The 127740-nt window shown below is 37.5% G+C and overlaps 9 protein-coding genes across 11 annotated transcripts; 5 read left to right on the top strand and 4 right to left on the bottom strand.

Annotated features, from left to right (window-relative positions):
- Positions 1–2683: 2683 nt before the first annotated feature.
- polr3d (polymerase (RNA) III (DNA directed) polypeptide D) lies at positions 2684–7398 on the top strand. The gene is made up of 9 exons (XM_057356860.1): positions 2684–2834; positions 3372–3538; positions 3651–3694; positions 3813–3967; positions 4091–4212; positions 4353–4512; positions 4683–4933; positions 6299–6451; positions 7013–7398. The coding sequence occupies exons 2-9, from the start codon at positions 3377–3379 to the stop codon at positions 7127–7129; spliced, it is 1164 nt and encodes a 387-aa protein (XP_057212843.1). The 5' UTR covers positions 2684–2834; positions 3372–3376; the 3' UTR covers positions 7130–7398.
- Positions 7399–11502: 4104 nt separating this feature from the next.
- LOC130568280 (gamma-glutamyl hydrolase) lies at positions 11503–15276 on the top strand. The gene is made up of 9 exons (XM_057357031.1): positions 11503–11713; positions 11829–11943; positions 12040–12090; positions 12750–12834; positions 13014–13152; positions 13593–13699; positions 13788–13881; positions 13961–14098; positions 14187–15276. Exons 1-9 carry the CDS (start codon positions 11611–11613, stop codon positions 14303–14305), a joined length of 951 nt encoding a protein of 316 aa, XP_057213014.1. The 5' UTR covers positions 11503–11610; the 3' UTR covers positions 14306–15276.
- Positions 15277–15896: 620 nt separating this feature from the next.
- On the top strand, positions 15897–27055 carry rnf122 (ring finger protein 122). 2 transcript variants are annotated; one of them, XM_057355772.1, is made up of 6 exons: positions 15897–16242; positions 20795–20951; positions 23221–23266; positions 24057–24098; positions 24616–24695; positions 25405–27055. In XM_057355772.1, the coding sequence occupies exons 1-6, from the start codon at positions 16218–16220 to the stop codon at positions 25517–25519; spliced, it is 465 nt and encodes a 154-aa protein (XP_057211755.1). In that variant the 5' UTR covers positions 15897–16217; the 3' UTR covers positions 25520–27055. The 2 variants fall into 2 exon arrangements, with proteins under 2 accessions (XP_057211755.1, XP_057211754.1); XM_057355771.1 differs by having other exon boundaries at positions 24613–24695.
- A 20903-nt stretch (positions 27056–47958) lies between these two features.
- Positions 47959–57807, top strand: LOC130568427 (phytanoyl-CoA hydroxylase-interacting protein). 2 transcript variants are annotated; one of them, XM_057357276.1, is made up of 5 exons: positions 47959–48132; positions 51115–51291; positions 53457–53631; positions 55165–55282; positions 56718–57795. In XM_057357276.1, exons 2-5 carry the CDS (start codon positions 51118–51120, stop codon positions 57250–57252), a joined length of 1002 nt encoding a protein of 333 aa, XP_057213259.1. In that variant the 5' UTR covers positions 47959–48132; positions 51115–51117; the 3' UTR covers positions 57253–57795. The 2 variants fall into 2 exon arrangements, with proteins under 2 accessions (XP_057213259.1, XP_057213260.1); XM_057357277.1 differs by lacking the exon at positions 47959–48132 and adding an exon at positions 48520–48670 and having other exon boundaries at positions 56718–57807.
- A 268-nt stretch (positions 57808–58075) lies between these two features.
- On the bottom strand, positions 58076–60107 carry ppp1r3c2b (protein phosphatase 1 regulatory subunit 3C2, duplicate b). Its single transcript, XM_057357278.1, has 3 exons — positions 59979–60107; positions 59762–59830; positions 58076–59664 (listed from the first exon to the last, which is right to left on the bottom strand). The coding sequence occupies exons 2-3, from the start codon at positions 59773–59775 to the stop codon at positions 58923–58925; spliced, it is 756 nt and encodes a 251-aa protein (XP_057213261.1). The 5' UTR covers positions 59776–59830; positions 59979–60107; the 3' UTR covers positions 58076–58922.
- A 3379-nt stretch (positions 60108–63486) lies between these two features.
- On the bottom strand, positions 63487–66336 carry gins4 (GINS complex subunit 4 (Sld5 homolog)). The gene is made up of 7 exons (XM_057356770.1): positions 65757–66336; positions 65446–65532; positions 65229–65342; positions 64928–65025; positions 64714–64802; positions 64389–64479; positions 63487–64287 (listed from the first exon to the last, which is right to left on the bottom strand). Exons 1-7 carry the CDS (start codon positions 65853–65855, stop codon positions 64191–64193), a joined length of 675 nt encoding a protein of 224 aa, XP_057212753.1. The 5' UTR covers positions 65856–66336; the 3' UTR covers positions 63487–64190.
- A 109-nt stretch (positions 66337–66445) lies between these two features.
- On the top strand, positions 66446–68780 carry LOC130568105 (cytochrome c oxidase subunit 5B, mitochondrial). Its single transcript, XM_057356771.1, has 4 exons — positions 66446–66633; positions 67307–67377; positions 67464–67563; positions 68127–68780. Exons 1-4 carry the CDS (start codon positions 66537–66539, stop codon positions 68237–68239), a joined length of 381 nt encoding a protein of 126 aa, XP_057212754.1. The 5' UTR covers positions 66446–66536; the 3' UTR covers positions 68240–68780.
- Positions 68781–68854: 74 nt separating this feature from the next.
- Positions 68855–83007, bottom strand: arid5a (AT rich interactive domain 5A (MRF1-like)). The gene is made up of 7 exons (XM_057356896.1): positions 82939–83007; positions 80538–80626; positions 75666–75831; positions 74814–74866; positions 72179–72276; positions 71578–71731; positions 68855–70940 (listed from the first exon to the last, which is right to left on the bottom strand). The coding sequence occupies exons 1-7, from the start codon at positions 82940–82942 to the stop codon at positions 69702–69704; spliced, it is 1803 nt and encodes a 600-aa protein (XP_057212879.1). The 5' UTR covers positions 82943–83007; the 3' UTR covers positions 68855–69701.
- Positions 83008–92301: 9294 nt separating this feature from the next.
- dbnlb (drebrin-like b) lies at positions 92302–119531 on the bottom strand. Its single transcript, XM_057356863.1, has 14 exons — positions 119338–119531; positions 115727–115782; positions 114792–114904; positions 113816–113890; positions 112781–112927; positions 110573–110650; positions 110305–110456; positions 109008–109058; positions 99591–99595; positions 98115–98225; positions 95968–96051; positions 95364–95464; positions 94946–95021; positions 92302–93592 (listed from the first exon to the last, which is right to left on the bottom strand). The coding sequence occupies exons 1-14, from the start codon at positions 119418–119420 to the stop codon at positions 93456–93458; spliced, it is 1269 nt and encodes a 422-aa protein (XP_057212846.1). The 5' UTR covers positions 119421–119531; the 3' UTR covers positions 92302–93455.
- Positions 119532–127740: the final 8209 nt, after the last annotated feature.

Here is a 127740-nt window from a genome sequence, read left to right as displayed (position 1 = left end):
ATGCATTTACTCATGTTAACTAATAGCACCTTATTGTAAAGTGTTACCTATGTTTTTTGTCACAGTCTGTGTAGTCTTGTTTGTTCCTTGAGGAGCATCAGGATGCTGCTCCTTAAGGAGGGGCTTCTGTCATGGTTCTGCCCCACCTTGTCTTGCTTTTCTTGACCTAGTGGCAGAACCATGATAGAACCTCTTGTTTTATGTGGAGAGAGTCAGTTTTGGCATTCCATATACTCCCTCTCTCCGGTGTGGCGTCTCTGTTCCCGCCCTTTCGTCTCGTTATTGCTTGTTAATTAGTTCATGTCCCGCACCTGTCCCCTTCTTGATTTAGTCCCCTTTATATAGTCCTCTTGTTTCATTGTCCTGTGCTGAATCATTGTACTGTTATGTTGCACTGTGTCGTGTGGGTGAGTTCTTGTCTTGTTATGTTAGTTAGTTAGTTAGTTAGTTAGTCAGTCAGTCAGTCAGTCAGTCAGTCTAGTTTGTAGTGTTCCTATTCGTTGTGTTATTAGTTTAGTCTTGTCAGTTTAGTTAATCTTGTTCTTGTTTCTCTATTTTGTTATGTTTACCCCCACGTGGGTCTTTGTTTTGAGTTTTGTTAATCATTTATTAAAAGTCTTGTTAACCCCTTACGTCCCTGTCTGCACTTGGGTCCTTTGTCTCTCACCTCACCCGAGCTCATGACAACGTGATTCTTGGAGCCTTTAGGCAGTTCCGGAATGTTATGTTTTCTCTTTAAATGCTGTATTTCCTTCATTTTTTATTCATTAAATGACTTGCGTCTTTAAATGGGTTAAAAGTTTACCTCAGTTGGGCTGTTTAGCCCAGGGCCAGCGCTATCTATAGGCAGAGCAGGCAGTTGCCTAGGGCCTCGGGCTTGGAGGTGGCCAAACTGTTTTTGTCCGCAAAAAAAAAAGGAGGACACTCAATGTCCAATGGCAGTTTTGTCCTGTTCCAGATGCTCATCCTACGTGCAACACCAGCTCATCCAGCCATGTGCCTATACTCTGGTGCTGCTCGGACGACCCGGACAGGGGTTTATTACACATGGGGCAAACGCAGCGAACCTCCAGCCAGTTAACCACACACCTGCAAACACAGTTTGTTTATGTCAGTCCAAATATCAACATCTGTTTTACGGAAAAATGAAATTTGCTACCTTGCTCAAAGGGATGATGTGGTGTCAAATGTAAAGCATCAAATGCCACTTTCATGGATTCTTTTGTCATTAAGGCAGTGTGTCCACCAAAGCGTTTAAAGCTTTCTTAATCTTTTTAGCACTCTATGATCGTGATAAATGTATACTCTGAGGCAGAAATGTGCCGACTGGTTGATGGGGTACCAGCCAATCACGGTTCGTGATTCGGACTGTGACTGTACAAGACGGTTCGGACTGCTGAGAAGATCATTGGTGCTCCCCTGCCCACCCTCCAAGAACTGTGTACATCCAGAGGAAAAGGGCTCAGAAAATCACCCTGGACCTCTCACATCCAAGCCATCATCTCTTCACAATGCTGCCGTCTGGTCGGCGCTACAGAGCACTGAGCACCAAAACAACCAGACACAAAAACAGCTTCTTCCCTCGGGCCATCTACCTCTTGAACAGTTAAATGTTTTTTACCCACCGTGCAATTAATAACTCCAGATAATATCTATTTTATACAACTTTTTCTGTAAATTATATTTAATTCTGCTGTATATATACATACCTTGTACATACAATAGTCTATTCTTATTGTTTACTCGTACATATTTAGCCAGCTATTCAACAATAAAAACTTTTAATGCAGTACATTTTCTTAAGGTAATAAGCCATATTTTGTTGTAGATTTATATATAGTCGTCTCTACGCTCTGTAAAGCTGAACAACACAGCTTCTGTATTACAGAGATATATTAAATAACAACATACAGTATATGCACATTAAGAACACATTATGCACATTAAGTATCGTGTATACAAATAAATAAATGCACATAAGTAGTTGCATTTACGTCATGCCAAACGAATGCATTACAAACATAACTTTCTATTGCATAATGCTCGGGTGGCATATCAACATATGAAATACAGAACTATAAAAACAGGCAGCTCCTGTCCCAATTCTCCCAAATAACAACAATGGGATAAGTGTGGTCGACTTCACGCGGCGCTGCGAGACTGATCAGCGAATCGAGAGTGATTAGAAAGCACCGCCTGCAAAATTGTTTATGTTGATTGAAGAACTTGATCTTTTAGAAGACCCTGATGTTTAGCATGTTAATTGTTATATTTATTTATTTATTTCTATTGTATATGTACTTCATTCTGTTATGTTGTTTGGCTTGTTATAGTTTTGTGTATGTGCTCTGGTTTTCCTTATTTAAGTTTGAAATGCCTTATTGTAATTGTTTTCAAAAGCATAAAAAAAAGAAAGCACCGCTTGCTCTTTCTGGCGTGATGACCTCAAGTCTGACCCAAAATGCACTCCCACGTACCCTTGTGGACTCGTGCCTAGTGCCATATAGGTCTGCACTTCCTGACGTCACCAAGTGTGGACTCGGAGGACATCCACAAGACCGGAGTGCGGCATTTGGACCAGGGCCATTGAGAAGCACACAGGGAAGGGGACTGCAGAGTTGGAATATGCGCAAATGTGGTGCACAGTTGACGTTCAGAAATCACATCATCGGGTGCGTCACTAGGGTCAAAGTATCATCACACGTGAAACTCCGCCTTACAGAAACTTGCACTTCATATCGCCATCGTCAGTAAAATAAAACATTGGACTATAATTCAGCTTTAATTTGGTAAAACGACATCTAGATAGTGTCTGCATCAGCGGAGACGTGTTGGTAAGTGTGTTGAGTCTGTTTCACTCACGTGTCACTCACGTGTTGCCATGTGTTTGGAAAGCGGAAAATAAATGTTTACCCGTTGTCATATGTAACGTTACCAATATTGAATGACATTGTATTTGTTACTAATCCTAGAACGGGGTTTATGTAGATTTTAATATAAAATCAAAAACACAGTTCACAATTAAAATATTATGATCAGAACGCGCAGTGCAAAAGAATATCAGCCAATATTTCAAATGATCATTTCTAGGCCTGCAAAAGTCATGAACATTTCTGTAGTACATATAATTGTTGTTCTTGTGCTAAGATACTCATTCGTTTTTTATTCCGAGTTAAATCTATAAAATGTTTTTATAATAGAGAACTCTTATTTTGTAATCACGGAGAACACATGTTCATTAGTCAAAATCCTTTATGATTTCCATACAAAAGTATTTATTTCATACAAAATACAAGTGTTAAATGTATCTATGCTGTCATGTTGACATTTGCAAAGTGAAGTAGGAAGAATTAAAATTTGTTGTGAATTAGAGGGAATGGACACGCCAGGCTCCGGTGACCCCAGTGGGACTTCACGGGCATCTAATGTAGGGGGTGGCAGAGGGCTGGTGATGGGTCGAAGGCTGCCTGCTTCCATCTCTCCAGGACGCCTCCCTGCAATGCGCTCCAGAGATCTCACTTTAGGTGGTGTCAAAAAGGTAACCGTATATATAAAAACAACTGAATACATGTAGTCCAGTTTAATGACCACCAAGAAGTCTAACTGCATTACATATTAATTAAAATTTCTTTCCTCCTTGGTTTCCACAGAAAACCTTTACCCCAAATATTATTGGGCGAAAGTCTAAAGAAGAGTAAGTGAATGATCACATCACACCCATATGCATCAGTGTTACTTAGAAACCTATTTCATTGCTAAAATTTGGTATTTTAACTTATGTGCTTGCTTATGCTTATATTTTTCTGTCACAGGTTAAGAGTAGATGAGGGAAAAAAGCGAGAAAGGGGGGCTGTAGATCGAGGCAGACAGCGGGATGGCAGAGGGAGAGGCCGTGGACGTCCTGAGGTCATCCAATCACACTCCATCTTTGAGCAGGGTCCTGCAGAGATGATGGCCAAAAAAAGAGGTAACGTAGATTTCTAGGGTACGACATTTGAGTATTCATTATGCCAAGTACTTCAAATGGGCCAGGTTACGTAATTAATGACGCTTACATAGCTTTATGTTATTATTATTTTTATTTGTGTAGGTATATATGATGATGTCAGAGAAACAGCAAACAGTGGCCCGTCTCCCATTATCAACATCAAAAAGGAGAGAGAGACTGAAGAGGAGACTAAAGAGATTCTGCGCAAACTTGAGAAGGACAATGTAGGTTTAAGAAAAAGGAAGTGCCTGTTTTTGGCAAGTAAACTGTGTAAAGGGGTTAAATTCACAAAATGTGTTAAAAAATGGATCAGACATATTGTAAACCTCTGGTACCCACAAGGCTTTGTTTCTGTGTGTCATAGCTTCTGGATGATCATCATCTGAGAGGTGAAAGAGGAAGCTGTCCGGTTCAGCTGCCTCTGGCCGTGTCTGGATGGGTCTTCAAAGAGGAGTTTGGTGAGGAGACCGAGAACACCGAAACTGAACCAATGATCACAGACAGCACTGGAGCTGAAGTGAAGGGTAGGTTAACAAGTGTCATGTGATGCATGTATGATATTGTAAGGGTTGACAAGAATCTTTGTTCAGAAATGGGTCCCCAAACATGGCAAATTTCTCTTTATTTAAAGAAATCGATTGATTTTGATTCCTCGCTCATTCTAGTCTATTCACTCAAACTCGTCTCTCTTCAGTCAAGCAGGAGCCTTTGGAAGGATCGCAAACGAAAAAGGCAGAGACTATGTTCAGACCACCCCCCCTGCCCGAGCCTGATTTGCTACCTGATTTACTCGAGGTGTGGAATCACTGCAAAGAGGAGGAGCTTCTCTTCATGCAGCTTCCTGATTCGCTACCAGGGCAACCACCCACCAGTGATGTCAGGCCTTCAAAAACCGAGGTGCAGTCGAGTGATGGACAGACTATGCTGCAGACGACTGAGAACCAGGTTGGTTTCTTTTTTATATTAGGTCATTTGATTAAAAGTTTACTGCTTTTTTCCGTTTACTTACATGTTTCTGTGTTTGACTTCTGACTTCTATCTCTTTTCTACTCTTTCAAAAAAAACCTTAGCTCTGTATACTGTGGTAGGCTATATGATAGGGATGGGCGATATTATATCGTTTGCGATATACCGGTAGAAATTCACCACACGATAGGAATTAGTCTTCCCGCGATATAAACGATAAATTCTAGTTCATGACGTATTTCTTTGTGAGACCCATTCACAGCTCATATGTGAAGCGAAAACGGGTATAGCGGAGGGCGGACGTGAAGCTGAGAAAGAGTTTGCACTAAAAGACGAGCTCTAAATCTCGTTTAGGTTGGCACTGTAGATGCATCCGAATTAATGTTTAATTTCACTTTCGTTTTATTTAATTCGTTTAAGTATTCGTTGATAGTCATAATACGTTACACCACAACATTTAGTTTGGCTAAAAGTATTTATTTAAACATTCGTTAGATGTTATGTGCGCGTGCGCAAATAGTTTAGTATGATTTCTTGCCTGTTATATACAGGATGAACGGAGCGTCTCGTACGCAGCTCGCGCCCACATGTGCTTTCATAGCGACACGGCGCGCACAGCACTGCTGCCTGTTCACATACAGTACAAATGCGAGTTTGTATTACGTTATTTTAAATACGTTTATGAGCGTATAAAAGCATGGATTATTTAATTAGATTTCTTTTATCCGCAATTTTTCTGTTCTCTTTCTGTAGCGCGAGTCATAGACAGATTCAGTGTATGTTGCTGTGAGAAGAGAAGGTTCACACAGTTCAAGAGAGTGATTGACAGCGTGATGCGATCGATCGTTTCCACCCAACAATAGAATATATACAGTTTTATATGACATTATGTGTTTATTGAGCTTTAGTTCATTTAACTTTTCTTTACTACAACCTTTTGAAGTCGAATCTCACTATTACATTTTATATTTACAAAAATACTGTAGGTATATTTTGGGAGCTGTTTGATTTGGGGTAAGTTTTACTTTTTGATAATATTTGTTTTTCTGAGGGTCTAGACTACATGCAGCTACTATCACTTGACACAAAAAAACAGCGGTGGATGGCGTTATGAATATATCGTCATTTTTATCGTTATCGCAAGAAATACCAAGAATTATCGTGATAGAGTTTTAGGGCCATATCGCCCTCCCTACTATATGAGACCAGTTTGTTTTAATTGCATGTATGCTTTTTGTTGTCCTTATGTTGTTCCAATTGCTTCCATTGTTTCCCTCATCTGTAAGTCGCTTGGATAAAAGCGTCTGCTAAATAACTAATTGTAAAAGTAAATGTTTGTCTTAGGAGAACTCTCAAGACGAGAACAGTTGTTATCTTAAGGATCTGCAAGAGGGTTTGGTGGGGAAGATGCTCGTAAGAAAGTCGGGCAAAGTACAGCTTATCCTTGGTAACGTAACCCTGGACGTGGCGCTGGGAACTCCATGTGCCTTCCTGCAGGTAGGTTACACTCACAATCAATATTTCGGTGAAGGTTTTGCTACATGAATATCATCTGAAAGAGTTCATCCAGAATACAGGATTACAAAGATGCTACATGTAAAGTACTAAAAGGTCCAGTGTGTCATTTTTTGGAGGATCTATTGACAGAAAGAATATAATATAATTATGTGTTCAGAGGTGTATAAAGACCCTACATGATGAAGCGTTATGTTTTTATTACCTTAGAATGAGCTATTTCTATCTACATACACCGCAGGTCCCCTTACATGGAATCCATCATGTTGTTTCTACAGTAGCCCTAAACGGACAGACTGCTTTACAGAGCGTGTTTCGTAAATACGTTATCTCCTTCGGTAAAGAAGCGAAAACGTGACGACATCTTAGTTCTGTGTCAGCCACCGTAGTGCTTCGAAAGAGAGGGGGGAGTGAGCCGTTGGTTGCAGTTGGCTGCAGTTGGCAACCTCACCACTAGATGCCGCTAAATTTCATACACTGGACCTTTGTAGCTTACACTTTTAAATGACGTTTCAACATGTTTTTGCTTGTCTGTTTTTGTAGGAATTAGTATCAGTCAATACAGAAGGCAGAAGAGGAGATATGTCTATCCTGGGTCACATTAAACACAAGCTGGTTTGTTCACCCGATTTCCAGGCTCTTCTAGAAAACAGAGCTTGAGAATCTGCTGCTGAAACTGCCAATGTTTGTCTTCATAAAAGAAACAGCTGCATACTCCGAACAGTTTGAGAAAATGTTCCCGTACCAAGTCACAGACTGGGAAACTGAAAATTATTTATGCTCTTATTTATATAAGAGTTTACAGGTTATGTCGTATCCAACAGGGCTTTATGTGAGACACTATCATTTATGTAAATATTGAAAGTTAGAATAAATACGTTTGTAAAAACCTGGGTTTGAAGTGTAAAATATTATGTTAATAAAAATTACCATCAATTGATTTTTTTCTTTGGTTTTGTCTGTAATTAATGCCTTTATTGGCAGATGTTGCCAAGCGCTAATAGTTTTTCCAGTCACTTTCCTCCATTCTGAAATACCTGAAAATCATTCCCTTTGCTGTAGTTATAGTTGTCTGACAGTTTGCACCTCATAAGCAGCTCAAAGAATTTTTGAGATTAAATATTTTAAACATTAAGCTCAGCAGCACCATCATTTAAATCTCCAGTAGTAAGTGACAGCTCACCCAAAAATTACAATTCTGTCAACATTTACTCACCATCTTGTCATTGAATTTCAATTTTATCTGCAGAACACAAAAGAAGATATTTTGAAGAATGTTGTTAACGGCACACATTCATTTGCATTGGTGTAGTGTATACAATAGGAGTGAATGGGCGCAAGCGCTGTTCTCTTACCAACTTTCTTCAAGGTATCTTCTTTTGGAAGATAAAGCCATACAGGTTTGAAATGACAAGAGGGCGAGTAAATGATGACAGAATTTTCATTTTGCGGTGAACTATCCCTTTAAATAAGAAGAAATTCTATAGCTTCCACGTAAGATGCAGGTAATAAATGGGAAATTCAAACTAAAACACAAAATTAATTGATTCGTCTACTCATTATTTAAAAATGATTAAACATAACAGGATAATATCATTATTGTCAGTTCTTTTGGCCACAAAAACGTCATGAACGTTTCTCAATGAATTACGGTTAAATGCAGCAACATCCGAAAGCCAGATGGCGCTCTTGCGCAGAAACTCCGAATATGGGAAACAGAAGAAGAACGATTAGTTTCAGGAAACGCCAATGGTGATATTCTATCGCTTTTCTTCAAACGTTTTCAGGTATTTTCATGATAATAAAGTATATTTATAGTGACGATGTTTGCTTCTTCAAATGCACGTTATAAATGACTCAATCTCGTAGGGATTTTAAATCGAGCAGTACCCACTGCTCTGGGTGTACGTGTGTTCACGACTTGCTGTGCGTGTTCACTACTCTCTGGATGGGTTAAATGCAGAGGTCACATTTCGCAGGGTTCGTACGGGTGCTTTAAATCCTGTAAAATGATTGAATTTGAATATAGTCATTTTAAGGTTAGAAAAGTGATTGGATTTGGGATCAAGTGCTTAAAACTGCCTAAAACTTTTACGGAGAATTTTTCTTTTGAAATAAAATATACATTTTGCACATAACGAAAATACGAAAAAATCGGCGCGTGGCTATAATGTTATCTGCCAGTCTTTTGGATGTGCGCCCTCTGGTGGATCAGAGTAGGAGATGAAAATATGCCGGGCGTTTGCCGTTTCAATGCTTGTTGGCTGGAGGACGAAAATGACAAATTATGGCTAAAACGTGGACCAAATCCTCGAGTGGCCACCTGCAAAGTATGCAAAAAGGACGTGCAGCTCTTCACCATGGGGCCAGCTGCGCTTTCCAGTAGGGCTGTCACGATAAACCGACGATAAATGTCACGTGATTTATGCACAGCTTTTGAGTGACGTACGGGAAAATGCTGCTGCATCCGAAAGCCAGAGGGCGCTCTCGTGCGGAAACTCCAAATACGCACTGCATAAGAAGACCATGACACCTTCTAGAATCTATGCCTATGGACATCTTTTTATCACTGTTATTCAAGCCTCATCAGGTATTTTTATGATAATAAAGTATATAATGATCATGTTTGACGGGTGTTGCTTTTTCAAATGCACATTATAAGCGACTCAAACTCGCACTGCTTTTAGATCGAGCAGCATTTCCTACTGATCCCAGAGCCGTGCTTCACGGACAAGCTACGCATTAAAAAAATATTGACACATTGCATATCGCAGCCAGTTCGTTTGCAATAGGATTTAGTGGTACCCCAATAAAATATCGTGCAGCCGTACTTTCAAGCCACATGAAAGGTAAGTTTTTCGATTATTTCGAAATTTTCGATTAGGCCAATTAAGTTTAAGGTAGATGGAAAATTCTAATTAATTTTCGGGAGGGATGTAAAGTGTAATTGTAGGTCTTTTTTGCAAGATATGGTCGGAAATGAACAGGGACTCGGGCAGAAATTGGCCTATCTTACTTAAAAACTACGTCAAGTTGTGTGTGTGTGGCTGTGTGCTCACCGACTGAATTCTACAGTGTCGCGAATTCTTTCTTTCATCAAACAACAAAGTGCTAATACGATGTTAACGATATCAGGGATTAGATTTTTTTCGTATAAATAAAGATTTTTTATTTTTTTAGCTCGCTGGGATCACCCGCGAAAAGTGCAAAATGTTTTTGTGACGGGGTAGGGGCTTGGGTGCTGTGTGGTATAAATGGCGTAGATGCGCCATCTAGTGGCTGTGTATTGAAACAGAGAAATACATTCCTGTTTTAGTTTTTTAACACTACACAAAAGTTTGAACAAAATACAATCAAGGGAACTTTTATAACGTAATGTTAAACAAATATCTTTAAGATTGAAATACATATGATAGATATGATGACCAGTTCATGTTTTTTCTTCTGAACTGTCACAAATTTACAGGTGGGGCATTTTCCATACTGTTAAAACAGTACCTTAGTCTTATCCTAAAGTAATATTGACAAACTAAATATATCATTTGAAAGCTTACAACCTACTGTTCCCACATTTGGTGACTAATTTTCAAAACAAATTACATAGGAACAGTATTATATTAATTGCATTTTAATGAGCAAAAATTGTTTTAAATTTAAAGAAAAACTTGATCGATATTAAGTGATGCGGCGGCAACCTATAATTCGCACCCATGTCCTTTCCGTGTTTCTTTTGTGTTATTTTATGTGGTCAAATCATATCAATTACAAATAAGTGCCCACAGTACTGTATAGGATGTCTGCTTTGTGAGTTAAATGACAATTTGCTCAAGTCTTTTATGGAATAAATTGAGTATAGTTAGTATATAGTATAATTACATATAATTGGCATACAGTATAACTATGGATTATCTTACAAAGGAACATACAGTATATGTATGTCAGCATGTAATTAACGCAGTTGTAAGTGACTGGAAAAGTATAAAAACACACATTAAAAGTGCTTTTAAAGTGCTGGATTTTGAAGTTGGAAAAGGTGTAAGAACCCTGATTTCTGGTATGGGTCACCATATCTGACTAATAGGTCACTTTCACTTTCACTTACTTCAGTTCCTACTGATCAAAGAGCCGTAGCTCACGGAAAAGCTGTGCATAAAACTCAGAATCGATTTAGACCTGTATAATTAGCGTGAATCGCGATATATATCGCCAGCCCTAATTCAAACACATATGGCTACGAATTTATACCGAGTTAGGTTGACATACACGTCTCTTCATGTATCATGTTGACTTTTGAGCATTACTTAATGTTTTCACCTTTTGTAAGTCTCCCATTTGTGTAAAAAGATGGTTCTCAACATCATAAAGTCATTGTTGGGCAGGGGTCGGATATGCTGGAAAAGCAAAGTTTGTACAGGACCTGATTTTTGAAGACCAGTGAACAGTTTAATGGATCACAAAGAGACTCACGAACAATTCTGTTGATCGTATACGGGTAACAACACACAAAGATAAACCTTTAAACTGGGATGCTTTTTACATTCTTTATTAATATGTCATGTTTACTGTGTGTGAACTTATTTTATACCTTTGTTTTAATTAGGCCTATTAAAATTGTGACCCCAAATGTATTCACTTCTATTTTATTTCTATTTTTTCAAATTGAAAATCTTTTTTTGTCATGTTTAGCACCATGCTGAGAAACCATAACTCATCAAAGCTGTCATTGAAAAAGGTGGTGGGACAATGCCCTGGGTGCGTATGAAATTTTATAGTTCAACATTTTGAAGACCGAAAAAACAACTGTGTAGTTTTCGTCAGCGTATTCAGCCACAAGGTTCAGCCTGCAAACTTACATGAAGCCTGCTGATGTCACTGAAAATCACGATTAAAACGTTTTGTTAAAACTTTTAGGAACTCGTGGTGAGATGTGGTGATTGTGAATGATGTACAATGTAAATGCGTGTTTCCCAAACAAACTGTGGTGTTCACTGAAAACGTTTAATGTCCTTCCTCCAAAAAGTACAAACCCCGCCCATCCCATGACTTGACTAACTTTCAGTTCGCACGCTATACATTAGTAAACATATAATGCAGCAGTCGACCTTATACAGTCTAGTCTCAGTTTATCAGCAGTAGGAATAATGTTCGCCTTTAACGCGCTCGTGTGCGCGAGTGCTGCGCTGTACAGCGCCGGTGCGTTTGTGTTGCAGAACAGACACGAGGTCAACAACAGACCGATCATCGGTACATATTCTCTTCATATGACAGGCAGCAGGAAGAAATACGTTGTTTCATTTCTGTAGTTTTTTTCTTTAGCTGCGCACGTACATTTTGTCTTACATTGGACTTTATCTTTTAGGTATTTTGACTCAAGAGGTTACTGATGACAATCTGAAAAAGTTTGGAAACACATACATCCCTACATCTTATGTGACATACATTGAATCCGGGGGTGCTAGAGTTGTGCCAATAAAGTAAGTTAAAGTATGTCTGTTTGTTTCATGTATGTTTTACAAAGCAGTTAAAAGCAAGCTGTACAGTATATTTAAACATAAGATTTTATGTCACAGGCTAAATCAGAGTTTTGCAGAGCATGAGAAGATCTTCAGGTCAATAAATGGGTATGTGCCTCAACTTTCTCACATTAAATGGATACTAAAAAAGATTTTTTTTTGTCATCATTTACTCACCTTCGAGTTGTTCCAAATCTTTATACATTTCTTTGTTCTGATGAACACAGAGAAAGATATTTGGAAGAACGCTTATAACCAAACAGATCTTGCCCCCCATTGACTCCCATAATATGAAAAATTACTTTATCTTTTTTTTTTGTTCTGTTGAACACAAAAGAAGACATTTCGAAGAATGTAGGACAGCAAACAGTTATGGGGCACTTTTGACTACCATTGTATTTTTTCCTACTATGGTAATCAATTGGGGGCAAAGTCTGTCTGTTTATAAGCATTCTTCCAAATATCTGTCTCTGTTCATCAGAACAAAGACATTTATACATATCTGGAACAACTCGAAGGTGAGTAAATGATGACAGAATTTTCATTTTTGGGTGAAGTATCCCTTTAATTTAAGCCTATATATTCCTCATGAATGATTTTATATGATGAGCAAAGTAGTTAATCTAAGTTTTACAGTTTACTGAGTCTCACATTAAATAAAAACACCTCCAAATGTTTAAATCACAGCTATACAAATTAAGCAAGCTGCATGATTCGCTGTTAAATAACAGTGTTTACACATATATTTCACTTTGTGTCTTGTTCAGTCTTCTTCTCATAGGGGGATCAGTGAACCTGGAGACATCTGACTTTGCTCACATTGCTGGATTTTACTTTAGACTTGCTATCAAAGTAGGTGAAAGATATTCCATCTGTTACCAAATGTTACATTGTGTATAGTCTCTATTTAGGTTGATATTTAGCATCATCCTATTGTTTAATTGCATATTGCTATTTCAGGGGAATATGTTACATTTTTTACAAAGTGTTTAAGGAAATGTTTTTTACTGGAAGTGTTTTTGCTGTCTCAGGCAAATGACAAAGGGGACTACTTTCCTATATGGGGAACATGCCTGGGGTTACAGCTGCTCACTGTGCTGGTGGCTGGAGAAAACCTTTTGAGCAGAACTGTCGCAGAGAATGTCACATATCCACTTAACTTCACTACAGGTACTAAAATAGATTTACAGTATGGATCTTAACTTAGATCTCACAGCCCTGATTTTTCATTGCACAGTGGAAATCAGAAGTGGTAACCTGTGTTTTGAAGTACTTAAATTATGTCATAAAAATGGAGTGCCGCAAGGATCAGTCTTAGGCCCCATCCTTATTTCAATAAACATGCTTTCTTAAGGAGACGTTATTAGTAAACATGAAGTTTATATGGTTATGCACATCATTCTTTTTCAGGAGAGGTGTGTTATTTGATGCCACTTAGCAACTACAGTAATATATTTAGTCAAGTACCATTAAAATTCATACAGATATAATATTGGTTACCATTAAATACATAGTCAACAAATTAGTCACTGTGGGTTAAAGTTTACTGTATTAAGAAGATATTCTTAAACATTATTTTAATCTTAATTTACATGGTGTTTTTTTACCAGAGGCTCAATCCAGTCGCATATTTAAGGACTTTCCACCTAACCTTCTTAAAGCATTATCTCAGGAGCCGCTCACTGCAAATTTCCACCATTTTGGAGTCACCAAAGAGGTATACTGTACATTTTTACAAACACATGATATTCATTTCAATTCATTAAGTAACAAACATGAAGAAACTGATTCTTCCTCTTTTACAGGCATTCATGGGTAACGAGAAATTAAATGTCTTCTTTTCCATTCTGTCCACAAACGTGGCAGAAAATGGACCCGTCTTTGTTTCTACAATAGAAGGTAACAAAAGAAGACTTTTCTCTTTTCTTCTTCTATTTGCAGGTCAAAGGTGTGCGACTCAAATCTTATTGTTTTGCAGGCAGAAAATATCCTGTTTATGGTGTACAGTGGCACCCAGAAGTAAACCGCTTCCAGTGGGATCCTCATTACAACTTCCCACATTCAAGCAATGCTGTGGGTGTGTCATCTCTACTGGCTGAGTTCTTCGTAAATGAGGGTAATAAGAGTGTTTTCTAATATATTATATTCTAAAGGTATAGATGTTTAAAAGCCTGAATTTCATGAATCTTTCTGTCTATTCTTAGGGAGAAGAAGCCTTCATCACTTCAGTGACACAGCAGAAGAGAACAGAGCCCTTATATACAACTACAACCCTGTTTATGTGGGAAATGTCTCTGCATATGAACAGTCTTATTTCTTTTGAGACCTAACACAATTCAAGATACTTAGAACGAAAAACAAATAAAAACATTTTAGATTTAAAATATTCAAACAGTTTATTTGTGTAATAATTTGAGTTACAAGAGATGGACACATTTTTTATGCTGACTTTCTATTTAGTGCAAGACTCATTGGTGTGGTTAAGATGTTTACTTTATTCTTTCAAGAGGGCAAGTGTTAGTAGATAAATATGTGCTTATTAAAGGCATAGTCCACCCAAAAATGAAAATCTGTCTTTATTTACTCACCCTCAAGTTGTTCCAAACTTGTATACATTTCTTTGTTCGGTTGAACTCAAAGTAAGATCTTTTGAAGAATGTTAGAGACTGAAATTTCTGGGGTAGTCAATAAATGGTAGTCGAAGGTGCCCCAGAACTGTTTGTTTTCCTAAATTCTTCAAAATATATTTTCTGTTTAAAGGAACAAAATAAATAAAAATTATAGCCTACTATGGTAGTCAATGATTCCCTGGAAATCGCAGTTGCTAACATTCATCCAAATATGTTTCTTTGTGTTCAACAGAACATAACACAACAAATACATTTGAGGACGAGTAATTCATGACAGAATTTTCATTTTTGGGTGGACTATCCCTTTAAAACGGACAAATTTCCACATTATGAAACATACGCGTGTACCAGAAGAGGGCAGTATTTGCCGTAACAGGGCACAAAGTAGTCAAAATGATAACATTTGATAATATATATATATACTGTATATATATATATATATTTTTTTTTTTAATGATTAATATGTTATATAATTGACATTTAGAACCTTTGTTTGCGTATTTGTAAATGTACAACCTGAAAGGTACATTTAATATAGGGTGATAAATTTCCTTTAATGAATCTGATTATAAAGCTGTAAAAAATAAAACGTTAAATTATATGGCTTTTGTTTTTGGTTGTTAGGAGATGTGAGAGTTGCCTTGGTCACACTACACAATGTATTTGCTACACGTTGTATTATTACGTTCTAACTACACACTTTTTATTACTCTTTTGTACAAATTGTATTAATATTTCTGGTGAAATAAAAGGGATGACCCACACTGACTGATTGGGGTTTTTAAAGTAAAAAGATTTTAGATTAAATATTTAAAATATATATTTAAATACATAAAATAATTTAATATTTGAACAAACATAAGTGTTGAACATATTTTTACTGTGCCTTATAATTTGGTATTATAAGTACGTGTGCTTACTTGTTTTATTTATTACAGGCCTAACCTTTTTTGCACAAATTATGTTTCACAAACTATTTTGTTTTTATAATGCTTGACAGGTATTTTTGTTATTGCCATCAACAAGTGCTCTTTACAGGTCAAGCGGGAATAAACCATTAGTGTTTCTTTACGGACTACACCCACCAAGACAATGTTATAAACCAACAGCACCTTAAAATGAACATGTTCATCTTCTAATGACACACATTTCTCGGTATCTTAAATAAACATGAAATAAACATCATATATGAAGTGTTTTGTTTCTGTCTTCACAATATATGACTCACATATAACAGCAAGGATGACGATTGGCTCAGTCGCGCGTCCATCACTCCGGCTGGGCGGGACTTGAACTCGTCGTTGTTCTCAATGGATGCGAACATCTTTGTTTGCTCGCAGACACGACACACAATCCTATCTAAAGCGTTTTCTTCTTTATTGAATGTAAACAGAAGCGCCTGGGAGACGTATGGCTCGGATGCATTAAATCTGAATGTGACCCGATGAGAGGAGGACAGCTCAGAGTCTCTTTAAATACGCGCGAGCATTGCGTTCAGATGAATCCAGATGTGCTGCTGAATGGCCCGTCAGACACACAGAGGGCATCATCTCTCTGTTTATAAACACACAGTCGTGCATATAAAGGAAGCAAACGGGCGGATTGATGCACCCATTCCAGTGGTGCAACGGTAAGATCACCTACATTAACGTTACATCCTTCCTGCGATACTGTGCGGTTTAAAGGCTGTTGTGTTAAGACACAATAAAGACTGGAAGGTTAATGCTTATAAGTCTTCACATTCAACCCATAATTATAATAATTCATATAAACGCAGTGATGCACATGATTTACATCTTGTTGTCACCGAAACACACTTTTAATGTCCAGGTTTTCTAGAGAGTCATATATTTTAATTAATTGAATGACAAACAACATATTAAAGGCAAATAGATGCAAAATATTGACACTTTTGATTATACATGAAGAGTTTGGTTCCAAAATGAGATAACTCACTTTTTTAAATTGTTCAAAAATCATGTTTTTTATTATGTTATCATGTTTTTATTGTGTTAGTTAGCTGTATTTTTAAGTTATTATGGCTTAAATTAAAACAAACCAACCGCAGTTTGATTGATATTAATTGGAATGCACAATAAAAAAACATGATTTTTGACATTTTTTTAAAACGGAGTTATCTCATTTTGGAACCAAACTCTTCACATGTAGCATGTTGGTATTGTAGGAAATTACAGCCTTTATTAACGTCATTTCAAATACAGGTGTGGTTTTACCTTTAGATCATTTGTGACCCTGGACAACAAAACCAGTCTTATGGGTCAATTGTTTTACATAATCTGAAAGCTGAATAAATAAACTTTCTATAGATATATGAGTTGTTAGAATAGGACAATATCTGGCTGAGATACAACCGTTTAAAACTCTGGAATCTGAGAGCACAAAAAATCAAAATATTGAGAAAATCGCCTTTGAAGTTGTTAATCGGGGCACTGTGGCAGACCATCCACTCACAAAAATAAAGTTTTTATATATTTAAGGTAGGAAATTTACAAAATATCTTCATGGAACATGATCTTTACTTAATATCCTAATGATTTTTGGCATAAAAGAAAAATCGATAATTTTGACCATGTATTTTTGTCTTTTACTAAAAATGTTCCCGTGCTACTTAAGACTGGTTTTGTGATCCAGGGTCACATTTGTCTTGAGGTTGACTCTACTGTCACTGAGAGAAAATGCCTCGATTAGACCCTGGTTCTTTTTAATAGGTCATTCCATATTTGTCTTGAAAAGGCTTGGCAGATGAGAGACAGCTAATGTCTTGGGCTTTTTAATTATTCACGTAAAACCGTATAAAAATGTGCTAATTTTGGAAACTTTAGAAAGACAGAAGCTGTGTCTTCTAGGTATCACTAACATTTTGAAATATCTTCATTATTTAGTGAACTCGGCAGCAAAAAGACAAAGTATCAAAAATATCAGCTAACCTTCAAATGTGCTTTACAAAATAAAATGGTTTTTAACTATGTTATTATTATAATCAGTTACATTTGTTTAAACAAACAAAATGATTATAAAGGTCAGATCAGGTAGAAATACCTCAATAAGGTAGCCACATGTTTTACTTTGCAATATTTACATTATTTGTAATAATGTGAATGTCTCCAAATTGCACTTGCATAGACAATAAGAATCCTATTTAACGTTATTTTTAAGCGCAGATATGAATTCATGAAAATATAAATATGTAATTAGGCTAAAGGGACAGTTCACCCCAAAATAAAAAATTCTGTCATCATTTACTCACCCTCAAGTTGTTCCAAATCTGTATAAATGTCTTTGTTTTGCTGAACACAAAGGAAGATATTTGGAAGAATGTCAGTAACCAAACAGATCTCATCCCCATTGACTCCCATAGTATTTATTTTCCCTACTATGGCAATAAATGGGGCATGAGTTTGGTTACTGACATTCTTCTAAATATCTTCCTTTGTGTTCAACAGAAATTCATACAGGTTTGGAACAGTTTGGGTTTTGAGTAAATGATGACAGAATTTTCATTTTTGGGTGAACTATGCCTTTAATCTATAAAAAGGTATTTATAAAGCATATATTATGTAGGGTTATACTCAGGCAGCTGTAATATACTGTTATAATGCTGTTATAATTGCTTTTTACAGTTCCGTATCAGTACTGCTTCTTTCAACACACTGCATGACATCAAGCGCAGCAGTGCGCCTTGAAATATAGGTCAGCGGGTATGCAAAGAGATTAACTGCCAAATGTGTCAGAGATAGTGTGTTTAAAAATCTGTCTCATTTATAAGCAGTCTTCAACACTTAGAAAAGCCCCTCAACCTCAGCGATCCTTGGTGGCTGGTCCTCCCTCCCAATGACTTTGTGAAGGAAATGTGTCTTTATTTGGTCCAACATGCCATTGTGTACTCGTCCTCATGTTATACCAAACCTTATTCTGTTATTCTGTCTCATGAAGAACACACGGGGAGATGATTTAATGGAAACCCGGTTGAGTAGCTTAGATTCAATAGCAGAACTCAAGAATGGAAAAGAGAGATTTTTCACATCCTCAGATAATCTTTGGTGTCATGCTGTCTTTTACAATTTTATAATGAAACTGTTTATTATTGTTTCTCATTAAACACAGCTGTATTTATGTATGTGCCACAGCTATCAGTGTGAATGTGACTTTATTAGTTGGCTCTTCATCGGCGAATCTGAGAATGAAGCGGAGCGCGACAGAGTCTATGGCAGTGCTTTGTATTGATTTCCTCTCCAGGAAGCGTGGCTCTATTTCAAAGGAATGTGGCTCCCTCTCTGTTGAAATGATGTTAAGTGAAAATATTATTGATTTCCATTGGTACAAGTAACTTGTGAAGCTGACAGGCACTGCAGTATATAAATAAAACACTCAAAACACCCAAAACAAAATTATCATGTGCACAGCAATAATCCTAAAATTATCAGTTTATAATGCCACGATGAATGTTTAGCCGTTTTGATGTTTAGAATAAGAACTAATGAGCCATTTAGTTGTTTATAAAAGGTTAGAGGTTTTATAATTTTAGTATTATTGTGTTTTTAGAATTATATGTAGAAATAGTCTCTGTGATGTCACCAGGTTTGCTTTTTTGTTTGCTTTGGTAAACCCTGTTCAACATATTGCTGCTGTCTTTCTGAAACCTCATATCTCCATATTTCGTGATTTTTAGTTTTTGTCATAAATCATTATTATTAGTCACCCTTTATGTCTGTCACTAAGTTTCGCCATTATCTAAGAAATAAAAAGTATCAAAAAGTGCTTGTCAACTTTGACAAAACAGTATTTAATCACTTAAATAGTACAGTGATTTTCCATGTCCTGAAAAACAGGAATACTTCGAAATAATGAAGATACGTGTCAAACGTGGATATCCATGCGTATTTTGGTGAAGTTCATTTGTTGGTTGATATAAAGCTAGTCAATTTAGTAATACTTTGTGTTATAATATCAGTACATTAAATAAACACAAAGTTCGGTCAAATCATCAATTTAAGTTTAATCAACAGGAACATTGAGTTACGTGAACCAAAATATACAAGTGGGAGACACCATAACTCATTTAAATTCCATCTTAAACAAATGAGTGCTGTCAACTTATTTGGGTTTTCAATGTATGTAAGACAACCAATTGTCTTGCAATTTAATACCTGAGTTTTGCTTTTCAGGTAGGCTGTTTTGTTGCTTTCTACAGAGGTAACATTTTTCTGTTTGCATAATGAAGGTCTACAAAACAAGTCACATGCATCTATTTATTATTATTTGAAAGGTTTAGGCATTTCTGCTCTTGCACAATAGGAACACAGCAAGTGGGGAAGTTACACTGGGCACACATCCAATCACAGATGTGTTACTGAATCACACTGTGCTCTTGCACTGCACAACCAGGCCTGCGTTGTGTGGCGCTGGATTATATGGTTGCTGGAATTTCTTCTTTAGCACCATTGTTGGTGGTAGTCAATGGTGGCCAAGAACTGTTTGGTTACAAGCGTTCTTCCAAATATCTTTCTCTGTGTTCATCAGAACAAAGAAATTTGGAACTTGAGGGTGATTAAATGCTGACAGGATTTTCATTTTTGGGTGAACTGTTCCTTTAAGTGAACTGTACATACTGTATAAGGGATCAATTTATAAAACATAAGTTTGCCATCATGCACTAGCGATTTGGGGTCCAAACGCTTTGTCAGTTACCATAGGCAAACAACAAAAAATGCTTAAATATTTGATGACAGTGGTCCTGACAGAAATCTGTTTAGTGCAGAATGAGTCATTAGTGTTTAATGTCTCATTAAGGGTAGATTCACATTCCGCGTCTAAAACCGCGCGGAAAACGCGAGCCGCGCCGTTTTCTCTTGTCAACCCGTGGTGCGCGTCACTGTGTGCAAAATGTGCCCCACCGTATGCGCGTCGTGACCGCATCGCTCCCTGTTTGCGCGCACCTGCGGCGTTTACACATTAAAATAACAAAAAAGCTACATTAAAATAATGAACTTGTGCGCGCAAAAGACGCGAAATGCGAATCGCCCCTAACACTGGTAAGGTGTATCTGTTAACATTAGTTAACATGAAGAAACAATGTTTCACAAAGTTCATACAGTTGTGTTATATTCAAATATTACTGCTTTGTTGACGGGCTGGTACTGTGTGTTTTGTGTGATGTGTAGGGTGCTTCTGCGGTTTGGGATTAATCTACTCCAATAAGACCTGCGCTATGCCATCGGTAACCTTCCAGGACCTGCCTCTCAATATCTATATGGTTATCTTTGGCACAGGGATCTTTGTCTTCGTACTGAGTCTCATATTCTGCTGCTATTTCATAAGGTAAATCTGATCGCATTTAATGCACACATGTATTTTATGAGATCATAGCCGTAGGACAATAGTTTGATGAGCGGCCAGTGAATATATTGTCAGGAAGATGGTAAAAGGTAACAGGAAATTGTTGTTTTCACATCACACAAACAGACGTCACTTGTTTGAGTGCAAATCAGGTCACCGTCATATTTATGTGACATTGATATGGTGTTATTAATGAAACACTGGGATTGTCATGGCAATTCAAACCACTTTGAATGTATGTGAAAAAAACATCGGTCTGACAAGTCAACATTTCAATCCATTTCTTTTCTGTAGAATTCATTTCATTTTATTTAGTCCCATGAATTATAGTTCAATTTAGACTCGTTTTTATAGTGCTTTTCACAAGATATCATGAGAAAAAGAAGAAACTATGAAATATGTTGTGTTGTAGAATACATGCTAGTGTATTCTATATCTTGCTAGATTTTATTTCATCTCTATGTAAATATATACTTTTATCTATGTTGTTTGTGTTTGATGCAAAAAACAGTATGCACAAAACAAAGAAAAAAGTAGAATCCTTTAATTATAGTTATTTTATGGTCTCTCTCTCTCTGCAGTTATCTGTTGGACAACAGGTAAATCTTGTCAGATGCAAATTATAGCCCTTCAATAGCGGAGTGAGAATTAGCATTCCCGACAATTTCAGAGCTTTTGTTGTGAGGAAAAACCACGTCTGGTTCTGTCTTCCTGTTGCAGAGTAAATCAGTGAATCATCAGTAGAACTGAACCCAGGTGTTTTCAATCCTGGCTCAGAAACTGACTCATGCCTGCATGTATCATCATGATTCATTTCGTTGTGTCCAGGTTACAGATTCACCCATTATTTGCTGCCTAGCATTCGTTTAATTCTGAATGCCGCCCCTTCTGACAAGACCAGCATTTGTTGTCATTTGGATGCTTGTGTGCCGGCTTCTTGACTAATGACTACTGTAGCTTTATCAACTTAGATTGCTGGTTTACCAGCTTGACCAGCACCAAATAAGTACTATGAGAATAGACCATACAGGACCAGCATGAGGATTTATGCACTATTTACCCCTGTATGGTGTTCATTCATGGCTGACCCACATGGTGGACCCACAGCATTATTGGGTTTTTAAATCGAAAAAGCCATACATGTAAAATGATTTGCAGATGTTTTCTTTATCTGATTAAAGGTCCAGTGTTAAATTTTTTAGAGGATCTATTGACAAAAATGCAATATAATTAACAATATAATATAGATGTGTTCAGAGGTGTATAAAGACCTTACATAATGAAGCGTTATGTTTTTATTATCTTAGAATGAGTTATTTCTATCTACAGACACTGCGGGTCCCCTTACATGCCATTCTACAGTAGCCCTAAATGGACAAACTGCTCTACAGAGCTCGTTTCGTAAATACATTATCTCCTACGGCAAAGAAGCAAAAACGTGAAGACATTTTAGTTCTGCGTCAGCCACCTTAGTGCTTTGAAAGGGAGGGGTGGAGTGAGCCGTTGGTTGCAGTTCGCAAGATGACCGCTAGATGCCACTAAATTTCATACACTGGACCTTTAACTAAGCAAAGTAAGCAAAATAGTCTGAACACTGAAAACATACAAAAAGACCAAAGGTCTATCAAAAGTTTATCAAAAGATTTTACATGTGCTTGGTGTACAAGTGAGAAAAGTGCAAAACGTGTCTCAAAAACAAGACTCAAGAACAGATGTTTCAGCTCATGCTTTTTTCAATGATCATAGAACAAACAGCAACCTCACTTTTTTGTAGACACAGATACAAATTGGTACCTGCTGGGCTTAATCAATGAGAGGTAATTGCAAAAACAAAAATTACAGATGGAAAAAAAAATAGTACAAATTAAGAACCCTCTCAACGCTTAAAATTAGAAAGAGAATGTTTTGCAGACTCAAAATGACGAAAAACTGGAGAAGTGCTTATTTTATCCTATTAACATAGACAGCATATAGTTCATATTTGTCATTAATATTTGCCAGTAGTTTTTTTATTATAAGGAACTGTGTTTTGGGTAAAAAAAAACATGTTTATCTTGGATAAATATAAATGTCTAAGGTATTTGCACCACTTTTTTAACAAGGATCAGAGCTGAACACCTCACAAGGGTGAACTTCACATTGCGCTAATTTAATGTATAATTTAATGCTAATTTAAACTTGTATTTTATGAACAATTTGTCATCATTTTTTAATCTTTTAACTGTGTTTATCTTCCCTTTGTCCTCAACAGTAAATTAAGACACCAAGCCCAAAGTGAACGCTTTGGATACAGAGAGGTAAGAGCATGGATGCGTGTGGAAAGACTCGTTTCCTAAAATATTCAACTCTGATATGTAAATTCTACTTATAATGCCTACACTGCACTGATCATTTTCTGCCATTACGTTATACGTTAATTCTACAGACAATGCTGTGCAAAATTTAATATACACGAGAAACGGCTGTAAAAAAAATTAACACGGAAAATTATTTTATATTGATACACTGTAAAAATACTGTAAATATTTTTGACAGATTTTTCAAATAATGTCAAAAAACTTTTATGGAATTTTCCTGTTTTGTTACAGATTTTCTACGTATTTTTGAAAAAAACGTTATAAATAAAAACAGTAAAAACATGCAATTTTACAGGAAAAAACAGATATTCCACTGTATATTTCTGGCGCCCCAGCTGCTGTAAAATTCCCATTTTTTACAGTCTTCTTTTGAAATACATTCAAAAATGTCAAATTACAGAAAAAGAAGGCAAAAATCCAAGAAAAATGGAAAAAGTGTAATTTTACAGGAAAAAGCTGTTATATTTCTGGCACCCTAGCTGCCAGCAAATTTTCATTTATTACTGGATTCTTTTACATTGTGGAGTATACTGTGTCCTATTTTTACAGTGTATGTTTTGTAGTCATCATTTAGTATTTCATGACTATTTTCCACTCTCCCTCTGACACCTTTTAAGTCTTTTATATGTAAATGATCTGTTATGACTGGTTATACTCTTCACAAGTAGTTTTCATTCTTCCATTCTCTTCTTTGCAATACAAAAACTGCTCACTAATGTGTTAATTGCAGGTCATCTTAAAAGGAGACCCAAAGAAGTTGAATCTTCATGGGGTAAGAGACTGCTTTAGCCATTTACAAAATATTAATGTCATTACTTTTTAAACTATGAGTTATCAATGCTAATTTGGTATTTGAAAGTTGACATATTGATGATTTGTCCATAACTAAAACCCCATGGTAAAGAATTAACATCATAATACAATTAAACAGTGTAGATATCCTGTAACTACAGTACATAAAAGGTGTAGGGTATTAGTTATAATGCAGTAACAAATACTCGTTTGTTATGGAAGCATATTGGTAGCTAGTTTCAATTTGAAATGCAATACAAAAAAAAATGGCAATGTAGTATGTAAAATGACAATGCAAGTGTGTATTTAAATATACATTTTAAATAACATATGTGCAACATTAAGTGCAAATGACATTTTTTTTGTATTGCATTTCAAATTGAAAATAGCAACCAATATGCTTCCATATTTTGTTACCAACTCACCCATTTTCACTTTTCTTGTTTATTTGCGTCTCCACACCTCTGTGTCTGTGTGTGACGTCCCTTCCACAGCAGACATGTGCTGTATGCTTGGAGGACTTTAAGGTGAAAGATGAGCTGGGAGTGTTGCCATGCCAACATGCCTTTCACAGAAGGTGAGAAATAAGATGGGCTGTAACAGCTTGTGTTCATAAAGCATCTCGGAGCAGCAGTGTCTATTGTTAGTAGAAGTGTAGACAGAGAAAGGCTCTGATTCTGGATCAGATATATACTTTCGCTACATAGGCCTTTCTATTTAAGGCTTTTTGTACTGACGTTTACTTACAGATTAGATTATCAGTAGATTTGTTTAACTTTTGTGATATGCATTTATAACCCATATAGTAGTTGCACAATTTGATGAGGTTTATGATGTCACTAGTCATGGTTACTACAAAGCAAAAGCGACATGGTATGTATTAAGATAACAAGAACACACTGATAGTGCTATAGCGAATATTACCACAAAAAACTATGCAGAAACGATATAATGATATTTTAACGATGAATTTAATTAATTACATTTTTTTAAATTTACTCAGCCGTCCAAATACAGTGCAGGATTCGCTGGTACCCCATCAACCAATCGGCACATTTCTGCCTCAGAGTATACATTTATCACAATCATAGAGTGCTAAAAAGATTAAGAAAGCTTTAAACGCTTTGGTGGACACACTGCCTTAATGACAAAAGAATCCATGAAAGTGGCATTTGATGCTTTACATTTGACACCACATCATCCCTTTGAGCAAGGTAGCAAATTTCATTTTTCCGTAAAACAGATGTTGATATTTGGACTGACATAAACAAACTGTGTGTTTGCAGGTGTGTGGTTAAGTGGCTGGAGGTTCGCTGCGTTTGCCCTATGTGTAATAAACCCCTGTCCGGGTCATCCGAGCAGCACCAGAGTATAGGCACATGGCTGGATGAGCTGGTGTAGCACGTAGGATGAGCATCTGGAACAGGACAAAACTGCCAGACATTGAGTGTCCTCCTTTTTATTTTGCGGACAAAAACAGTTTGGCAGTGTTTACTGCTACTGTGTTAAGACTGTGACTGTCTAAATCACAGATATTAAAGGGAAAGTACATCTTAGATGACAAATGTTGTGTGAAGTAGCTCATTTGGAACACAAAAGGTGCATTTTTAAGTAAAATCTTGACCACTGTCAAGCTCAAAAAGCACCAGAAAGTATAATAAAAACCAGTGGACATAAAACATACTGTCAGATTCTCTCAGTTGATGAAACTTTATGGAAAACAAGGCCATACATTGAACACTGGTAGGAAATGCACGTCATTGGACAAGCTGGAACTGAGAAAACTACAGAGACTAAACACCACCTTTAACATTCCAACCCTGAACGCTGCAGCACGGTGCACTTGGCCCAAAGTCTTTCACAGTGATGTGTGTGTGTTTGTGTATTTTACAGTTATCATTAGTAGAATTCATTATTGAATTTATGTGCACAAATTATGGATCGTAATAAGAGATTTAAAGCAAACACTACCACTGTTCTTGGACACTGAGAAATGGACTGCCATTAAAAACATACTTTCTTTTTGTATTTCACGTTTTTGTGTTTGTTCACTTTGTAATCTTGTTGCTGTTGTTGCTGAACCTGAAGTGTTTTATTCTGTATTTTCACACAGGAAAGAATGAAAGGAAATTATACTTTTCACAGGATTTCATGTATATTTGTCTAACGTTGTGGACATTTCAGAAATCTCAGTTTAATATGTCACAGAACAGGACCTTTTTTGTTATATACTGTGTCAGTGCTGTAGAGGTTCTGGTAACAGTAATATTTCAGATTTTTATCCGATATATTACTTCACATTTTTACCATCTAATATATATCACAATGTATAATGTTAAAATGTCAAGGTTTTTTACATTACATTTTCCACTTTCTCTCTGCCCTTTTTTGAATCCGTATAGGTTTTTAACGTGAAACTATTTCAGATAAAGAAAAGTGCAGAAAAGCCATTTAAAGGGATAGTATGGCCAAAAATTAAAATTCTTTCATCATTTACTCACCCTCATGTTACTCTGAACTTGAATTACTTTCTTTCTTCTGCAGATCTCAGAAGATATTTTGAAGAGCGTTGTGAACCAAATTGCATTGGACCCCATTGACTTCCATTGTATTGGCACAAAAGACATTTCTCAAAATATCTTCTTTCATGGGTTTCACAAAGAGTCAAATGACAAAGGTGTATAAACAAAACTTGTATTGTCGGGTGAAATAACCCCTTAAGTATTAAACGTAAGAAACAATTGTTGTTGTACTGTCTATTTAAAATGACATCATTTCTCATCACCAGCAAAGTAAAGCACAATTTTATAATATGAAGAATGAAAATTGGAACACAACCATGGACTTTTTGCTGCGGTTATAAGGTTTGGATGTTATGTGGTATTGTATAGCGTGTCAATATTGTTTCTGATGATTTGATCCTATTAAACCCAGTCAGCACTACACACTCTCTGTTTATTTCTCAACTTCAAACACTACGGTGAAAAGGTGACAGCATCTCACAATACTGTATAAATAAGCCTCATGTTACATCACACAAAATGAAAGCAAAGCCTGAAGAATGAATGTCCTTTCAGTTTGGTTTAACCTACCAAAAGCATCACAAAGGCTCACAGTTAGGTTCAAGGTTGCGGTGCGTTAACAGTCGAGGCAGATTTACTGAAACAAGATGCAAACAAACAACTATTGTTGCAGTGTTTTTATTTCATTCACTGTTAAACACTATAGTGTAGTTCACCATGCCCACCAAAATATATTTACAAATAGGAAATAAATAAAATGTAATGTGGAAAACATACCTGATTTGTGAAAAATGTTAAGTACGTTACATACAGTAAACATTTAAAGGCCTATCAGGTAGTATGCATAGGCACAGAAAAGACAAGTAGGTTTCAAAACTAACTGAGCACAAGCGACATCTGCAGGACAACAACAATAATAACAACAGAATCACTGTTACTGTATATATTTCACACATGGGCAGATGAGCAGTGCGGATATTTTTTGGGGGGTTAATTTCCTAGTTAAATAGTCAAAATATCATTGAGATCTCATTTGTTATAAACAATGAATTAAAAAACAGGGGCAAAACATTTTTGAATGTCTTTCCATGAGTTTTTTTCAGGTCCCAAATCACCCTTTTCCATAATCCAACAGATTAATCTGGGCACATATCTCTTACCCACTACCCACATCATATTGCATCCACCCAGCTTTTCACGTATCTCTATTAAAACTATATCACTCACCCCAGTCTGATCCACGATAAGTCTCTTTCCTAGCCCTGAGCGCACGATCTCCATCACCTGCAAAAACAAAGGACAGTATTATCATTCAGACATTCATAGACATTCATGACTTACCTGATCATCCAAACTGTTATCTTTGCAAATAAACAAACCAGTTTTACTTAAGACCACACGCGAGCGTGAGAGAAAGAGCACGACCACGCGCGAGCATGAGAGATAGAGCACGCCCACGTGTCAACCAGCCAGCGTGAGAAAGAGCAACGACCACATGCGTGCGTGAGCACACCCACGCATCATCCAGCGGGTGAAAGAGCACGACCGCAGGCAAATAAGCACGACCACGCGTGAGCGTGAGAGAAAGAGCACGCCCACGCATCAACCAGCCAGCGGGCGAAAGAGCACAACCACACGAGAGCGTGAGCATAACCACGCATCATCCAGCGGGCGAAAGAGCACGACCAGGCGCGAGCGTGAGAGAAAGAGAACGACCGGGCGCGAGCGTGAGAGAAAGAGCACGACCGGGCGCGAGCGTGAGAGAAAGAGCACGACCGGGCGCGAGCGTGAGAGAAAGAGCACGATCACGCGCAAGCGTGAGAGAAAGAGCACGACCTCGCGTGAGCATAACCACGCATCATCCAGCGGACGAAAGAGCACGACCACGCGTGAGAGAAAGAGCACGCCCGAGCGTGACAGAAAGAGCTCGCCCACGCATCATCCAGCGGGCGAAAGAGCACGACCACACGCGAGCATGAGAGAAAGAGCACGACCACGCGCGAGCGTGAGAGAAAGAGCACGCACACGCATCATTCAGCAGGCGAAAGAGCACGACCACTCGCGAGCGTGAGCATAACCATGCATCATCCAGCGGGCGAAAGAGCACAACCACACGAGAGCGTGAGAGAAAGAGCACGCACACGCATCATTCAGCAGGCGAAAGAGCACGACCACTCGCAAGCGTGAGAGAAAGATCACGACCACGCGCGAGTGTGAGAGAAAGAGCACGTTTCTGATCTCACGATGCGATTTATTCACGATTTACTCACGATTTATTTTTAAAAAATGAGTTGAAACAAATTAGAAATGAACAACTTCCCTTGCATTATTTCTTAAATGCTTCACGTTTCTTTGCATAATAAAATAATGTTTTATTTCAAATAACAAAACTAAACTGTCACGACTGGCGTGCAAGAGAGAAGAACCCAAGCGCAGGCAGGCAGTGAAGGGGTTAACAGAAAATATTTATTACAAAAACACACAAAACAAAACCCACGAGGGGGTATAAAACAGGAACTAAACTAAGAAACAAACTTGAAATAAAAGACTTCCCACGAGGGGGGCAAAATGAAAACAAGAACACTAAACTAAACTAAAGGACACGACCAAACGTCTTAAATCAAAAACACAACAGGGTAGACCACAAGACTCACGGAACACGAACAGGGCAAGGACCAGGAACATGGGTGAGAGCACAAACATAATCCACACAGTACAATCCACGAGCACAGGACAAAGAAACATGAGGGTATATATAGGCAAGACAAACAAGGGATAACTACATGGGGCAGGTGTGGGTAATCAAACACTTAGGGAAGGATAACAAGGAAACGAGAGGAATGGGGCCAATGACAAGACACTGGAGAGAACGTATATTACTGTCAAACGGACAATAATATGTTTCTCTCCACACATAACCAAAGACTTTGTCATGGCTCTGCTACAGGACCAAGAAAAACATGACTAAGGAAGCAGAGCCATGACATAAACTGCAATTTTATAACAAATTAATAATAGAAAAAGTCTCTTTAATATAAACAAAATAATACTGTCTGTGCTTTTCTTGGATTTTTTTGCATTTAAGAAATATCAGCATCCACGTTTAGGTTTGCAGTGAAAATAGCGGCCCCTGCTGTTCAAAAAATGTATTGCAATTCAGTTCAAGCCTCAACCGAATTGAATCGTCACTCATTATAACCGATTCTCAACCGGCTCACGGTGAATCGTTACATCCCTAACGCACACGCATCATCCAGCGGGCGAAAGTGCACGACCACGCGAGAGCGTGAGAGAAAGAGCACGACCACGCATCATCCAGCGGGCGAAAAAGCACGACCACGCGCGAGAGTGAGAGAAAGAGCACGACCACGCGCGAGCATGAGAGAAAGAGCACGACCAAGCGCGAGCGTGAGAGAAAGAGCACGACCATGCGCTAGCGTGAGAGAAAGAGCACGACCACGCGCGAGCGTGAGAGAAAGAGCACGCACACGCATCATCCAGCGGGTGAAAAAGCACGACCACACGCGAGCGTGAGAGAAAGAGCATGACCACACGCGAGCGTGAGAGAAAGAGCATGACCACACGCGAGCGTGAGAGAAAGAGCACGACCACGCGCGAGCATGAGAGAAAGAGCACGACCACGCGCGAGCATGAGAGAAAGAGCACGACCACGCGCGAGCATGAGAGAAAGAGCACGACCACGCGCGAGCATGAGAGAAAGAGCACGACCACGCGCGAGCATGAGAGAAAGAGCACGACCACGCGCGAGCATGAGAGAAAGAGCACGACCACGCGCGAGCATGAGAGAAAGAGCACGACCACGCGCGAGCATGAGAGAAAGAGCACGACCACGCGCGAGCATGAGAGAAAGAGCACGACCACGCGCGAGCATGAGAGAAAGAGCACGACCACGCGCGAGCATGAGAGAAAGAGCACGACCACGCGCGAGCATGAGAGAAAGAGCACGACCACGCGCGAGCATGAGAGAAAGAGCACGACCACGCGCGAGCATGAGAGAAAGAGCACGACCACGCGCGAGCATGAGAGAAAGAGCACGACCACGCGCGAGCATGAGAGAAAGAGCACGACCACACGCGAGTGTGAGAGAAAGAACACGACCACACGCGAGCATGAGAGAAAGAGCACGACCACACGCGAGCATGAGAGAAAGAGCACGACCACTCACGAGCGTGTGAGAAAGAGCACGCACACACGCATCATCCAGCGGGTGAAAGAGCACGACCGCAGGCAAATAAGCACGACCACGCGCGAGCGTGAGAGAAAGAGCACGCCCACGCCTCAACCAGCCAGCGGGCGAAAGAGCACAACCACACGAGAGCGTGAGCATAACCACGCATCATCCAGTGGGCGAAAGAGCACGACCTAGCGCTAAAAGATGCCAGCGCTAAAAGATGCCGGACATGAACCGCACGCGGTAAGTCAAACTATGAATCAATGCAATAATGTTTGTGTGCTCATGCTGTAGTTCCGCCCCCCCTGCACGCCTCCAGGTGCTCGTCTTTTTCTGGAAATAATCATACAGCGGTATCTGTCTTTTATCAATTTGATCAAACTAAATAATCTTCGAAGATACGAAGTATGCAATACTACTGTGTAGGTACTCAAGATTAATATGAGATTGGCAGAAACTGTGTGTGTTACCTCATCTTTAAACATACACATGTACAGTATGTGTATGTGTTAATAGATACAAAATAAATATGCACAGTACAAACATAAAGACATAATATTCTGAGTGTAGAATGGTAATCTGAAACCTGTCACGGAAAGCAGGAAAGAACCCAATCGCAGGCAGCGGGGATAAAGGGGTTAACAAGACAGGGGAATATTTATTAAATAACAAACACAAAACAAAAACCCACGATGGGGTGTAAACAAGAACAGGATAATAATATAAGTAAAAGGGACGTAAACTAACTAAACACTAAACTAAACAACACTTGACAGACTAAACTAAACACTTACTATAACAGGAGAAAACAGCAACAATAGGCACAGGCAATACAGGGAACATCAGGACACTGAACACAGCACACACAATGACCGAACACAGGACAATGAAACATGAGGGCATTAAATGGGCAAGACAAACGAGGGAAAATTACACAGGGCAGGTGAGGAACATTAGACAGGAGAGGGAAACAATACAGGAAACGAGAGGGGCGGGGCCAATGACGAGACACTGGAGAGAACGCATATTGTCAAAAGGACAATAATATGATTCTCTCCACACATAACCAAAGACTTTGTCATGGCTCTGCCACATGACCAGGAAATCCAAGACTAGGTGAGGCAGAACCATGACAGAAACCAGTGTTTATTGATCACAAATTGACAGTAAATAAATGCTTTAATCTATCTCATACTCACATTAAAGGTTCAGTTTGTAACTTTTTGCAGTAAAATTTCCTAAAACCACTAGGCCAGTGTTATATATTTTGTTCGTTTGTGTATTTACAATATCTCATATGTTTCCAACTATTTGTAAATTGTGGGAAAATTGCCATTTTAGCCAGTGACACGGACCGTGTCTGGCAGTCACCTGTAAACCTTCAGCAGTTATATGATTGGCTGAGGTGCCTCACGTGATTCGTGTAAGCCGTTACGCTTTCTCCAGACCTTGCATCTCCCTAATAACACAGTCTCTGGCGTTACACTAGGTTTCCACTTTTAACTCCACTTTAACTTTTAACTTTTAAACCATGACAACACAGTCAAGTGGACAAATGTGAAAGTATTCGTTTGTAGCGTTTATCAAGCAACTATCTTGTTTTGCGCAGTCGTTATGGAGCACAATTATTCTTTACTGTTTGCAGCTGGTTCTGTCAACAAAGACATATGGGTAAACCAAATGACCCAAGAAGAGTTTGGGACAAGAAGATATAATCGAGAGAGATCAAACTAGGATAAATATCGGTGTGGCATTTCCTAAATGGAGAGAGCTGTGTGACAAATTTTAACTAGACAGAGACGCTGATCCTGCATGTGTTTTACTAGTCAAGTGAGGAACTGTTTAGATTCCTTTACTGACAGAAAAAGGTATGATATTATTTCGATCAACAAGTTTAGTCTTATTGTTTGAATGTTTTTTTCTTAATTTAGCACCAGTGTCATGTACTGTATACTGTATATTTACTGAACAAGTTATTGTTTTAAGATCATCTGACTAAATAGTAATAAATTAATTTTATGAATTATGTCTAATGCCTCTAATTCATTTTAATGCAATAAAATCATGTCACAACACGACATTTATAAAACTTTATTACTTTACATTATCTATAAATGTGATTTCTCATTCACGTCTGATTGATTATTACTGGTGGAGTTGAAGACAACAGTTCCCATTATTCCACGCTCCTTCACAGCATCATGAAGCTACGCTGTTGTTGTTGTTGTTGTTTTGAACATGTTTTTAATGTGTGCCCTCTAGCGGCGGATTTTACAAACTGTGTCACACTAAATACAGATCCGGTTTTATTTCCTTTTTTTAATCTCCTGCATTTTCTGGTTGTATTCTAATGAAGAGGCTAAGAAATAATTATATATGCACATTACACCATTGCTGAAATCTAATGGTAGCCAAAGATTTTTGTACAGCGCTGTATATATTACATACATTATAAAAATGATCTAAAAAGTATTATAGGTTTAACTATGTATTAGACTATGAACACATTTGAACTATTTATACCATCCATAGTGGATTGATTTGATCCACGATCGACCTCTAGGGCTGCTCAACAATAACGTGCATGCGATATTAGCTTAACTATTTGAGCCTCGTTCGGATTAGTAGGATTGTGCGAACTAAAGCTAACCTTTATGAAACCACATACAGTATATGTCACACATATATGTACACACAATATTATCTATAGAGTATTATGTGATACTAAAATACGAATAAGGATTAAAAGCTTTGGGGTTTGAATGCTCTGACACGTGAAGCGAAATGCACACGCGATTGAGCAGAAAGTGAAGCTTCGTTTGTCATTGGCCACGTGATTTCTACGTTAACTTCCGGGAACTATTGAGAGGCTCCATGAACCGCCATTGCTGTGAAAAAAAAACTGTTTCATTGAAGTCAACAGAATTGACGCGACTCTCTCTCTCTCTTTCAATGACACTGGGATCGAGGCTTCATCTGGCGCTCCCATTTGTTCTCGACATGAGCTCCGAAGCCTCAATTCAAATGTCACATCAGTAGTGTTTACCTGTTACCTGTGGATATACACACGTAACTCACTGAGGTGGACCAGCTGCCTGTTTTATTGAAGGACTGTTTTCATAAGTAAAGAGGATAATGCCTAAAAATACAAGAAACAGTATTTTAAATACAGTTTCTACAAAAATTTGATAACTTACAAATCGAGACAATTACTTTAACTCACTGAGGTGGAGCAGCTGCTTTTTAAGAGCGGTCCTGTTTTCTAGAGGGCCGCAAGTAAGGATGATAGCGCCTAAAAATACAAGAAACCGTATTTTACATGGAGTTTATGCTAACATTAAAGCACTTATAAGTTGAGACAATTTGTTTAACTCACTGAGGTTGATAAGCTGCCTTGACAGATGGTTCCTGATTTTTTAAGGACCGCGAGAAAGGATGATAGCGCCTAAAATACAAGAAAGTTTTTTAATTACAGTTTCTGCAAACATTCGAACACTTACAAATCAACAGAGTTTGTTTAACTCACTTAGGTGGATCAGCTGCTTTAAAAGAGGGGTCCTCTTTTTTAGAGGACTGTGAGTAAGGATGACTGCATCTAGAAATACAAGAAAAAGTATTTTAAATACAGTTTCTACTAACTTTCGAAAACTTACAAATCAAGACAATTTGTTTAACTCACTGAGGTTGACAAGCTGCCTTGACAGACCGGTCCGGTTTTCTAGAGGGCCGCAAGTAAGGATGATAGCGCCTAAAAATACAAGAAACAGTATTTCAAAAACAGTTTCTGCAAACATTTAAGCACTTTTACGTTGAGACAATCTGTTTAACTCACTGAGGTTGATAAGCTGCTTTGACAGAAGGTTCCTGATTTTTTAAAGACCGCGAGAAAGGATGATAGCGCCTAAAATACAAGAAACAGTATTTTAAATACAGCAAACATTTGAACACTTCGGAATCGAGACCATTTTTAAAACGATAAATTAAGGGTTTGTTCAACTAACCGAGGTACAGGAGCTGGTGCAGTTGTGGTGAGGGCATTTGTGGGCATTTCTTGTACACCCAATGTCTTATTTTGTGCAAACTCTGTTGAGAACAAATCAGAGCAGATAAATTACCAAACTTTTCATCCAATGATTGATATAAAAGACATAACATAGTTGGTCAGAGAGAACAAAATGTAACACAACTTACCAAAGGTAAGAGGCAATTTCAATTCAAAGTTTGACACATCTGGAGGAGGAGGGTTACACCTAAAAATACAAGAAAAAGTACTTTTAAGTGTCATTTCTGCAAACAATCAAGCACTTATAAGTTGAGACAACGTGTTTAACTCACTGAGGTGGATCAGCTGTTTTGGAAGACGGGTCCTGTTTTCTTGAGGGCTGCAAGTAAGGATGATACCGCCTAAAAATACAAGAAACAGTATTTTAAATACACTTTATGCAAACATTCACACAATGACAAATCAAGACAGTGTGTTTAACTCACTGAGCTACAGGTCTAGATGTGGCGGGGGCCTTGGTGTACACGTCCAGTCCATCCAGCACCCTGCACAACTCATCAAAACTGGTGTCAGGCTTTCGTTGCCTCTTTGCAGAACCTGTTGAGAACAAATCAGAGCAGATAAATGACACACATGTTCATCAATTGATTCACATGGAAAATTAGACCAAAACAGTTTTTACAAAATAAAAAGGCACTGAAGTTGTTGGTCAGAGAGAAAAAAATGTAACTCAACTTACCAAAGGTTGGAGGCAGTCTGACTTCAAAGTTTGACATGTCTGTGGGAGGCTTTGAGGCAGGAGGCCTAAAAATACAAGAAAGATTTCTTTAAGCGTTGTTTCTGCAACCATTCGAGCACTTATAAATCGAGAGAATTTGATCAACTTACTGAGGTGCAGGAGCAGGAGCAGTGGTGGTGGGGGAATTTGTGGGGATTTCTTGTCCACCCCGTGTCTTATTTTGAGCAAAAGCTGTTGAGAACAAATCAGAGCAAATAAATGACAAAACTCATCCAATAGTCCAATGATTGATATAAAAGACCAGAATTTAGGATCTTCAAAACAAAAAATAAAAAATTCTCATTAAGGAACACTGTTGGTCAGAGAGAACAAAATGACTACGTTTCCATGCAAAGAGGTGTTCTCATGTCATGTAAACATGTTATTGCGACTAAGTCCTTACTCTGATTATTGGAAATATTTGCATTATTGATGCGCATGTAAACGTAGTCAATGTCACACAACTTACCAAAGGTATGACGCCATTTTAATTCCAATTTTGAGACGTCTGGAGGAGGAGGATTGCACCTAGAAATACAAGAAAACGTATTTTAAGTGTCATTTCTGCAAACATTCAAGCACTTAAAAGTCAAGAAAATGTGTTTTACTCACTGCAGTAGATCAGTTGCTTTGAAAGAAGGATGCTGTTTTCTAGAAGACTGCGAGTAAGGGTAAGTGCGCCTAAAATTCAATAAACAGTATTTATAATACAGTTTCTGCAAACATCCAAACACTTACAGATCGAGACAATTTGTTTAACTCACTGAGGTGGACCGGATGCTTTGTAAGAGGGGTCCTGTTTTCTAAAGCGCCGCAAGTGATGATGATAGCGCCTAAAAATACAAGAAACAGTATTTTAAATATAGTTTCTGCAAACATTGGAACACTTACAAATCAAGACAGTGTGTTTAACTCACTGAGTTACAGGTCTAGATGTGGTGGGGTGATTGGTGTACACCTCCAGTCCATCCAGCACCCTGCACAACTCATTAAAACTGGTGTCAGGCCTAAAAATACAAAACAAAGTACTTTAAGTGTAGTTTCTGCAAACAATCAAGCACTTATAAATTGAGAGTTTGTTCAACTTACTGAGGTGCAGGAGCTGGTGCAGTTGTGTGGGGAAGATTTGTGGTCATTTCTTGTCCACCCCATGATTTATTTGGTGCAAACGCTGTAAAGAACAAATCAGAGCAGATAAATGACAAAACTGTTCATCCAATGATTGATATAAAAAAACTAAATTTAGGATTTTCAAAATGAAAAAAATTAAGATTACTTTTTCACAAAGGAACACTTTTGGTCAGAAAGAACAAAATGTAACACAACTTACCAAAGGTTGGAGGCAATTTAAATTCAAATTTTGAGTTGTCTGGAGGAGAAGGATTACACCTAAAAATACAAGAAAATGTACTTTAAGTGAAGTTTCTGTAAACATTCAAGCACTTATAAACCGAGAGAATTTGTTCAACTTACTGAGGTACAGGAGCTGGAGCACTTGTGGTGGGGGACATTGTGGGAATTTCTTGTCCACCCCATGTCTTATTTTGTGCAAATGCTGTTAAGAACAAATCAGAGCAGATGAATGAAAAAAACTGTTCATCCCATGATTGATATAAAAAACTAAATTTAGGATTTTCAAAACAAAAAATATAAGAATATATTTTTCATAAAGGAACACAATTGGTCAGAGAGAACAAAATGTAACACAACTTACCAAAGGTTTGAGGCAATTTGAATTCAAATTTTGAGACATTTGAAAGAGGCTTTGAGGCAGGAGGATGACATCTAAAAATACAAGAAAAAGTACTTTGAGTGGCGTTACTGAACCTTAAATCATGTATACACATTGTATTACATCTAAAACAAACAATAATATTCGTTTTAGCCCTGTCATATGACCCCTTTAACTTACTGAGGTGCAGGAGCTGGAGCTTATTTTGTGCAAACGCTGTTGAGAACAAATCAGAGAAGATAAATGACAAAACTGCTCATCCTATGATTGATATAAAGACCAAAATTTTGGATTTTCAAAACAGTTTGAAAAATAAAAAAAACATTTTTCATAAAAGAACACAGTTGGTCAGAGAGAACAAAATGTAACACAACTTACCAGAGGTTGGAGGCAATTTAAATTCAAATTTTGAGACATCTGGAGGATGCTTTGAGGCAGGAGGATTACACCTAAGAATACAAGAAAAAGTACTTTTAAGTGCTCGAATGTTTGCAGAAACGCCACTTAAAGTCAAGACATTTTGTTTAACTCACTGAGCTACAGGAGCTGGTGTAGATGTGGTGGAGGCCTCTGTGTTCAGCCGCAGTCCATCCAGCAGTCTGCACAACCCATCAGAACTGGTGTCAGGCTCTCCATGCCTCTTTGCAGAACCTGTCGAGAACAAATCATAACAGATAAATGACACACATGTTCATCCAATAATTGATAAGAAAAATTAAACAAAAATTTAGGATTTTTTTAAACAGTTTTGAAAAATAAAAGGGCACTGAAATAAAATGTAACTCAACTCACCAAATACAGCAGACATTTGGCTATCTGGAAAGGTCCAGTAATTCCTTTGAAATAAGGTAAGCGTATGATTCCTAAAAAAATACAAGAAAAAGTACTTTAAGTGTAGTTTCTGCAAACATTCGTGCATTTATAAATTGAGAGAATTTGTTTAACTTACTGAGGTGCAGGAGCTGGAGCACTTGTGGTGGGGGCCATTGTGGGCATTTCTTGTCCACCCCGTGTCTTATTTTGTGCAAACGCTGTTGAGAACAAATCAGAGAAGATAAATGACAAAACTGCTCATCCTATGATTGATATAAAGACCAAAATTTTGGATTTTCAAAACAGTTTGAAAAATAAAAAAAACATTTTTCATAAAAGAACACAGTTGGTCAGAGAGAACAAAATGTAACACAACTTACCAGAGGTTGGAGGCAATTTAAATTCAAATTTTGAGACATCTGGAGGATGCTTTGAGGCAGGAGGATTACACCTAAGAATACAAGAAAAAGTACTTTTAAGTGCTCGAATGTTTGCAGAAACGCCACTTAAAGTCAAGACATTTTGTTTAACTCACTGAGCTACAGGAGCTGGTGTAGATGTGGTGGAGGCCTCTGTGTTCAGCCGCAGTCCATCCAGCAGTCTGCACAACCCATCAGAACTGGTGTCAGGCTCTCCATGCCTCTTTGCAGAACCTGTCGAGAACAAATCATAACAGATAAATGACACACATGTTCATCCAATAATTGATAAGAAAAATTAAACAAAAATTTAGGATTTTTTTAAACAGTTTTGAAAAATAAAAGGGCACTGAAATAAAATGTAACTCAACTCACCAAATACAGCAGACATTTGGCTATCTGGAAAGGTCCAGTAATTCCTTTGAAATAAGGTAAGCGTATGATTCCTAAAAAAATACAAGAAAAAGTACTTTAAGTGTAGTTTCTGCAAACATTCGTGCATTTATAAATTGAGAGAATTTGTTTAACTTACTGAGGTGCAGGAGCTGGAGCACTTGTGGTGGGGGCCATTGTGGGCATTTCTTGTCCACCCCGTGTCTTATTTTGTGCAAACGCTGTTGAGAACAAATCAGAGAAGATAAATGACAAAACTGCTCATCCTATGATTGATATAAAGACCAAAATTTTGGATTTTCAAAACAGTTTGAAAAATAAAAAAAACATTTTTCATAAAAGAACACAGTTGGTCAGAGAGAACAAAATGTAACACAACTTACCAGAGGTTGGAGGCAATTTAAATTCAAATTTTGAGACATCTGGAGGATGCTTTGAGGCAGGAGGATTACACCTAAGAATACAAGAAAAAGTACTTTTAAGTGCTCGAATGTTTGCAGAAACGCCACTTAAAGTCAAGACATTTTGTTTAACTCACTGAGCTACAGGAGCTGGTGTAGATGTGGTGGGGGCCTCTGTGTTCAGCCGCAGTCCATCCAGCAGTCTGCACAACCCATCAGAACTGGTGTCAGGCTCTCCATGCCTCTTTGCAGAACCTGTCGAGAACAAATCATAACAGATAAATTACACACATGTTCATCCAATAATTGATAAGAAAAATTAAACAAAAATTTAGGATTTTTTTAAACAGTTTTGAAAAATAAAAGGGCACTGAAATAAAATGTAACTCAACTCACCAAATACAGCAGATATTTGGCTTTCTGGAAAGGTCCAGTAATTCCTTTGAAATAAGGTAAGAGTGTGGTTCCTAAAAAATACAAGAAAAAGTACTTTAAGTGTAGTTTCTGCAAACATTCATGCATTTATAAATTGAGAGAATTTGTTTAACTTACTGAGGTGCAGGAGCTGGAGCACTTGTGATGGGGGCCATTGTGGGCATTTCTTGTCCACCCCATGTCTTATTTTGTGAAAATGCTGTTGAGAACACATCAGAGCAGATAAATGACAAAACTTCATCCAATAAATTATATAAAAGACCAAAAATTTTGGATTTTCAAAACAGTTTGAAAAATAAAATAAAAAATTTCATAAAGGAACACAGTTGGTCAGAGAGAACAAAATGTAACACAACTTACCAAAGGTTAGAGGCAATTTGAATTCAAATTTCGAGACATCTGGAAGAGGCTTTGAGGCAGGAGGATTACACCTAAAAATACAAGAAAAAGTACTTTAAGTGGCGTTTCTGCACACATTCAAGCACTTAAAAGTTGAGACAGTTTGTTTAACTCACTGAGGTGGATCAGCTGCTTTGAAAGATGAGTCCTTTTTTCTAAAGGACTGCGAGTCAGGATGCTTGCACCTAAAAATTCAAGAAACAGTTTTTAAAATACAGTTTCTACAAATATTCAAAGACTTTTGAGAATTTGTTCAACTTACTGAGATGCAGGAGCACTTCTGGTGGGGGGTTTTGTGTCCGTTTCTTGTCCACCCCATGTCTTATTTTGTGCAAACACTGTTGAGAACAAATCAGAGCAGATAAATGACAAAACTTCTCATCCTATGATTGATTTTCAAAAGCAACAGAATAAAAGTGTATTGATAGTTTTGGGCAGATTAGAAAAGAATGTAATAACTTACGCTTTCTATTCCTCCTCTGCCGTTTGCTTTTCTTTTCCTCAGACACTCCATGCCATTTACTGGACAGCCCTGCAAGATGAAAATCAAGTTTAATGTTGTTTACATGATTATGTGGTGTTTTTAAGATGATAAACCATAAGCGGATTCATTATTTTACACCATTGCGGAGTATTTTCTACATAAAACTGCACTTTACCAAAGACAGTTTTAAAAAATGCAGGTCGAAACTGCCCCGGTTGACAAAAAGTGCCACAAAAGTCATTACGTTTGAATAAAATGTTACCCTGACTGTGAAATCCAGGCTAATGTCTTAAAATCAAACATTTAGGAGCATCAAATCATAGCCATAAAAATGACAAAATTAAGTACTGTCTTTATATCTGTAATCATTTAATTAATTTAATGAATGCTTTGATTGACACTGCGTTTTAGTACTTTCCACAAAAATTTACCAAAGTTGGCATCCATTGATTTCTTTCTCTGACATGACCCTGCCTTAAGGCTAAAATACACTACAAGACTTTTGTAGCGCAAAATCGATAACTCACGAGTCTCTTGTCCTGTCGCTGGGACTGCAGGTGAGGTCTTCAGATCTTCGGCCAACAAGGGGAAATCCAGTACAGCCCAGGATGGTATCTTTAATGGCCGGGGGTCAATATACCCCTCAGCTTCGGCTTTATCCATGTAGTCAGCCCATGATGTTATAGGCTCATACCCCTCGAAGGGATCAACATCTTCGGCAGATTGAACACTAACTGCAGAATTCATGTTGAGATGTTCAGCGGTCAAATCCAACCAAGTCGCTGAAGCTGTAACGTTGCTGCGGGGCTGTTCCAATCGCTAAAGCGATCCGAAATGATGTCGGACGATCCGGTGGAGTCAACGAATAAAGTAATCCTCTCAGTCACTATTCGGTCTCACTTCCTTCACGCAAGAACAGAAATCCAGCAGAAAAAACGCCAAGAAAACACTCAAAAGCAATCGCACGAAGCGCAAAACTTTCAATGCTCTAGCAACAAACAAAGCAACGACGACTAAGATACTGACTGACACAGCGCTGGGTAACGCCAGAACTCCCTGTTGCGTCATAACGTTTATCTCATCAAGATCAGAAGCTGACCGCAACGACCACAGTCAAATATAAACACGTGTTTCTACATTGGTAGTAAAGCATTTCATTCAAAATAAATACATATTTTTTTCTTAAATGGATATAAAGCTAGTTTTGTCCGGACTGGGAAAAGTAATTGAGCACATTCACTTCGGGTCCTTCAGTTTACCTATTGTTTATAGCCAGAAATTAATATTTCAATCTGCTTTCTTCTTATTATTATTATTAGTAGTAGTAGTAATGTATTTTTTTTTAACGAATCACACTCAATATATCAGTGTTGCTGAGAAAGAGTTTCTACCATTGATGCTCTGAAGGCAAAACTATGAACAGGTGCTAAATTTATTTATGACATTATTATAAGTGTACAATTAACACAATATCGATAACCATGTTTTGTTTTCAAAATTTTCCAAGTTTATTTACAGCGCTTCTCACAATTTTGCATTGTTGCATTAATTTAGTGAAGTGGTTTCCCGTGATCGAAAAAAATTCAAGGGGGATGGTGTTTGTGTCAAATAGTTTGTGGTGTGACTGTATGTCCCATAGCTTACCTTAAGAAACAATTCAATTAGTTTTAATTGAATTAAGAATTATTGAAACTATAAGATTTATCTGAGCTGTCCAAATATAATACATGCATTTATTCAATCTTTTGGAACAGGTGAACAAGGAAAAATAGAAATATTGCACAACATTATTACAGATGAAAAGAACTGTGTTCTGATTAAATATATATTTAAATAGACTGCTGTTATTTATTTCCTTGATGACAAATATTATTTTCCAGCGTAATTACTCCAGTATGCCTTGTCATGAAAAAAACTGCCCAGCGTGTGTACGTATGTACGTAAGTTACGTTTACACGTCTATGCAGCGCGTGCGGGAGGGGATGAGGATGTTCAACAGCAGAGGGCAGTGTCGCACAGGAGACACAATGAAGTGTTAGTACCTCCCAGTATCTCCAGTGATGTTTATTTCAGGAAACGGGACGGTCAGAAAGCACAACTACATTCTCGGATGGTGCACGAGTCGCAGACGCAGGAAAGCATGCTGATGTCTGTATGATCAGGACATAAAGATGGTGTTCGAGTCGGTGGTGGTCGATGTCTTGAACAGGTTTCTGGGGGATTATGTGGTGAACCTTGACTGGAGGTTCTACATTGAATTATACCCTGGGCTGAATTGCACCCCCCCCCCCTAAAAAAAACCCCCCACAAAATTCTGCACAAACAGTTATATCTTATTATAACAACATAAGTGAAAATTATATTTCTCAATTGCACAAATCCTTCATTAGAACATTTGAAAAACACACTTAAGAGAATCCAGTTATTTAACTATTGTAATTACAGCAGGAAACACACTTTTTAAGGTGCACAATCTCCAACTCCAACATTGCCAAAAGACAATGAACACAATTCTGCACAAAATATGACAGTATCAGAACTTAAATAAATATACACTATATACATAAATGTGCCAAAAATATATACAATCAGATATATAAAAAATGTAACAAGAGCAGAGAGCAACAATAATATAAAATATTAAGAATAATATGTAAAATAATATAAAATAATAATAATACAATGCAATGTATCTATACACTGTATCTAATTTGCATATTAATGTGTTCTTGGAGCAACATTTAATGAAAAAATAAGTGTAATAATTGGAGTAATTGGCAACATTTTAATAATAATATATAATATTTCATGGGAATATTGATGTATAATTTATTTCAATATTCACTTGTTGTGTCTCCCAAAATGCCTGATAAACATGATTTAAGTCCTGATGTCCTCTACAGTAGACATGTATGAAATCAATGCCCTGTTCTGTAACAGAAAGTCATTTTTTGCTTTGAAACCCCATAACGTTTTGACATAACATCTGATATGTTGGTTTATGAAATACAATTTGAAAAGTAGTCCGATTTAAATTATAATTACACAGATTTGAAAATTCCGTTGGCTATACAGGGCCTAACGTTAACCCAAGTGATGGAAATAAATAATAACTGAACTTGTAACAGTTTTGTTGCAAAGCACAATATTATGGTGAAATTAGATCTCGTGTTTGTTGATTTAAACCGAATTATTGTTGTATAAGCATAGCAAAAAGGCTAAAAAACTTAAGAGTTATACCCACCAATTAACACTAGCCCTTCATTCATGACATGGATACCGTAATAATCATACAGAGAGAACATAGTTGCATACCTTTATCTTTATCTAGCTCGTTTCTCCTCTTCTTCTTTTCTTTTTTTTCTAAATTGGGCACCTGATGGCTTTGACCTTTTCCTGTCCATCTCTGTGTTTATTTGGCACTCGACAATCAACAGATTTCCCATCCCCCCAACACAACCAGGGGCCTGCTTCAATAAGGAGGTTCAGCCAACTCTAGGTTAAACCTTGAACTCAGAGTTGGTTTACTTAGAAATTAGAAACTTTGAGTTTTTAGTTTCAGAACAGCTGATTTGAGTTAGTTCTATTTACTCTGGGTAGGCTTACCCTGGGTTAAGCACGTGCACCACGACTATAAAAAAACATCATCAATGGAGCTCCGATATTACGATTCACCATGGCAACGGCACCAAAAAAGCAAGATGGCGGCAGAAAGCACTTGAGAGTGAGGCACACTTTCCGCTCTGCATGGATTTACTGATATCCTAAAAATGACTTAAGTTTAAATTAATAAATTGATAAATGTACCAATAAACAAATAAATTAATCATTAAATGAGTGAAAAAACAGAAATAATAAAAAAATTGTATGTTCTCACTCGCCATGAATGCTCTAGTTACGCGAATGAGACGTTATGGTGTATAGGACACCTGTAGGGCGTCAGACTCTCGTGCAAGATTAGACTCATCGCCTGTTCGAACCCTGCTCTGACCAGATATGCGTTGGAATGGCTGCACGTCAAAATTACTAGTTTATTGCCTTTATCGCTTTATTTCTGCATTTATGTCTGTATTTATTAATTTCTTTATTCATGCACTTTATTAATACACTTTATTAAGTTATTTCTCATCGGCTATAGAAAATTATGCGCTGATGTAATACACGTACTGATGTTATTGATGTAAGGATGGATGAGATATATTTTGATATATCTAATTCACTGTAAAGAAAAACGGTACAGTTTTAATAAAAATACGCAGGGAAATGACAAAATTCCACTCGGGTCCTAAATTGCTCTCCTGAAATCAAAGAACATTCCAATGAATTAATGCAGCCTCCTCATGAATCCTCTATAAAAGCACATATGACATGAAGTCACTGAGATGGTCTCTGTGTGATCAAAATGTGTGCCATGAATGACTGTATTAATGAATGAATGAATGAGTTACACCACTTGCACTTTAAAAGGGGGAGGAGATCAAAATAAACTCTGGGTTTACCAAAGAAAACCTGATCCCGACCAGGTTAGGTTCACAGAGTAAGTTACTATGGTTACAGACTCTGAGTATAAGTTACCTCTCCTTTAGAAACGGGCTTGAGTTACCCCGCTTTCTCAGGTTTGACATACATCACATTCTGAAACGGAAAACCCAGAGTTTCCCTCATTTCAGGGTTAATATACTCAGAGTTTTCACTGAACCTCCTTTCTGAAACGGGCCCCAGAAGTCAAGACTAAACCAATAGAGGGTTTTCACGACGCGTCATCAATCCGGAAGTCGGCCATGTTGAAGGCATTGAAAGTAAGCACTGCTATTGAACCTAATGGAAATTGCAGATTTTGCTGGAGTAAAAATTCTTCTTCTTTAGAAATAACTGTGAAAATAAAGCTCTTTAATGCAAGTCGATCACACCCTAGAATCGCTATAGCCATGTGCTGTAACATCACGTGCAGTATAATTAATTATTTTCTACTCTGAACTTCACTGACGAGTCAGCAGTATTGATTGATGACGCGTCGTGAAAACACTCTAATGGTGACCACATAATCGTTTTGTATTACCTATTTTCATTAGCCATTTCACACAGCTTGTGTGCACAGCACCTTCTCAGCAAGCATGGGCGCCAATTTGCCAATTCCCCACACTGAAATGATAGATAATAGAAAACCGCTTCGCGGTGGCGGCGCAGAGGATTATTATTATTTTTTAACTGCTCGTGTCGCCCCCCATGTATCATGAAAAAATGCCGCCCCGGTTCGCCCGTGCCAAAAACCGCTACTGGTGCCAGGTGTCAAAACCAACTTTGCTAAAGCAGACAGTCAGGGCTAAACCCGTGTTTAGATGAAGTTCAGGGGAAGTTTCATGATCCTGAAATGCACGATTATTAACGAAGATCTCAACCCTACGCTGTAACGTGAGAGTCATGCCTTGACATTGAGTGAGTGCAGGTCTGAGCATGCGTTTACCGTCATCATGGACAACCGTAGTTAAATCACTACTAGCCTACATGACACACTAGGGTTTCATTTAAAAAAAGCCATATACAAATGATACAATTTATGGTGATGCTTACTTTATTAATACTAGGCCTATTAATAAAATAAAATCTAATAGAATTTAGATAGATATTTAGAAAATACAGAAAATAGATACTTTGAGAAAAATATATTTTTTGAAATGTCAGTGGTTTTGTGGTGTTCATGCAATGTCAATGGGGCCCCAAATTGTTTGTTCACTAACATTCTTCAGATTATTTTTATTTTGTGTAAAGAAAGTCATAAAGGTTTGAAATGACAAGAGGTTGAGTAAAGAATTTTCAATTTTGGGTGAACTATCCCTTTAAAGGTTCTTTGAATCATTCAGCCAAAATTGATATTATAAAAATAAAAAGTGTATACTCTGTTTTCTGCCGCAAATATATGTAAAATATGTGAAATGCTAAAAAAAGGGATAAAATGTGTTTTAACAAAAACTCTAATCCAAAAGCTTTAGGTGGGATTTGTACCACATCTCCTCTGGTGTTGTCCTTGCATGCCTGTCAGGGTCTGTTGTATTTTAATTACTCAATGTTTTTTAAACACATTTCAGCTTGAGAGAAGGAAAATCATTAAAGCAACCAAGCATAGGTTTAGAAGCACAAGCACACTCACAGCCATGAACAATCAAGACAATATTGTCAAGAAACAGACTTTAAGAGGGTTGAGATGGTGGAAGGATTGTGTTTTCATGCTATTTTGTGCTGTTTTTAGTGATCATAAGGACAGGCTGTGTGTTGGCTTTGCAGGAGGATGCAATGTTTGTGACCATATGGTCCAGCATTTGGTTAGGTCCTCTGTTGTAGCCTCAGAACGTCCTGTCCTTGAATTACACCATGCAAGAGCGGACAGAAATATAATTAACGTATCCTGCGAAATATACAGTTAATCCTGTTATAATGAAATCTGTCTCCTGATTCAGTGTTGACATTCTCTAATGTTATAACAGAGGTTTGCATACACCGTTGGTTTCCGAATCAGTCGTCTTATATGGATCCCATAGCTCTGCAGATTGAGAGCTGTGTCACGCTCCATGAAGCACGCGGTCTGACATGAAGCATACTTGATGTGTTGTTTTCTAAAATAAAGATGGTTCTGTGCAGACCATCTGCAGCACATGTGTAAGATACACATTTAATGCATAACATCAAATTCTCTAGGCAATATACAGTTTATAATTTTATTATTAAACTTAATACAGGTGCGTGCGTGTGTTTATTTAGAGGAGAGACTGAGGCTAATTGTAACATTTTCTGTATTTTACTTTATAACTCACATAATTCTATGTGTACGTAATTGTCATCTTTTCCTATAAAAAATATGACTGATCATTAAGGATTATGTAACCATTGCCACAAAAGATGCAAATGCTGGAAAAACGCTGGACATCAACTTAAAAAACTATGCCGAAGTGCTATTACTCAAATTTATTGTATTACTATTTTCCCCAGTCTGCTCTGTCTTCAATTGTGGTCATGTGATGCTAATTTAATTTACACTGGGGGATATTAATGTTGAGTTAATGTGCCTTGGACTGCCTCATCCGTGCTGGAGTGCCAAAGATATGTGTGTTTGGCAGTAGCATGAGTAAATAGCTTGTTACTTCACCTTTATGGTTCATTGATGCTGCACTTTCTCATGCTTGTTAATTTCCCTTTGGCATGTACAGCTGTAGAGCAGAGAGAGAGAGAGAGAGAGAGAGAGAGAGAGAGAGAGAGAGAGAGAGAGAGAGAGATGGCAAGTGAAAGTGAGCAAGCGGGGGCAAACCAGATTCCCTCTCTCTCAGTTTTCATCCTCTTTAAGGAGCTGGCAGCAAGAAATACAGAGAATCCAAGTCGTGCACAGGCTGAGACCGTGAAATCTTTTCTGTTTTGTCACAGCTGCTGTTGTTGTTAGTGCTGCACACAGAGGTAAGTCTTTCCTTTTTAATCGTTTTCTGAGGAATCTGTCAAACTGTGTGTCGTTCTCTTTGGCATCTCTGCGTCTCTCTCTGTGCCGTATTAGCCAAATTATCTCCATATGTTTCCATTACACATATCTAAAAAAAACTCATGGTTTTAATATTAATGTTATATTATCATATCAGTTGCATTTGTAAGCAAGAACATCTTCAGTTGTCTATTTACAGGGCAATATAGTCAGGACTTGCTGATACAACATTTCAAATTTATATAATATCATGTAATATTTGTTTATTTACAATGCTTTTGGTGCATTTTGTAACTGACGCTAGAACTGCTCACTTTTATTCATTGACCAAGGACAAAGAATCAAATATCAGGCAGGTATGGTCAATCTTTTATAATACAATATTATCATGCTCTTTTCCTCTCAAATCACAGTTTTTCTCTCAGCTGGACTGAATTGAGGTCAGGGCTGCCTTGTAGACTTCCAACCACCCAGATGATTTAGTGGAAGGACACAAATAATTACATTACTGCACATTTGGTAAAAGTGTGATTTCTTGTATCTGGGGTGTTAAGTCTTGTGTTATTCATCTATTATAGTGAAACTATAGAACACGGTTTCCTTTAATAGTTTTACTCACACTAGGACTGCATTGCAGATACATGTAAGATCCGCTCATGACCAGAAATATGAAGCGTGACAGAGTCATTGATACTCTGAGAATCATCACAGGCTCTTGTGGGGACTGACAGCTCATGAATTACACCGCACTTTCATTCCACGCACCACTGTTTGTGCATGAGCCATGTGTAAATGTTTCTCGCTTCTGTGCGTGTTTACCCAATGAAATGTATGTTTATTTCATTTACGTTTTATACATGTTCCTCTTCACATACACTGTAAAAAATTCAGTAAAAGCGTAATTTTACAGCAGCTGGTGTGCAAGTAAAATACCGTTAAAGAACAATTTTGTCATGAATGTCAATGTGATGTTTTTCTTGTATTGTAAATTTTCAGTGTTTACCTGTAATTTTACGGTTGTTACCATATTTTTTTTTTTAATTCCGGCAGCTGGGGCACCAATAAAATACTGTACAATAGCAGTTTGCCACATCAGATTACATGTTTTTCTTGTAAATTTGCATTCTTGCCTGTAATTTGACGGGTTTTTACTGTATTTCACAAATACATGAAAAACCACAGCAAAACTCTGTAAAATTACAGGCTTTTACAGTACATTAAAAAAATGACAGTACAATTCTGTACAATGACAATCTTTTACAGTTTAACAACAAATAATTTGACAGTATTTGGCTATGGCATGGATAACAGAAATGTCAAATTACAGAAATTGACTGGAAATATACCACAAACATAATAAGTTGGGTGTTAAATAGCATGAAAAACATGTCATCAAACTTTACAAAATGGTATTTTATGATTTTTCTGGTGACTCAGCTGCCGTAATATTAGCGTATGGTATGGTAGTAGGTATGGTCACAGAAAACCTGCTAAGCTCAGATCAAATTTCACCCCACAAACAAATAAAATAAATTAGAAATTATATTTGTTATAAGAAAATTAATGCTCAATAAAAACAGAAATAATAATGGTCCTAAAGAAAAAAATGTGGCACCATGGTCTCTTGAGGAACACGAGAGAGAAACCTAGAGACAAGTTCCAAAACGTTCAAAGATTTTCTAAAATTGTAGGAGTACTGTGTTTGTGAGTGTGTGTGTGCGTGTGTGTGCATGTGTGTGTGCGTGCGTGCGGAGATAATAAACCAGACATGTGCGCGTGCATGTGTGTGTGTGTGTGAGTGTTTTGCAGCTTTGAAGCATATCCTGTGAGGATATTTATCATGCCCTACATTCCCTTTGAATGAAAGTCTCGGGAGCTGATGCTACCATGACATTAAAACTGTATTTCATTGGCGCTGCCATGTTATTGTGTCACACCGCATGTAGCATGAAAAACAGAATAAGGGTGTGTAAAGCTTCTAATCTTTAATTAACGTTTAAAGGTCTATCTATCATAAGGTAGACCAGATGATCCCCTCAGGCCACATACGCATGCAGTCATGTGTAAAATACTTGCTGTAAAACATATTCTTATTTTCTGGCATGAATATCAATAAGCCCACACATTTGTGCTGTCCAACACTTGGATGCCAGTCTTCTTTTGGCATCAGGGCCATGATGGAATACAATGTGTCAGCACTCGTCCATATGGAGGACTTTGAACAAATTGGCATAGGTATCGTAAACCCAGAAATTCTTCCATTGTTTACTTTATGTCATTCCAAATCTGTATTACTTTGTTCTTTATGCAAAACACAAAAGAAGATATTTTTAAGAATATTGGTAACCAAACAACATTAGGCCCCATAGATTTCCAATGCATGAACACAAAACCAATGAGACATTTCTCATTTCTGTTCCACAGAAAAATGGTCCAACGGAGCAAATTCGGAAGGACAACTGATTGAATGAGCTGTGGTGAAGTGAAAGGTGAAAGAGAGAGAGAGAGCTGCTGATAAATCATACTGCTCTCTCTCCCTCTCTAAGAGTTATATGGGCTTTCTTATGAGCACAAGGGCAGATAATAGGTTTTGTGACTTTACATTACTCTATGGTCACTGGTCCCAGGAAGAGAAAATGACAGCTCATCAAACACACCAGCCTGACTCATTCAGTCCATTTCACACTTTCCCAGAGCGCTAATCTATGAGCGTTGGCTCATAGCAGCACTTGACCAAAACATAAGAGACCTGTCTGCTATCCAATCTTTGAGATGCAAACACACACGCATATATGCATTTGCCTTTTGTGAATAAGCACATATAGGTAAATGGTTAGCAGAATGCTAGACTCAGTCGAAGAATCATGAATTTATATGAAAGTTAAATTTCTTGGCAAGTTTTCAGCTGTCTAGCCATCCTGTATTTTTTCACTAACTGACAGGGGTATTTTTTATTCTTGTAGGTGATGGCTGAGCTGGATCTCCTCTCCACACCCCACAACGTTCAAATCAGCGAGGTGACCTGCGACTCGTTCCGGATTGCCTGGGAAATGGCCCATGAAGACACTTCCCGAGTGACACATTATTTCATCGACTTGAGACGTAAAGAGGGCGGCGAGCTGAATCGATTTAAGCACAGAGTCAGTATTTACTGTTATTAGCATCTTTGTTTAGATTAACACCATTCCATCCTGCATCAGGACACAACAGAATCTTTATTTACTTTCACACAAACAGGACCTAATTTGTTTCTGTAAGTTAGAATTTATGAAGCTGTTAAAAAACAATCTTCCCAGAGCAAGCCGGGGTTAAGCACCACGGATGTAACAAAAATCCAACGATTGTCACAGCTTGCTCCTCGCAGAGATCAAACCAACCTTTCAGCCTTGAATCTAAACCAATAAAATGTATCATCCCCGTAACCAACACAAGACAGGGAGGTGGTTTTCAATGCTTCAATGCATGCTTCCCGCCTGACGGATAACACTCGGATCCTATTATGGTGGTGCAATGACTTGCCCTCCATTGAAATTTCATTTACATTTCACATTTTAAACATGTGTGATTTTCTTTCTTCTACAAAACTCAAAAGAAGCTATTTTGGAAAATGTAGGTAACCAAAAACCATCGGTTCCCATTGACTTCTATTGTATGGACACAAAACCAGTGCAAGTCAGTAGGGACCAACGGTATTCTGTTACCAACATTTTTCAAAATATCTACTTTTGTGTACTGCAGAAGAAAGAAAGTCAAACAGATTTGAAATGACAAGAGGCGGCATGCAAATAATGACAGAATTTTCATTTTGAAGGTGAACTATTCCTTAAGAAAACTAAATATATTTCCATATATTGGAACCAAGTGCTTCAATTAAAACGTGCCAATCCTTATGTTTTATTCAATATAAATGTAATATTGTAATATATTAACAATGTATTATTTTATATATTTTCAATTACATATTAAATGATTTAATAACAGTTAATATATACAAAATATATTTTCGTGTGAAACACAGGGCATACAGTACCATTAATCACATTAGGAGCCATTTCTCTCCTTTGTTTTCATATAAATATTTCTGTAAAAATCTCCCTTTGACCTATACTAAAACGTGATTGTTTTTCAAAGCTGAACTAAGGTTAATTTCAGGACTTATTAAAAATGGGCAACACAGAGGCAGGTGGCAGAGGGGATGAGGGGGTATGAGGCGGCTGTAGGTGTGTTGGCAATGAACACATCTGACAGGCCCTTCAGGCTTCTCTGATGCTCTCGTCACTTCTAATAGGAACATGACAAACTCCATACAAGAACTGCTGTAAGCTGATGACTCATCGTGACCCAAACTCTGACCATCCGGCTCTAAAAGTCGTGATATTGCGGTCCAATTTAGAACACTAATAAGGCTTCATGGTCAATTTGTTGTATGATTTGCAGGGTGTGATATGCTGGACAGGCATTAAAATTTGCATGTTAGATCTGAATCGATGGATTTGGCATGCTACATGATGTGAAAGTGTTACCCAGCACAGCGTTGGTCAAAATTAGAGACACAAGCTGCTACTAAATACCGTTAAGATTACATCCGAGATTTCACCACGGCACTAATATTACATTTCAGAAAGATACTAAAGGGTTTCGGTGAGGGTGTTGCTATGGTTATGCCCCTTCTGAGCGTTTCGTAATTGGTTGTGCTTGTCAGAAGATCGGGCCAGCACAACAAGACTAATTAGCATTGATGTATCTGTTTATGTGAGAGAAAATGGGTTCTGATGTAGTAAAGTTAAAGATATAAAAAGAAGCATATATATATATATATATATATATATATATATACTGTATATGTGAGATTTTCATCACTTTTGTTATTTGTTTTGTCTTTCACATTGCTGACTTTATGCCACCTATGAGGTTATGCCACCTATGAGGAAATTTAACAAACACAGGCCTGGAATAGCCACAATACAAATACAAATTAAATGAACATTTTGAATGCTTTTTTTTCCACGGCTGTAAGTGTTACCTATAAAAATACTGAAAATGAGTTGTAAATACAAATTTTGTAAATATAAATCGGTATCAGCCACAACCATGGAACGTTTTTAACTTGTGATAAACCCTGATGTGAAAACTCTGATCTTTTATAAAATAGTTCATACATTTTGGTTAGAACATTCCTTTAACTCTCAGGGGGTAAGTCTATCATTTTAGGCCATATGGTTACTAAAAAGTGTTACAGGGGATGAAAGCAGTAACCAGATGAGACAATATGACTGACAGCACCCTCTCGTGTTTGGTTTGTCAGGATGTCCCAACCAAACTTGTGGCGAAGGCAGTGCCATTGCCAATGGCTGTGAGAGGCCACTGGTTCCTGAGCCCTCGAACTGACTACTGTGTCGCTGTACAGACTGCCATCAGACAGCCTGATGGAGACTACCAAGTGTCTGAATGGAGCCAAGTAGTGGAGTTCTGTACTGGAGGTAAGTAGAGATGGAGTATCAGAGCTTTAACAGGCTTTTGGTGATGAATAACAATTCATAATTTGAACTCTTGACACAATTTATTGTCCAATCAAAAGGTGTAAATATGGAGTATCTCTCCTTTATCCTAAATGTGTGCTCTCACTGAGCGTGTGTGTGTGTGTGTGCGTACTTGTCTGTGTACGTACGTGTGTGTGTGTGTGTGTGTGTGTGTGTGTGTGTGTGTGTGTGTGTGTGTGCGTGCGTGTCTCTGTGTCTGTGTGTGTTGGTGCGTGTGCGTGTTGTGTGTGTGGGTGTGTCTGTCTTCTGTGTTTTCAACCTTTTCTTGTTTTTGCAGGTACAACTTTGATTGTTTTGCTTGTAGTCAATGTGTCTCATGTGCAGCTGCTTTGTAACAATGAAAATTGTAAAAGCGCTATATAAATAAAGTTGAGTTGAGTTGAGTTAAATATCAATCATGCAAAATATAACTGTCATGACACAACATCTGAAAAACATCATGTGCAACAAGCCTCACATCAGGCCCCACCCCTTTATTTGTTGGGGGTGCAAATAAAGGGTACAGGTCTCGCAGAACACGGAAAGGTTGTTTCTCAAATATTGGGTGTTTCCAAACCGGGATAGGCATTTTTCAACCATACAATGGGAGAAAGGAATTTGGAATCTCCAACTTGATTTTTACCAATCAATTTGGGAGATTGACAATGCCCAATAACCGAGAAATGCTCATTTTGTTCCACAGAGACCCCAGTCTCCAAATAAGGCCGAAAGTCAGGATTAAAATCTTCAAATGTGTGGCCAGCCACACACCTGGCTCCCTTTTGGTATATAATGTCCACAATCCAATAAATTGTCAATGGATAAAACCAAGTTCCTGCATTTGTTGTCATAGAATTTGCAGTGTTACTGGATTACATTACATAAAGTGGTTGCGTAACCCAGTGGTTCTCAACTGGGGGCCCCAAGATGGTTCCAGCAGGCCACGAATTTTGTGGCACTTTATGAAATATCGAAATTTATTATAAATTTTATGCAATAAAACATAAAAAAGACCACCAGCCAAAAGAATAGACGTTCCAGCATTGTATAAGTGAATATGTTTTTGGTTTAATTAAAATGATAAGTTTAAGATTATAAGCCTTTATTTGGGGGGCCAAAGTGATGCACGCTACACAAAGGGGGCCTTACAACGAACAAGTTTGAGAACCACTGGCGTAGCCAATTTAGCAGCTGGGGAGAAAACAACATAAAAAATATAAATTTATGTGAAGTAAAATTACATGTTTTAAATGTTTACACCCAACTTATAAATTTGCAGTCTATTTCTGTAATTTGACATTTTTACCATATTTTTATACCGTATTTCAAAATAAAACAGTAATATTTTGTAAAAGTAGGTTTTTTACAGTGTGCAAATTCTGTTTCATGTCTAATTTATATACTTTTTCTGGTCTTAATATTGTGTTGGTTTTGTAGACTATTGTCTGAGAATGCTATATTACTTTTAGATTTTCATTTGGTTCTTTCCTGCAGATTATGCCATGGAACATCTTCAGCAGCTCTTAGACAAAGCTCAGGCGACTGCTGGAAGACTTCTCAAGTTCTCTGTGTTCTATCGCAATCAGCATCCTGAATACTTTCACTACGTGAGGTCAGTGTTGTCCATTATTCTCAGACTCTCTACTGCTTTGACAGATGAAAAACGTAGTTGTGTAATGTTTTGCTCTGGTTCATGTGAATTTGATATGTCCTCTGTCAACAACGAAAATTAACCTTATTTACTTTTATATTCCTGATCTTATTGTGCGTGGTTTATCATTACGTTATTTCAAAAAACAACAATTATGTCTTTAGTCTACTTCTTAAAATGTAATAAATTGCTGAGCTTCTGCGTCAGATTTTTAAAGGTAACAGTAGTAATACCTGGAGAAGAAAGACAAAATTCAAAATGACACATTTCTATTTAAATATATCAAGATGATCTATATGCATTGCTTCTAGTACTATATTGAGATGCTCTTGACCCTCAGTCTTTGCATCCTGTTTAAACCTGCTCAAAAGTGGCAGTGTTAGAAGTTTTCCACAATCCACTGCACTCTCACATTCAGATCTGGCTCCATTCTGATATGAAACACCCATTTTTCAGTAAATATAGTAAATTTCCAAAGGTTAAAATAACGTCCTGTCCTGTATTTCTTGTGGTTGAATAGCCTATATCACTTGAAAATACATTATATTACTTAAGTAAAATGAAGAGTGGCCATTGACTTTTATCACTGCCATTAATGTATACTTCAGTTTAATGTGTTTAAAATATCAGGCTATAGACCGTTTCATCGGATGCACACGCCTGGACTGTTGTTAACTTCCGGTCTGTGTTTGTTTATCGGTCTGGCTAGTGTCTAATAATAAAACTATTTTTTATTTAATTTATGTTAATATTCATTTATATTATAATTGTATTGTGAATAAACAATTTGTTGTTTGTTAATTTTATTAAATAAACAATTTGTTGAATGTGTCCTGTATTGTCGCATTTAAAGAAACCGTATGGAAACATACTAGCGGTTTCGCTTCGCATTCTAAATTCAAAATATTGTAAAATTAAATTAGTAAAAGTTGAATTTGGCCAAGTAACGGTTCTTCTCGCTTTCTGCAGGCACTCTATTATTTGCGAATGTGTGCTGGAAGTTAAGGGCAGTCCACGAATGCGTGCATGCGCAGTAACGTTTGTTTATGTTGTTGCTTTGAAAGCGTCTGTAGAGAGTATGCATTGACGTCACTTTCCAACGTGAACATGCCGGGACACGCCCCCTTGAGTGGAAAAACACGCAGCAAAATGGCTGCTTTCAATAGGAGAAACAAAGAAACCGGGACTAAAACACGTAATTATTTGCTGAAATGAAAAGCAGTTGGGCTCAATGTTGATTCTTACGACTTATAAAGAAACCAAGTGTCCTTGGACATGGATATGTTGCGCGGAATAGCATTTCCTGATATCGTAAGCAGCCATGTTGTTTTGGCGTGTTCACGTGGGTAAGTGACGTCAGGTGCATACCCTCTTTTGATTATTTAACATTTTCTAGGTCTCAATGTGGGGGCGCAATGCTGCCATCTTTCAAAGACAACAGTGGAAGTCACGGCTCCCCCATCAATGGCAAGTTGCGTGGCGTCTTCCTCAGCTGCAACACGGAATTTGACACAGGTCTCCCTCCAAAGGACTCACCGTACGGCCCTTTGCACTTTGAGATTGCCGCTGAACGCCTCCTCAACCCGAGCGCTAACATCTACTTCGCTGACTTCTACTGCATGTACACAGCATACCATTACGTAGTGCTGGTGCTGGCCCCTGCAGGATCGGAGGGGGATTGCTTTTGCAAGAGTCGCCTCCCTTTACTGGACCTCACAAACAACCCCTTCCTGACATACACTCCTGGAGAAGAATCTGTGTTCTGTCATGCCAGTGATGTCATACTGGAGGTGTTGTTCACAGAGCCCATGTGTTTAGAGCAAGGCAGCTTGACTCAGATTAGTGGACACCACCAGCTCATGAGCCTTTCCACTGCTAATGCTAAAAAAGACCCAAGCTGTAAGGTGTGCAATATCAGTGTAGGTCGCTGAACTCTAAATGAACACCCGGAAGCATTTATTGAAAATAGAACCAGGTAACTGAATCATGAATTACACTGAGGACTTCTGGTGGTGGTCTAAAAATGGAAAGTTCTTGTAAGAGTTAGGATTCATATAAAGAGAGGAGTGCAGTACCCTTTGTTTCAAGTGCCAAAGGTTTTGCACAAAAAGACAAAAATAGACTACAGCATGGGAGTTATTTAACTGTTTTAGTTAGATTAAATAAGGTCATTGTCCTGATTGTGTTATGAAACCAAGCCATAAGAAATCTTAAATACTTACTCTTGTATAATTCAGCCAGAACTGAAATTTTGACATGTATTTACATTCATGTCATTCTAAATTGTATTTTGAAGAACAACCATATCATTTATGCCGTCAAGCTACCAAACATTAAAAACATACAATAAAAGTAACCCGTTTCTTTAAATTAATGTGAAAGTCTATCATGGTTCATTCTCATCTTCACATAATTCTAGAAGTTATAGTAAACATACAGCATAATAAATTACAATTGTATAACTTCATTTAGAAGCTATTTTGGGAGTTGGAAGTCAACACGCTCTGTATTTGTTAAAAATACCAGCAATAAATTGTGCAGAATCTTTTTAAAAGATACAAATATGAATACTTTTCTGCACGGTACCGTCTCAGGTGTATATTTTTCTGTGAGAAGGATTGTTCTCTGCTCCCCTTACAAAGTCTCAAAAACATCTCAGCTGTCATTTTGAAATATGAAAGAGTATGATTCAATGAGACTGCGTCATAAATAATCCAATTTCCATCCATACAATTCATTGCCTGGCTTTCAAAACATGCCAAAATCACAATTGTAAAAATCGATAAGCAAAGGCGTGTAGTCCCTTCTCGGTCACACATCATCTGATCAATACGAAGATTAAACAGCCCATTCGTAATCAGACTAAACCAATGCTCATCTCTCAGCTACTGATAGCAGAATTTACTTACATTTACACATTTGGCAGACGCTTTCATCCAGAGCGACTTACATTGCATTGTACTACATTTTGTTTCTGACTATGTGCATTCCCCTGGGATCAAACCCATGACCTTGGCGTTAGCACCATGCTCCAACCACGGAGCCACAGGAAAGCATGCATACTGCATTGTTATTGTGGATTCTTATTTTCAAAACTAACCATGATATTTTCAGATTAAATATTGTGGTAGGAGTATCGTCCAAGAGAAAAGTAACATTCAGCCCAAGTATTGAAAGAAAGAAAGAAAGAAAGAAAGAAAGAAAGAAAGAAAGAAAGAAAGAAAGAAAGAAAGAAAGAAAGAAAGAAAGAAAGAAATTGTTGATAGATTCTATAAGAAAAAGGGAGGCTTTATTACATAAATGGCATTTATTTGATAAAACATTTTACATAAAATATTAAAATGACAGTCTTAGTATTCAACAATTCATAAACCATTTGTAAAGTGCCAAATCGTACAAAATAACGGCAAACTCCTAAAAAGACATTTCTTGAAAGTGTGATTTGTGAAATATAAGATTACACCACACATTTCACTCACTAGTAAAAGTTCACATTGTGAAACACGTGCAAACAAGTTGGTTCATACACAGATAACGTCTAGTTGTTAAGACAGCAGGTTAAAAGTTCACAATGCAAAAATCCCGTAGCTCGTTTTAATACTTACGCATCACAAACATGAATGCAGTAGTTTTTGCCATTATTATTATCCCATTCAGCAGCACTGAATCCACCGGGCAAATAAGACACGCAAAACTCGGTCCGTCCTCCCGTGTCCAACTGCTCAGGAACAGTCACGTTAAACTCGAACACGTCGGTCCCCGGTTCCCCATAGCACTGATCCAGGTAAGTACACGGCACGTCCAAGTAACTGTGCCAAGCGTCGAAAGTAACACGGATATGAACCGCTTTCTCAAAGCAGATATTCCTGACGCGCACGGTTCCCAGGATGGAGCGTCTGGTCACCTTGCAGCTCTCCAAAAGCACCATGCGTTCCCGCAGGCGACATCTGAACGCCTGGAAATCTAAGCAGGGTTGCTCAAAGCCCAAACGCAACCGTAAGGTTTCATTTACGGTTTCTTTAACGCAGTTTAATTTCCAGAGTCGTGGCTGTTTTACGGGTTCAAGTTTCTCGTATTTCTCAGAGAACAGGCGCACGGTGATCAGGGAAAGTCCTTTGGAATCCGCGAACGCGACGCGTTTCTCTCTTCGACCGGTGTTGGTTGTAGTAATACGAGTATGTTTGTACTCAAATGCCGGGTGATGGGTGATGCAGGGCCGCAGGGGTTTAGGGGAGGACACCCCGATCAGGTGGCTGAGGTGCTGCGGAGAGCTTCTGCACCTAAAGCTCATGGCCATGTCCATAGACATTACTGAAACCGGCGTGCCCAACCTCGTCATCACACTTTGGGGTAAAAGTAGGAGAAACTTCTTTGTTAACAGGTCATTAGAATCGTTATACTTTAATATAGGCTATTAGTAGGCTATATCATAAGACTTACTTTGCGCATGTCATCTTCAACAAAAGGGGTCGTCCCCCTTCTTAATACTTTTCCTCAAATCACCAAGACCTTAAAACGAGACATTGCATTTAATATAAAAAAAGTTTCGTCATCACACGTTTAATGTTACGAGTTGTTGTAAGTCAAGTACAATATTGGCTACACATCTTAACCCAAACAAGACTAAACAACAAAAGTCAAGAACACATGAGCTTACTTTTAGTTTGAACGTTGAATTCCCCAAGTCTTGTTTTCCTTTATATTTGTGCTATTTTACGAACGCGACGTGATGTTTGTGACGCACACCTGAGGTTCGTTAAGCTTGTAGTGAAGTCCTGCGTCACGTCATTTTTAATAGCAGCTTGATCCCTCCTCCAAACTCAAGCCAATCAGCTTAACAAAGACCGGATGCGATTTACCAGCTATTTACAACCTATCAGCTATCATCAGGACACTAAACACTTAACCGGTCAAATATCTTATTTAGATAACTGACAAAGGTTACAGTTTATATGAATGTAGCCTATTGTATAATGAAAACGAAAGCCTGTATTATATAGGCTAATCTTTTATTTTATTGTGAATTTATGTCAAATTATAATAGCCTATCATTAGTTGACTAAAAATCAATCAATCAAATAAGTGGATGAATAAAATTATAATGAATAAATGAAATAGAATAAATACATGAAAATGAATAACAAAACAGTGAAAAGTAATAAATAATATTTTTTGCATCGTGAACCATTCTATATAAGAGTTGCTCTGTTTTTGTGTTTGTGTCATGCATTGTTTCCTTTTAATAAACAAAACTGAGTCCATGATGTTTTTTATTTCTCTGATGTGATTCATGTAACTGTAAAAAATTGACATAATTATGCCTTCGAGTAGAGCAATGCCAATGAAGGAAAGCCTGAGGGCTTATTCCCCAAACAATTCTGTGATTTCTAACCTCATTAGACTGCAGGTGTTCTTCACGCATGAATTTGCTTTATTCACAAACAGAGGGAGAGAAAGAGAGATCGTGACCATCACTGTCATATTACACGTGCAGATTAGCACGTAGCAGAGATGAATGTGGTTTGAACTCTTGCCATTTATGTCTCAAGCATAGCGCTACTGACTCATTAACACCATGATGCAAAACTTATCAGTTGGAGTTGCATGACATGACAGATCAAGGATAAACCATGGCTAAAAGTATGTAAATTCAATTTAGATTCAATACCATCAGCAATAATATTGTTACAAAAATACTTTGCTATAATATTTTTACTTGCCTGAGAATGTTTTCTACTCGATGTTTGAACGTTGCTGTGGGAGATTTACACATGCAAGACCATCACTGTGGTTTGGCTTGTAGCAGCCTTCTCCGTAAGATGTTTAAGATCACATGACTTTATGCTTGATGTGTCTATTAACAACGTGTATGAAAGCCTATCAAAAAACAAATAGTTTTGTAAACAGTTGGTAGTCAAGCATTCAGTCATCCCATCTTTTACATTTACAGTACAAATATATTTTGTTTAATAATCACTGCATCCGTGAAAACAAACTTTACTGATTAATTGCAAACCCCAAAATGAATGTACATTAAAAAGAACCTAAAAAGACATTTAAAGAGAATTTACATTTAAATCATTTACCAATATGAACCCAACGAGCACAGCTCAATTTGCATCTTCTCAATGAATGATGATTGAGAATTCACAACCCTCATCATTGTCCTTCCAAATCTGTTGCCCTCCTCTTCTGCTTCTCAGCTCAAAGGACCCTAACGCAAAAGTTCATGTGCATAGAAAGTAGCACATTCAATACAAATAATCGGAATACTCATGTTTGATATCATTTAAAAATGTCTCAGTCAAGACTGGTTTAATAGTCTCATCTTCACACAAGAGAAGCTCGTAACACATACTTGAAAGTTATATGTTGCTTACGGTGTTGACGGCGTTCCCTTTGTAAAACCTGAGGATGTCTTCAAAGTATAAATGCGACCTCCTAAACTTATTTTTAAAGGAAATGTCTATAATGGCTCAGTGGATCAGTGAGTGTCTTAAATGAAAACCAAGATCTTCTGAATAATTTAGGTCAAACCATGAAGAAACATTAACAATGTTTGGCTTCAAAGTAACCTTGTGCTCCCTGTCAAGTTTACAGGTCAAGTGAAGGTGTGACCACTTCCTGTGTCTTCATGTCAGAAGATTCCAGTCTTTGCATCAGTGTGTGCAATGCATTGGCCAACAGCTCGATTGTAATGTTGTTTGATGACAACAGATGTGCAGCTTCCCCTGATTCATGCCAGACTCGAACAGTTTGGGCGTTCTGTGTCACGTCTGGTAAAATGGTTAAAAGGAAGCTAATGTAATACAGGAAGCGATTGTCATAAAGCCCGACATTTACAAAGAACTGATGGACGGTAGATAATATATTTGTGACGTCAGTAAAAGCTTAGTACCCGTTTAATTGAAAAATAAACAATAATTGTAAAGAATCCAGATTTTTACTTATTTACACAGACTGTTCGAGTGTGTTTATTTGTCAGATTTGAATTTATTGAAAACATTTTTTACATATTTAATTCAGTGGATGTGTCTTCTGTCTGTCAATCCACATATTTCATAATACTGGAACAACAATAAAAAATAAACCGTGATTAAATGTACTGGTTTTGGCCAGCATATTCAGTGTGTGAATCATCACACATAATCACTGGTTATGTAACTCGGGGGAATGCTCACATACATTACTGCACGTATCAAGCACCCATCTACTTTTCATTTATTGAATAACATCAGAAGATACATTTACAGTGAATAACTGGAAGAAATTGAGCAACGGGTGAATTTCTCAAGGTGATATGAGAGGAGGTGAAAGGGTAAGATTAAGGAAATTGCTATGTGGCAAGGACAAGTCAAAAAGTCAACAAAAGACATGGTGGTTTTTTTATCCTCACACAATACATATAGAGTTTTCCAGGTTAAGCTCATCAACGTGCTATTATGTTGATGATCCCAAAAAATCTTTTTTACAAAAAAACTACAGTACAGTGAAAACATTACTTTTTTTTCAAATTGGTGTGAGAAGATGGTTTCATCGGACGCCTGCACGTGGCCTGAAGTTAACATCCGGTCTTTGTTTGGTTATAACAACTTATTTTATATTCATATTTTATTGTACATTATTTGTATTAAATTCAAATTACGGGACAGTTATTGATTCTTTGCAGAGGTCTACCGGAAGTTAAGTTTGGGCCACATTAAGTTTGTTTATGCTGTTGCCTCTGAAGCCCTCTAGTGTGATAGAATCACATAACTTTGTACATTATGAAACACCAGTAACTTTCGCAGAAACGCATGTACTCTCTTAAAGGAATAGTTCACCCAAAAGTAAAAATTCTGTCATGAATTATTCACTCTCAAGTTGTTCCAAACCTGTATACATTTCTTTGTTCGGATGAACACAGAGAAAGATATTTGGACAAATGCTTGTAACCAAACAGTTCTTGCCTAACCTAGGAAAAGTGACAATGGACAAAAGTGCCCCAGAACTGTTTTGCTGTCCTACATTCTTCAAAATAACTTCTTTTGTGTTTATTTTTGGGTGAACTGTCCCTTTAAAAATAAAGATGCTGCATAAGGGTTTTCCACAGTGAGGCCATATAAGAACCATTTTTGATTCCTTAAAGAACCATTCACTCAAATGTTCTTACAAGAACCATTTATTTCATTCATTATAGTCTAAAAACATTTTTCCACTACAAATCACTTTTGTGAAAAAAGTTTGTGAAGCCTAAAATTGTTCTACTACAGCATGGTTTAGCACTTTTTATTGGAGTGTGACAAGCACAAAACTTTTCGTTTAAAACAAGTGATTTATTTTCAACAAGTGGAACTATAAATAGATTTTATTCCAGCTCAACCCTAATGACCTGTGATCTAAACGACCACAATGCAAACCAACAACTTCCCATTTACAGATAAAACTGCAGCTTCCGTTTCAGAGGCAAGTTCTCAGCAGTCGCACTGCAATAACACAGCAATCAATATGTGACAAAATGACAAACAAGTTGAAAAAAAAACTCCATGAACGTAAAGTATAAATTGTTTTACATATTTCATTCTTTAATACCATACTGTTTTTTATATTAATTTGTCAGAATGCATTTGAAATGTGTGCTTTTCTTGACTAGTTCTTTTTTCCTAATTTCCGAGAACAATAATGAGACTCCTATGTCTGTTTTGTATGTGAATTTGAAGATCGCTGTTTTTGAGTGAGACATATGGACATGCTCAGGGTCCAAATGACAGTAAAGTTATCTGACTAGCAACACTGTGATTCAGCCAGACAGACGTTTAGATGGAGATGAGGAAAACGAGTACATAGATCACTGGTTTCTCTCTCTAGTGTCCATTCTGTTCCTGAGGTTCTAAATAAGTTGCACTGCACCGCTGGCCACTAGAGGTGCTATAGTACGGTAACGCATAAGATGCTGGGAACCTTCATCCAAGTCCACAACATATTCCCTGAAAGAAAGAGAGATGCACTACATTTAGGAATTCTTCATTTTACAGCAATAAAACCAATCTAGCATTCTTCGAGAAGTGTTGTTTTTGCGTTGTAATACTTCTGCTCATCAGTCTCAGGTTCCACGAGGATATTCTCTTGCGTCTCTTTTACTCTCAGGAATACGAACGAGTCCAGGCACGGCTCAGGAACTGCACAACATACATAAACAGTCAATCACTATAGTCTGCTAATGAGAATTTTCTGGTTCATAAATATACTTATAATAATTAACTTATTAGTTAATTGAGTTATATACTCATATGTTTGAACATATTCTTGTTCGCTTTTGTAATTTAAGAAAATGTTAACTGTGTATACAGATTCAAAACAACATCCACAAACGTTAACATATTCAAAAACAATTATTTCTTATTGGTGCTCACCAGCTTTCAGCATGTCAATGCTCTGTAGATTTGGGGGCATGTGTTTTAAAGCCACAGTACGCAAGTACACTTCTGTGTTGGCCAAATACCTAAACGCAGAAGACACAATTCTTAAACACCACACACTTTGCACCACGTAAATTATTGGACAGAGCGACAGAGACGAAGTAAATCCCGTTCAGTAGTGAAAATGGTTCTGGATGAATTCACTCACTCTTTAGCGAAGGCAAACTCTTCAGGAGACAAAAATGAAGGGTCCCCGTCCGCACGTGACTTCTCCTTTTCCAAAACGTGAGGAAAAAACTTTTCTATCTGAGGAGACAACAAGAACTGTATATGAGATGTATATACTGTAGTTCATTTACATTTATCCATCTGGCAAATGCTATTATACGCAGTGACTAGTGCATTCAACCTTTAGATTTTATCATCAGTATATACTGTACATTTCCTGGAAATCGAACCCATGGGCCGTTGAACAAGACGCTTAACTTACAGTTAGAATGATAAAATACCTTCTGCAGTCTTGAACGGAGATAGCTGCTTAGAACAAAGCGGATGCGATCGATCTCCATACGGTGCACGCTGGCCTTCACATCACCTTTTCTGACTCTCTGGAGATTTTCCTCCTGCACACACACACACACACACACACACACACACACACACACACACGTTTCACCAAACCAACACTTATAACAGTATCGGCTCTCTTAAGCCATTTACACCTACCATGTGCGTGAGCTGCTCCATCACACATTCCACCAACTCAGACTTGTTCTCCAACAGTTCTGGAGCAAACTTCTCATTAAGCCAAGCCTGAAACACAGGATCATAGTTGACCTCTTGATAAGTGACACAAATTAAAGCACATTACTAAATGTAAACCTTGACTATGTCATATTACAATATAACTTATTTATTCAATAAAACTCATCACTGTATGTAGTAGCTAAGGTGGTTGAGGTGTAACTGTACATGCAAATGTTTGGTTCTTTGAAGAATACGACATAAAATCATGAAATTTAGTTCTGATTTATTACCTCCTGCAGTTTGGAGATGAGCTCCGCTGGGGTCATCACATCTTCCTGACTCCCCTCTTCTCCACTGACATCACCGGCATCTGACAACACATCTGCCATCGCGAAACACCGCAACGAACTTGATCCTAAAATATCAAATTAATCCAAAGCTGCAACAGTTTATTCGAACAAGAATAAAGTATAAATCTCCTTCTTTCTTTAGAGATGAACTCGGCGTATTCGCATAAATATTCACATACTCAAGACGAAACTTTTTTTAATGTAACCGAAAGTATATCCTCTCAGACTTTCGGATGTTTACATTCCCATGCGCGATCAGTGCGTAACGCAAGCGGAGCGGAATTTCGCGCCAAAAAGACCACGTGACAAGGTGATGACGCCACTGTGCCTGTTCGAGCTGGTTGAAGTCGCGCGCGTTTACGCAATAAGCATAAAAAGTATTTTCCAGACACCATTTATAAATATGAATGCAAAATAGTATTTATGTCAGATTTGTTTCATGTCGATTGTATATACAGTATACTATTGTTATTAACAACATAAATAGTACAATGCGTAATATCATATATTATTTTGAAATATAATTGCTTTAAAAATATTGATTTGTTTTTGGTATTTAAAATTGTTAAAGAAAAGGATAGAAGATAAAAGAAAGAATTGTGATCCGTCGTCCAGGACGCTGGGTGTCAGCATTGCGCTTTTCTTGCGCTGTTCTTCATATCAAGCACACAGCAGCTGTGAGTGTGTTTGTGTCGCAGTTTGTGGGCACCGGGCAGAATTATGGCAGGCAGACGCTTCATCCGATCAGCAGCTCGTGTTATTTACAGTCGACGACCTCTTCCTCCTCAGCATGTCATTAGAGGGCTGGCATCTGGAGGTAAATGGTTTTCATATAACTCAATACTGCAGATCTTTAAAACTTTTTGAAAAGTGTTTCTGTCACCTCAACATACGTTAATCTTTCGTGCTTTAGCGCATGCCATGTTTTATATGCAAAGTAAATATGCATGTTAAAGTTGATGGACGTAAGTTAATGGAGATTTCCGTTGTGCAGATTTCCTAAGTGGACATGCGCTAACCATTCAGTCTTCTTACGCTACCCTAAAGAACTACATGTTCTTATGTTTATATTTATTTACTGGTAGGAATAGCAGTTCTTGTAATGCATCAAAACATCGTGTTTAAGTTTCAGTTATAAAACAAATTTAGCAAGATATGAATAGTAACATTGCTTAATTGCATTGTAAAGTAGCAAACACATCTATCATTGTGTAGCCTACCCGTCAAACATCCTTAAAACGGTTTCCTCCTTAACTGCGTTGGGCCTGAAGATCTATACAAGCAATATAAACCTCATTTGACCAATCAAATTTAAGCATGCAAATGTGTCATGGCAGCTAGAATTAAACTTTTGTCCCATGTATTGTAAAACATAGGTTTCATTGACAAAAAATGGCACGCCTGTGGCTGTTGTTATTTAAAAAAAACAGTTTAAATGGACATGCAAGTACAATATTTGGTGAATCATATTCACTTGAATTTGTGTTCAGGTATTCCGTCAGATGAAGAGCAAGCCACCGGTCTGGAGAAGATTGTGTTGCAAGCCGCCAAAAAAGGAACTGTAAGTATGTTGTATTATGTGACTTCTGATCAGATAAAGGGTATAGTGTGAATGAAGAAGAATCACTGCTGTCTTTCTTCCAACAGGATCCATTTAACATTTTGAAACCAAATGAGTATGCAGGCTCCAAAGAAGACCCTCATATCGTTCCCTCAATCACCAACAAGAGGATTATTGGCTGTATTTGTAAGTCATAGCACAAAATCATTTGCTGTTGTGCTGAAAAACAGCGATCTATCATTTAATATGATCAACAGCAACGCATGTTAACAGGTTTATATTTTAGGACTTGAACTAGTTCCACACACTACAAGATTTCAACTCATTTCATTTGAAGGGAGCAGTTTGGTGTTGTTGCTTTATCGTTTACACTGTAAGATTGTGTACCGAAGTTATCAAAAATGACTTTAAATGTTGAACCGTCTGTGACTGCTTAGATCCTATTTATATATATATATATATATATATATAGCCACTGATGTACAGTGGCTTTTGTCACAGACCTTAAAAACGTCTGCAACAGTGTACTCTCTTACTTTTCAATATTGATCCATTCAACCTACTGACCAATGTTTACTTAAAACAACCCTCAAGCATAATTTTAAGAATCAACAGCAGTCTAGATTTTCACTCTGAAAGACTATAAATGTCAAAGGTATGTTGTTGGTGTAATGCATTATACTCCAGGCTTCTCTGGGGACTGCTTTAGGATCTTTGGAAAACACTATTAACTATTGTGTTTTTTTTAGGTGAGGAAGACAACACAGCAGTGGTTTGGTTTTGGTTGCATCAGGGTGAGGCTCAGCGCTGTCCATCATGTGGCGCATACTACAAACTTGTTTCACATGAATTACCCCATTAAAATCACATCTGTGTTGTACAGAAGAGCTAAAACACTCCTAACTGACTATTAAACACCATAGATGTGTAACATATGCATAACATATTTCTTTGCTGTTCCCTATTCCGCAGATTTAAACATGAATTGCAATATTTAGGGACCTATTTAGGTCTTTCTCACAAGAGCACATAAAGCGTTGTAATATTTATAGTCTGAAAAGAGACCCCTGCAACATTTTCCTTTGGTCTTGTTTGTAATATTTTAAGAAGAATGGTTTACATACCTTGTAAGAACTTTCCGAAATGTGAATTTTTCTCAAACAACATTCCAAATTTGTGCCAATAATAAAAAAATGTTCTTGTTACATAAGATGTTACTAATAACTTGCAACTACATAAGCGTTACAAAAGCAAGCGAGATATGAACTGAAGTTGACCCTGATTTTTCAAATGTATGTAGAGAAATTACATTCCCTACTCCAAGTACGTTCCATTTACTTTGTAAATCTTGAATTTGAATGTTGTCCTTGTTTGAACCATATCAAAATAAATGTGCCGTTTCAGTGGGTTTTGTATTGCTGTGTGTGCGTTGCAGTTATGGAATTGTTCGACAGTGACTTGAAGACCAAAATTTGATAAGAGTGAATTTATTTTATACAAAAAAATATGCTGTACATGCAGTATTCAGTCGGACATTCAATTTTGTGTTAAACAAAGTGGCATAAAAAGAAACGGAATGCCTAAAATGGCGTAACAAGATTATGATTAGGATTTTTTGTTTTGCAGAATGTCTACATTTTACATGAATACACCAGAATTAATGATAGGCTAGCCCTTTATCAGATTTATCAGTTTAAAGGAAAAACACAAACTGTTCTCTGAACCCTAAAGCATATTAGTTTATATAAGTTGCTTTTCCCTGAGAGGATATTATTCTTTGCATTAATTTATCAAAATATGTAATATTCCTCATGTTTTCTAATAGCAATGATATTTGCTCACCCACTGAACCACTCTTTCCATTGGTGGAAACTTAAGTGACTTTGGTGATGTCAGCCAAAAGTATTTTAAGAGCCAGAGCATGAGATACACATTAGTGAAATATACGAAACACTAGGGTCACCGCTAGTTTGCAAGAAATCCCTGAAGTGATAGTTCACCCAAAAATGAAAATTCTGTCATCAGCCACGACACCCATTCACTTGCATTGGTTTTGTGTCCATACAATGTCTGTGAAGTGAATGGGTTCCGGCGCTGTTCGGTTACAAACTTTCTTCAAAATGTCAGAAAGTCATACAGGTTTGAAATGACAAGAGGGCGAACAATCCCTTTAAGTTACGTTAACTCTTGTATCTGTAACAATATTATAAAGTTTTCTTAAAATGTTATTGTATGTATTAAAAAAATAAATAAGGTCCATTTTTATTTCATGAGCACTAAAGAAGTTCAGACAGTAAGGACCAGCAGTATCACATCCGTATGGATCAATAAGGTTGTAGCCCTGCCATGCTATATCCAGCAGGTGGATGCCAAAATTGTAACGGGTACGGATAGGAAGGCAGGGTGGCCTCGTATGAACTGGGAAAAGACGTGGCCATTGGTGGGCAATGCATAGTATGGGTTGCTGGTGGGATAGGAAGATGTGTAGGAAGAAGGACAGGTTGTAGTGGTAGAGCTTTAAACTGTTCAATTATGTCTCCCCGAGGTCTCTCTGGCAGGTGAGGTATCGTCAGACTGCCAGGGGGGTGGTAAAAATACTGCGGAGTTGAATGAGGCTTGGGCAACACTGTCTTTGCCCTATCCTTCTTTTCCATAATAGTAAACGGAGGTGCCACTGTTATCTTCCTCAAGTAGGGATCGTCTGTGGTGGGCCTCTTAACGAGTTGCTGGTGGTAAGACATGTGCGGTTTAAAGACATGCTGGAGTGACCTGCATGGATCACTGCGTGGTAGGACTTCGGAGAAGCTAGAGCCACGAGGGATCCAGCAGGCTTTACTGTTGTATAAGGTGGGTGAGGGTAGCCTGAGGGCCGCAAATCTGGCGCCGGATTTACCATCCAAGCTCCATGCCGCAAGACCCTTCTGGGACTTTTCGGAGTGTGCTGGACCAACCGCCATGTATTCCCGGTAATGGTGCCGTTGGTAGTTGCCGAGATCTTTGCTGTTCGGGTAACAACTCAGAGGCTTGCGCACTACGGTGCTACTAGCCTCTGACATGGGAACAGTAGATACACGGGATGGCATTTTACTCTCAGTCTCTTTAACAGGGGACGTTTGGGTTGTCACGGCTATGCAGTCTTCGGAAGAGACTGAGTAAGGAGAAGGGCTGCGGGAAAAGGAAGAAGATGGAGAAGAGACAGGGAGAGGCGAGCCATCGGAGGAGTGGCGGGTGCGAGTCGAGGATGGGCAGGAAGGGGACTGGGAGGAATGGGAAAGATGAATAACCGAGGGTCTCTCTAGTTCCGCCCCATCTTCTGTAGTACCAGAAACAGGCATGGTGAGACTGGCCTGAGCCAGACGCTTCTTTTTCTCTAAAGGGGAGATGACCTCAGAAGGGGTGGGACTCTGAAGAAGGGGGTTCTCCCTGGAGCAGGCTCTGGGGTGGGCACCATGGACTGAGGATGTTGATGACTGGTCAGCGTCTGAACGGTCGGAGGATGTTGACCACTGGCAGCGATAGGAACACAAACCCCTATCACAGCAATGATCTGATCCTAATTTCTCCTAGAAACACAAGCAAAACACCTTTTTTTTACCCACAGCACATTTGGAGTACATGGACAACAGTGTTAGGACCCCCCTTCTTATGAACAAGTTTGACTACTTAAGTAATTTCCGAGAGCACAAATGTTAATGCTACAGCATATAATGATATTCAAGAGAATTGTGTGCTTCAAATTGTATAGCAACTGTTTAGGCAGGACCCTTTTCTATTTAAACATGACAATGACCCCAGCACAAAAGGAGATTCAAAAAGAAATGATTGATTCAGTCTAGTGTGAAAGAACTTGACTGGTCTGCATAAAGCCCAGACCTGAACACGCTTGAGCCAAACACTCATCACCAAAAGTTGCACACAGGGTTACAGTCATTTCCTTCCCAAACTGTTGCAAAAAATATGTTTTTTTTCCGTGGTATTGTATGGTATAGCATTAATATTTATTTTGATTAGAATTACTGGAATAGATAAACCTGTTCATTCAAAGGGGGCATCCTAATACTTTTATCCATACAGTGTATCTTTCAATTCAAGCCATTCAAAAATACATAAGGCTCAAAAATATACCATACTGAATAAATGGTTCTATTATATCGCCCAGCAGCGCTGACAAAGGTTTTCCAGAAGTTTTTTCACACTCACCTCACATTCATCTTTCTCCATCTTTCTCTTTTTCTTGCTCTCTGGCTTGCTCACCCTGTTCTCTGGGTTTCTCTTGTATTGTTTGCGAGGTTTGGTAGGTGGCAGCGGTTTGTCCTCCTCTCCCCTCAGTTGTCGCTCAAAGGGCAACACCAACCTGCACGAAATAAAGAGTTTTACTGTAGGGGCCGTGGCTGACACACTGAGCCATGATTCTCATATCGGCAATGTGAGTTTGAATCTGGCACTTGCGTGTGTAAACATCACCACCTTAATGCAAATGTGCTCTGTGTGTTGGCATCGCCAGCAGATGCTAGGGTTTTCTGGGTGGTTGCTACTGAGTGGTTTATTTCTGACTCAATTTTAAAAAAGTCCACCCGCAATTCGCTATGTATAGCTACTGAAAGTAGTTTGTATAAATGATAACTTATATTTACTCATAGTAAAGTTATTGTTACACAGTTAGTGCATACTGTGTATATATATATATATATATATATATGTAAAGGAAATACTGTACGTAGTTATCACATATGTATACAGGAACACTTGCATGCAGTTAGAAGACTGATTGGTCTATAGTTACTTTAACATAACGGTTTACCTTTCATAATGTCTGCGTGTGCAGGTGGCTGCGCTTGTACTGCCTGGACTTCCACCCAGCTCGTCATACACATTCTTCCATAGCCTGCGCGCTGTTACCTGGGAACAAACATTTACATTAAGGGTTTGTTGAAAACCATAACCCTAAATATGACCAATTAGCAAACACCCCTAACTAGTTTAAAACAGATTATCATGCACCCTCAACCACCAAGTTTCTAGAACATGAGCAACTCCTGCGTAAGTGTGGAGTATCTATGCTAGAAGTGAAGTATCTATGCTATAGACCTCTTCGCAAGATATAAACTCTGGTCCAGAAACAATTCCAGTTTTAGTTTTTTTAGTTAATTTTAAAATTTAAGATATTTGTTTAACATTTTTATAAATGTTCTGGTCAAAAGTTTGTCTAGTGTTAAATAACTGAAACAGGAAGTTCTTCTGGACAAGCGTTCTATCAGCGCTGTTTACATCTTCCGAAGTTGTCTTTACATTGATGTAGGCTACCATTTAGTTTCTATGGGTCGCCATAAGTACATCATCTGCCATATTGGAACAGTCAAAGTCGGTCTGTCAACATGTCTGCAAAAACAGTTTACGCATGTGTAGATGGTTTCATCAGACGCACGCACAAGTTAACTTCCGGTCTGTGTTTGTTGATCAGTCTGGCTAGTGGCTAATAATATAACTATTTATATTTTATTTCATTCATAATAATTTATTTTTTATTTTATAGTAATAGTGTTCAATAAACAAATTTGTTGAATTACTGTACATTAAATAAACAATTTGTTAAATGGGTTGTGTAACTCGCATTTAAGTTTAGCCAAGTACGGTTCTTCTAATGGTAACCCAAATTAATACTGGCTAGACACACATTTAACTTAATGTAATTTACTTGTTATTTGTTAAGTTATTTGTTAACTGCAGGCACTCTATTCTTTGCGGATGTGTACCGAAAGTTAAGTTTGGGCCAAAAAAGCGCGCATGCGCAGTAACTTTGTTTATGTTGTTGCTTCAAAACCGTCTATAAATATCAAATGTTACGTTCTGTTGTGTAGACCTAAAACATTATAATTGCCAGACTAACACAATACAACAAGATGAAGTTGTAAGCTAACACAACATCAAATTAAAAGTTACAATAATTTAAAAACCTGTAATTCTGAGTTATTACATATAATTATATATTACGTGTAATTCTGAGTATTACACGTATACATACATTTTTTTTCTGAAATGTACATCTTGGCTTTTTACAACCCAAGCCTGTGCAGTGTTACGGCCAAATTCCTTGTTTTTTTCCGCGAGTGAGGACAGCAACTGAAATGTTGACTGTTCCAATATGGCGGACACGTCGATGTGTCTGGAACATATACATATTGTCGCTATTTGACTGAAACCCGGTACCTCCATTTTGCATTATTTTATCATAAATCATTACTATCGGTCACCCTCCATGTATGTCTGTGGGTTTTGCAAATGAGCAGTTAAACACAATGAACAAAATAATTATTGAAAAAATGCAGTGTATTTCCTGTTAAGTGACAGTTTGGTAGTTACAAGCTTTCAGTCTGACAGCTGTGATACAGTATGTGTGGTTCAAGGTAGATGCCAGCTGACCCAGTCTGTGGCCCATCCCCAAGTCTCTTAAAATATGATCCGTAGATATGGCTCTGGTCTTATCTACAATGTAACTTCATGAGTTTTATCATGAACCAGGCAAAAGTCACATCGCAAGTGCTTAGGAAGCACCAAAAATGAAATTGTTGTGCTTTGGAAAAAAACACATTTTGTTGTGTGTATTGCGTGCACTGCATTATCAGTCTGATCAGCTTTTGTCATAGTGGAACTTCACGATTAGTCATTATTTAGTTTCAGAGGTTGTTCGCATGTGTCGAAGAACATACCATAAATTTATTTTCACAGGCTTATGAGGGTTTTTCACCTTTAGTTTGTTAATACTGCCCTGACTGTTTTCTAATTTCAGTTAATGCAGGGTACTTTTATCGTCAGGTGCCATTCTCAAGTCCAAGTTGCTGTTTATAGCAAGTGTTATGAATGTTTATGTACAGTATGTTACCGGACTGGTGCAATCAAGTATTTTTAGCACAGCTTTTTTTAGAGTATAAGGTCAGATTTTCCACTCCCAGACCTTATTAACACACACACAAAAACCCCGAAAACATAAACCGCTTTGGACTGTAATCGCACATGGACAGAAGCATTGTTTGATCAGGCAGTTTTTACTGACCACACGCACGCTACAAAAAATACAAACGCTTTAGCACCTCACACTGAATGGAAACTTGAGTGTGAGAAAACAAAGCTTTGTAGTAGCAGATCTGGGCAGAACGAGCTAAATGAAAGATGGACCCTCTGTTCTCATTGTGGTCGTAACGGTCACTGCTATATACGATGGCGTGAGCCAAAACCATCGTAGTTTCCACTGCATTGAGGCAAATGCACGACCTTCTTCTCAACTTCCTCATTGGGCGCTGAAGTGTCGGGCAGCAGGCAGAAGGTATACTTGCACAATGTATTGGTAAGCTATGAATGGGAGACCTATTTTACAGATGGCATGTTGTGAAAGAAGCATCTGGAGGTTTGCGTGCTCGAGGTTGCATGAGGATACTTACTGCATCATATCCTCCCAGCGTCTCCACAGCTTTGTAGATTTTCCACAGGTTGACTGGAAACAAGAAAGAGAGCCATGTCCGTGTCAACGCACTTCTTAGTGTCAAAATCCAAGCATGCTTTAGTCTCAATATGTTTTTAAATCAGTGTTTTTTTAATGGTGAGTCACGACCCAAAAATCCGGTCGCAGACGACAGGGAAAAAAATTAATGAATGCAAATAAAATGCATCTTAACCGTAACCGGACAGCAAGTAAATAGGCTTAATCTGCTTTATTTTAACGTATGTCAAAGGCTGTAGGTCCAATTGAAACAATTTTTTAAAACTTTGTTGAAACTAGACAAATTAGGTGGATGCTGACATGAGCAGGGTTCATGCATTTTACTCCAAAACCATAAAGGAAACTACGCAAAGTAATCAAAAATATGATTTAGACTGCATTAAATTCAAATTTACTTGCTAGAAGGATAAACAGTTTGTGCCGACCACAATGGGCTCAGCAATGAAGAACCACCTGTGTAGCCTAAATAAGGGGTTTTCAAACTTTTTCATGGACCCCCACATTTAATGAACCTTTTGCGAGGGACCCCGTTTCAAAAATACCTATTCATTTTGTTTATATAAAGAAGCATTTAAACTGTTAGACAAATAGTGTGATATTATAAAGACAACAAATTGTTTGTAGAAATTAAATAATCTTCGGTAGAATTTTAACATTTTTATAACTTTTGCTGTCTTTTGTTTTTCTGAGGACCTCTTAGAACATTCTGGAGGCCCCCTGAAGGTCCCCGGACCCTTGTTTGAAAACCCCAGGCCTAAATGATGTAATGTTGCATGCAACAGTATGAACTCACTCTGTTTGAAACCAAGATGAGGAATTCTTTCTATAGGCGTCCCTCTATCCTTCATAAAACGATACAGATTGCTCACGAAGGTCCTCTCCTCACTCTCTGATTGGTCGGGTCTGGATCCCTCTTCACTGTTATTGGTGGATACCGAATTCTCCATCTCCCTGCTGGTCTAGTGACAACAACAATAGTGTACTGTTAAATGATTAATTCATGTAATTACTTTAAACAATTGGTGTTATATAATAGGTTCACATTATACGTTTGCAGTATTTAGTAGCTTTAGCCTCACATGCATGCAAATTACGAAGTTATCTGTCATGGAAAAAACACTAATAAAACAGTAGTTATAAAGTTTGCTTAAACTTTCTTAAGCACATTACCTCCTTCCTAAATTCGAAATGTATTATAATGTATTATATATTAAAATAATATTCATATTAAATATTAACATTAAGAATATTCACACAACTATACCGCAAACAAATACAATAAACAATATATATATATATATTTCTATTATTTACTTTTATCATTTACATTATAAAATCTCATGGTAGTATTTCATGTAGGCCTACTGTATTTAAATTAACCTAAAAAAATTACAATCGATTAAATTTATTTTACCTTAATGCAGTAAAATTGTTTGCAATATAACAGAGCTGAGAGTCCTTCCTTATTAACAAAATTAAAAAACTACACAATTCATACCCTTAAAAATATCATCAATAGTAAAATGTCGAGACACATCACAGTACAAAAATCATAACTGTATATTTTGGCCAATACTGGGATCAGGAATTAAAAATAAAAGTTGTGGATCCTTGCAAAATGGAATGCGGCACAATAATAGTTTCACCTCGATTATTTTGTTTTTGTATTTGTTGCAAGCAAATTGTTATTCATTTTAAATGATGACACAAAGGAAAATTGACACTTGTCAAATGGTGTGCAAATGCAAAAATCTTCTTTTAATTTTGCTATGTGACCTGCTTGTGTTATCTCAGGTTCACACAGATAATATGGGAATTACATAATGTCCCACAAAATATCAGTTCCCCATTTTTGTCCATTTCAGGCGTTCCCATCATAGTAGTAATAATAAATAAACCTCTGCGTTTACACGCTAGACAATATAGTCAATATATGAATAAATGTGGGTGAGTTCGTGTCATTTACAGGAAGCAGTGTAATTCGAATTTCACTTTCACACGAACACGGTCGGCGAAATCCTCACTGATTCATTTTCTCAGAGCCTCGTGCAAAATTGCAGGTGAAATAGGTGCTCACGCAGAGAGCAGTCATATTGAGACTGTGTGACACTGAAAACACAACAGCTTTGGCTTTCACCACCACTTTCAATAAGTAACCAGACATCCTGTTTGAAGGGAAACCGAACCACTGGTGGGGTTTTCACAAAGGACAGACTGCACTGGTGCTGTACACATGCTGTGATAAAGAATCAAGTGGTGCAAACATGAGAAACTTTGCAGTTACTGCAAGAGAAAGAGGCAATGGGTTATAGCTGCGGTAACAGATGCCCACAAATCTTGTGATTTCCGGTTGAAACGCAGCTGTGAATAGGAAAAATTTGACCAATGCACTAATAAGCAAACTGCTAGCCTACTTCCTTCTATCAATAATACACTTGAGAAATTGAAGCGGGATTGTATCATAAAATTTGAATGAAAGCCCCTGAATAAGCTTTCTTTCAGACTATGTTTATATGCTTACAGCACCACTAACTGTGAGAAAGATCAACCTGCTCTCATGGGAGTTCGTGACTATTTTACGAGGTGGCTAATTCATCTGAATCCGTACAATGTGAATGTACGATTATTAGAAAAAAGCAGTACAGAAGCCCCTCCCCTAACCCCACAACTAAACCTAACATCACTGGCGCTAAAGCAAATCAAACTAAAACGTACAAATATCTTCGCACAAATGTATACGAATGAACCAAAAAAGTCGGCGCAAGTCTCTACTATAATCTAGCCCTGAGATATGACATCAACGTGATCAATGAGATTTTTTGTTGCCTGTTTTCCCATCTGCCGTGTTAAACATATAGAGGATTAGAAAGCACCAGATCTTGTAGAAACGGTATTTACTGAAAAAGCATATTCACCCTTTGTGGCAGTGTTATGAGCAGAGAACACCAAAGTGGAAGTGCACATCCAACACCCAGAAACACAGGACAATGACCCATGGTTGAAGACAGGCCACAAGAGAGAAATGAAAGATTGAAGGCTTGCAAAATGCCAAATGTCACAGGATCGACCACGCAGTAACAGAATATTTTCATCTTCTGATCATCATCTTCTTCACATCACAAACCCAGTCTACTAACTGAAATTGACAAAACCACTCACGCCAAGAGCACATTATCATCTTTCCCACATGTAGTCAACATCGGATTGGCCAAACAGTGTATTGGCAGTGTGTAATACTAATACAAGGTGGTTAAAGGGGTAGTTTACCCGAAATAAAAATTCGGACATCATTTATCACCGTCATGTTGTTCAAAACCTGTATGTGACTTTTTCTTTCTGTATATGACTTCTGTAAAACACAAAAGAAGATATTTTGAGAAACGTCTTGGTGGATTTGTGTTCATACAATGGAAGTCAATTGGGGCAATGTTACCAACATTCTTTAAAATATCTTCTTTTGTGGTCTGCACAAGACAAGAAAGTCATGCATGTTTGAAATGACACGAGGGTGAGTAAATGATGAAAGAATTTTTATTTTGAGCTGAACTGTCCCTTTAAATCACGTTATTTGCACATAGAAGCCTTAAGTTTTCAAAAAAAAAAAGAAAATTATAATGTGAGACTAAAATAAACCTTAACAAACACTATAACGTGCTAACAAACAAAACGCACCAAAAAGTGAAAAATACGGTTCATGTGAATGTTTATGGAAACGACTTTCTGATGCATATACACCTACTGTACCCTAAAATCAACCGATACACAAAGACAAAACCATTTCTTACCACTCTGCAGATGAGAAGCGAAATTCCCCGGCCACTACACACAGAAAGCTTTGGATTTCCATTTGACAACTTTAGTGGTTTTGCTGGCGTCAAGCCATTCGCTACCAAAGCACGGTTGATTTAGTGAGTTTCGGACTGAATCGAGTTCCTCAGATGGGCAAACTTCTTCCCAGAATAAAGCCTTTACAATGACTAATATTGAACATATCAGGCTTTATTCTTACCGCTGAGTAATACAGAAGACAAGAGTGCCCCTTTTCAGTGGACTGAAATGAGTAAACATCAAAACCTAAGTGTAAATCTCTCCTCTGTAAAGGGAATAATATTGTGCACGTAGCACCAGAAGCTGGGGCATCATAAAGTCAGCGTTTGATTCATATTTTCCCTCGCTTCAGTGGTGAATACATTTCTTTTGCTGTGGGCACTGCTAATCTTCATCTTCGAGTCATCTTTACAGAAATTTCATATGGCGGTTGATCTGATTGGCACCCAGTCAAACACTTCCTGTTATATTGACAACACTGATAAGCAGCTTCGAGGAACGGCGCGTTAGAAAATATTCTTGGAATAGCTTTTCGAGTATCTTTTCATCAACCATAATAACAGATTTTAATATCGGCTGATATAAAATACAGATATAAATTGGGAAGGAAATGTTCTTCTCGTCATTCTCAAAGCAGAGAGACGCATGTGCAATAATGTGCTGTTAATACAATATTGAATTAAGGTTGGTTTACGATAGAGCAAACAATTCAGTGGGTTTATACATTTTGTATATAATATCAGTACGCATCTCATTCCTCAACCGCAACCTAAATCAACCACTTGATAAAGAACAAACATATATTAAAGATCATTTGTTGAAATTTACACAGTATCAAGACTGCGGTGAGGACTGAGCTCAGCTCGTAAACTCTGCGCTCGAGTTTCACACAGGAAGGGGTTTATTGTGCGTCGATAGCAGTGCCCCGGTCCCTTAACCATGACTATAAGTATAGCTCAGACCCCCATGTGAGAGACTTTCTGTGAGCTACAGCTCTAAAATTTCCACCTCATTCAAATTTCGGAAAAGTGCGTGGGTTAGTCGGCTGTGGATCTGTCAATAACACTCTCAGAATGAGAGTGTACGCGCTGATAAAGTCGCAGCGGTACGGCCAGCGCTCGCCACCAAAACCACATTGCTTTCAACTTCTGACGCCACCCTGGAAATATGATGCATCTTTTGCACCAGCAAACAAACGCTGTTTTCAATTACCAGAAGTGTGAGAAAAAAGCCATCCGTGATTGTTTACTTGCGTATCCGTGTGCGTGCGGCCCAAAAGAAATGACTACACATGGCGCTTATTACAATACAAAGAAGCACTCAAAACTCCCTTATTCGATTGTTATTTTGACGTATTGCCATTGTGGGGAACTGAAAAGTGCAACCACCAAAACGGTACGACAGGTTTGAGTCAACGCGTGTAAATATACTGGAATGCATGTTTTTCCTGCACGCAGAGAAACATAATTCTTACAAAATGAAAGTCAGATGAACATCGTAACCACAGACTGACACTGTCATGTGTTACTGACATAAGCATTTCTGTGTAACTGAAATATTGCAACAATACCAGAAAACAATTTGGCAACAGTTAAACTTATTATACTGAAAGGGGATCTGAGAGGTTATTTTGATAAATTCCGGAGGATGAGATTGAAAGAGCTTTGGCTCGTGTTGATCAACCCTTCGCGTACAATAAACAAATCAGCGGTGTGACATTTACATAAAAGATGTATTTGTGTTGATTTAAAACACAAAGCAGACTAACATAACATGCGTGTTTGAAATGATACAAGTGGGAAAAAATAATCCTCCACTTCATTTTTGGGTTTCTTACCTGGCTTGGTGAATTCAGCTCCTGGTTTTTGTTATCACACACTTCTATTTGCTCGTCGCTAACATCCACCTCTCCACGCGGGTCCAACACTAAAACAAAGGCGATCAGACCAGTTACACACATATATACGGGCAATGCACCAGAACATCAAAAGCCATGTATACATGCACACATCGATATACATTTTCCACTGGTTAAGAGATATGGGTTTTGCAGTTGCTATATTTACAGACCAGTGTAGCCGATGGCCTACAGATAAGGCAGATGTTTATACAATAAGCAAATAAGACATCCACAAATATGCAGAACATTTCTTTTACGCAACGTGTACAGTTTGTTAGTAAGGCTGGCGGATTTTGAAACTGATGCGAAAGACAGAAACACAACTTTCATTAGCCGAGGAATATTTCATCTTAAATGATCAATAGGTTTATCCCTGTCAATAGTTCACCTAAAAATAAAAATTCCGTCATCATTTACTCACCCTCTTGTCATTTCAAACCTGTTCCGCATAACACAAAAGAAGATATTTTGAAGAATGCTGTTAGCCGGCACCCATTCACTTGCATTGGTTTTGTGTCCTTACGATACAAGTGAATGGGTGCCGGCGCTGTTCTGCTCCCAACTTTCTTTAAAATATCTTCTTTTGTGTTCTGCAGAGGAAAGAAAGTCTGAAAGGTTTAAAATGACAAGAGGGCGAGGAAATGTGCAGCGTTTTCATTCTTGGGTGAACTATCCCTTTAATTTCTATCACAATAAGACTTTTCTAAAGAATATAATTATGTTTCATTTTGTGGGAACTGAGGTGACTGCAGTATTATAATAAACCAAATTAAAGATCTTACCTTCAGTTTGTCAAATATTAAAAATATGCCCTTATGGCTTAATATGAATAGATCAACTATCTCTGTTTAGAGATCTGCTTTGTAAAATGCAGCATTCCTTTAATAAATATTGAATTAAATAGAGAGAGAGAGAGAGAGAGAGAGAGAGAGAGAGAGAGACATTCTAATATGAAACCACATGATTACAACACTATTTCCTGTCTGTATGCATAAACCACAGCTATGTGATACCAAACTGAATAAAAACTACATATGTGAGCAATCCAACAGTATACATTTTCTATCTCCCACAAATGTGTTTATTACGCAATCTTTTGTCATTCGTACATTTATCAACCCGGCCGATTCTGTTTGCAGAGGCTAATATGATGCAATGGTTTCATAGATGGAAACCAAGCGTTGCTCAGAATCAGCACAATGTGCCCACTAGCACCTGATCATATTTACAAACCGCATTGAATTATAGACTCTCCCCGGGCAGCCTGTACCTCAAAGTCTCCACTTCCCTTTCTCACAGCCTTCTCATCACTCTTTACATTCACATCTCTGTCTGTAACATCCAGCTACACTTCGCTTTCGAGATCAGACATTTCCTGTGCCAGGGCACAAAACTGTCTTCTGTTATTTTACTTCCCTTTCTGAGCCACAGTGCAGAAAGGTTGTGACAAGTTTGACTGATAGTATCACTGGTGTGATAGTTGAGCACATTGTCTGATATTATCCAGGCATGTTTGGTTAAAAGAGGGCGTGTTATTAATACGTACTCAAAGGCTACTTTCAGCTGAATTAAGTGATGAATTTCCTTTGTATATATTTTCACCACGAACGTCTCATATCCTGCATGGGATCGATATCTTCGCAGGGCGAAAATTACATCTTTACACAACATTGAGATAACAAGGATGTGTGAGTAACAATCGTTGCACTCACAATATTAAGTCAAAAAAGTGCATAAAAAGAGGCTAAATGGTTATCACTAAACCAACAAAGACACATTTGACATTTACTCCCCGATCAGACAGAATCAACCGTGATGCCCTGTGATGTCTTGTAAAGGTAAATTTATCAGATGAGGGGTTTTACGCGTTAACAGCAATGTGTTGCTATTTCTCTGACCACTTCCTCAACCAGCACGACTTGTTAAGGTTATTCATATCTAGCCGTCATTACCGTCACTTGAATGACTTTAGTTACAGAAATATATAGGCTATATGTGCCCCGTGTTCCTATTTATTCTTACCGGGTGTACATAGCTTTGTATTTGCATAATGTATTTGCCTATAAAGAACGTTAGCCTATAAGTTTATTTTATAAATAAGCGAATTTAGAAAGTAAATCCAAACCTTAAATGTGCCCTGATACACGAAAGAATTTGTTTTACAATGTTCACTAGGTAGGCTATTCAATTTTCCAGAGACGCAACAACTTGTTTGAACACTTGCCGTTGCAGTAGTAAACCGTTTAAAAGGATATCTAACCTTATATATTAAATAGTTATCAATCGGAGATTATTAGTAGTAATAAGTTGTCATATAATTGCTGGAAAAGACACTCACCCATTTTGGAACGACACTTCGCAGCCGAGTCCTGCGCGTCTGACAGCTTAATCGCGTTTGATTGACAGCTCACCCCTCAGCACGCGCTTTCTGTCTTTCATTGGACACACACTTTCTTCATGACTTCCTCATTCTGTTGCAGGAGGAACCTTGGGACTTTGAGTTTTGTAGCGACTGATTACTTTTTTTGTCAGATAAGCGGTTTTGCATGAATCGTTTGTGAGTTATTGAGCTTTTGATTTCCACAACACATTTAGATTCATATTTGATCAACATGCTGTCTTAACGTCCTTTTAAAAGTTTAGGGTAGGCTAATTTTGATGATATTTTTCCACATTTTAGAATAACATCAAATAAATCTAAACTGTGACACGCTTTAGCCCCTTTACAGTGCAGCCTAATTTGCATAAATACTCTTGAAATGTTTACAACAATTCATCGATTTATCACTCTGAAATGCGTTTTAAACAGTATTAAAGGAGTTCTTATTGGCTGCTTTTACTTTATTATTTGGTGGAAGCCATACATTTCAAACATTTATTTCATATAACATTTTGGCTTCATGATTAAAGAAATATAGCCTACCTTGGTATTATTATATTTCCCCTCACAGGGGCGGACTGGCCATCTGGCGTACCGGGCGTTTTCCCGGGGGGCAGCTAACTTATGGGGCCGGAATGGACGCGTTGCCCGCCCAGACGGACGTATTCTAAATGCGAATGCACGCAACTCGAATGCAAAAGACACGTATGCATGCCACCCCCCGGTCGACAGACTTAGCCATGCATAGCACCGCCCCCCCCCCCCCCCCGGTCGACAGACCCGACCATGCGCACCACCATGAAATGGTGGAGGGCCGATGCGGGCCAAAAAATGCCAGGGCTGATTTTTCTTCCCAGTCCAGCCCTGTTCCCCCACATATCATTTCAAACATTCAGATTCCTTTAGATCAAACAGTTTGTAAGATCATGGAAAACATTTCAGCCGCGTGACCTTAAACTTTTGAACAATGGACTGTTGTTTGTCACCTTGGAATTAGGTTTTATCGGCATTCTAAACATAGTTTTGACGTTTTGAGATATCAAGCTTCAAAGTTTTTGCATTCCATTTGACTTTGTATATGTTTGCTTTCTAAAAACGTCTCAAAATGTACACAACGTAAAGAAAAAACGTCACATTGTGTAAATAAGTTGCCACAGAACAAGAATATGTGAATAACTGGGCAAAGATGTCAGCTAGAAACTTGTAATAACGCGTGTTGTCTAGATGACTTTTAGCCTGAAATTAAACATTTGTCATCACACTGACAAATTACACATTTAGATTTTGATAGTCAATTCTTGTATGTGCAATATCTTACTGAATTAAAATTACGAAAAGTATTTGTCATCAGACTCGTAGCCTATACTGGAAATGCACGAAAGGGGTTTGCCCTGGTGTAGAGGCAGAGCTCATGGTGAAAGTGTTGTGCTCAGATTTTCCCCTTTGTGCTTATTATGAAAATGATAATCAGGGCAGAGAATTGTACTAAGCAAAACCTCAGAAACTGTAAAAGAGATATAACTATATTTTACCATAACAACAACACAGCATAAAACGTAAAATATGATTACTTTTAACATTAACATTATGTTTTGAACATCATGTAAAGCAGTCTAACTAAGTGCTGTATGTAGCAGTCAGACAGCACATGGTTGGACGTGAAGGTTTTTATCGACTGTGAAGAACTGAGATTAAAATGGTTCAATTTAGCTAAATGGATGTGATAGTAAACTGATAAGGTAAAACCAAGAACTGCAATCTTGCAAAGTTATTTACATTAAATTGCTTGGCAGATGCCTTTATTCAAAGTGATAGTGTTTTCAAGCTTTACATGTTATGAATAGGGTTGGGAACGTTTCAATTTTATCGATTCCAATTCTGATTCTGCTTATCGATTTCGATTCTTATCGATTCCCAGTTTCGATTCCACAGTTGAAGTAAAACATTTAGATATCAACATGTATGGTCATTTAGCCTGCTTATTGACTTGCTTGCAATATATATATATATATATATTTAAGAGCACCGTTTTGTGTATATTTACACATAGAAACACACCTTTTCTGATTTATTACAATTTGTATTATCATAGTTGAACTACATCATGGTTAAACTGCAGTTACTATAATGCAACTATGGTTAATTTGTGATTCCTGTGCTTTAATGCAAATTCTATAGCTAAACTATGCTTACTATAGTAAAAAATATCGATAATTTTTATAAGGGCTTTTATTGAGATATCAGCAGATCATGCAACGCATGTACTTTTCTGAAAATATGCACACAGGAATTGATAAGAGGAATTCAAATTTTAATCTCAAGTATCCGATTCCTTTCGATTCCGATCCGATTCCTAGCCTTTCGATTCCGATTCCAAATTGGAATTGATTTTCGATTCCCAACCCTAGTTATGAGTAATGCATGTGTATATTCAAATTGAACCTCTGACACTGATGTTGCTAGCAACTGAAAAACGTAAAAAATTCTGTCATCATTTATTTACTCTCGTGTCATTCAGAACCGGCATTTGACTCTACTGTGTAACAAAAGAAGATATTTTGAGAAATGTCTCTGTGATTTTGTGTCTATACAATGGAAATCAATGAGGTTTGGTTACCAGCATTCTTTAAAATATATTCTTTTGTGTGCTGCAGAAGAAAGAAAGTCATACAGGTTTGAAAAGACAAAATGATGAAAGAATTTTCATTTTTGGGTGAACTATCACTTTAAATGATGTCCTTTTTAGGTCATTTTTGCGCACAGGTATCAGTCAAAAAAAGAGTCTTATTTGAAAGCGGAGAGAATTTCTGCTAAACACACAAGCATGAGATTAAGACACACAAGCATTCATAAAACACACAAGCATTCATCTTTCTAGCCTTTGTCTTACCTTTGTGAATACAAACCAAGATTTAGGAGCATCACAGTTTCAAGTATATTAATGAATGTGATTTAAAATGTAGCGGAATGTCCCTGTTAACCCTAAAGTATGCTGGGGACAAATGTGGGCAAAATTATTTTGTTTTTTCTAATAACTTTTTTTCTTTTAATCCGATCGGTACAAAACTCAACTACTTTTCCTAATTTTTCACCTAAGCACACCCAAAAAAGTTGGACTTTATTTGACAATGTTAATTTGGTGAAAATAAAAAAACCCTTTAATGAGCTGGCCCATTTGTGGGCAACCATAGGAAATGAATAAGAAATGACATTTTTATTTGTCCAATAAACACAACAAATCCGTCATAATGCAGATCATTCATATACTGTATAAAGGGGTGAGCCTGTAGAACATCCTCAGTGTGGCTGGCACTCAAGTCTATAACAGGCAGAGTTCTTTTTTCCGAATGATGTCAAATAAAAACTGACATTCACACATACACAAAGAGCTGCAACACATGCACGCACGCACGCACACACACACACTTCAATGTGAGATAAAAGTCCCACTGCAAGATTTGCTGATGCTTTCAGACAAAGCATTGCTGCTACCTCTGTGACAGTGAAGTTTTCAATTCATTCTGTTGCAGAACAATGGCAAAGAGGTTTACTAAAGCAGAGACCCTTGATCTTTTGGACATTTTATGTTTATTGTTACATATAATTGATTACTCGGTCTCCCACTTTCTCTCTTTCTTTTGGGATGTTCAAATTTGTTTGTAAGCATATTTTGGTTTTACCAACCTCAATTGTTTTTTAAAATTCTACAATTTTAACTTGTGATAAAATCTATAACTTAAGATGATAAGTTTGTTACAACATTAGTTTATAGTTTCAGCCTATGCAACCAGCGCAGCCATTGAAATTACTATTTTGATTCCATCAGGTCACTAAAAAAACAAAAGTGAGGGGGATTTTGAGGGGTTTCACTGTTTTAATAAGAGAAGAAAAGTTGTTTATGAAAATCACGTTTTTATGGGAAAAAAAACACAAAAATACAAAAAAACATTAAAAAATGGTTATTTTACATTCAAATGAATGGAGTAAACTAGGTAAATAATGTAAAAAATACCAAGATAAATGCATATCTTGAAAGTTTTAACATTAAACAAACAAAAAAGATAGTGTTATGACATTTATGTAAAATATCAATGGAATCACAAAGTGCCCAAATTTGTCCACTAACAGCAAATTAGTGCAGTTAATTAACAGCACTTGAGGCTTAAAATCAAAACACCATCATTACACACTTGAATTTCTCAAAAATGAGCCGTGATGATATCGGATGTGCGTTTGTCATATTTAATACGAGTTATATAAAAGAACACTGGAAAGCCCCATCATGATTTTAGAGCTGAAAAAAACAACATGTGTCTTAGACATTTGTCTGTTATGTTATGCACTGCTGTGATATTCTACATGATTAGTGCAGTTTGAAGTCTTTCTGTTGAAGTTTCGGATGTCTCGTCTATGGATGGGGCCTCTCTGTGTCTTTCACCTGCCCGGATAGTCCCTGACATTTAATCATATTTAACCTTTAAATGTCACAATAACAGTGTTCAGCCCAGAGCCAATCGCTCGGAGGGAGTTTCTCAGGTGAAATATTAGACAAAACATCCGTCCTGCGTCGCGTTGGGAGCGAGAGTACGTCTCAGCCGTGCCTGCCACCGATCTTAAAGTCACAAAGTTCAATTCTTTTTAGCAGTGGTATGAAATTGCCCGTGTTGATATCAGAAAAGGAAATTAGGGAATGTATGACGTCTCATATTCAGTTTGCAAGGTTCACGTTTTACTCAATGTGAGATCACACCAAAGTTTCACAACACATCAGAAGGTTGTCATAGTTACTGTTGCGTATCAGACGGACTTGGGCACTTCAAATAAGTTTTGACAGTAAAATGTAAAACTATAGATGAAGAGATCATTTGCAAAAACATATATATATATATAATAACTTAATTATTTTTATTTATTGTGCATTCCAATTATTATCACTCAAACTGCAGTTGGGTTGTTGTGATTAAGTCATAACAACTCAAAAAATACAGCTAACTAACACAATAAAAACATGATGACGCAATAAAAAACAAGAGATTATCTGTTTTTGCAAATAAACTCTTCAGATGTAAAAATTACAGGTAGACATTTACATCTAGGCATTTTGCTGTAATCCAAAACAATTTACAATAGTGAGGAAAACAATAAAGCAATGAATCTAGGTAGAATAATCAAAGTAAGCGTTGCTAAACACTACAAAATGACAAAGTTTCACAAATTTTTAGACAATTGTTGGAGACATTTAATTGAATTGAATTTAACTTAATTTTCATGCATCAATTCAGAAGAGCCAGTGGTTGTTTTGTATGCAAGCATGTCTTGCACAGTTTATAAAGTGTTTGTTATGTAATATATTAACCGTATATGGTATTCATTCTGTAACTAAATAAAAAATTGTGGTATTTGTTCAGGAAAGCTTCGGTATTACTGTTGCTGACACTCATAGATTTTAACTGTAAGCCTTAACAATAAACGTACAGTTCGTCATCCTGCACAGTACAGAAATGAATGAAACCAGGGGGCTTGTAAAGAACGGGTGTGCTATTAAAATACTTTTCTAAAATCACATGATTGTACAGTATGGAAAAATGTATCATGATTTGAATTGAAAGAGGGGCCCTATGCAACCACCCAGAATACCCTAGCAGCCGCATAGCATCATCTCAGAACACTATAGCAATGTTCTAATCATTTTAATACTAGCTCTACAAAAATAAATAAGCCTTCAGACTTTTACATGATACCAACATATTGTGGACCTTGCACTCCACACACCTCTCGGCACAAACGTCTCATTGCTGTATGTTGTTTTTAGCTCAAGCTTAAATGTCGCACACTGGCCAGGTTGTAATATTAAAGTGTGTTGAGGGTTATTGAGCGTTATATTGGTGACTAGAATCTTAACCTGTTTAACTGTCGAGTGGGCAGATGTGACTGCTTTGAGGAAGCGTCAAAGTCGAGTGAGTCACCTGGAGAAAAGTCAGAGCTTTGAAGGAGAGTGGAAGATCAGAGATTTAAAGACAAGAGAATTTCCCCAGTTATTCACGACAGAGAGATAAATAGTGAAAGATGAATGGTACGACAGAGATGTGGAGGGGGTACTGGACCATAACCGAAACCAGTTAACAAGAAGTGCGAAAGGTTTGTCATGTCGGTCTGAAGCCCATCGTGTATGATTAGACTCGTTCTCTTGGGAACGTTGGAGCACATTTGGCCACAACTGTAGTTGCTGTGCTATTTTAAAGCATATACAATACAAATACCTGGAAGGTACATCGGAAAAAGACCAGAAGATAAAAAAAGATAGATTAATTGAAAACAAAATTAGCGTAACAATACTCATTTTTTTGTCTTGCATCAATAATTGTTTTAGAAAATCAATAAAGCACTTGATACATCAAAACGGCCGTACCGTGAGTATAGAAACAGCTGAAGGAGTCACAGGCATGGCACAGAACCTTCAGATTTGATTTGATTCATAATTGTACAATTATTATAAATAAATAGTATTCATCTGCATTGTGATCCTTTACAATCATGTAAGGGATTATTTACGCACCCCCTCATTTTAAACCTGTATGACTTTCTTCCGCAAAACACAAAAGAAGCTATTTTGAGGAATGTTGGTAAACAAAAACCGTTGGTCCCCTTTCACTTCTATTGTGTGGACACAAAACCAATGCAAGTGAATGGGGACCAACGGTTTTCTGTTAGCAACATTCTTCGAAATATCTTCTTTTGTGTTCTGCGGAAGGAAGAAAGTCATACAGGTTTAAATTTACATGAGGGCGAGTAAATGATGACGGAATTTTCATGTTGGGGTGAACTATCACTTTATGCAACGCCTGACTAAGAATTTATGTTAAGAAGATATTAGGCTATGAGACAGATATGACTGAACTAGGCTAAGTATGATTCGATATTGGCGTAAGAACATAACGACTGTGTTAGGAATTAAATGAATAACACGCAAACACGCTCATGTTATCTGTGGTTTTGCATGACTCGATTCAGAAGTTCGATTACTGCAAAGAGGAGTTTACATTCGGTTCAAAGAACATATATGCTCGCAAAGTCTCACGGGACACACCATTCTCTCTCTCTCTCAGCATGCCAAACAAAACTTTTTTATTTGAAAATGAAACATTTGGTGGCACACAGATATAATCACAAAACAAATAATATAATAATCCAAATTGATCAATAAATAAATGGAACTTTTGACAGAATTTAACTGAACATATTTCCAGTGGTACACTAAATATTATTGGAATTGTTTTTACAAAATGTATCCAACAATCCTCTGACATCAGTGTACATTGCATAGAGAAAAACTTGCAATAATACCATGCATCTTAATACCGTATATTCTCTTAAATTTTTCCCGTAGTATTATTTTTATTAAATGTTTTATTATGATGTACTGTATGTAAAGCTGCTTTGCAACAATGACAATTGTGAAAAGCGCTATATAAATAAAATTGAATTGAAAATGTCATGAGGCTCCTACAATTCTCTTATAAAATAGAAATGTAGCTGACATTCACCCAGTGAAAACGTCAGGTCTGGCTTCTCTTTTTGCAGAAGCGAGCTGATATTTTCCGTCAAGACATTTCTTACTTCCCTTTTCAAAATAAAGTTAATATTGTGCTCGAATGCATCATGCCTCTGCCCCACATTTACCCCTCAGCATCTATTAATAGCAGATTTTAAATAATGTGCGGATGGAACATATGGGATTTAAGGTAAAAGCACTGATGCGTTATCTGGAGGATTGAGAACATCAGTTAGACATTCAGTTAAAAAACAAGATTGTCATCTCTGAACAGGGGGGAAAAGTACAGTCGATTTTTTCTGTTTTCTTCTGAAAATGAAACTGGGGGTGATCAAGCAAAGGAAGAAAAATCCCCAAACCGTCATGTTGATTTCTCTTATTCCAGGAAACTCGGTGTGTGTGACACATACAAAATGACAGAATTTGACATGAGAAAAGACTTTCTTGCACAATGGCACAGCTATTTACACTGGATAAGCACGTTTATAAAGATTTAACATTTAAGGTGTCACGTTCATGGTCGCACACAAATGTTTTATGATGATTTCTCAAATGTGTGCATTCAAGAGAGCTTTCTTCTAAATGTGCACGGGACTTAAACCTCTATTTCAAGCAGTTTCTATCCACACTTAAGCAACTTGTTTAACATCGAAAGAGGAACATTGAGAGAAAATGACCTTCATAATCTACTGTCAAGAAGAGTGAAAGTGAATGTAAGATGCAGTTGAACACCCGCCAGAAAGATATTACAGGGTTGTATTTGTTAAAGGCATACTCCACTCAAAAATGAAAATTCTGTCATCATTTACTCATCCTCAAGTTGTTCCAAACCTGTAAAAATGTCTTTGCTCTGTTGAACACAGGGACATCTCTGTTGACATTTCTGGGACATCATTGACTACCACAGTAGGAAAAAATATGGTCTCGGTATTTTTTTGTACTGTTGAACACAAAAGATTTTTTTGAAGATTTAGGAAAGCAAACAATTCTAGGGCATCTTTGAAAACCATTTATATTTTTCCTACTATGGTAGTTGATGCCCCAGAAATCTCAGTTGCTAACATTCCTTCAAATATGAATTATGGGGAGTAATTCATGACAGAATTTTCATTTCGGGGTGGAGCTTCCCTTTAACAATTAGTGCATTTGCTAGCATAAACTAACAGTGAACAATACTTCTACTGCATTTATTAATCTTACTTTATGTTCGTTTCAGAAATACATTCTTCACAATCAAAAGCTCTATCTGTTAATGACAGTCTATGTACCACAAACATAAATAACTGTACTGACATAACATTAACAAGAATTAATAAATGCAGAACAACTATATTGTATTTTATGTTGTTAGTAAATATATTTCTCAATGTTAACAAATACAACCTTATTGTAAAGTGTTACACATAACTGTAATATTAGTGCACATTTTCTTGCGTAATCGCCTGTATCTGGGGCACTGAAAGTCCTTTTGAACATTAACCATGGTTTAATATAGTAAAATGACAATGTTATGGTTATTATAGTGAGAACATGGTCAATTTCTCTTTACTTGTTTTACTTCAAAACACTACAGTCACTATAGTTTAACCATGGTTAATTTTTGTATTGTCATTCAAAAAAGAATTTCGAGAAGTGCTTGATGGGCGTCTTTCTGCAATTTAAGAGAAGCAAACGCGCAGAAATAAAAACTGCAAACTTTGTAGCTTGTGACTGGAGTAGCGCTTGTACCCTTTACAGCCAAAGGACAAACACAAGGAAGCGGTTTTCGTTCCATTTTAAAACTCTTTAATTTATTCTTTTAATGTAAGTAACAACATTGTTCAGACTTGTTAGATATTCACAATGACCTCTAACAACGTGTCTAACACCACACTGTCAAACGATTTTATGATCTTTTGATGTTTCCATATGGGTCTTTATTAAAATAAATCTTGAAAATCTCCACAAAAATACTCTACCTCCCCACTGACAGTATATGCAAGTACGTGATTAATAAAAATCAAAAGAGTGGAGAAACAACTGATGTGATTTTATTCGAGTCTTGGTGCATCCACTCAAATACTCGGCATACAGGCGTCACACGTGTAATACAGACCCAACCCGAGACCCCAAGGCAGTAAGATGACAGAATGACGGATCCCTGAAACCTAAAAATCACAGTATTAATATTTTCCACATTTCTGAGTAGACAGGAAAGCTGTGGTATACAAGTCTTAAAGAAATGTTAAACCCACGCTGATTCTTAAGCACTGAAGCTAACAGCTATGGTGACAATACCATCAAAACCAAAGCTGACTATAGGAAACAGCAAATTAACTTGTCACGTCTATTTCTCAGTAAACACTGTACCAAGACATCTGTGGAAAAAAAACCAAGGCAGTCCAACCCAGTCTTGTGGAGAGGACAAAATCAAGGCAAAATTACGTTCAAACTATAAACTTAGCTGCGCTGAACATCTCGAAAACAGAAAAATGTTTCCTTTATTATGTTGAAATCTTAATGTTTGAAAAGCTAAAAAGAAAAACCGCACAAAGGTTCAGTCTAAAAAGATGTGACGGGAACAACATCACAAGCATGACTTTCATCCCGTCCATATTACAAGGATTCCTGCAACTATTGGGTCGTCTCTGCTGAGGGCGTCTGCCAGCATCAGTATTGTTTTGTGAAATTAATGGACAGCTTGAAATGAAATAATACGAACAAAAGAAAACTACCAATACAGTATACAGAAGATCACTTTCAAGAGTTTAAATACCCCCGATCACATGATTACCACTCTTTTGGTGCATGATTTTAGTTTCAGTCTTTTCAATCAAATATACCGATCCCATTTTGCTCAAAGCCCCAGAGATCTGTTGAATCTGCGCAGGACAAATCAACGCAGGCCGACTCCGATGGAGGGTGCGGGATAGGTTGAGCTGTGTTAGATAAGTTCAACGTAATTGGACGGAAACATTCCAAAATGACCGTCCGGACCGTATCCTCGCCACCAGCCTTCATCGATCATCTCAATGCTGGTAATGATATTATCAGGGTCAAATGAGATCTCGGTGTCATCCGCTGAGGAGATACACACACAAATGACCAATCACAAGCAATGAAAATAAGAAATCATAGGTAATCAACTATTCCGCTATTAACTTTTTAAACACACATCGTACATCGTTGTGTACATAATGATGTAAATGCCTGTTAAGCCAATATGTGTGTACTATGTTTATAAGGCAATGGCCTACATATTTATGGTATTTATCAATCACAGTCTTGTATGTCTTGTTAAGAGACAGACAGACAGACAGACAGACAGATAGATAGATGTAATAATAAAATGTAATAGAAAAATTTATAAACAAAATAAATGACTTGAATAAACACCTACGAAATTTTGTTCTTAATGTATTTTTGTATTACTGTTTCCTTTAAAGTTAATTTTGCTGTTATTATTTTTAAGTTAACATTTGATTATTTTATTTATTTAAATGTTATTATTATCTTTTATTTATTTGTATATCATATTTATTTCTTTTTTCCATATTTATATATAACCATGTTTAATTTTTCCATATTTTTTATTATGTAATTTATTTTAATGTTATTTTTATCTTTTATTTATGTGTATATTTATTTAATTATGCATTTATTTCTTTTCCAAATTTTCCCCCCATATTTAAATATTGCCATGTTTATTTCTTCTATATTTATTTATGTCATTTCCTTTTTATTTATTTGTATATTTATTTAATAAAGCCTTCATTTGTTTTTTATAGACAGCTTCATTGGACGCACCTGGCCCAAAGTTTTCAAAAAAATGTTTTACATTTTTTTTATTTTAATGAGAGAAAAACTGAAATTATTGTGTTTGGTCTGTCGGACTCACGTACTCCAAATGTAAATCTTGGCGATTTAACCTCTTCAGTAAAGCCCTGGGTTAAAAATCTGGATTTTATTTTCGATGATGGATTAAGATTTGATAAACAGATTAACATGGTGGTAAAGTCCTGCTTTTTTTCAATGAAATTGAGTTAAAACTACTCAACAGTTAATGGTTCCAAGCTTTCTTAAGTTTGGGCCACATAACGTTTGTTTACGTTGTTGCCGCTAAAACCTATATTTCCCGCATATTTATTGTTCCATATTTAAATATTGCCATGTTTATTTTTCCCATATTTATTTATGGTTTTCATGATTAGGAATGAATGTTTTTTACACTACTGTGCAGCATTGACAAAAAAGCAGTGGTAATAACAAGAGTGAGGATGGGGAACTGTGGGGAAAATGGGTATGTCAGTGGGTTCAGAACATAACGTTTAAGTATACATGTATGTAGCGTGTGAACATCTTTCAGAAAACGGTTCCTGAATCTGCACAATAAAACACAAACTCACATTCACCCTCAGTATGAGTAGCACTCACCAGCCTGGTAGTCATACAGAGCCCTGGCACAAACACCACGGTCACCAGCCTGATCATACGTTTTCTGTTCCTCCACCTGTGAAGAGATCATGAACCCAAATCATTTACAGACCTAATCTTATTATGAAAGCACACGTTTGTTTTCATAATATTTTCTTCAAAATGTAATAACTTTCTCCGTGGATGAAATGACTTTCCTGCTGATGTAATCAAGGCTGTGTGGGTGGGGAAAGTAATATAAAGCAGTAATATCACAGCCTGATATCTGCAGTCTATTTAAATGTCAACAGATCAAATCAAGTCCCACGGTATATTATTTTCCTACTAAACTGTTTCATTCAGAAATGAGTCACAGTCCAAGACAAAAAATGATGTAAGGTCAGTAAGAACAGTGGGGTTCTGGTTCTGTGTGATGTACCGGTGCAGGCTCTTCATAGATGTTGTCTGGTTCCACTATCGCCTCATATGGCAGCTGAGACTCTATGTGCGTTTCATAATGATCACTGGCTACTTGAACATCTGAAACATCAAAAACAATGAGAGACAGTCATTAACTTTGTCTTTTGTAATAACACAATATCCCACACAGTGGCGCTGTCACATAACAAAACTCAATAGTGGGGCTGAGGATGAGTAATGAAGCAGATGAATAAAAACAAAATCAAAAGAAAACATATTTTGTATGATTTGTAAACATTTATTTTACATCGTAAACATTTTATTTATTTTAAAATTATTTTTACGACATCTAAGCATCTCGGCAGGCCTAAGTCTCAATACATTCCAGTTACTGTAATCCAGTAAAAAAATCATTAAAGCATAAATTAAAACCAGTACAACATATCCTGGGTGTTTTATGGTCTTAAACCATAAAACACTGCTTCATTTTCATTTGACAAAATATATTTTTTTTCAAGTTTCTTTTGATTTTGGGGTGAATAATAAGCCATCCACATTCTTGACAAATTTTCTAAGATATAAAGGAATGCAGCAACCAAAAAGAATGAATGCATGAATCCCACCTTCGTATTCTGGCTCAGGCTCAGGCTCAGGTTCAGGTTCTGGTTCCACATACTGAGATCTGGGCTGTTCCTCAAAACTGGGTTCTACTCAAGAACACACACATGCATGGATACACAGAACACCCACATGCATCGTAACAACACACACTATAGGTCAGCTAGATTTCCACTTTGACACACTGCACCACAGAGGGGCGGAGTCAAGGGCTCAAGCTAGGAGTCAGCAGTATGACCAGCAGAATCTTAAATCACGATATGAAAAAAAAGTTATACCATGATAGTAGTACGTATTACAATATATAAAATAAGTGCATTTGGCTGGAGCTTTTATCCAAGATGATTTCTAGTGCATTTAAGCAATATGCTTATCTTTCTCTGAAAAAAAAAAAAAAAAATATATATATATATATATACAGCCACGGAAAAAAATTAAGAGACCATTTCAGTTTTTCTTTGATGAGTTCCAAAATGAGATAACTCCGTTTTTAAAATTGTTCAAAAATCATGTTTTTTTATTGTGCATTCCAGTTAATATCAATCAAACTGCAGTTGGTTTGTTTTGATTTAAGCCGTAATAACTTGAAAAATACAGCAAACTAACACAATAAAAACATGATTTTTGAACAATCTTTAAGTTATCTCATTTTGGAACTTCATTTGTTTCGATTTGCATTTATTTGCAGAAAATGAAAACTGGAGAAAAATAACAGAAAAGATGCTCTGTATTTGTACAGACCTCAAATACTGCAAAGAAAACAAGTTCATATTCACCTTCAAGCGACACAACAACAGTTGTACATGTATTAGGGAAAAGTTCAACAATGATTTTCTTATGTGATAACCTTGATTTTTATCACAGTTTCCACGTGTCTTGTCATGCTGTCCGTCTTTCACGTTGCTGTTGGATGACTTTATGTCACTCCTGAGGTTGGATATAATTGAAATTCAACAGACACTGGACTGAAATGGCCACAATACATCTAGAAATGCTGACTGAACGAAAAATTGAAATGGTCTCTTCGTTTTTTCCGAGGCTGTACATATTAATGATAAGTAATGAATGACAGGTCTGGCATCATTAACATTAAGACATCACACGGTTAAATCTTATAAATCTGACATGTCTGAGTCTCGTTCAAAGCTATTAAACCTGACATCCCTGTTGAAAAAAACAGCATATACTGGGTTAGGTATGTTTTGATGCTGGTTTGACCAGCGCTGTGGACCAGCTTAAACCAGCACAAACCAGCATCAAAACATACCAAACCAGCATATGCTGTGTTTTTCACCTGTGACCGCAAATCGTGCAAATCGTGATGTTGCAAGCAGCATGTTGTGACGCGTCAAAACAAAATCTCTCCCGTTATACACAACCCCATATACACTGAATATGACCACATGCAACGGTTTACTTCCTGGTGCCAGTTTTTTTTAACTGTGACTTTGATTTACTGCAGTTTAAACATTTTGGTATCTAAATCAGATCTCAGTGTATAATTTCACACTGCCCAGTCCTAGTTTGTGCCAATCTGTGACTTGAACAAGTGCACAATGCAAACAAACACACACAATGTTTACACACACACACACACACTGCAACCCAGGAATCCAGCACATTAATGTCTCACACTTCTATTTTAAGGCGAAGGATCAACTAAATCTTCAAGCAAGCACAAAGAATTTGTGAGTGACTTGGTTAGTTGTTAGTCTGAACAGACAAAACGCCACGCAAAGAGAGGAAGAGCAAAAAATGAGTATGGAGACACTTTCTGAAAGTGAGATAAGGAAGACATGATAAGGTGAGCGTGTGTACCTCTGGCTCGTAAGGGCGAGGCCTGACGCACAGGAGAACGCAATGGCTCTGGATCACATGACTGCTTGGACAGAAAAGGGCTGTTCAACCGCCCTGAGATACACAGAACAGAAAACGACAAAGAGAAGTCGAGCTGACAGGGGGCTGACGGGGGCGTACGCAGAGGAAGAGACCACAAACATTGCATTAGACAGAAGAACCACGGGGCGTTTAACGACGGTCGCATTTCAGACAGACGCACGTGGAAAAGAATGAAGAATAACAGTCAACATTGCAAAGTTATGCCGCATGCACGGAGAGATACCTCTGGAAGTTTGCATATAGAAACATGTACCTGGTTTTGGACTGGATGGAGAGTTGTCTGTGTTAGTCGGGTGGATACCCATCTCTCTCTGTTTGAACATTTCTCGGGGATTAACGGAGCGCTGGGAGATGAGAGACGCCGCTGCCTGTTACAAACACACACAAATGTTACTCGACTGATAACACTTGTGATACTACATTGAGTCTGTCAGAAGATAGCAGCCAGATCCAGAGATCCAGAGTGAGTGCTGACATTAAAAACGGAGAGAGAGGAGAGAGAGAATTCAATCCTGTTCATCCAACACTACCAGATCTGGATTAGAGTTTTGCAAAATGTTGCATAAATATGTTGCAATATTTCTGGTGGATGTTTGAAGTGCATGCATGCTTTGCATGCTTTTAAGGCTGTTACTGACAGAAACAAGCACACAAGTACGCGACAGGCCTCTTAAAGGCATAGGTCACCCAAAAATGAAAATTCAGTCATGAATTACTTACCCTCAAGTTGTTCCAAACCTGTATACATTTCTTTGTTTAATTCAACACAAAGAATGATCATTAGAAAAATGTTAGCAACTGAGATTTCTGGGGCACCATTGACTACCATAGTGGGAAAAAAATGTTGAACACAAAATGAGATATTTTGAAGAATTTAGGTTCTAGTACTACTATGGTAGTCAATGGTGCCCCAGAAATCTCAGTTGCTAACATTTTTCTAATGATCGTTCTTTGTGTTTAACAGAACAACGACATTTTATACATGTCTGGAACAACTTGAGGTCAAGTAAATCATTTTTTTTGGTGAACTATCCCTTTAAGGCAGTTTTTTATGAGGATATTTTATGCTCAAATACTGGTGTGCTGGCTCATAGTTAAAGGTAGCCAACTCAAGAAGTATGTGCTTTTCATTACCAGCTCAGTGTACATTTAACATTATAAAAATATGAATTACTTTATATAAAGAACCAAAAACAACAACGCTATACTAAGAAAATGTATTAAAGCTGCAATGCGTAACTCTGCCTCTCTATCGCCATCTCTGTTTGAAATATAAAATTGCAGGTTATGTGTGGCACGGACATCTTAACATGGTTAAATGATATGGCTCTTTCTAATAACTTGGTTTTAAATTAGCGTGATTTTCGATGCCCCTATCCAAAAACGAATTTTTGTTCATTATTAACAAAAAAAGTTATAAATCATTAGATTATTATGCAATTCCATTAAGTCCACCAGATAAAATTGTCCTTAAGCGCAGGTCTGTAACTGGCCCCCATGGATGCTGCAAGCAATCAGCATTCAGCACTACGAGTATTTGTTTTATAAACGGCAATGAAATCACAGAGAAATAGAGCAGAGGCTCGACCGAGGCACTTATGGGGAATAAAATAGAAACTAAAGCAGCATGGTGTAATAAAAGACAGACAACGACTGTGGAAGAAAGACAGTGAAAAGAAAGTCAGCATCAGTTGTTCTGCTTTCCTGAGGCCAGAAGAGAATTGTCGACCTTCTCTCACTCACGTTAGCTTTTTCCACCGATTCTCCGCGTTTAAAGGGTTTCTGCTGTGCGGTCCCCTCCCTCTCCTGCTCCTCCTGATGAACATCAACACATTTCGTCTCATTCATGCGTCCTGTGTCTCAAAACCCAGTGATCAGACTGGTGCTCAAAAGTGTATGAAATACTCTGAAGCTGAGCATTTTTATGCACGGCCACAAAAAACCAGAACACGCAAAACAGCTTTTTACAAACAATAAAGCGAGCGGATCTGGTGTGGCAGAAACAGTTGTTTAAAATACACAGATGCAAATTTGCAACCACATCGTGATTTCCTGAATTAAAATAAAACCATTGGATGGCCGAAAATGCGCTAGGATTTGAAGCACAGATCAGTTTTTCAAAATGAATCAGCCGTGGACCCCTGATCTTTGAGTCATCTAGGACAAACTTCACATGCGTGTCAGTGTCCCCTGTGCGTATGGCCTACATACCAAACCACAGATTCTGAACAACATTTCTCATTTCTGTGACAGCTGCTCGGTTGAGCTGTCAAGAGCGTATTTTGGAAATATGGTTTGAGGGTTATTAATGTGGAGGGAGAAGTGTTAAACTGCTCTTAAAATGGAAAACTAAAGACAAAATGACTGTGCTAGAAAAAAGAAACCTGACCTGAAATACTAGTTTTTAACCAATCATTAGTTAAGGCCCTGGATGGCATTCTGATGATTTGTTCATAAATGATGCATGTTGGTAAGAAAACTCACAAACTTCGATCTGATTGGCTGAACGCATTTTCGGTAGTTTTGTTTGTACAATGGAATACTCCTGAGGATATAAGTGATGCCAATGATATTTTTCGTCCGTACGGTTATCATTAGCTGTAGCATGGACTAAAAATGAAGAACAATTTAAAACTTCATATTCATAGTTATCGGTTTTCCTGTTGTCACATAAAATCCAGTTTTAGCTAAATGCATTACAGTTACACAGCAGGAATTCTACGAGGACTAGGGATGTAACGATTCACTCAGCTCACGATGCGATGCGATTCACGATTCTGATCTCACAATGCGATTTATTCACGATTTACTCACGATTTATTTTAAAAAAATGAGTTGAAACAAATTAGAAATGAACAACATCCCTTGCATTATTTCTTAAATGCTTCACGTTTCTTTGTATAATAAAATAATGTTTTATATCAAATAACAAAACTAAACTGCAATTTTATAACAAATTAATAATAGAAAAAGTCTCTTTAATATAAACAAACTAATACTGTCTGTGCTTTTCTTGGATTTTTTTGCATTTAAGAAATATCAGCATCCACGTTCAGGTTTGCAGTGAAAATAGCGGCCCCTGCTGTTCAAAACATTTATTGCGATTCAGTTCAAGCCTCAACCGATTTGAATCGTCACTCATTATAACCGATTTTCAACCGGCTCACGGTGAATCGTTACATCCCTAACGAGGACTGATATTTTCCTACACATTTTAATGTTTTAGGCCCAGTTTCTTATGCCAGGACTCTGCCTTAATTGAATTAAGATATTTATGTCGCTTTTAGAAAAATGCCATAGAAGAATACATCACCTGGTCTGCATCCTGAGACAAAACAATGGCACGGATATATTTGAAGATATTTCTGGGCAAGTTATATTGAGTTAAGACACACATTTATTTTAGTCTGGGACTAGCCTTAAGCCTTGTCTGTGAAACTGGGCCTTAACGTTATAAATAAGAAGTGGTTCAACATTAGGGTAAAACAAACACAGTCCTGTCTGTTTTTGTGCTAGTATGAAAGCTGCAAACATGTGGTGGTGCCTTCACAAAAACCGTGTCAGAACATGTCCAGAGTTAAGAAACCACACAAGTGTGTGTGTGTCTGAGAGAGAGAGAGAGCTGCTTACCCACTGCTGCTTCTCTTGGGCTTGAGTGTTCACCTCTTGCTGCTGTTGGTACTTCCTGCAATACAAAACAGACAGATTCCAAAATGAACACTTATCAACTGTCAACTATGAGTAAATAAACAAATGTTTCTCAAAAGAAGGTTGGTAATGTTAAGAACAGTAAGAACAATAATCTGACCCTTGTTGATGTGATGTGTGAATTGCGAGATTCAATACAAATAGTCAAGATCGAACAACTTATTACAAAAAATCTGACATAAGTAATACTGTACTGTAAGTTCCCAAGTACACATTTTATTATCAGCAAACCCTTTTGAAAACAAAATATTTTTTGATATATTAAATTATTTATTATATTTTTGAAAATATATAGAATACATTGTTAATATATTAAAATACATTGAATAATACATAAGGAATGACCTTTTCGTATATTGAAAAATATAAGTACTTGGTTTCAATATATGGAAATGTATAATTTGCTGCTGTCCTAAAACCTCGAATCTCCATATTTCGTGATTTTTATAATTTTTCGCAAGAAATCATTATTATTATTCACCCTTTATGTTTGTCATGGGGTTTTGCAAATATCAGACCAATATAAGGTGTTAAAAGTGCTTGCCGACTTTGACAACACTGTGTGCAGTCGTCGAAAAAGTTCAATGTTTTTCCATTTCCTGAAAAACTGCGAATTTGGACATACGAGGTTTAAGAAGGACAGCGATGATTTAATATACTGCATTGTTTTGTCCAGAATATTCATATATTTTTATTTTGTAAGAGGAGGCGGACTAATTCAATGTAGCAATCAGACGTTTCTGCTCACCGGCAGCCACCGTGGCTTGAAGTTACTAGCCAGTCAGCGTTTCACTGGCCACAATTATAATGTTGGGAAATGACGTATAATATGAGATCAAAGGGGTCATATGGCGGGAATACCTGTTTTTCTGTCTTTGGTGTGTTATAAATTGTCCATGCATGTATTAGACACGTACAATTTTAGCCGTGTCATATGACTCCTTTAAGGTTGACAATGGCATGGTAAAATTTACTTGAGCTAAAACCTTTTAAATGTAAATGACTAATGTACACACCCAATTAAAGACTATGTGAAATGTTTAACACTACAGGTCAGTAACAATCTCTAGCTTTGATAAGGTTGTTTAAAGCTTCTATTATGACATACAAAGAATAGCTTCAATATCTCCACCATTGGCCGGTGTGGAAAGAACGTTCATTTTGGAACCTGCCAATAAATCGTTATCAACTTCAACATAGAAACAGACAGTAAAGTTACTGGCCTCTGTTGGTCTATCTGTGACGCTCTCTCTTTAGCTTTCCTTTCCCGTAACTCCGCCTCCTTCATCTCTCTGTCCTTTCTTTCTTTCTCCATCCTCTGTCTCTCCTGCTCTGCCTTCCTCTTCTCCTCCTGAAGACGTTTCTCCTCGTCTTTCTGAAGAAGAGACAAAAGCATTAAGCCAACCGAGGATGGAAAAAATGCTAAAGATCGCATTCGAGACTAGCGAGAATGTGAATATGTCCAAAAAATACTCATGCATGCTGTATTACCTCCGTTTGGGCCCAGAAATTGTCTTTGTTGGTTTTTTTTATTTCCGACATGGCGTTAGTCTTCTGGTACACTGATCCCTGCATGGGAAAACAAGAACCGTGAGTAGTAAAACGTGACCAGAATAGATTTAGGACAGGAACATTTGGCATTTCTGTGTTCCTTTTGGTCAAAAAATATGAAATACTAAATTATGAATATGAAAATATTTCTTATTAGTCTCTGTGTTCAACTGAAGAAAAGAAGTCATTTACATCTGGGATGGTATGAGGGTGAAAAAATTGAGAGAATTTTAATCTTTGGACAAACTATAACAGGACATAAGCATCATTAAAAGCATAAACGTGCTGATTATGAATGAAGTTTACATTAAACTATTGAGGTTTTGGATCTTTTGGGAGTGAGGCAGAGGTATTATTCCAACACGTTCCACATTCTGAGCATTCTGGCTCATTTGCTGTGAAATTCCTGACACAGCACTGTGGATAAACAGACCGTGGGCTGGCACTGACCCTGGAACCATTGTGCCATCATCCGACATTCTGCTGCTCAGACAACAACATTAAACAATAACGACAAGCTTTGCACTAACTTTTTCAGACGCAGTTTGATAATGTGTAAAACTTGAACCACAGGAAAAATTCTTGCCTTAGCAAAACCCACTAATAATAGTGTATATCTGAAATACATACGCATTACTCAATTCCAGGGTCATACGGAATCTGCAGACTTTTTTGTTAATTCTGTGCTAAAATTTTGGAAAAATCTGCAAAATTAATTTGTACAGAAATGTAAACGTGTAAATGTGTTAAAATAGTTTTAAAATACTACATGTCTATGCATTTAGCTGCAGGTGACAGTGGTTTGATTCTGCTCATCATTTAAAAAGAGGCAGACCTTACAGAGAAGCTTTAAAGGATAAGTTAATTTTCAAAACAAATGTTCATGATAATTTACTCACCCCATGTCATCCAAGATGCTTATGTATTTGTTTCTTTAGTCGAAAAAAAATTAAGGTTTTTCTCCACTATATGGAGAAAAATCCTGGAATGTTTTCATCAAAAACCTTCATTTCTTTTCGACTAAGGAAACAAATACATAAACATCTTGGATGACATGGGGGTGAATAATAAAAAGTGCTAAGTAAAGAGACTGTTTAAACTCAAAATACACCAGACCAAATTAGTACTGAATTCATTTGAACCAACAGAAAATGTGCATGTCATTTTGTAATCAACAGATAAATGACGTATTCTGAAATCCTCCGCGGTTAATTTTGTTTTAAACGTCTTAAATATCAAATCGTTCGACCTCAGGCTCAAAAAATCCGTCACAGCAAACAGCGAATCGTAGTAATGCGCCCACGTTGTGTATATAAACTTGTCAATGATGAGCTGAGCTGTGACTGACGCGACTACAACGAGAAACATCAGTCACCCAGACGCGCATGGCGCGCAGCTCCGGACTCTCCCCTTCTCACACACATAGGCCTACACTGCTGGGCTCGCGATCTACTCGTCTTTTCAAATGAGATATAACAACTTCGAAAAAATCCAAATTGGCAGGTCACATTATGCGCGAGTGCTTGTAAAAACCGCTCGCACTGTCTCAAAAACTGGTCGCAAAATGCATTCCAATTAATATCAATCAAACTGCAGTTGGTTTGTTTTGATTTAAGCCATAATAACTCAAAAATACAGCTAACTAACACAAACACAATAAAAACATGGTAACATAATAAAAAAAGTAAAAATCATGATTTTGGAAATCATTTCTCATTTTGGAACCAAACTCTTCATATATAAAACATAATGCACACAACCTTTTACTGATTGTAAAACAGTGCTAAAAGTATTTTTTCATTTTACTTTGTTAAAGAAAATAAATTAGACGTGGGCAGTTATATGTGGTGTATAAACAGGAACAAAATCATTCACAGGGGCATTATTAGACTAATAAAAAAAGATGTGTATTAAAAACATTATTTTTCTGTGGCGGAATTTTAACACATTATGTAAAACATTATGTGTCATTTTGTGTAGATTGTGTGTTACATAAACAAAAGGAACAACACAAGGTTGAGTTAAAAGTTACACAAAATGTGTTGTTTTTTAACTAGACAATGAGACAGATTGTGTCGTTTTTAACATAACAGTTTTAAGAGTGTAGAGAAGCATGGTTGTGTGTGTGTGTGTGTGTGTGTCACTGACCACAGGCCCCTGGGGTCCCGTGTCTCTGAAGCGATTAGACTCTTTGTGAAAGCTGTAGTTAGCTCCTGAGGCTTTCGCCACTTTCTGCATGATGGCATCAGGCTCCACGTCTTCCTCCGCACGTGCGTTTATCGTCACGTGAGCTCCCTGCAGAAACACCACAGCACATTGAATCTAATATCACACACAAACGAGTTTTCAATATTCATTTTAAAGGGGTCATATGACGCGGCTAAAACAAATATTATCGTTTGTTTTAGACGTAACGCAATGTGTATACACGATTTAAGGTTCAAAAACGCTGAATTTTGCACATACCCTGCTTGTTTGTATCTCCTCTTTGCCCGGCCTCTCTGAAATCGCAGATTTTTTAAGAAGCTCATCGCTCTGAAAAGCGAGGTGTGCTATGATTGGCCAGTTCACCAGTGCGTAGTGATTGGATGAATACTGCAAGCGTGTGGTGGGAATGTAACGCCTCTTACCATATTTGGAACATCAGGTCCAAAGCAATTGTACTGACAGTACTGACTTGCGTATACATTTGGGCGGTCTTAGTCAAATCATACCACGAACTGACGTAGATTTGTGGGGGTGTGGTTACACGAGGCGTTTCAGGCAGGTCTGGGTGAGCATTCGCTTTTAGATAGAATGCATCTTTTGTTCCGACACGACACAAATTTTTGCAATTTTATGTGAAATTTAATGCATCTTTTGCAATTTAATGCATCTTTTGTTCCGACACGACACAAATTTTTGCAATTTTATGTGTCTAATACATGCGTGGGCAACTTATAACACACCAAAGACACAGAAAAACACATATTCGTGCCATATGACCCCTTTAACTCTAGATCAAAAGTCTTGATATAGCCACATTCATGATGTCACATCCTGTTTAGAAAGAAACATTCTGTTTGAAAAATGGCTGCGTTGTGAGCCGTACTGGGAGTTTATGTTCGCTTAATCACACAAACAAAGACACAAAGATATCTCCATACACAAACACACACCGAAATAAGAAAAAAAGCCAGTCACCTTAAGAAAGTTTGCCATGGTGCTCACATGGTTTGCACACTGTCCTTTTCTGGCATCTTTAACACCCTCCCCGGTCTGAAAACACAGTGACAAAATTAAATATTAACACCTATTGAATTTTATCACCTGGATTTTAATAAACCAAACATACTGAAGAAAACAATTGAAAGGTGCTTTATCAAAACAGTGTATTTCTGGTACAGTATACATTTGTGTGTTCCTTGTTTGTGTATATTTAAAAAAAAAAGGATTGTAAACATGCATCTATAATATAGTAGTATTACAAGTGTATTCCCAAGATATCAATATAATGTCAAATGACAAGTGCCTGAAAAAGAAAATGCTTGATAATATTATCTTAACACCCTTTATTAAAAATCATATCATCAAAATGTTATTCTTCAGCATGAATTTGTTGTTATTATCACAAATTAATATTTGCATTATAAAATAAACAATACATTTTGTATAATATTAAACCAACAATTTTAGCCCATCTGTTGCTTTAAAGAATTAGTTCACCCAAATAAAAAAATCCTTTCAATATTCTCATTCTCATGCCATCCCAGATTAGCGAATCATGAAATGAGATTTAAAGTTATCAACGTTTTGCCATAATTTAATTTGATTTTAATTTCACAAAATAAACTCAAAATATGAATCGTTTTCCTTCACAATTTTGCTTCAGAGGTCATTTACAAACCCACTGGAGTCATTTGAATTACTTTATTGATGCCCCGCCCCATATGTGTAGATAACATGACAGCATTTAACATAAAACCATTTGTTTGCGTTTAGCTGAAAAAGGGATGGCATGAGGGTGAGTAAATGATGAGCGAATTTTCATATTTGGGTGAACTACTCTTGTACTAGGGTGAACTGATCTTGTACTCGTCCTTAACTTTTGTAAAACCTAATAATCTCTACCATTTAGATTTTGGGATTTTTTCAGTTCACATAGCAAAGAATTACTTACCCAGTTGATGAGGACGTATTTGGGAAGACCAGAATTGGGGTCTTTAACGCGACAGAAACTGTACATGATCTTCCCGCTGTTCAGCTCCTCGACCATCTCCTCCAGACCACCATCTGAAAATATAAACACATGATTCGATCACACACTAACATTACGAGCGAAGCCAAATCAAGTTCTATCAAGCATGATGCTCGTGGTCTCCCAAATCTTTNTTGTATTTCACGTTATGCAGCAGCTGGAATTAGCGGATAAGTTAACATTGGCATTTAAAATGTTCGTGCTTGCCTTTGTAATGAGTTTCAGGGTGACTCGCCTGCAGTCGCGCTTCAAGTTTGTGGTGCTTTACCGGTGATTGTGAAGGAAAATAAGACGCACTGTTAACCGCATGGAGATGCAGAATACACGTGTCAGTGCTTCCTCTTTACCCAGAGACTTCCCTCTACCGCTTATATGAGATAAGCAGCACATGCGCACAAGCTGATGTCCGCCAAGGATATTTTCGTCTCGTTTTTATAAGTTAACAAAAATGTCCATTTTTGTTATACTGTTTCGGTATCACGCATTCATTTTTATTTTGTTATCGTCTCGTTTTCGTCAGTGAAAACATGTCGTTAGCGAATATTTTCGTTATAGTTTTCGTCAACTAAATTAATACTGATGTAAACTATTTGAAGTTAATCATCCATTATAATATCTGCTGCACTTAAATGGTCTGGACAGAAGCTACTAAAGTAAGACTTGGCTACATTTTGTCGTTTATATAACTATGCGATGAACACGCGTCCTGCAGATGCGTCGCGCGTGTACATAATAATGCTGACTTTGTGTGTTTAGAGATGAATCGCTGTGACATTTGCTGCAGAACATAATGGATTGGGAATTAATAGACAAATGTGTTATATGATGCTGTCATGTGGGGAAGTAAAGGAAGAATGTGAATGAAATGTTCTACCAAAATGACTTACATTTTTTACGAGTCTCATGAGTCACGAGTCCAAGTCAAGTCTCGAGTCAGCTGTCCACTAGTCCAAGTCAAGTCGCAAGTCTCTGTTTATGCGACTTAAGTCGCAGACTCGAGTTTCCATCTCTGCTGTCTGTGCTTTTCTTGGATTTTTTTGCATTTAAGAAATATCAGCATGCCCAAGTTTAGCTTTGCAGTGAAAATAGCGGCCCCTGCTGTTCAAAACATTTATTGCGATTCAGTTCAAGCCTCAACCGATTTGAATCGTCACTCATTATAACCGATTTTCAACCGGCTCACGGTGAATCGTTACATCCCTAACGAGGACTGATATTTTCCTACACATTTTAATGTTTTAGGCCCAGTTTCTTATGCCAGGACTCTGCCTTAATTGAATTAAGATATTTATGTCGCTTTTAGAAAAATGCCATAGAAGAATACATCACCTGGTCTGCATCCTGAGACAAAACAATGGCACGGATATATTTGAAGATATTTCTGGGCAAGTTATATTGAGTTAAGACACACATTTATTTTAGTCTGGGACTAGCCTTAAGCCTTGTCTGTGAAACTGGGCCTTAACGTTATAAATAAGAAGTGGTTCAACATTAGGGTAAAACAAACACAGTCCTGTCTGTTTTTGTGCTAGTATGAAAGCTGCAAACATGTGGTGGTGCCTTCACAAAAACCGTGTCAGAACATGTCCAGAGTTAAGAAACCACACAAGTGTGTGTGTGTCTGAGAGAGAGAGAGAGCTGCTTACCCACTGCTGCTTCTCTTGGGCTTGAGTGTTCACCTCTTGCTGCTGTTGGTACTTCCTGCAATACAAAACAGACAGATTCCAAAATGAACACTTATCAACTGTCAACTATGAGTAAATAAACAAATGTTTCTCAAAAGAAGGTTGGTAATGTTAAGAACAGTAAGAACAATAATCTGACCCTTGTTGATGTGATGTGTGAATTGCGAGATTCAATACAAATAGTCAAGATCGAACAACTTATTACAAAAAATCTGACATAAGTAATACTGTACTGTAAGTTCCCAAGTACACATTTTATTATCAGCAAACCCTTTTGAAAACAAAATATTTTTTGATATATTAAATTATTTATTATATTTTTGAAAATATATAGAATACATTGTTAATATATTAAAATACATTGAATAATACATAAGGAATGACCTTTTCGTATATTGAAAAATATAAGTACTTGGTTTCAATATATGGAAATGTATAATTTGCTGCTGTCCTAAAACCTCGAATCTCCATATTTCGTGATTTTTATAATTTTTCGCAAGAAATCATTATTATTATTCACCCTTTATGTTTGTCATGGGGTTTTGCAAATATCAGACCAATATAAGGTGTTAAAAGTGCTTGCCGACTTTGACAACACTGTGTGCAGTCGTCGAAAAAGTTCAATGTTTTTCCATTTCCTGAAAAACTGCGAATTTGGACATACGAGGTTTAAGAAGGACAGCGATGATTTAATATACTGCATTGTTTTGTCCAGAATATTCATATATTTTTATTTTGTAAGAGGAGGCGGACTAATTCAATGTAGCAATCAGACGTTTCTGCTCACCGGCAGCCACCGTGGCTTGAAGTTACTAGCCAGTCAGCGTTTCACTGGCCACAATTATAATGTTGGGAAATGACGTATAATATGAGATCAAAGGGGTCATATGGCGGGAATACCTGTTTTTCTGTCTTTGGTGTGTTATAAATTGTCCATGCATGTATTAGACACGTACAATTTTAGCCGTGTCATATGACTCCTTTAAGGTTGACAATGGCATGGTAAAATTTACTTGAGCTAAAACCTTTTAAATGTAAATGACTAATGTACACACCCAATTAAAGACTATGTGAAATGTTTAACACTACAGGTCAGTAACAATCTCTAGCTTTGATAAGGTTGTTTAAAGCTTCTATTATGACATACAAAGAATAGCTTCAATATCTCCACCATTGGCCGGTGTGGAAAGAACGTTCATTTTGGAACCTGCCAATAAATCGTTATCAACTTCAACATAGAAACAGACAGTAAAGTTACTGGCCTCTGTTGGTCTATCTGTGACGCTCTCTCTTTAGCTTTCCTTTCCCGTAACTCCGCCTCCTTCATCTCTCTGTCCTTTCTTTCTTTCTCCATCCTCTGTCTCTCCTGCTCTGCCTTCCTCTTCTCCTCCTGAAGACGTTTCTCCTCGTCTTTCTGAAGAAGAGACAAAAGCATTAAGCCAACCGAGGATGGAAAAAATGCTAAAGATCGCATTCGAGACTAGCGAGAATGTGAATATGTCCAAAAAATACTCATGCATGCTGTATTACCTCCGTTTGGGCCCAGAAATTGTCTTTGTTGGTTTTTTTTATTTCCGACATGGCGTTAGTCTTCTGGTACACTGATCCCTGCATGGGAAAACAAGAACCGTGAGTAGTAAAACGTGACCAGAATAGATTTAGGACAGGAACATTTGGCATTTCTGTGTTCCTTTTGGTCAAAAAATATGAAATACTAAATTATGAATATGAAAATATTTCTTATTAGTCTCTGTGTTCAACTGAAGAAAAGAAGTCATTTACATCTGGGATGGTATGAGGGTGAAAAAATTGAGAGAATTTTAATCTTTGGACAAACTATAACAGGACATAAGCATCATTAAAAGCATAAACGTGCTGATTATGAATGAAGTTTACATTAAACTATTGAGGTTTTGGATCTTTTGGGAGTGAGGCAGAGGTATTATTCCAACACGTTCCACATTCTGAGCATTCTGGCTCATTTGCTGTGAAATTCCTGACACAGCACTGTGGATAAACAGACCGTGGGCTGGCACTGACCCTGGAACCATTGTGCCATCATCCGACATTCTGCTGCTCAGACAACAACATTAAACAATAACGACAAGCTTTGCACTAACTTTTTCAGACGCAGTTTGATAATGTGTAAAACTTGAACCACAGGAAAAATTCTTGCCTTAGCAAAACCCACTAATAATAGTGTATATCTGAAATACATACGCATTACTCAATTCCAGGGTCATACGGAATCTGCAGACTTTTTTGTTAATTCTGTGCTAAAATTTTGGAAAAATCTGCAAAATTAATTTGTACAGAAATGTAAACGTGTAAATGTGTTAAAATAGTTTTAAAATACTACATGTCTATGCATTTAGCTGCAGGTGACAGTGGTTTGATTCTGCTCATCATTTAAAAAGAGGCAGACCTTACAGAGAAGCTTTAAAGGATAAGTTAATTTTCAAAACAAATGTTCATGATAATTTACTCACCCCATGTCATCCAAGATGCTTATGTATTTGTTTCTTTAGTCGAAAAAAAATTAAGGTTTTTCTCCACTATATGGAGAAAAATCCTGGAATGTTTTCATCAAAAACCTTCATTTCTTTTCGACTAAGGAAACAAATACATAAACATCTTGGATGACATGGGGGTGAATAATAAAAAGTGCTAAGTAAAGAGACTGTTTAAACTCAAAATACACCAGACCAAATTAGTACTGAATTCATTTGAACCAACAGAAAATGTGCATGTCATTTTGTAATCAACAGATAAATGACGTATTCTGAAATCCTCCGCGGTTAATTTTGTTTTAAACGTCTTAAATATCAAATCGTTCGACCTCAGGCTCAAAAAATCCGTCACAGCAAACAGCGAATCGTAGTAATGCGCCCACGTTGTGTATATAAACTTGTCAATGATGAGCTGAGCTGTGACTGACGCGACTACAACGAGAAACATCAGTCACCCAGACGCGCATGGCGCGCAGCTCCGGACTCTCCCCTTCTCACACACATAGGCCTACACTGCTGGGCTCGCGATCTACTCGTCTTTTCAAATGAGATATAACAACTTCGAAAAAATCCAAATTGGCAGGTCACATTATGCGCGAGTGCTTGTAAAAACCGCTCGCACTGTCTCAAAAACTGGTCGCAAAATGCATTCCAATTAATATCAATCAAACTGCAGTTGGTTTGTTTTGATTTAAGCCATAATAACTCAAAAATACAGCTAACTAACACAAACACAATAAAAACATGGTAACATAATAAAAAAAGTAAAAATCATGATTTTGGAAATCATTTCTCATTTTGGAACCAAACTCTTCATATATAAAACATAATGCACACAACCTTTTACTGATTGTAAAACAGTGCTAAAAGTATTTTTTCATTTTACTTTGTTAAAGAAAATAAATTAGACGTGGGCAGTTATATGTGGTGTATAAACAGGAACAAAATCATTCACAGGGGCATTATTAGACTAATAAAAAAAGATGTGTATTAAAAACATTATTTTTCTGTGGCGGAATTTTAACACATTATGTAAAACATTATGTGTCATTTTGTGTAGATTGTGTGTTACATAAACAAAAGGAACAACACAAGGTTGAGTTAAAAGTTACACAAAATGTGTTGTTTTTTAACTAGACAATGAGACAGATTGTGTCGTTTTTAACATAACAGTTTTAAGAGTGTAGAGAAGCATGGTTGTGTGTGTGTGTGTGTGTGTGTCACTGACCACAGGCCCCTGGGGTCCCGTGTCTCTGAAGCGATTAGACTCTTTGTGAAAGCTGTAGTTAGCTCCTGAGGCTTTCGCCACTTTCTGCATGATGGCATCAGGCTCCACGTCTTCCTCCGCACGTGCGTTTATCGTCACGTGAGCTCCCTGCAGAAACACCACAGCACATTGAATCTAATATCACACACAAACGAGTTTTCAATATTCATTTTAAAGGGGTCATATGACGCGGCTAAAACAAATATTATCGTTTGTTTTAGACGTAACGCAATGTGTATACACGATTTAAGGTTCAAAAACGCTGAATTTTGCACATACCCTGCTTGTTTGTATCTCCTCTTTGCCCGGCCTCTCTGAAATCGCAGATTTTTTAAGAAGCTCATCGCTCTGAAAAGCGAGGTGTGCTATGATTGGCCAGTTCACCAGTGCGTAGTGATTGGATGAATACTGCAAGCGTGTGGTGGGAATGTAACGCCTCTTACCATATTTGGAACATCAGGTCCAAAGCAATTGTACTGACAGTACTGACTTGCGTATACATTTGGGCGGTCTTAGTCAAATCATACCACGAACTGACGTAGATTTGTGGGGGTGTGGTTACACGAGGCGTTTCAGGCAGGTCTGGGTGAGCATTCGCTTTTAGATAGAATGCATCTTTTGTTCCGACACGACACAAATTTTTGCAATTTTATGTGAAATTTAATGCATCTTTTGCAATTTAATGCATCTTTTGTTCCGACACGACACAAATTTTTGCAATTTTATGTGTCTAATACATGCGTGGGCAACTTATAACACACCAAAGACACAGAAAAACACATATTCGTGCCATATGACCCCTTTAACTCTAGATCAAAAGTCTTGATATAGCCACATTCATGATGTCACATCCTGTTTAGAAAGAAACATTCTGTTTGAAAAATGGCTGCGTTGTGAGCCGTACTGGGAGTTTATGTTCGCTTAATCACACAAACAAAGACACAAAGATATCTCCATACACAAACACACACCGAAATAAGAAAAAAAGCCAGTCACCTTAAGAAAGTTTGCCATGGTGCTCACATGGTTTGCACACTGTCCTTTTCTGGCATCTTTAACACCCTCCCCGGTCTGAAAACACAGTGACAAAATTAAATATTAACACCTATTGAATTTTATCACCTGGATTTTAATAAACCAAACATACTGAAGAAAACAATTGAAAGGTGCTTTATCAAAACAGTGTATTTCTGGTACAGTATACATTTGTGTGTTCCTTGTTTGTGTATATTTAAAAAAAAAAGGATTGTAAACATGCATCTATAATATAGTAGTATTACAAGTGTATTCCCAAGATATCAATATAATGTCAAATGACAAGTGCCTGAAAAAGAAAATGCTTGATAATATTATCTTAACACCCTTTATTAAAAATCATATCATCAAAATGTTATTCTTCAGCATGAATTTGTTGTTATTATCACAAATTAATATTTGCATTATAAAATAAACAATACATTTTGTATAATATTAAACCAACAATTTTAGCCCATCTGTTGCTTTAAAGAATTAGTTCACCCAAATAAAAAAATCCTTTCAATATTCTCATTCTCATGCCATCCCAGATTAGCGAATCATGAAATGAGATTTAAAGTTATCAACGTTTTGCCATAATTTAATTTGATTTTAATTTCACAAAATAAACTCAAAATATGAATCGTTTTCCTTCACAATTTTGCTTCAGAGGTCATTTACAAACCCACTGGAGTCATTTGAATTACTTTATTGATGCCCCGCCCCATATGTGTAGATAACATGACAGCATTTAACATAAAACCATTTGTTTGCGTTTAGCTGAAAAAGGGATGGCATGAGGGTGAGTAAATGATGAGCGAATTTTCATATTTGGGTGAACTACTCTTGTACTAGGGTGAACTGATCTTGTACTCGTCCTTAACTTTTGTAAAACCTAATAATCTCTACCATTTAGATTTTGGGATTTTTTCAGTTCACATAGCAAAGAATTACTTACCCAGTTGATGAGGACGTATTTGGGAAGACCAGAATTGGGGTCTTTAACGCGACAGAAACTGTACATGATCTTCCCGCTGTTCAGCTCCTCGACCATCTCCTCCAGACCACCATCTGAAAATATAAACACATGATTCGATCACACACTAACATTACGAGCGAAGCCAAATCAAGTTCTATCAAGCATGATGCTCGTGGTCTCCCAAATCTTTTTGGATGATTTACAATAGTCAAAAACCACATAGCCATGACCGCACGTCAGTTCTGTAACTGGCAAACGTAAACAGTCAACAGTCACGCTAATGGTTATGGGGTTTATGCTTTCCGTCAACAGGCTTTAATCATGGCCTCTGTGTTCTTTGCTTCATTTCCTTCTCACGTGTAGCAAGTCTGAACAAATCTTTAGATAAATCTGGCTCTGTCCTTGATAGTATCTACTTGGTTCAACAAATTTCTCATTTAAATTATTCAAATTAAGTGTCATACTGCAAAACCACAGCTGCTGGCTACAGTTGGACGTAGACTGACACTGTTTGCATTAACCACTTTTTGGTATTTTGGGCATCCTTGTTGTGTCTAGCTTATAAACCATGACATAACAAACCTAAGTTGTGGTACATACGTTTATCCTTAAATAAAATGCTTTATGGAAACAAAAAGCAGACATCTAAGGGAATAATGCAAGTAATAAAAAATACGTGTGCGTGTGTACCAGCTGGCACAAAAAAAATCTAGAGAGAAAGTGCGCCCAAGGGCACGCAAGGACAGACACAGCTGGCAGATTGGTGGATTAAGGTAACCCGTTACCCTGCCAGCCTTTGCACCACACAGCAGAACCAGCATGTGGAAAACAGGCAGGTGTAACATTCCATATATACAAAATACTCATTGACCATTTGTGTGCGTCTATACGATCAGTGTCAGAAGAAAACTAACCTCCTTTTTCTGCCAGGCGGATGTCATTGGTGTTGCCCTCATATGTGAAGAGGACCCTGCAAATAAAAAAGTAAAAATAAACAGGCAACCGATCAAACTATACAATATTTTGAAGTAAATTCATCCGTCACGTGTTTAAAGATAAAAAGACCTGTTGGTGACATCATTACTAAAAACCTTAAATAAAACCATGCGAAGTAAAAGCATTGGCCTCTGTGTTCGTTTTTGGCATTATTTTTGTGACATAACGAAAATAATTTTATTATGAATTACCGTAATATAATAAAAGTCATGGCAGATGCCAACAAAAAACAGTTGATGACAATATCCTTTAAAAGCCTGAATAAAACTATGCAAGATAAAATACAATTTGCTATTTTTTTGGACTGTGAATTTATTTGTGACGTAATGACAGTTCTTGCATTGTAAATGACTGTTATGAAATTTAAATGAGCATAAAGGGTTTTCACGACGATAATGTTTATGTACATGGGTTATGTGAGGAAGGAAATGTTACTGTAGAAAAAAATCTTAATGGTGCAAAAACATTTGTTATTTTGGGCTGAAATATGTCCTGGTCGTAATGTTATGTGTTCATTACTGAGTGTGAATTCTGCTGTGGATTTCTCTCTAAACAAAGACACTTGTACTCAAAGGAACTGTGTCAACTTCTTCTTTGTTACATCCACTCTTTCAGCTTTAGAAACAGGAAGTGTAGAAATGAGGAATAAGAACTGCAGCTATATTACGTTTCTAGTGAGGTCTATATGACAGGGCATTTTGTCACATACTGTGGTTTATCAGGGAAATGAAAACTGCAATTGTTACAGAGCTGGTTCTTTACTTAGCAATGTTAAGTTGACCTATACTTGAAATTTACTTTCTACTGACGAATGAAAACTGTTGACTTCGCCTAAGTAATATCATCACTGGAATACCCGTCTGCCTTTCATGTATGCAAATACAAGGTCTGAAAGGTGCCCTCACAAACTCACAAAGCATTGGTAGCCCATTATAAACAGACTAATCAGCAGCTAGTAACACTATGGGTATTATATCTGATAACTACAAACAAGGGTGGACAATATATACACTGCGGTTGAAAATCTAGAGGCTAGTAGCGAAATTACTTTCATTGATTCATATTTACCTCTCAGGTATCAGCAAAACAATGAAATGGCACTACTAGTAGCTACTAGCTTTATACCCGTGATTTGCCACTTGAGCTGGCATGGATTCTATTTTGTGCAAAACTTGATGTTATCCAAAATTATATGATGTATTAGAGCTCTGGCTTATTTATTTTATAACAATATGATGTCTGAGCTACTATATAAAACATGTATAATATTGATTTTTTTGTGTGTGCTTCTACTGCTCTCTGCTAGTTGTCTGATTTTTAAATTTTAAGTTACAATTTCGTTTAATTTCGTGACAGGCCTATTTAATTTGTATACATTTACATACAGAAGTTTCAGGAAACCTTCAACGTTATCAAGTCTATAACAATTTGTTTGTACAACAAAAAATGTTTTAGATGTTTTGGAAAAAATCTGTTTTAAATTTAAATTAGGGCTTCTAGATTATGACAAAAATTGGAATCGCGATTATTTTGCCCAATGTTGAGACCACGATTTTTTAACACGATTACTTTAAAATGATTAATAAATAAAAATGTAACACTCGATTCAATTTGATAATACTTTCAAATAAATAACATAAAAATAACACAAAGAAACGAGACGAAATGCGGCACAAAAATTGTTTTACTTCAATTATTTTGCTTTCATAATTGTTGGAAGCCATAATTAAAAACTTATTACACTTAATTGCACAGCCCTAGTTTTTTTTATTTTGTTAATATTGTTGTGATCCTATCGTATTATAAACCCAATATCTTGTATTGTAACAAATAATGAGCTGAGTGTATCATTACACCCCTTCTACACTCAAAAAAAAAGTTGTTGAACGAACTTAATTCGAATAAAATCTAATTTGTTTGAAATGATTCTTTATAATCTTGTTGTATGAATTTAACTTTTTTAGTAGTCTTGATTAAATTAATTTGTGTCATATACATGCATATTTGATATAAAACTAATATAGAAAACCCAATTTTATCAATTGGATTATTTAATGAAAGCACTCAAAAACATTTTTTATATTATACATTTTAACATTAATTAGACATTACTTCACTTAACTTCAATAAGAAGATATTGAGTTAATAGAACTCAACAGAAACTCAAATAAAGGAGTGTAACCGCCCACGACCTAACCAAAGGCATGCTTTTCTGAACAATGGTAACCACAAAACTCAAAAATATAACAAACTCTACAAAACCTTAAAGATAAATGAACATTAAACACTAAAAAGTACTGAAAATGCATAAAATAACACTTATTTAAGAAAATAACTCTCAAAATGCAGTTATACGCAAAGCATGCTGGGAAATATAAGTCCTCTGCCCAATTGTAACTGTTTTATGTTAACACAACACAACTCCTTTATGTTGTCCCAACATGAATGGATTCAGTTATATGACTAAACATAAAAAAATCATGTTGTGACCAAATTTTCCAAAAGTTGCGTTGATTTAACTTAAGCAAGTTAAGTAAATTGAACAAACAGCAAAATTCATTTTTTTGAGTGTATATAGTGTAACACAAAGAAATCAAACCAGACTGCATGACACACAAGCTATTTTACCCACTTCATAAAAGCCCAATGTCTGTATTATGTGATTTAATTCAACCACTGAGAAAACTCCTGAATGTAATTCATTAATGTAGGTCAGTTATAATCACTCCTACTAAACTCCCAACTCATCTCATTCTCTCCCTCAAGAGCATCTCATCTTCATTTTCACATCTTGAAAACGAAACTCTACACATCAAGCATAAGGCTGTAGGACTTTGCTCACCGGTTAACCTGTCAAATATTAATAATATTGTTTCTGTATGAGGGGAAAGAGTAAAGGCCTTCCTCTTGTATAGCTTACAGGAAGTGGCTTACAGCATCCTCCCAGTAGGCTATACCAAACACTATACTTCTGTGTTAACAGACTGTTCGTTTTATCGTACAACAGCGTACTTTAAACTCTTGCTTGTAAACGTGTCTATAGGCAGAAATGCAGAAGTCACAGACAGTGGGCAGGAAGCATTTTGGCCATATGGACAAGGGCTATTGGAGAATAAGAGGGCAGCAGAGAAACTTCTCGAAAGTTCATATGCTTCTAATCAGATCAACTGATCTCTCACGTCTGATCTCAAAGGGATGCAAAGCAAGGCAAAACTGCACTGAATGTAAACCACGTGCATTACTGATGATATCTTATTTGATATCTGTCCTGGAAGCAACAGTGGAGGAAATAGTCTTACCGTCTTCTCGAAAGATTCAGTCACAGTTTTGTTCATGTTGCAGCGGACGACTGTAGCATATTTAGAGAATAACTGCACGTGATGTGATAAACGGACGTTGCGTTCATTCAAACGAGCGGCACTTTTGCTTTTCGGAGATGATCGGGGGCGTTTAAGAAGCTCGAGCAGCAGCTAACATGCTAAGCGTGAATATGTCAGTGAGTGTAATAGAAACACAACCATAAACTCACCAGTTAGTCTCCGATTTCTCATCCACCACCTCGTTATAGGCCGCGGTGAGGGTCGGGCCGTTTTTGCTCAGGTTCACAGCCATGATTGGAAATATGTGTGTTTTAACCGTCCGGGGACAGACACTGCAGTGAACTCAGGGGATAGATGGGGATCTCTGGGCTAAACGCAGACAGGAAGCGCGCAGCGCCACATCACGTAGCGCCCTTGTCCAAACCTACTATGGGCAAGGTGTATCTCATGAATATTAATTACACAAAATTGAGATCGGCGCCATGGTCCAGTCTGATTGGCTTAAAGACTGACGTTTGTACGCGGGTGGATGTCGGTTGGCGAATAGTGCTTGGCTTTTGAATATGAATTAGTGTACAATGGTTATATGAGCGGACGCTTCGGGTGGTTACCAAGCAACGTCAGCTAAAAACGTTTAATATTCATGTGCTCATCCTTCGTTGTAGTAGAATTCGCACACTACAAGGCGAGCAGCCGCGGCATCTGCTGGACATACACGGAACAGCGCACGTAATAACACAAAACATTTTATTATTATAAAAAGCTTACTTATACTGTTACTTTAAAGTAACAACAAAATCCACAGTTTGGGTAACAAAATAATTTACACTCATATAATGATATTTAAAGCCAGATCAATTAATTTAGATCAATCCTCGATTATATTCATTTAAATCTCTGCTGCATACAGTAGGTGAGGAATCACTGTCAAATTGGATCTTATTCTCTCATCACCTAGAAAATGGAACCACGCTCTAACTATAGTAATCACGTTTTTTTTGTAGTAAAACAATAGCAACCACAAATATGGTCTCAACACAATAATGGTGTGAATGGTAATACTAGTGTTGTAGTACTCGAGACCTGCCTTGAGACTGGCTTCAAGACCATTTTTTTGATGGTCTCGGTCTTGTCTTGGTCTCAGACTTAGTGGTCTTGGGATTTTATTTCAAGACCACAACTGTTGGAAAATACACTAAATTGCTGGTGCATTCTCTGATTTATGTGTTAACATCATTAATGTGATGGGATGTAAAGCTTCTGGCATTAAAATCAATCACTAACTTATTTGATTTCTTTTGTTACTGTTGTGCCGGTAAGAGATGAATATGAGATTGTCCTAAAATAAATCTGTTCAAAATTAATACAAAGGCCCAAAATATCTAAGATGTGTTTGCTAAAAAATGTGCTTGTATGGGATCTTGTTTATATACAGTATATTATAACATCTGACGTGATCTGAAAATGTGATGTTGATTTTATACAATCATTCAATAAACCAGGACTTGAAGTGATACTTCACCCAAAAATGAAAATTCTGTCATCATTTACTCACCTTCGAGTTGTTCCAAATTCTGATGAACACAGAGAAAGATATTTGGAAGAATGCTTATAACCAAACAGATAAACTCCCATAGTAGGAAAAATGACTTTATAATTTTTTTGTTCTGTTGAACACTTTATAAGCATTCTTCCAAATATCTTTCTCTGTGTTCATCAGAACAAAGGAATTTACACATTTGGAACAGAATTTGTAGCGTGTATCTTGTTTTACGCGTGAATAATTAATGAGACTAAAATCGCTCCATATTCTCAAAGCAACTGTCATTAAAATGGTCTGTGCCCGATGAAGACAATTAAACTGTAGGTGATGATTCATCTCATCTCATCAGGTGGATGGTTTGGGATGGGAAGCAAGTCCGCTAGCACCAGTCCAACAAGCTCAGTGCACAGCATGCCCACCCACCAGGCCAAACCCAACACTCTGGACACTTTTGCGGATCTGGGTAGCTTAGGAAGCAGTCTGGGAGGTAAAGGAAAAGTTTGTATAAACCTTTGTGTCAATACACTCTGGATTCACTGGTAACGGCATCATGTTTTCATGCACAGGGGGATCAGGATTCTCCAGCAAACCCGCTACGCCCTCTGGTACAGGAGGAGCATTCCCACCCATGTGTTCCCCCCAGCGTCCTGATCCCTCTCCGCAGCACACTGCCTCTGGAGGTTGGCATCCCGGTACTGGCTTTCCTTCATGGCAACCTGGTGGTACAGGTCAGTGGCAACCTCAGAACCAGGGAGCACCCCACCAGACCCCACCTAAGGCAGCTGGACCATCCATGCCTCACACCTCTCCACAGAACAGAACAGACCAAACTACAACGTCAGCTTCTCTAATATGGTGGAGCATCACCCGGGGGCACTGGAGCGAAAGCACAGCCGAACATGGGTCAGTACTGACTACACCCTCAGTACATTTACATTTTCATTTGAAGATATACATTTAATCTGTATGCAACACTTAATTTTTACAGCCATGTATCTTTATCTACAAAAGTCGTCCTTGGCTTAAATCTTTCTCTGCCAGTTTTATGAACGAAGTTGCCAGCCAGCGCAAGCATTTTTAATCATGGCCCTCAGAATATTTTCTGTACATACAATGTGAGAGAACAAAGCCTCGGCTTTATACATTTTTTTATTGTTCATATGTTCTTTTTTTATCTCTTCCTGAATGTGGGAAGTTTTCTTAAAAACACAACCTGAGCAAAAAAGCAGAGTAAATTGTGTTTTTGTCAAAGACATGGATAACACGTTTGCTTGTTTTTGGAGCTGTAAATGCTGTATTCTTTCAAAAGATGTATAACAGCACCCCCTACTGTATAACAGTGAAAACATGAACAGCTGGAAAATGAATCAAGTCTTGTCATAAATGACGGAAAAACTTGTCAACTGAGGGAAACAACCATTTCCTGTTTCATTCCAGGAACCAGGCCAAAGGTTTCGGATGCTAATTTCGATGATCTGCTCTCTGGTCAGGGCTTTGCTGGGGGCAAGGGGGAAAAAGAGCCAAAAACCACAGCAGAGACGAGAAAAGAAAAGAAGAGATGGCAAAAGAGATGGACCCAGAGAAACTTAAGGAGAAAAATAAAAGATAAACAAACATCACGCACGCACGCACAGTTTTAACTGTTGTCATTTTAAACAATGGAGAAAATTCGTAAAAAATAAGGCACAATGTACTATATACACTTAATATTTTCCCCCAGCTGTTATGTTTTGAGTTTTGCACTGCATGGTGTTGTGTTTTAGGGTTAACTAAAAAATTACCAGTACATTTTTCGTTATTTTCTTTATTTTTTTTATAGTGTCGTCTAGTCTAGTTTAACATACATTATCATTCACACGTTCATATTTTCAACAGCTGGTTTTCCATATGACCTCAACATTAACATTAGGCAACAGCAGTGGATCGAGCTTCAAAATCCAGCTCTGTTTCGCCCATCTTGGTATTCAATACTGCATGTTTGACTGATAGTCCAGCCGAAGCTTAGAGTGTTCAGCATCTGCCCTTTCACTTCTTAGTATAATTGCACTTGAATGGCATTCTGTACATCTCATTCATGCTTCCTCTTTTTGTGCTTTGCATCACACAGACAACTATCTTGAACTGATAATGCTGTGTATCCACAATGAAGCCCCAATCCCTGTGAACAAAAGCTAAACTCTGTACAGTAGTGAATGTGTGGTGTTCTCAATAATGATGTTCTCTGTAAGGAAGTGATAAGATTCGGATAAAACTCTTGTGTTTGGCGGCTGTATCAGTATTGTGAGATACATTTGTTTAATGCAGACTTTGACTTTGACTAAGATATCTATGACAAGGGTCATAATCTGAAATTTGTCTATTGAACAACATCAACAAAAACTTCTAAAATCTTTAAACTGCAGCAGCGTGACATGGTTTAATACAAAGACTGTTTAATGCTTCTTAAATGTGCCACGAATGTATTTACACCAATATTACATGTTGTAAGAATGATATCATTTTAAATGTGTGTAGATTAATAATTAATTATAAAAAAAGAATAAAGCAAAGTTTAAGGCTGATGCTAATGTCTTTGAGTTGAGTCCAACATAAATATACAATTGGATATGTATGTTAATCGTATACAGTAAATATTTAGTTATACATTTTTTTATACTATTATTCGGACATTAAAAACGTTGTGTCGAATGTCGAAAACCTTTTTTTTATTATTGACATTTTGTGCTGCTACTCACACTTTACGTCTGCAAATAGTTAACCAATGAAAAGTATTTAAAAGATCCTGTGACAAAACCTCGAAACTCTATTGGATCCCATTCCCACCCCAAAGAAGCGCTTCAACTTTTGGATCGCCTCCTTCACAAACCGTTGAATGTGCTGTAAGTGTCACTGCTTGTTTGCAATATACAAGGGTAAATAAAGAACTGGTTTCTTACATATGTACAGCGTTTTCTTTATTAAACAAACACTATATCCTGTATATATAGACGGTTTCTGCGGCGGCGGCAACAAAAACAAACGTATGTGTAGCACACACCAACTTCTGGTGATAAACATGCTTTTACACAGTAGAAAGAAATCACTGACGTCATGAGAGACGTTACTAAGCGACGCCTCGGCTGCTGTAACTGCTTTCAGAATCATAACAACGCGGAGAAGACATACGAGTTTGTTACCGTCTTGCATTTTCTCAAACTTACGATATCTGGTGAGATGTTTTCGCGTGCAATCCTAACCTTACACGTTTGCTAAACAGCAAAGCATCGAGGATGGTTTCTATCGAGGTAAGAACAAATTTCGATTGATGTGAGACGACACATATAGTTTTGTTTGTTCGCTCGTTTGTAAAAAGTCAAAAGATGTTTTGTAAACTGTACGTTTGTTTTGTTATACATTATTATATTTCTATCATATTTATGTATGCTGTGTGTTCATACTACACTTTCAGCTTAAATATATTTCAAAATAATAACAAATAGGCTGTTTTGTAATGGATATGTGATACTGTACTATAGCAGCACATTTATGAAGATACAGATAAAACTATTATCTTTGCTTCACGTTAGTAACATTAAATATACAAATATGTATGCTACAGTAACTATCATTTTAGTATGTTCATATACACTCACCTAAAGGATTATTAGGAACACCTGTTCAATTTCTCATTAATGCAATTATCTAATCAACCAATCACATGGCAGTTGCTTCAATGCATTTAGGGGTGTGGTCCTGGTCAAGACAATCTCCTGAACTCCAAACTGAATGTCAGAATGGGAAAGAAAGGTGATTTAAGCAATTTTGAGCGTGGCATGGTTGTTGGTGCCAGACGGGCCGGTCTGAGTATTTCACAATCTGCTCAGTTACTGGGATTTTCACGCACAACCATTTCTAGGGTTTACAAAGAATGGTGTGAAAAGGGAAAAACATCCAGTATGCGGCAGTCCTGTGGGCGAAAATGCCTTGTTGATGCTAGAGGTCAGAGGAGAATGGGCCGACTGATTCAAGCTGATAGAAGAGCAACTTTGACTGAAATAACCACTCGTTACAACCGAGGTATGCAGCAAAGCATTTGTGAAGCCACAACACGCACAACCTTGAGGCAGATGGGCTACAACAGCAGAAGACCCCACCGGGTACCACTCATCTCCACTACAAATAGGAAAAAGAGGCTACAATTTGCACGAGCTCACCAAAATTGGACAGTTGAAGACTGGAAAAATGTTGCCTGGTCTGATGAGTCTCGATTTCTGTTGAGACATTCAAATGGTAGAGTCAGAATTTGGCGTAAACAGAATGAGAACATGGATCCATCATGCCTTGTTACCACTGTGCAGGCTGGTGGTGGTGGTGTAATGGTGTGGGGGATGTTTTCTTGGCACACTTTAGGCCCCTTAGTGCCAATTGGGCATCGTTTAAATGCCACGGCCTACCTGAGCATTGTTTCTGACCATGTCCATCCCTTTATGACCACCATGTACCCATCCTCTAATGGCTACTTCCAGCAGGATAATGCACCATGTCACAAAGCTCGAATCATTTCAAATTGGTTTCTTGAACATGACAATGAGTTCACTGTACTAGAATGGCCCCCACAGTCACCAGATCTCAACCCGATAGAACATCTTTGGGATGTGGTGGAACGGGAGCTTCGTGCCCTGGATGTGCATCCCACAAATCTCCATCAACTGCAAGATGCTATCCTATCAATATGGGCCAACATTTCTAAAGAATGCTTTCAGCACCTTGTTGAATCAATGCCACGTAGAATTAAGGCAGTTCTGAAGGCGAAAGGGGGTCAAACACCGTATTAGTATGGTGTTCCTAATAATCCTTTAGGTGAGTGTATATCTCTGCTGTAATTATATTTTGCCATAAATCATTATTATTAGTCACCCTTTGCTTGTCACTGGGTTTTGCAAATATCTAACCAACAAAAGTATTCAAAAGTGCTTGTCAACTTTGACAACACAGTATTTAATCATTTAAAAAGTACAATGTTTTTCCATTTCCTGAAAAGGTTTCGGAATGACAGCAACGATATAGTTATTTACTTTTCTGTGCTGGTCTGCTCAGGTACCATGTACTCCTGGTGGAGCATCCTCTGCTCAGTCATTCCTGCAACACAACTCAACCACTGGTGACCATGCATGACATCTGCTCTGTGGTTCCCAAAAAGTATGTTGAATTCCTTTGCATAAAATGTCAAGCAGTCAAAAGTTCACCCACCAACAGCATTAAAAACATGCTTTCCTTTGTTTCAGGGCTTACAAAAGAATCAAAACATCCCTTAAAGAAAAGCACATTTCCAAGACCGAAATGTGTGATAGGGTTCAGTGGACGACCGAGTGGATGAAAATGGTCTGCATCATTGTGGTCCTTCCTGCTCTCTTCGTCTGCCTGAAAGAGGAGCAGATGACTAAGAAGACGAAAGAAAAAATATCAACTGAATTGACCAACGGCCAACCGCAGAAGTCCACCAAGGAGGTAAGCCTGATTGGAGAGAGCATTTTTGTTACCATGATGCAGTGCATGTGTAGAAAAATGTGATATGATCGGCTAAGCCACTTAACATCCATTTTGGATTGCTGACATAATCAAACAAGGTACAGCACACATACAGTAGTTTCATTCACCTGACATTTGTATAGCCGGTTGTCTTAGTAATCGTTGTTAATTGATGTTTTTTCTTTAGGCCGGAGATCAGTTAGTCAAGATAATGATGTCTTAAAAGGAAACCGAGTACAATCTAGTCAGATACATAGTCACGCCTAACCATTAATTTAGTTGTTTAAATGTAAAACGAGATGAAACTACGTTTACGTTTCAGCGGCATGAGCACTGCTGCATCTATTAGTTTTTCTCCTCAGCAGATTTCAATTCAGTCACACTTTTTAAGGCAGCAAATGTAGAATGAAATCCTATAGCTGCCAGTTCAGTGGAAAACCAGGAAATAACTGCACCTATAGACAATTTTGACAGCAAATTTTGATTTAGTTTTAGTCATTTGACGAAAATGCAGTTTTGTTTTAGTCATATTTTAGTAATCTGCATTGTTTTAGTTTAAGTCTAGTTTTAATCGACTAAATATTAAAAAGATTTTAATCAAATAAATATACGTCATAGTTAGTTAGTTTAACTAATTTACTTAATAAATATAAATATCAAAAATATATAAATAATGTTATATAAATATATATATATATACATATATATGTATAATAACACTTTATTTTACAGTGCCATTGTTACACACATTACATATATTTGCTATAGTATTTACTATAAATTATGCATAATTACATGTAACTAACCCTAATCCTAACCCTATGCCACTCGAATCTCGAAAGGGATTCTGGCTTTTTGATCTTGGCACCTGGTTTCGATCGGTTCGCCAGAGGAGCGCTCGAGTCTCGATGTAAGTCCCCTGTCTTCCCAGACGCAACTCTGTTGAGCTGATCCTAACCTGCCTCGATTAAATTGCCACTGGAATCTCGAAAGGGATTCTGGCTTTTTGATCTTGGCACCTGGTTTCGATCGGTTCGCCAGAGGAGCGCTCGAGTCTCGATGTAAGTCCCCTGTCTTCCCAGACGCAACTCTGTTGAGCTGATCCTAACCTGCCTCGATTAAATTGCCACTGGAATCTCGAAAGGGATTCTGGCTTTTTGATCTTGGCACCTGGTTTCGATCGGTTCGCCAGAGGAGCGCTCGAGTCTCGATGTATGTCCCCTGTCATCCCAGACGTAACTCTGTTGAGCTGATCCTAACCTGCCTCGATTGAATTGCCACTGGAATCACGAAAGGGATTCTGGCTTTTTGATCTCGGCACCTGGTTTCGATCGGTTCGCCAGAGGAGCGCTCGAGTCTCGATGTAATTCCCCTATCATCCCAGACTTAACTCTGTTGAGCTGATCCTAACCTGCCTCGATTGAATTGCCACTGGAATCTCGAAAGGGATTCTGGCTTTTTGATCTTGGCACCTGGTTTCGATCGGTTCGCCAGAGGAGCGCTCGAGTCTCGATGGTTGTTCCCTTTCTTCCCAGACGTAACTCTGTTGAGCTGATCCTAA

The sequence above is a fragment of the Triplophysa rosa genome, linkage group LG17 (genome assembly GCF_024868665.1).
Source record: "Triplophysa rosa linkage group LG17, Trosa_1v2, whole genome shotgun sequence".
NCBI lineage: Eukaryota > Metazoa > Chordata > Actinopteri > Cypriniformes > Nemacheilidae > Triplophysa > Triplophysa rosa.
This window is presented reverse-complemented; position numbering and strand designations above follow the sequence as displayed.

Excerpts from the sequence above, each read along its gene's own strand:
- LOC130568427 (XM_057357277.1), top strand. The coding sequence starts at position 51,118 with ATGGCTGAGCTGGATCTCCTCTCCACACCCCACAACGTTCAAATCAGC. Across the intron at positions 51,292-53,456 it reads TGAATCGATTTAAGCACAGA|GATGTCCCAACCAAACTTGT; the intron begins GTCAGTATTTAC and ends TTGGTTTGTCAG. Across the intron at positions 53,632-55,164 it reads AGTGGAGTTCTGTACTGGAG|ATTATGCCATGGAACATCTT; the intron begins GTAAGTAGAGAT and ends TCTTTCCTGCAG.
- polr3d (XM_057356860.1), top strand. The coding sequence starts at position 3,377 with ATGGACACGCCAGGCTCCGGTGACCCCAGTGGGACTTCACGGGCATCT. Across the intron at positions 3,539-3,650 it reads CTTTAGGTGGTGTCAAAAAG|AAAACCTTTACCCCAAATAT; the intron begins GTAACCGTATAT and ends TGGTTTCCACAG. Across the intron at positions 4,513-4,682 it reads CACTGGAGCTGAAGTGAAGG|TCAAGCAGGAGCCTTTGGAA; the intron begins GTAGGTTAACAA and ends GTCTCTCTTCAG.
- LOC130568280 (XM_057357031.1), top strand. The coding sequence starts at position 11,611 with ATGTTCGCCTTTAACGCGCTCGTGTGCGCGAGTGCTGCGCTGTACAGC. Across the intron at positions 11,714-11,828 it reads CAACAACAGACCGATCATCG|GTATTTTGACTCAAGAGGTT; the intron begins GTACATATTCTC and ends TTTATCTTTTAG. Across the intron at positions 13,882-13,960 it reads CTTTGTTTCTACAATAGAAG|GCAGAAAATATCCTGTTTAT; the intron begins GTAACAAAAGAA and ends ATTGTTTTGCAG.
- arid5a (XM_057356896.1), bottom strand. Across the intron at positions 72,277-74,813 it reads CGCTGGGAGGATATGATGCA|GTAACAGCGCGCAGGCTATG; the intron begins GTAAGTATCCTC and ends GTTTGTTCCCAG. Across the intron at positions 70,941-71,577 it reads TGGAGAAAGATGAATGTGAG|GAGAAATTAGGATCAGATCA; the intron begins GTGAGTGTGAAA and ends TTGTGTTTCTAG.
- gins4 (XM_057356770.1), bottom strand. The coding sequence starts at position 65,855 with ATGGCAGATGTGTTGTCAGATGCCGGTGATGTCAGTGGAGAAGAGGGG. Across the intron at positions 65,026-65,228 it reads TCCGTTCAAGACTGCAGAAG|ATAGAAAAGTTTTTTCCTCA; the intron begins GTATTTTATCAT and ends TTGTCTCCTCAG. Across the intron at positions 64,803-64,927 it reads GAGTTTGCCTTCGCTAAAGA|GTATTTGGCCAACACAGAAG; the intron begins GTGAGTGAATTC and ends TTCTGCGTTTAG.
- rnf122 (XM_057355771.1), top strand. The coding sequence starts at position 16,218 with ATGCACCCATTCCAGTGGTGCAACG. Across the intron at positions 20,952-23,220 it reads TTCTGCTGCTATTTCATAAG|TAAATTAAGACACCAAGCCC; the intron begins GTAAATCTGATC and ends TGTCCTCAACAG. Across the intron at positions 24,099-24,612 it reads AGAAGTTGAATCTTCATGGG|CAGACATGTGCTGTATGCTT; the intron begins GTAAGAGACTGC and ends TCCCTTCCACAG.
- dbnlb (XM_057356863.1), bottom strand. The coding sequence starts at position 119,420 with ATGGCTGTGAACCTGAGCAAAAACGGCCCGACCCTCACCGCGGCCTAT. Across the intron at positions 112,928-113,815 it reads CCATGGCAAACTTTCTTAAG|GGAGCTCACGTGACGATAAA; the intron begins GTGACTGGCTTT and ends GTGTTTCTGCAG. Across the intron at positions 110,651-112,780 it reads CGGGACCCCAGGGGCCTGTG|GGATCAGTGTACCAGAAGAC; the intron begins GTCAGTGACACA and ends TTTCCCATGCAG.
- LOC130568105 (XM_057356771.1), top strand. The coding sequence starts at position 66,537 with ATGGCAGGCAGACGCTTCATCCGATCAGCAGCTCGTGTTATTTACAGT. Across the intron at positions 67,378-67,463 it reads AAGCCGCCAAAAAAGGAACT|GATCCATTTAACATTTTGAA; the intron begins GTAAGTATGTTG and ends TTCTTCCAACAG. Across the intron at positions 67,564-68,126 it reads GAGGATTATTGGCTGTATTT|GTGAGGAAGACAACACAGCA; the intron begins GTAAGTCATAGC and ends TGTTTTTTTTAG.